Below are 144,179 nucleotides of genomic sequence, written 5' to 3' on the forward strand. Positions count from 1 at the left end.
TAGCCTCTATAAATAGTACACTTTTTTTTTTTTTTTTCCATATATTTTATTGGAAAAAGCATTTAAACAACATCTGCCACATGACACAACACAAGTCTCCATGCCATATTTTCAAGAATAAACAGTTCAGAATAACAGTCCTTTTATGGTTTTATCCCATATCCCTCCCTAGCACCCACCCTCATGATAGCCAGTCAGACATACAAACAAAACCAAATAAGTAGGATAGAAAGACTAAGTAAACTTAAAATAATTAAATGATAAAAAAAAAAAAAAAAAAAAAAAAATTTAAAGTTAGAGGTTAGTTGCCGATACATAGGACGCTGTGCCAGGCTGCTAGGGTTCATGGATTAGCAGGAATCATGAGGGTTATTAATCGATTTCCCATATAGTGTAGCTTATGGTGTGGCGGGCAGACAGTGAGTCATAACGAGGTAGGAACCAATGCTGACACGTACTAAATATGCCACTACAGTGACATTTCCCTAACGGAAATCTGGTTTACATAATTTAATAGTGGTTTCCAATGAGAATAAAATTTGTCAGTAGCGCCTCTGAGTGTAAACTTTATCTTCTCAAGTTTTAAGAAGAACAACGTGTCACATAGCCAGGCTTTGAACGACGGTGGTAAGGGTGACTTCCATAGAGTCAAAATTTTACGACGAGCAATTAGAGAGGTAAAAGCTATTACATTTATTTGAATTGTTGTCAAATTAAGTTCGTCCGGAGGTCTGCCAAAAATCGCTATATGGGGGGAAGGACAGATCTTCAAAGCCAGAATCTTTGAGATTGCATCAAAATATGACTGCCAAAAGTTGAATAATTTGGGGCATGACCAGAACATATGGGTCAAGTCACAAGGGGTCTGAGAACATCTATTACATCCCTCATCCGAGCCCCCCGGATAAATCTGGGCAAGCCTGGCCTTGCTAAAGTGAATCCTATGCACCACTTTAAATTGAATGAGACTGAACCTAGCACAACTGGAGGAGAAATTAACTGCTCGAAGGGCTTTTCCCCAAAAGTCATCAGACAGGGAAATCTGCAGTTCGTTCTCCCAGCTGGTCTTAATTTTGTTTACAACAGAATCAAAAGATGGAGTAAGTAGATTATAGAAGTAAGATATATGGCCTTTTGACAACTTCTCAGCCTTAATGATTAGATCAATGCCACTTGGAGGTGGGATTTGAGGGAACTGAGGGGAGTGGGTCCTAGCGAAATCCCGTAACTGGAAGTATCTTAAAAAGTCAGAACCGCTGAAATTAAAAGTTATGCGCAATTGCTCAAAGCTAGCAAAACAATTGTTCACATACATATCGCTAAAATATCGGAGGCCACTGCTAACAAAAAACTTGAATCTAGGGTCAATTTTAGCAGGAAGGAATAGATGGTTATTGCAAATAGGTGTTGTCTGAGGGAGGGTGAGCCAGCCAGAGTTACGTCTAATCATAAATAGTACACTTGTGTTCTCGTTAATGCATCTCCTTCTGACTGAGACAGATCTAGATTCAGTTGTAGCAGACATCAAAATATCAAAGAAAATACAGAAGTGATCAGATAGTGCTATGTCCTTAATAACAATGGATGAAATGTTTAGACCCCTACTGATGATTAAGTCTAGAGTGTGTCCACCTTTGTGTGTGGGTCCATGCACATGCTGAGTCAAGTCAAAAGTGTTTAGAACCGTTATCATATTAAAATCCACTGCAATAGCAAAACAGTCAAACTCTGAGGAAATCATTGATAACATTTCTGTGACCTCTTCAACAAAGGCTGGAGAGTATTTTGGAGGCCTGTAAATAATAATAAACAGAATGCGTGGAGCACCTTTCAGCACAATCCCTAGATATTCAAAAGACAAGTACTGACCTAATGACACTTGCTTGCATTGATAGACATCTTTAAATAGAGCAGCTACACCCCCACCTCTCCTAACAGTCCTGCAAACACTCAAGTAAGTGAAGTTAGGAGGGGCTGCTTCATTTAGGACTGTTGCATTGCAGCTGTCGTGAAGCCATGTTTCGTTTAGAAACATAAAATCCAGATTGTTTGTGGTTATAAAGTCATTGATTAGAAATGGAATTAAGCAGCAGAACTGTTTCCAACTTTGATAATGAATCATCATATTAGAATGATTTCTAAAGGATCATGTGATAATGATCCTAAAAAATCAGCTTTGCATCACAGAAAACAAAGATAAATTAAAGTATAATAAATTTAAAAACAATTATTTTAAATTGTAATAATATATCACAATATTACAGTTTTTTCTGTATTTTTGATCAAATAAATGCAGGCTTGATTAGCAGAAGAAACTTCTTTCAAAAACATTAAAAATAGTAATGTTTCCAAACTTTTGGTCTGTACTGTATATATATATATATATAAATATAAATAAATAAATATATATATATATATATATATATATATATATATATATATATATTGTAATTTAAAACTTTTTTTATCTTTATTTGTTTTTTAATGCCCAAAGAATGTTGTCTTTCGTGCATTTCTTACAATTTTTTTTTAAATAGGTTCATTTAAGTGTATGTAGTGTCTTGAGTCTTTCTAAAACTAATCTAAAAATGTATTAATCCTATAAAATATCCTAAAAATACTTTTATTCACTTTTATAGATGAATTTCAATCCCATTCATACATACAATTACCCCAAACATATGATAATTTAGGTGTGTATTTTTATCCTTACCCTTGATGTTGAAAGAAGGAAAAAAGGGTTGGAAATGTTGACAATAATTTATATATCTGGGTAGATTTCTCACGTTTTTATGTTTTCCCAAAACCGGAAAGATGTAGATTTGTTGTGCGACGGGCTCCGAAGAAGCTGTTCTGTGATGTCAGCCATGCCAGCCTGGTCTCAGACGCTGCATCTGCCATCAAGGACCAGAGCTACCACCTGCTGACTTTAAAAAACAATGGTGATCTGGTGATTCCATCAGAAGGCACAGTGTCATCAGGCATCAGCAAGTACCAGATGATCACAGCCCATCAAACCTCAGAGGTTGTGTAGATTGGGTCAGAGAATGTGTTTGTGCTCGGGGGGGGGGGGAATCAGCGAAACACAGTATGGCATAGACAGCCACCACCATACGCTGTTAACATTAGTTTTGTTCCTGTTTTTTAGGCAAAGGCTATCACATCGATAAAATGACTAACCATACCTTACAGAGCAACAACATGCAACAGAAGCTCAATAAAACTGTCCTTTTCAAAGGGCATTCACTCACCACCATATGTTTTTCAGACAGTACACAGAGCTTAGTGTGTATACTTAAAGCTTCCTTAGCATTGCAGAGGTGCTGAACCGCATGAGAGAGGCAAGCTCAAATTTACAAACCTCTGGGAAGGGGAGCATCACCTGAGACAGCATACACAAGAAGATTTCCGCAACTTCCACCTCCACTTCCCGCTCGATGCGTCAGCAAGAAGGGATATCCAAGCTACCAGGAAGCCCCTCAGGGTGACCTCGGTCGGACCACGGTGCTACATAAATACAGACATACAATAATGAAGTAAAACAGTATAAACCTATACACAACTAACCTACTGACAGATTTTTACTATAAATATACTATATAAATGTTTACCCATGAATTACCTAAGAATGCTTCACATAAAACTGTACGTGTGCAAAGAGATTCACTGTAAGTCAAGCATCTGGCTGGGGAAAAGTGCAAGATGATTTGTAGTGCATGAGCATGTAAACATACACATATTACTGAGTCTTTTGTGGGATTATGTACACACAACAGTGTGTTTAAAAAGTGTCCAGTGTGCATAGAGGATGGGTGTTGTCCTTCATGATACGGTTGGCTTTGCTGAAGCATTGTGTAAGGAAAATCTAACAGGCACAGATGATCTTTGCAGCTGTGTTCCCTTTACACTGGAGGGTTTTACAGTCTGCTGCACTACAGTTTCCATACTAGAAAGTGATGCAGCTGGTCAGCACGCTCTCAGTGGTGCACCTGTAGAATGTGGTGAGGATGGGTGGGGGAGACTTGCTCTTTTCAGCCGGCGGAGAGAGTGTAGGTGCTGTTGTGCCTTCTTGGAGAGTGACATGGTATTGGCGGTCCAGGTGAAATCCTCTATGATGTGCACCCAAAGAAATTTAGTGCTGCTGACTCTCTCCACAGATGAGCTGTCAATGGTCAGTGGGGGCTGGTCAGTGGAGTTTCTACTGAAGTCCATCACAACCTCCTTTGACTTTTCCACATTGAGGAACAGGTTGTTAGTGCCACACCATTCATCCAGTTGTGCCACTTCCTCTCTGTCATGCATCGCTGTTGCTGATGAGACCTACCACCATTGTGTCTTCCGCAAACTTGATGATGTGGCTGGAGCTGAACTTGGCAGTGCAGTCGTGGGTCAGCAATGTGAAGAGCAGTGGGTTGAGCACACAGCCTTGTGGGGCACCTTTGCTCGAGGTGTTGTAGCCGACACAGACTGACTGAGGTCTTCCAGTTAGAAAGTCCAGGATCCAGTTACAGAGGGAACTATTAAGGCCCAGCAGGTTTAGTTTGTCAATGAGCTGTTGTGGGATTATTATGTGTAATGCTGAGCTCAAGTCGATGAACAGCATTCTAACATAGGAGTCTTTATTTTCTAGGTGTGTAAGGGCCAGGTGGAGGGTGGAGGAAATTGTATGCAGAGCAGTTTGGATGGTATGCAAACTTGAACGGATTGAGTGTGTTTTGGAAACTGGTTTTGATGTTGTGATGTTGATCCGTACTTTTGACCTGAAGCAGAGACTGCCAGCTCGACCCAGTCAACTGCCCAGTTGGTACAGTTCTGGAGTTCCTGCAGGCCCTTCTCTCGGCAGGGTTAACCCACTCCACCCTGAAGGTCTACGTGGCAGCCATTGTGGCCTACTGCTCCCCTCTCAGTTGCCAGTCTGTGGGCAGACACCCTCTGGTACATGTTTCCTCCACGGTGTGCTGAGGCTGAGGCCTCTGGCCAGAAGAAGCTTATGCTAAGCAGTGGATCATTTCCGGTTTTCGGAGAGGACGTTGGCGCACGTTTGGCTGCCACTTCTCCTGCCGTATTTTAGTTGTTTATTATTTTAATTAATTTTAGACTCTTCTGAATAATTTTAAACTCTTCTGAGTCTTAACTTGCTGCTGGATTTCCATATATTTACCTTTTCTGAGCCAGCGCTTTAAAGTGTTTCCGCCTGGTCTGTCTGCTGCTGGTCACATTTGGTTGCCGTGATTCACCTGCAATGTCTCTGCCTATTGCTGCTGTCTCCGTGTGAGATCAAACGGGTCCCTGGAGTTGCGTCAAGTTCACCGTGTGCAATAGCTGTGTAACAACTCTTGGATGTCATCATGCGACTTCATATGATCACCTGGATTATTGCTGATTTGATTTTATCAGGAACCAGCGTAAAGCAGTGGACCGATCTTCTGGACTTCACCATGCTGAGGTACTCTCTCTCTGATGTTTTGTCCCTGGGACACCATGGCCATCCAGATATCAGCGTCATACAAACTTTGCATTCCATGCAGCTCCTCGCCGGCCTAGTTATAATCATAGAGGCTCTCGTCAGAGTTGCTCTACTGCCGGTGCTGGGGTCACGGCACTTTGGTCGAACCGCAGGCGCTCGCTGCGTCGTACTTTTGGTTGCCGTGGAATCGGCCATGGTAACCTACGCTATCCTGAGGTTCTCTCTGAAAAACCCGCGGCGAATGTGTGCTGTAGCACTATGCGACTTGCTCACTTCAACACGAGGTCAATAAACAGTAAAACAGCACTTATCACTGACACTATCCTTGACAGGAAAATTGACATTCTCTGTCTCAGTGAAACTTGGCATAAAGACAATGACTTAATTGTTCAAATCTTAATTTGAACATGTGTGCCCCATCTGGATATAAATATATTGACGTGCCTCGAGCTTCTGGTAAGGGCGGTGGCTTGGCTGCAATATTTGAATCAAATATATCAATCAATGTTATTGATGCTCCTACTGTTTCATCATTAGTATGTCTGGTTTTTAAAGTCAATGGTGCTTCACCTGTTCTTGTGCTGCTCATTTATCGTCCACCAAAACCTAATCCTTTATTTTTTTCTGAGTTTACTGAGTTGCTGACACTTCTTAGTCCACTCTGTCTGTCTATGGTCTTGACTGGTGATGTCAATTTCCATATTGATAATCCAAACTGTGTGAAAACTGCTACCTTTTTGGACATTTTGGATGGTTTTGACTTTAAACAGCATGTTACTTTTCCGACCCATAGGCTGGGCCATATATTGTATGTGGTATGTTCTGCTAGTGTGGGTATCCAATCTCTGGATAGTATCGACATGAGTATAAGTGACCACAGACTTATTAATTTTGACATAAATGTTACGTCTTCACGATCCATTTCTGAGCGCACTATTAAATTTCGTAACATCAAGCACATTTTGTCTCTGGGCTTCCCACTACTAACCCCGTGGAGCACTATAATTCCATGCTTTCCTCACTTTTGGATGAGTTGGATGAGAAACCCTGTCCATGGTTTACCCCAGATTTACGTTTAATGAAAGCTGCCGGAAGACAATAAGAACGGCAGTACAAAAAATCTGGCCTGATTCAAACATCCCAACTACTACCTTTTCAAACTTTGAAATGGTCGGAGATGATTTTATTATAAGTACAGTGAAGTCCATGAACTCTACAATCAGTATTTTAGATCCGGTTCCCTGCTCGGTCATTATGAACTGCCTTGCATCAATCTGCCCTTTTATGACTTCAATTGTGAACTTGTCATTGACTTCTGGAATTGTTCCTCCAGAACTAAAAATAGCTGCCATTACACCAGTCCCTAAGATAACTGGTTGTGATGTATCTGATTTATCTAATTACAGGCCAGTTTCTAACCTCCCATTGTTGGCTAAAGTTCTTGAACGTGTTGTGGCTGTTCAGTTAAATAATCACCTAGCTCTGAACAGTCTCTTTTGAACCATTTCAATCTGGGTTTAGAAGAGGGCGTAGTACTGAAACCACTTTAATTAGGGTCGTAAATGATCTTCTTATCACGGCGGATTCCGGTGCATGCAGTATTTTGGTCTTGTTAGACCTCAGTGCTGCTTTTGACACTATATGTCACTCTCTTCTGCTTGACAGGCTGGAAAATTGGTTGGGTCTTTCTGGAGCTGTCGTCAATTGGTTTCGGTCTTAGTTAACTAATCGTGCCCAGTTTGTTGGCTTGGGTAACTACCAATCAAAATTGTATACCAATCATTTTGGGTAACTACCACCAAAATGGTATATGTGAGGATTTCCAGTCAGGATTTAGACCGTATCATAGTACTGAGACTGCTCTTCTTAGAGTTACAAATGATCTGCTCTTATCATCTGATCGTGGGTGTATCTCTCTATTAGTTTTATTGGATCTTAGTGCTGCGTTTGACACAATTGACCACAACATTCTTTTGCATAGACTTGAATACTTTGTTGGCATCAGTGGAAGTGCATTAGCATGGTTTAAATCGTACTTATATGACCGCCATCAGTTCGTAGCAGTGAATGAAGATGTATCCTATCGATCACAAGTGCAGTATGGAGTACCTCAAGGCTCAGTACTAGGGCCGCTACTCTTCACGCTTTATATGTTACCCTTGGGAGATATCATCAGGAAACATGGTGTTAGCTTTCACTGTTATGCTGATGATTCTCAGCTCTATATTTCTTCGCAGCCCGGTGAAACACACCAATTTGAAAAACTAATGGATTGCATAGTCGATATAAAAAACTGGATGACGAGTAATTTCTTACTGCTAAATTCTGAAAAAACAGAGGTGTTAATTATAGGACCTAAAAACTCTGCTTGTAATAACCTAGAACACTGTCTAAGACTTGATGGTTGCTCTGTCAATTCTTCGTCATCAGTTAGGAACCTAGGTGTGCTACTTGATCGCAATCTTTCCTTAGAAAGCCACGTTTCTAGCATTTGTAAAACTGCATTTTTCCATCTCAAAAATATATCTAAATTACGGCCTATGCTCTCAATGTCAAATGCAGAAATGTTAATCCATGCATTTATGACCTCAAGGTTAGATTATTGTAATGCTTTATTGGGTGGTTGTTCTGCACGCTTAGTAAACAAACTACAGCTAGTCCAAAATGCAGCAGCAAGAGTTCTTACTAGAACCAGGAAGTATGACCATATTAGCCCGGTCCTGTCAACACTGCACTGGCTCCCTATCAAGCATCGCATAGATTTTAAAATATTGCTTATTACTTATAAAGCCCTGAATGGTTTAGCACCTCAGTATTTGAATGAGCTCCTTTTACATTATAATCCTCTACGTCCGCTACGTTCTCAAAACTCAGGCAATTTGATAATACCTAGAATATCAAAATCAACTGCAGGCGGCAGATCCTTTTCCTATTTGGCGCCCAAACTCTGGAATAACCTACCTAACATTGTTCGGGAGGCAGACACACTCTTGCAGTTTAAATCTAGATTAAAGACCCATCTCTTTAACCTGGCATACACATAACATACTAATATGCTTTTATTATCCAAATCCGTTAAAGGATTTTTAGGCTGCATTAATTAGGTAAACCGGAACTGGAAACACTTCCCATAACAACCTATGTACTTGCTACATTATTAGAAGAATGGCATCTACGCTAATATTTGTCTGTTTCTCTCTTGTTCCGAGGTCACCGTGGCCACCAGATCCAGTCTGTGTCCAGATCAGAGGGTCACTGCAGTCACCCGGATCCAGTACGTATCCAGACCAGATGGTGGATCAGCACCTAGAAAGGACCTCTACATCCCTGAAAGACAGCGGAGACCAGGACAACTAGAGCCCCTTATACAGATCCCCTGTAAAGACCTTGTCTCAGAGGAGCACCAGGACAAGACCACAGGAAACAGATGATTCTTCTGCACAATCTGACTTTGCTGCAGCCTGGAATTGAACTACTGGTTTCGTCTGGTCAGAGGAGAACTGGCCCCCCAACTGAGCCTGGTTTCTCCCAAGGTTTTTTTCTCCATTCTGTCACCGATGGAGTTTCGGTTCCTTGCCGCTGTCGCCTCTGGCTTGCTTAGTTGGGGACACTTCATCTACAGCGATATCGTTGACTTGATTGCAAATAAATGCACAGACACTATTTAACTGAACAGAGATGACATAACTGAATCCAATGATGAACTGCCTTTAACTATCATTTTTGCATTATTGACACTGTTTTCCTAATGAATGTTGTTCAGTTGCTTTGACGCAATGTATTTTGTTTAAAGCGCTATATAAATAAAGGTGACCAATCAGATACCGTGCCTGTTCGACAGGGAGTTCCTCAGGGTTCAGTATTGGGCCCAATATTATTTAACATTTATAGGCTTCCACTTGGGCAGATCATTAGGAAACATGGTCTTGGGTATCACTGATATGTGGATGATACGCAGATTTACATCACCACTAGTCCTGATGTCCATTGCTCATTAATAGCTTTGCGTGGTTGTTTAGCAGAGATCAGTATCTGGATGCATAACAACTTCCTGAAGCTGAATGGCTCCAAAACTGAACTGATGCAGATTGGTACAGTGGCGGCTACTCGTAAGGCAGAGCAGATCAGTTTGATTGTTGATTCCTGTACAGTAATCCCCACTTCACAGGTGCGAAATCTTGGTATCATTTTTGATCCACAATTATCATTTGAAGCACACATAAAACACATCTCTAAAACTGCATTTTTCCAACTGAGAAACATAGCTCGACTTAGACCTTTTCTCTCTTTTGCAGACACAGAAAGGCTTATACATGCCTTCATAACAACTAGGTTAGATTATTGTAATGCCTTGTTCTCTGGCCTTCCAGCTAAATCGTTGAGCAAGCTTCAGTATATACAAAATTCTGCCACTCGTGTGCTCACTTTTTACTTCTCCTCATGAACACATTACAACCGGTTCTTTCACAATTACACTGGCTTCCCGTAAATGTGAGAAATGATTTTAAAATTTTTATTTTAACATACAAGGCACTTCATGGGACTGCACCTGAGTATCTTTGTGATCTCATCAGTCATTATATTCCATCACGCTCTCTTCGCTCTACTAACTCTCTTTCACTTCACCAGCCATCATTTAAGCTAAAGACCATGGGGGAAAGAGCCTTTTCATACAAAGCCCCTAAGCTATGGAATGTGCTTCCTCTGCCCGTCAGAAATGCACCAACGTTGGGGAAATGGGATATGTCCTCATAAGTCACCCTCTCCTTGTAATGCCTGTGTCATACCCATGTCATTATACAGAGTTGTGTCCTGATATGTCACAAAAACAAGAGCACATGCACACACACACACACATACGGCACATGCGCATGGATTTCACATGCACGTTGAGCCAACGTCAGCCACATATTTCAGTGAAGGGAAATGACAAGCAGCAGCTTCTAATTTGTCGTTAACAATTAAGTATATGGAGATAAACATTGCAAGTATCGTTTACAGTATTGTTTGTCCTGAAGCTTATCGATACTCCGGTATCGACCCAATTATGTACCATTCCAAAAAAATGCAAGTTCTCTATACCCATCCCTAATGGTCACCCTACTTTAGCTTACTCAGTAGTTCTGCATTCTTAGTTGGCGCAGAAATGTGTCAGATGAAACAATTAAAATGCAACTTTATAAAATGGTCCTAAATTGTTGATATATATTATATTAATGCTAGAAAGCCTGTGCAGTGTGCCTGTACAGCTCTCTCTCTATATATGTATATTATTTATTTTTTTCTAAAATAAACCATTATATTTCATAATTAAAATCTTTTTTCACACTCATCTTGAGTTAGGGGTAGTAAGGGATAGTCAGAGAGAAGCTGTCACCCCCCTCGCCTGGACTAATTATGTGTGTTTTTGTCCACCCGTGGTTGGTTAATTTGATTCCAGGTGTGTGTAGTTTCTTCCCCATGTGTTCCGGCAGCATAGCGTGACAGACGCCAGCTCTGGTGTGTGTATGTGAGAATGTGTTTTGCATTACAGATATTCTACAGTCTCATCCTTTCATTTGTGTGTGTGTTCTGGATTGTGTCATACTTTGTTTAATAAATAAATAAATGAATTAACTGATAAAAAAAAATCATGTTTTCAACAAACCCGATTCCAAAAAAGGAAAACTGTTCGTCTGTTTCAGGGAAGACCTTGCATTTTCCAACATGACAATGCCAAACCACATACTGCATCAATTACAACATCATGGTTTGGTAGAAGAAGGATCCGGGTACTGAAATGGCCAGCCTGCAGTCCAGATCTTTCACCCATAGAAAACATTTGGCGCATTATAAAGAGGAAGATGTGACAAAGACCTAAGACAGTTGAGCAACTAGAAACCTGTATTAGACAAGAATGGGACAACATTCCTATTCCTAAACTTGAGCAACTTGTCTCCTCAGTCCCCAGACGTTTGCAGACTGTTATAAAAAGAAGAGAGGATGCCACACAGTGGTAAACATGGCCTTGTCCCAACTTTTTTGAGATGTGTTGATGCCATGAAATGTAAAATCAACTTATTATTCCCTTAAAATTATACATTTTCTCAGTTTAAACATTTGATATGTCATCTATGTTGTATTCTAAATAAAATATCGATATTTGAAACTTCCACATCATTGCATTCTGCTTTTATTCATATTTTGTACAGTGTCCCAACTTTTTTGGAATCGGGTTTGTAATTTCCTATGGTGGGTCAAACTGACAATTAAGTACTATTATTATTTTTTTTTTTTACAAACTAAAAATCTTTTCATCTTTTTAAAGAGAACCATCTTTTACATTTTCAATGGTGCCTGGAAATAGAATAAGTGAATGTTGACTCCCAAGTAGAGACTTAGAAAAATAACTTTTATTAGAAAAAGAAATGAACAATAGTGAACTACCCTACAACTCATCCCTGAGGGGAAAAAAGGGAAAAGCGGGGTACACACAATAAACTGACATCCACCTCCCTACAGCAAATTAATTGACTTTTAACAAACTTCATCAAAGTAATTTTCTCAACAGTGGTGTTTTACATTACACAGAATGTCTCTCTGGTCTCTCTGGTGAAGGAAGTTGTTTTACGAACCACTTCTTTCTGAATCCAATTAGAGCTAACAGGCTGGACATTTATGGAATCATAAATTAACCTGCAAATAGGAATAGAGGAGGGAGTGAAAACAGGGAAAAACAAAGTGAAACACAACAGGCAGGAACAAGCACAGACCATGGCATCTCAACAATACACATTTATCACAAAAAAGAAACAACCATAAACAGTACATTCCAGTGGACATAATTCCAAAATGCTGCCAAAATGAAAATAGGCTACTGTCATCATTTACTCATCCTCAAGTTAGTCCAAGCCTGTATAAATCTTTCTCCAGTTGAACATTGAAGAAGATACTTTGAAGAATATGGGTAACCAAAAGTTGCTGGTCCCCACTGGCTTACATAGTATGGAGAAGAAAAAAAAAAATGCCATGGATGTCATCAACTGTTTTGTTACACATATTTTCAAATTATATTATTTTGTTCAGGAGAATTTAGGGTCCCACTTTATATTATAATACTTTATATAAACTTTCCCTAATACCTGTATACCTACATAGTAGCTAGATGTGTACAGTACATAGCATGTAACCACAGTGTAAGTACACAGTGTTACATAGTATCTTCAGCTGTAATATTTCGGTAGCAAGTGCAACCAATATTTCTGTAACTACACACATGTAACAACCCTCAGAATGTGTTGTGTGAGTACAAATGTGTAACAGGGCATTGGTAACAACACTTTTTTCACTTCACAAAATACTCATGTAGCAGCAATTATATGAATACATTTTGTAACAACAATATGTACAGTATAAGAGTAATTGAAACAATTTGATCTATGGGGTGGAGATGGGTTGGTTTAGGGGTGGAAAAGAAATCCAGGGGGTGGAAAGTGAAAGGGCACCTTTGCTCAAGGGCACCTCAAGTCGTAGTGTTGAAGATGGAGACAGCATTGTACATTCACTCCAACCTACAATTCCTGCCAGCCTAAGACTCGAACTTTGGATAACGTGACTGACTCTCTAACCATTAAACCACAACTTCCCCCGGTAGGTTGGGAGAAGTTGGATCTAGAGTTTGTAGAGTTGGTGCACCACTGTAATATCAGTGTACTTACATGGTAACTCCTCAGGAACTCTCCACTTAATATAAAGTGTAACATTCTGGGCACCAACCTCAATTTATACGTAAAGCCTAACTTACTGACAGCTGCCATATAACATCAGAGTAATTACATGTTAAATCTAATATAAAAAGTGTAACACTTTCTTTTACAAAAAATGCTGTTAGTCCAGTTACACATTTGTACTTTCATTACCAAAAAGTGTGGTTACCAATGTCCTGTTAAACATTTGTACTTACACATACCATTTAGTTGTTTATTACATTAGAGCTGTAGATACTACGTAACAATGTGTACTTACACTGTGGTTGCATACTACATACACTGTAAAATCCAATAGTTTACCTTACTTAGATTTAATTAGTTATCTTTACTTAGTCGTTATACTTACTAGGTTTTATTAAGTTTCAGCTACTTTCAAGGCAAATAAAACAATTTACTTACTGTTTTGAGTGACACTTACTTAAAATATTCAAGTAGCCACAAAGGAACCAATGACATTAATAAACCAGTGAGAGGCAGCAGTGCACTAATATGTTGCTAATTGCCGTTTTTTTTTTTTTTTTTAGCTCACCATTATAGTGATTAGCATTCCCTTTGGTTGGGCACTTGAAACTTCATTTATGTTACTATAATTTTCTCTCTATTAATGGAGAAATGCATCATGAAATCAGAGTTATTTGATTTCAAAGAAAAGTAATAAATAGCTTCTATAAAATGACCTATTTTTTAATTAAAGCATTTTTATGTGTGTGTTTAATAATGACCGTTTTGAGATTTTATTTTTCATAAATACCTTGATATGCTTTTTATATAATCCTTAAATAGTGAGTGGTAATATGCTGAAGTCACACACAGACTTAAACATTCATCACGTTAATCACAACAATGGTAACAATTAAATTTAATTTATTTTCAATAATTGTAACAATAGCCATTTTATTTGCTCTTTTTGTTGTGCTACTGCTGACACAAGACAGCAAATAAAATTGGCAAATAAAAACAACTTTAAAACAAAGCGACTGCATAATTTATTCTGCGCAGTACATTCTGGGAGTCAGTGAGTAGCTATACTAAGTCATGAGTAAACCTAAATGAAAGGATCAAGTACCCCCTACAGTTCTTTTTTAGTTACTAGAACTGTTGTGTAAGTTAACTATACTAACTAAGCATTTGTCAGTACAACATACTATTCCTATTTCACTTTACTTAGTTTTTTCAAGGCAATCAGTTTGCATGCTTTTTTTAAGTAAGCCCAACTTATTAGATTTTACAGTGTACACATCTACTACAGTATTTAAGTACATAGGTATCAGGCAACTTAATTTAAAGTTGGACCAAATTTAGTTTAAAGAAATTTGGGTCCAGCCATGACGCATATGAATGCAATGATTTCCCCTCATTTTATGCACATATTCTCAGACTTGCTGGTTACAGGTCAACAAAACAACTAAGAAGTCAACTGAATGTCGATTTAAACACCCCTTAATGGTTTAAATCAGAAACCTAACAGTTTCATACAGCTGCTTATTATTTAATAAATATAGATATACAAATCTGCAAAACAAGAAAGTAATGCTCAGAAAACAAGATGAATGGCTAAAGGGGATTACTGGCCCTATTTACAGAAGTTAATTTGGTCAGTCCACTTTATCTGTTACGGCTTATAAAGAATGCTACTTTATACATTGGAGAAAAAAATAACACTAACCATCTTTTCACTGTTAAACTGAAGCTATGACTTGCCAGGAATGAACTATGTGTGCACTAGAACATATTTGTTATTTGCTTAAAATCAGTCTTAATGGCTCATTTCGAGTTTTGTTTCTGTAGATGAATGAGCACGGTCTTTGGCAAATAAATAAAGAAAAGGTAATAAGTGAATTCAAATCATGCTAATGAATAATTTTAAAACAGACAATCAATCAATCATCACAGACAAGAACTTACTCTGTTATGAGAGAAATCACCCAGTCTTTAGTAGGATCGAGACACATCTGTTCTTCCTTCATTGTAGCACTGTAAGAAACAGGTCAAAGTCAAAGTCTACATTATCGAAGTGTCTATTTACACTAATTACACTAATAGCCTGCCTTGTTGGCAGAGGATGTTTACACTAACTCCACCCTCCATGTCTGGCTGGACTATAGGCAACATTACAAAAGATGCTTAATAAACAACAGTAGCAGTGATGTAGGGAGTAAGACATAAAGCGGTAACTTTTGACACCATCAGCCCGAGTTCAAATCCCTTTTTGTCCCAATAAGGTGGCATCCATTTAATAATTTAAATAAAAAAAAATCATTTACACTCATTATACATTATAAGTATAATTGGCACTTTAATTTTTTTAAATAGTGTCAATAGAATCTATCACTATATGCACTTAATGTAAATAGCTGCTGCCCTACTGCCCTACTTGTGGCAACAATGAAACACAGTTCTGATGAAACATGACTTAATTTTTAAAGGAACAGTTCACCCAAAATAGACATTCTGTCATGGACTCATTTAATTTACTTATGTAAATAGTACATATATCTCCAGAACACCTGGATTACACAGCACATCAAAAGTGACATTTTGTGATACTTCTACATACTTTTTAAATAGCTTGATGTTGATCACCACACAGGTGCATCTCAATAAATTAGAATGTCTTGGAAAAGTACATTTATTTCAGTAATTCAACTGAAATTGTGAAATAAAAAAGTAAAGTCTGTGTGCACTGAATTAATTTAATACACAAATTTCACAATTTGAGTTGAATTACTGAAATAAATTAACTTAATTCTAAATTCCATGACATTCTCATTTATTGAGATGCACCTGTATACGGCCAGTGCATGTAACGTTTTTCTTTCTTAAGTCTTTTGTGTGTGTTTATAATTATAATTATGTGATTGTGATATGGTAACCCATACTCAGAATTAGTGCTCTGCTTTTTTCACATCGTAAGTATCAAATGGAGAAATTATAGTCTATTTTATTTTGTGTTGTGTCTACCATGTGTGTATTTGGCACTGATTGTTTTTTCCTTTTTTCCTTTTGATGTGGTGTTTTTAATTTTATTATGCACACTTTATTTTGGTGATTGTTTGATTATGATTTAGAATGTGGGGCCTCACTTCTTTCTAGGACATTTACAAACTCCCTGAAAACTGCAGTTGTTAAGCCCCTCCTGAAACAGAAATCTTGATAACACCATTTTGAGCAATTACAGACCAATATCAACTCTTCCTTTTATAGGCAAAATTGTATAAAAGGTAGTTTTTAATCAGCTGAACAAATACTTAAACTTAAATGGATACCTGGACAATTTTCAATCTGGTTTCCGACCATATCACAGCACAGAGACAGCACTCTTATATAATTATAAATTATATTCACTTAAATTCTGTCTCTGGCAAAATATCAGTGGTGGAATCGCTAGATCTCAATGCTGCGTTTTACACTGTCGATCATAACATACAACTAGAGAGACTTTCTGCGATGGTACTCAGATGGTTCAGGTGATTAAATAATTAGAAGGGAGAGGTTATTATGTGAGTCTAGGAGAGCAAGTCTAAGTGGACGTCCATGACATGCGGAGTCCCAAAAGGTTAAATTCTTGCACCGCTCTTGTTTAGCCTGTATATGCTCCCACTAAGTCAAATAATGAAAAATAACCAAATTGCCTATCACAGCTATGCTGATGATACCCAGATTTACCTAGCCTTATCTCCAAATGACTACAGCCCCATTGACTCCCTCTGCCAATGTATTGATTAAATTAATATTTGGATGAGCCAGAACCTACTTCAGTTAAACAAGGAAAAAACTGAAGTCATTGCATTTGGAAAAAAAGATGAAGTGCTCAAGGTGAATGCATACCTTGACTCTAGGGGTCAAACAACTAAAAATCAAGTCAGGAATCTTGGTGTGATTCTGGAGACAGACCTTAGTTTCAGTAGTCATGTCAAAGCAGTAACTAAATCAGCATACTATCATCTAAAAACATTGCAAGAATTAGATGTTTTGTTTCCAGCCAAGACTTGGAGAAACTTGTTCATGTATTTATCACCAGCAGGGTGGACTATTGTAATGGGCTCCTCACTGTCCTTCCCAAAAAGACCATTAGACAGCTGCAGCTCATCCAGAACGCTGCTGCCAGGATTCTGACTAGAACCAGAAAATCTGAGCATATCACACCAGTCCTCAGGTCCTTACACTGGCTTCCAGTTACATTTAGGATTGACTTTAAAGTATTTGTTTATAAATCACTCAATGACCTAGGTCCAAAATACATTGCTCATTGAATATGAAGCTAACAGAGCACTAAGATCATTAGGATCGATTCAGTTAGAAATACTAAGGGTTTTAAATCTAGACTCAAAACTCCTCTGTTTAGCTGTGCATTTATTGAATGAGCACTGTCCGATGTTCAAACTGATTGCACTGTATTTTACGTATTCACTGTATTCACTTTTATGTAAAATCAATTTCCATTTTTAACTGTTTAAAATTAATTTTAAATCAATGTTTCAATCATTTTCAAAGTTTTTAAATTACTTTGACATAAATGACATAATTTGCATGCCAGGAGCAAGCTCCTCTAGAGGCGTGAGGCCTTGTGCAATTACACACTTGGTACAGCCCTTCCAACAGTACTGCGCTATCGTATATGGCGATCCAGAGCATCCCAAACATGCTCCATGGTTGATACTGTATGCCCGGTGAGTTTGCTGGCAATGCAAGAACAGCTTCCAGGAATTGTGTACAGATCCTTGCCACATGGGGCAGTGCATTATCATACTGCAACATGAGGTGATGGTTGCAGATGAATGGCACAGCAATGGGTCTCAGGATCTTGTCACACACTGTAAAACCTGACAAGTAAACTTAACTCAAACCGTTTGAGTAAACAGATTGCCTTGATTTAAACCAAGTAAGTTTTAAAACTTTGCATTCAAGTAATTAAGTGATTAACTAAGTGATAATTGTGAATTAGTGATGAACAGCTGCTGTTAACAAACAGAATCACTGAAGAAAAGAGATACACAAGAACTACTACAACTGACTTCAGACACAGTCTTAGATGAAATCAACTGAAATAAAATGCATTAAATCTCTCAAGATTATTTCTGTCAGACGTCTACAGAAGATCTTATTGAGAATGAACTAAGGTTTAGATGTTGATTTATTGTTTCATTTGAAGTAACCATGTTAGAGATCAGTGTTTGCTTTAGTTGGGCTCTTGACCCTTGATTTCCGTCTAAGTCTTTTCTCTGGCTGTTATAACCGTGTGTTTCTAAAACACATTTGTTGTAATCCAAAAGCCCAGAAGAAGTGCCATCAGGTGTTAACCTGTACCTAGGCGCAGATTGTTCTACTTTATATTGGCGATTGTAATCATCGATTATTGAACTGTATGGAGTCTAATCTCTGATAAAATAGGTATTGTGTAATTTCATTATAGTAAAAGTGATTCTAAGAGCCAGTGGTTCTGTGATAATCAGTTAATCTGAAAGACTTTTCAAATAGTGTGGTCTTCTACGGTGTCAAATAGTCACACAAAGACATCAATAATCAGCATATGAACCTCAACAATGGTGACCATAAAATTTTTTTGCTGCAGAGCATGCTGGGAGCCATGGATGAGTTTTGTACTACAATAGTACCCAGCATGTTTTTTATGGTCACCATTGTTGAGGTTCATATGCTGATTATGTTTATGATTATGATTACGATTAGTTTGACACCGTAGAAGACCACACTATTTGAAAAGTCATTCAGATTAACTGATTATAACAGAACCACTGACTCTTAGAATCACTTTTACTATAATTAATCAAATTACACAATACCTATTTTATCAGAGATTAGCCTCCATACATTTCAATAATCGATGATTACCATCGCCAATATAAAGTATAACAACCTACACCTAGGTACAGGTTAACACCTGATGGCATTTCTTCTGGGCTTTTGGATTAAAACAAATGTGTTTTAGAAACACACGGTTATAACAGCCAGAGAAAAGACTTAGACGGAAATCAAGGGTCAAGAGCCCAACTAAAGCAAACACTGATCTCTAACATGGTTACTTCAAATGAAACAATAAATCAACATCTAAACCTTAGTTCAGTCTCAATAAGATCTTCTGTAGACGTCTGACAGAAATAAAGTCAGTCTGGTTATTAATAAGTGGAGCTGGTGATGCTGTTTGTGGGGTTGTTTAATCAGATCTTGAGAGATTTCATGTATTTTATTTCAGTTGATTTCATCTAAGGCTGTGTCTGAAGTCAGTTGTAGTAGTTCTTGTGTTTCTCTTTTCTTCAGTGATTCTGTTTGTTAACAGCAGCTGTTCATCACTAATTCAGAATTATCACCCAGTTAATCACTTAATTACTTAATTGCAATGTACATCTTTCAGTGAACTCAACTGAATTAAGTTCAGAGTACTCATAGCTGTTAGTTTTTTCAACTTAAATGGTTTAAGGCAATCGGTTTCCTCAAACGGTTTGAGTTAACATAACTTGTCAGGTTTGAGTGAGGCTGTGTCTGAAGTCAGCTGTAGTTCCTTTCTCTCTTTTCTTCAGTAATTCTGTTTGTTAACAGCAGGTGTTCATCACTAAAGCTAAATTATCACTCAATTAATCACTTAATTACGTATTTGCAATGTAAATCGTCTTTCAGTGAACTCAACTGAATTAAGTTCAGAGCACTCATAACTGTTAGTTTTTTCAACTTAAACGGTTTAAGGCAATCGGTTGCCTCAAATGGTTTGAGTTAACATAACTTAAGGATATCTGTTTACTCAAACCGTTTGAGTTAAGTTTACTTGTCGGATTTTACAGTCAAGGCAATCGGTTTACTCAAACGGTTTGAGTTAAGTTAACTTGTCGGGTTTTACAGTGCAGTATCTCTGTGCATTCAAAATTTCATCAATGGAATCCACCTGCGCCAGCCCATACCATAACCCCACCGCCACCATGAGCCACGCGATCCACAATGTTGACATCAGCAAACCGCTCACCCACACGACTCCATATACACTGTCTGCCATCTGCCCTGTACAGTGAAAACCCGGATTCATCTTGATATGCCACACCTGTGAGATGGATGGTTTATCTCTGCAAAGGAGAAGTGCTCACTAACACAGATTTAGATAGATTTGTGAACAATATTTGAGAAAAATAGGCCTTTTGTGTACATAGAAAAAATATTAGATCTTTGAGTTCAGCTCATGAAAAATGGGGGCAAAAGTGTTGCATTTTTAATTTTGTTCACTGTATAATAAACCTTGGATGATAATTTCTAAGAGAAGAGCATAGTAGAATCTGGCCAGAGTGTGGCAACTTTTTTTTGAAGAAGCAGTAAAAAAAATAAAAATAAAGAGAGAGAACATTTTGAGTTGTAGTGCACATTAGGAGACGTCTGATTTTGAACTGTAGCTTTGCTAAGTTTCACACTCACATGATCTGCTCATTTTTGCAGTGTGGTCCAGCAGGTTTCAACCTCAGTGAGAGTATTTTTTCAGCAGGAATTGGTGGCTCTGAATGGGTTTGAGAGCACTCACAGAGTAGATTTAAATAAATGGGTGTACCTGCCATGAAAGAGAGAGTTGCTGTAAGAATAGCATGAAAGTCAAAAAGTGGGATAAATGATTTTTAGACTGCTTACCCTCTGTTGTGTACAAAAGTGCTTCTGGAAGGACTGTAGTCTTTCTTTTGTAAACCCTGTTTTTAAAAAATCCCATCAATATGTAGTCAAAATCATATTAGATTTATTAGAAATTCAGAGTTTTAGTCCAGCTGGATCTCTTGCTGGAGTGCCCATGAGCTCCGCTGGAGGGCACTACATCCCATACCATTGCCACTCATCCCAGACTCCATTTCCCATAACCCTCTTCCTATGAACTCGTTATCAGACTCCAGCCATTTCTAATCAGGAAGACTAAAAGCGTTGCACACACACACACACACACACACACACACACACACGTTTGTTTTTGTCAAAAGTGGGGACATCCCATAGGCGTAATGGTTTTTATACTGTAGAAACTGTATATTCTATCGCCCTTCACTAACTCTAACCTTCACAGGAAACTTTGTGCATTTTTACTTTCTCAAAAAAACTAATTCTGTTTGATTTATAAGCATTTTGAAAAATGAGGACATGGGTTATGTCCTCATAAGTCACCCTCTCCTTGTCATACCCATGTCATTATATAAAGTTGTGTCCTGATATGTCACAAAAACAAGAGTGCGCGCACACACACACACACACACTCACACTCTGCTCGGCTGTTTCTCAATACCAAGTACGCAAAGCTCAGACTTAGCAAGTTCGACTCTAGAGTGTCAGCGGTAATACAAAAAAAATGGAACAGCAGTGTACTTGATAATGTCACTCAGCTCACCTTGGTTACTCCGGTCATGTTCACAAAATATGATATCAGACACCACTGCCTCTTTTCATTTTCATTTAAAAATATGATTAGCCACAAAAATGTAATATAGGTAACGTGCATACATTACAGTGAAACAAAATATTATATCAAACAGTATTGCCTCGTTTTGGTTTCATTTAAAATATGAATAGGCTCATAAAATGTGGTTCATGGAACCAGTGCACTCATTAGCCTACAATAAAACGAAATTATATCAAGCACCACGGTCTTGTCGTTTTCTTCAAATATAAAACAACCCATTTATTTTTTTAATTATATTTTATAATATATATTTCATAATTTTAAAATATATAAAGCATATGTGGTTTATATAATATGCGCATACAGTATAGGCCTACTCTGATTATCTTCACTGTATAGCCTATAATAAAATGAAATATGACGGGCATGTGCGCTGCCTTTTTTAATGTCAGTTTTAATTAACAATATAGCCATTATAAAAAGTATAAAATAAAAGAGACTTATGCAATAGGAAATAAAGATAATGCCAAACAATTCGGTCAAATGTATGCAATAAAGTCAACGTTGTATTGCGATTATTAAATAAATATCTTATTACACATAACTGTTACAAGTGGGGTGTGTATGCTAAACGAAAGACAAAGAGCTTGAGGAGGATCGGGATCAAACGACTAGTTTACTGACAATAGAAGGAGAATACAGACAATATACTACACTTACAATACAATATCTGGTTAACATACAAATAACAGCATTAACATTGACAATCACGGACCAGGAAGAACTGAACAGAACGGGTATTTAAACACACAGGAGGTAATCAGGGAACAGGAGACAGGTGGTGATCAAACAATTACTAAAACAAGAAAAGGAAGATGACCAAATAAGGAAACAAAAGTTCATTAACGTAACAGTTCGCCCCCTCCCGGAATGATGCATCCTCGCATCGCAAGAGGAATACCAGCGGAGGGAGGGTGGAGGTTCTGGAGGCGGGCGTGGAGCAGGCAACGAGCAGGTGAAGAGGGAGCATGGAGGTAGGGACCAGGGTGGAATGGATGGAGGGAGGAGCCAGGGAGGAGCCTGGAGCAGGAAGAGCCAGATGGTCCTCCAGAAACCAGCCAGGACGGAGATTCACGGTGGAGTCGACGGCGGGAGGAGCCATGGTGGAGAAGGGGTCGACAACACCAGGGGGGCGACAGGCGGAGACTGCACCAGTAGGTGAGGAGCCCAAGATGGAGCAGCACAGCCGCAGAGCCAGGGTGAAGCCGAGGATCCTAGGTGGAGCAGAAGGCTCAGGCTCAGGCGACCAAGGTGGAGGCGGGGCCCTGAAAGACCGCTGCAGAGCCGGAGTGGCTGAGGATGGAGGTGGAACCAGAGGGAAGGAGGAGCCTGACAGAGCAGGAGGGATGGAGTGACGAGGTGAAGCCAGAGGAATGGAGTCCCGAGGCGGCGGATGGTCGATGACTGACCAAAGTGGAGCCGGAGGGACGAGGGAGCCTGGTGGAGCACATGGGATGCCAGGCCATGGTGGAGACGAGGGAGCTAAAAGCCAAGGCCACTGGGTCGAAGAACCGAGGAGGAGTCCAGGGCTCGGAGGCTGGAGGCGGAGACAGGGATTTCACACGCCAAGGCGGTGCTGGAGACTGGCAGTCCACCGGCGTGAGGGTGGATGGGAGGAAACACAGGAGGATCAGGGCTGGACGGACCAGCGGAAGTGGAGCAGAGGAACTGGCAGGTCTAGGAGGAGGTGGGAGAGGGAGGCTGGGAGGGAATACAGGAGACACAGGAAATTCAAGGCTGGGCGGAACCAGCAGAGACACAGGAAATTCAAGGATGGGCGGAACCAGCGGAGACACAGGAAATTCAGGGCTGGGTGGAACCAGCGGAGAAACAGAAAATTCAGGGCTGGACAGAACCAGCGGAGAAACAGAAAATTCAGGGCTAGGCGGAACCAGCGGAGAAACAGAAAATTCAGGGCTGGACGGAACCAGCGGAGAAACAGAAAATTCAGGGCTGGGCAGAACCAGCGGAGAAACAGAAAGTTCAGGGCTGGGCGGAACCAGCGGAGACACAGGAAATTTAGGGCTGGGCGGAATCAGCGGAGAAACAGGAAATTCAGTGCTGGGCGGAATCAGCGGAAATGGAGCAGAGGAACTGACTGGAGGAGGTGGGAGTGGGAGACTGAGAGGGTATACAGGGGGAACAGGGCTGGATGGAACCAGCAGAGAAGCAGAAAATTCAGGGATTACCTCCATAGACCAGTCCATAAGGTCCATAAGTTGCTCCATATCATTTCCCGAGACCGAAAACAGCACACCCTCAGTCGCAGAAGAGTGGGCAGGGCTTTCCTCCACAACCTTGATCTCCACTAAGACTCCCACGACGCACGGTGTTGCCGGCTCACACACCTGGTCAGTCGCGCTCTCGAGGTCCTGCTCCGTGTTGGTGATAGGCTCGGGCTCTGCGGCTGCGGTGGGCTCTAGCTCCATGCGGCGGGATGGTGGCTGGCTGGTCTCTGGGTCGGGAGTGGGGCTGGAGATATCCTCTTCGGCGGTGCAGATGGTCCATGAAGATCCATTTTTCTCCAGCACCCACTCCACGAAAGCAGTGAAAACCTCTCGGGGACCGTTTGCTGGTAGGCGTGCCTTAAACCGCTCGCTCAGGCCGGTGTAGTAGAAGTTGGAGAGCGAGCGGTCGGGGAAGTGGGTAAGGCACGCCAGATCGAAAAAGTCCCTTGTATGGTCCTCCAGCGAACGGTCCAGTTGCTCCAGGCATAGGAGGGAAGAGGGAAGAAAACAAAAACCAAAAAGAAAGAAAAACGCCGCTAACTAAACTGTTTTGGTCCGTAATTCTGTTACAAGTGGGGTGTGTATGCTAAACGAAAGACAAAGAACTTGAGGAGGATCAGGATCAAACGAGGAGTTTACTGACAATAGAAGGAGAATACAGACAATATACTACACTTACAATACAATATCTGGTTAACATACAAATAACAGCATTAACATAGACAATCACGGACCAGGAAGAACTGAACAGAATGGGTATTTAAACACACGGGAGGTAATCAGGGAACAGGAGACAGGTGGGGATCAATCAATTACCAAAACAAGAAAAGGACGATGACCAAATAAGGAAACAAAAGTTCATTAACGTAACAATAATTTTGTGCTCAGCCAAAACAATATGACCTTGAAGAAATAATAGATTCATGAGACCAAAGATTGCCAGTTAGTAGGGGTGTAACGGTATGTGTATGCGTACCGGACCGTTTCGGTACAGGGCTTTCGGTACGGTGCACGTGTGTACCGAATGACCGAATGCAATATTTTGTGCGCGGAACATAGGTACATTTTCTTGTTTCCAAATGAACATATTAAGTGGTGGACAATATCTATACTTCATGTTGAGCATAAATATAAAGCCTACTGATAAAGGACACCGTCAACAGTATTGACGGCAAAATAGACTATGTTTGACAGGTGCAATATGCCAGTGTGTCACCGGCCTAAGGTTTTCAAAAGGCATCACGCGAGTGTGAACGTCACTACAACTAGGAAAAAAACGATTGTAATTCAAATGCAGCTCCCGTTGGCATTTAAACAGACCTTTGCTCTTAATTCTGATCAGTCTAACGCAATAATGAAATCTGAGCAGGTCTAAAAACTGAAACTGTTGATGCTGCATTTTACACTTTGGAAAAGTTATATATATATTTTAAATATGAGCAGGCCTACAAGCTGGGATTGGTAATGCTGCACTGTAATCATAGTTATTTATTTATATTTTTCATTATATTTTATTATATGATATTGGTTTGAGACAGAGTATTTTATTTAGTGGAGAACTTTGCAGCAGGATTTTATTCTTATTCTTTTTTTAATTTTTATATATTTTATTAAAAAGTATTTAAAAAAGTAATGAACAACCTGCAGCTTAATGTTTCCATTTCTTTCCCTTACTGTACCGAAAATGAACCGAACCTTAACTTTAAAACCGAGGTACGTACCGAACCGTGATTTTTGCGTACTGTTACACCCCTACCAGTTAGATTTACGCAAAACAAATGTTACCTCATGTTTAACCACTACAGAGACATCAGAGCCAGTGGAAGGTGAGACTGCTCTCAGCTGATACGTGAGCACTGATAGCCCGTGATCGCCTGGATATCATGTCTCCAAAATCAGCAAAGCACATTTTCAGATGGACACTATCTTAAAAAAAAAAATTAAAAAACAAAAAAAACAAAAAGGTAGATTTGAGTTTTAACCAAATACATTCTCGCCTGAAATACTCTTTGAACTGCATTTCATGACACAAAAACAGTAATATTTAGAAAATTATGTGGGTTTTCACCATCACCATTAACACCCACTATTTGATGCGAAATGTATTGGATTTGAACTGTACTTGGCTAGATGTGAACTTTGAATTGGAACAGTACTTGGGTGATGACATATGACATTTCAAAAGTCATCAGGACATGAAAGGTTTAGTAGACTTTTTGCTTTAAATCAATGGTTATTGTCATGGTGTAAAGAACAGAAACTGCTCTTTGTTAATAATTGGTACCACTTTTTCACTTCCCATACCGATATGGATGCCACTGCTTTGGCTATTTGCCAATTCCGATATCAATCCAATATTTCTATTTTATTCTTGAACTAATACTACTAATAATAATAAAATATATGGAAGCACTTGCTCAATTAGCCACCTAAAAACATCTCACTCAAATGGAGAACAATAACTTAAGAAAGACTGCCACCATTTATTCAAACACTACAAAAATAAATAAAAATAAAGGTACTTCAGTACTTAAAGCTACCAACTATTGAAGCATATGGGTAGCAATATTCAATTTGGGATGTAATATGCAAAATGACAATGCAATATGTAAAATGACAATGCATTTCTGTATTTACATTTACATTTCCAATACATTTGTGCAACGTTTGGTGCAAAATGAAAATGAAAATTAAATTACATAATTTTCATTTGCCATGTGTGTGTGACATTAATAAATAATTTTAAAAATTAATATAGTTACATTTCTGAAATAAAAATAGTAAAATTAGCTCTATGCTGCTCAGTGCTCCTGTAGCCTACCCCAGAGCGCCCTCTCGCTGCTGTAGACGGTAATGTTTTCTCTTGGTTCTGAATAAATGCGACTTATAGTTCAGTGCGACTTATATATGTTTTTTTCCTCGTCATGACGTATTTTTGGACTGATGCAACTGATACCGAAAAATACGAGTAACATTATTATTATTATTTATTATGAGAGTAATTGACACAGACTAGAACTTTAATGTTTCACCAAATTCAGCTTAGATCTTCAGACTCGTCTGACTCGTGTTGCTGTATAACTGGCTAGACTTACCTTCCCAAAAAAATCCTATTTAATTTTATTTCATAAATTTAACTATATTTATTTTCACTTCACTGTTATCCGAGGAGACAGAACTATTTGCACTGTTTTTATCAGTGGGACAATATTTATACAATACTATAACCTAGAAATTATTTAATTTAACTGGCCAGACTTACCTTCCCAAAAAAATCCTATTTAATTTTATTTCATAAATTTAACTATATTTATTTCCACTTCACTGTTATCCAAGGAGACAGAACTATTTGCACTGTTTTTTTGTCAGTGGGACAATATTTATACAATATTATAACCTAGAAATAATTTAACGGGGTCTCTTGCAAGTCACAGCAGCACGAATTATGTGCCCAGCTACATCTGATTCAAATATTATGCTAATTAACAGTGAGCGGTGGTTTCAGACATTACAGTGCTTCACTCATCCTGACTCCTATTCTGCCTGAAAGAATGAAAAGACCGATGCTGAAGGTGGAGCGATTCGACCAATCAGATGAAAGCAGCGTTTCAGCTCCGCCCACAAGTGCGAATGAAATATTGAAGCCATAAACCGAAATGATCAAAACATACACGGGCCATCTTTCTTGTTCATGTTCTCTCACTTGAATCCTCTTCTTGAGATTTGAGTCTCTTGACCTTCTGCAAGCCCCGCATTGTTCATTGAGTGATTGACATGGCGGGAAGGGGCGGACACGTGATCGGCTCGGAATGCATTTTCAATGTGCACATTGAATTTTGCTACATTCATTGCGGGACATTGAATGAAAATGCAATCGTAAGTGTCTTGACTGTGAGTGTTAATGCATTTAAGAAAAATAGCATTTAAATGATAATTTTGCCACAGTTTTTGCTTGAACATGTTATACATATCTAATCATTTCTGTAATACATTTTAATTTTAATTTTGCAACTTATAAGGCGTTAAAATTAGTATTCATATATTAGTTTACTAGGGCTGTAAATCTTTGGCAAGGCAGCGATTCGATTCGATTACGATTCATAGGTTTTCGATTCGATTCAAGAACGATTTTTGCAAATTTAGAACGATTCAATTAGATTAGATTCACAATTAAATTCGATTCGATTCGATTATAACGATTCGATTCTGCATTCTTTAAGTGCATTCATGGCATTATTTAAATGCTTCTACTTTAAATAATTCTTTAAATGCTTAGTCAGGGGGCAAATTACAGTAGCATTTATGGTTAGAGAACCATAGGTTATAAAAAAAAAAACTTTTGTCCATTGTTAAATGCTAGTTTAACGATGCGACATGGCATACGTAAAAATGTATGTAAGCCAAGTTTTTAAAAAAGAGCTTAAAGAATATTATGTATAAGCTAACATTTTGTCACACCAGGGTCGTAGCCATAATTTCAGAAGTGACAGAAATGTCAAATACAATCATTTTATGTATGTATATAATATTAATAATAATAATTATTATTATTATTATAATTATTATCTTTTTTACAAGGAATTATCTTCTTTTTTTAATTACTTTTAATTAGCTGTAATAAATCAAATACACTGCTGGACAATAATCAATCATTTGTAATCGATATTTTTTTCCTAATGGCAATTTTATGATTGTTTTATATACTAAGCTACATTTAATTAGCAATTATTTACATTTTCTGCACAGAATAAGGTAAAAAATATACTTTATCGTTTCTGTACTGTAATAAATGTCAATTAGCACTGCATCATTCATAAATTGTTTGTGGGTTTCATCAGTTCATTCTGCTTTTATTCAGTTTAGCTGCAGATATAGCCTGGCACGTCTATGAGAGCGAGATCGCTTCTCTTTCAGTGTGAAAACGTCTTCATCTCTATTTAACTTTTCCTCTCCATCCGCGAATGATTCTGAGAGAAAACGCGCCAGATGTCTGTTTGCAAATGAAACAAACGCTACTTTCATGCATCTGATTATCAGATAAATCTCGCGCTCTTATTTCAAGGTCGTTGTTAATGCTGTGGTTAATTTTAAAAGTTTCCTTCGTATATTCGGTTCATCCGCATTGGTTAAACACATATATCATTCAATGGATCTGTGCGAATGATTTAGACACTTACATTTCTGCTCCGTCCATGCAATAAATACAGCTGTCGTTGGCTCCGGTAACTCCGTCGGTAAGATGCAGAGAGCCATTGACAAACTACAGAAAAGTAAAACTACTTTAAGTTAGCATTACTGGCCACGAGTCCTATAGATCACACGTCAGCTGCGTCAGAGACGAACGGAGCGCGAGCGCAATCCTGTGACAGTCTCACATCAGGCGGTGAACAGTGGAGCGCGTGAAGGACAGATAATAAGAGGCACGATTCACGAACACTCTTCAAGGTCTACATTAATTCGTGCGTGTAGTAATTTAATGTGTATACATTTTGAAAGCATTGAATCGCTATAGAAATCGGGATTCATTCGATTCTTAGCATTTTGAATCGATTACTGTCCAAGATCGGCGATTCACGATTCAAAAATCATGTTTCAAGATCGATGCATATGAATCGACAGGGTTTGTAATCGATGCATCGAGAAAACGAGTGAATCGTTACACCCCTTATAGTTTACATATTAAAACTGGTGAATGATATGGCAAACGAAAATTATGTCATTTAATTTTCATTTTCATTTTGCACCAAACGTTGCACAAATGTATTGGAAAATGTAAATGTAAATGTAAATACAGAAATGCATTGTCATTTTACATATTGCATTATTATTTTGCATATTACATCCCAAATTGAATATTGCTACCCATATGCTTCCATAACCAACAGGTTTAAAGTTTAAAAACAATTTAAACAGCAGCATGATTGGGGGATGGGTAGGGTGTATTTGTTTATTCGGGTGGGCAATATAGCAAAAATGACAAACTGACCAAATTTTTTTTTTTTTTTTTTAAATTTCATTATTTTTTTGTCATGTTGGTTTTTCTATTTAGCCAGCTTTTTGAGCATTATAGCCAAACTAATATCCCTGTGATAAAGACAAAGCTTGTTACATTAAGGTAACAAAATATGAAAAAGTATGGCAAATATTTAGGCCAAAGTGGGAGAATAGGTTAGTGTTTATATATATATATAAACTGTGAATCTTTGGCAAGGAAGCGATTCGATTCGATTACGATTCATAGGTTTTTGATTCGATTCAAGAACGATTTTTGCAAATTTAGAACGATTCAATTCGATTCGATTCACAATTAAATTCGATTCGATTCGATTATAATGATTCGATTCTGCATTCTTTAAGTGCATTCACGGGCATTATTTAAATGCTTCTACTAAATTCTTTAAATGCTTAGTCAGGGGGCAAATTACAGTAGCATTTATGGTTAGAGAACCATAGGTTAGAAAACAAAAACAGAAAAAAAACCTTTTGTCCATTGTTAAATGCTAGTTTAATGATGCGACATGGCATACGTAGAAATGTATGTAAGCCAAGTTTTTAAAAAAGTGCTTAAAGAGTATTATGTATATGTCGCAGGTCAGAGCGGACCACCAATTTAACGGGTCTCGCTCCTCCCTCTAACTTCAGAATCAGAATCAGAATCAGAATGAGCTTTATTGCCAGGTATGTTCACACATACGAGGAATTTGTTTTCGTGACAGAGCTCCGCAGTGCAACATAACAGGGACAGAACAAAAAACACAATAAGGAATAAAAAATACAAAAAAATACAAATAGGTGGGTAAGGATTGACAATATACAAATTGACAATGTATGGCAGGTATATTAAAAAGAGCATTAATGTATGTACATGTATATTATGTGGAAAAATTGTAACTGTACGCTAAGTATGTGTGTTTGGATAAATAAGTGTATGTGTATATAAATATAAATATAAGTAGTATAGTGTGTTCCATGTATGTACATGTATATTATGTGCAAAAGATTTACGTGTACGCTAAGTATGTGTGTTGGATAAAAAGTGTAGTGTATATAAATATAAATAGTGTAGTGTGTCCCACAGTTATTATCAACTTCCACCTCGAGGAGGTCCCACAACACCCCAATGAACGGACAGACAACCAAGATTAAAAATGAACAATTTTATTTATTTAAAAGTTTGGGGAAAAGGGGAGAGGAAATTTTAAAACTACTGATGACTCGAACTATTTTTGTCCACAGATACGGATTCCAGTCCTCGATAATGTTACTCTTCAGCCCTTCCTAGACAGCACTCCACTTCAGCCCTTGATTTCCAGCCGACTCCTCTCCAGGTAAGTTTAAAGTTCAATACACAGGTGAGTATTCACAGGGCGGGGCTGTTAGCGTGCAGGGGTTCTAGCTCACAGGTAAGTACAGAATTCAATACACAGGTGAGTATTCACAGGGCTGGGCTGTTAGCATGCAGGGGTTCTAGCTCTCTGGTAAGTACAGTGTTCAATACACAGGTGGATATTCACGGGCTGGGCTGTTAGCGTGCAGGGGCTCTAGCTCGCAGGTAAGTACAGAGTTCAATACGGGTGGGTATTCACAGGGCTGAGCTGTTGGCGTGCAGGGGTTCTAGCTCTCAGGTAAGTACAAAGTTCCATACACAGGTGAGTTTCCACAGGGCTGGGCTGTTAGCATACAGGGATTTCTAGCTCTCAGGTAAGTACAGAGTTCAATACACAGGTGAGTATTCACAGGGCTGGGCTGTTAGCGTGCAGGGGTTCTAGCTCTCAGGTAAGTACAGAGTTCAATACACAGGTGAGTATTCACAGGGCTGGGCTGTTAGCGTGCAGGGGTTCTAGCTCACAGGTAAGTACAGAGTTCAATACGGGTGGGTATTCACAGGGCTGAGCTGTTGGCGTGCAGGGGTTCTAGCTCTCAGGTAAGTACAAAGTTCCATACACAGGTGAGTATTCACAGGGCTGGGCTGTTAGCGTGCAGGGGTCCTAGCTCCCAGGTAAGTACAAAGTTCAATACACAGGTGAGTTTCCACAGGGCTGGGCTGTTAGCATACAGGGATTTCTAGCTCTCAGGTAAGTACAGAGTTCAATACACAGGTGAGTATTCACAGGGCTGGGCTGTTAGCGTGCGGGGGTTCTAGCTCCCAGGTAAGTACAGAGTTCAATACACAGGTGAGTATTCACAGGGCTGGGCTGTTAGCGTGCAGGGGTTCTAGCTCACAGGTAAGTACAGAGTTCAATATGGGTGGGTATTCACAGGGCTGAGCTGTTGGCGTGCAGAGGTTCTAGCACTCAGGTAAGTACAAAGTTCCATACACAGGAGAGTATTCACAGGGCTGGGCTGTTAGCATGCAGGGGTCCCAGGTAAGTACAAAGTTCAATACACAGGTGAGTTTCCACAGGGCTGGGCTGTTGGCATACAGGGATTTCTAGCTCTCAGGTAAGTACAGAGTTCAATACACAGGTGAGTATTCACAGGGCTGGGCTGTTAGCGTGCAGGGGTTCTAGCTCTCAGGTAAGTACAAAGTTCCATACACAGGTGAGTATTCACAGGGCTGGGCTTTTAGCGTGCAGGGGTCCTAGCTCCCAGGTAAGTACAGAGTTCAATACAAGTGGGTATTCACAGGGCTGAGCTGTTGGTGTGCAGGGGTTCTAGCTCACAGGTAAGTACAAAGTCCAATACACAGGTGAGTATTCACAGGGCTGGGCTGTTAGCATGCAGGGGTTTCTAGCTCTCAGGTAAGTACAGAGTTCAATACCCAGGTGAGTATTCACAGGGCTGGGCTGTTAACTGGCTACTCACCACTGAAGATATTCAGAGGTCGGTATTCCAAGCAGATACGGGTTTGGTCGTTGACTGACGGCTGGTGAGACTGCAAACAATACTGGGCTTCCCGTCCAGCTTGGCAGGAGGGCACACGGGGGAGGATTGGCTGTTGTCCTTCGCTTCCCTCGAAGAGACAGCACAGACGACACGCACAAGGCCGGTGATTGCTGACAAGGCAAACGACACAACGTCACGTGGATGCAAGGGTAAGGCTTTGATTTAAAAGCTTACAGAGATTGCTGCGTGGGCGACGTCATCCAACCTCCTCCAGAGGCGCCTCCAGCACGTCCAAGCTCCAGCTTACTTAAGGTAAAGACTGTGGTCGCCACCAATACACTGCTCCTCTCCGTCAGATCCCTTCCTACGACCGGGGACACAGCCACTGACAAACACCACACACCACAACGGCACTACAATTCTTCTCGTGTGTACACTTCAATATAGCAGCACTCACCGCACTCCACACACTCAGTGAAAGAAGATCCGTGGTGTATTCCCGTTTCGGGCTCAGAGTCCTGGCGGGGCGTGTCAGATGGACGAAGACAGGGGGCAGACCACGGCAGGCGTATATATCGTACACCGGAGTCTCTCCGTCTTTCCCAGCGATCTCCAACACAAGGCACTACTATCAACCCTGAGTAAACACACTAGCACTGAGGATTATTAGATCAACACAAGAAAGGGGGGGGGGGGGGGGTTACCCACTGCTACGGGGAAATATGCAGTCGAACTCTTTCTTAAAGGCAGTTAGTCTCCCTCCACATCCGTCATCCACTCTCCACAATATACAAGGAATGTTCATAAAGTTTTCACCCGCCAGTACACAGTGTTGTCCTCTCCCAATACGAATTCAATGATCTCCTTCACCCAGGGGCCTTCCAAACATAGGATCGCTCCTTCCCTCAAGCCAAGGCGTGCCCACTGCCCCAGCAGCTTCCTCACCTTGTGAGTCTGGGCTCGCCGTTCCACCTTCGTTGGCCCCCTCCTCCGCCTTAACCAATGACCTAGCGTTCTCAAATCCTGGTCCTCCTCCTGACGCTCCCTCCATCGTTGCGGGTCCCAGCCCCAGCTCACTGGCACAGCCTCCTGTGGAGCCCCCGATACCTCCACAACCCCCACTGTCAGCCCTTCCTCCGGGCCTATCGGTAACTCTTGTTGTTCACCCACCGTCTGCTGTGCCTCCGGGAGTCTGGACAAGACGTCGGCATTTGTGTGCTCTCGGCCTGGCCGATATTGGATCTGGTGGTCAAAGTTTGCCAGCTGGGCCACCCATCTTTGCTCCACTGCCCCCAGCTTTGCCGTCTGTAAGTGGACCAAGGGATTATTGTCTGTTACCACCTGTACTTTAGCACCCCACAAGTAGTCTTTGAATTTTTCACTCAGGGCCCACTTTAAAGCCAGCAACTCCAGCTTAAATGAACTGTAATTCGAATCGTTCCGTTCTGCCGGGTGAAGGCTTCGGCTAGCATAGGCGATCACTCGCTCTACCCCTTGCTGCTGCTGAGCTAACACTGCCCCGAGCCCGAGGTTGCTGGCGTCTGTGTACAAGGTGAAAGGTTGTTAATAATCCGCATAGCCCAAGATCAGAGCCTGGAGCAGCTCTCGCTTCAGCTTTTGAAATGCCGATTCACACACCGGGCTCCAAGCAATGGAGGGAGACCCACGGCCGCGAGGGCGCCCAGTCCCTGCCAAAAGCTGATTTAAGGGTTTGGCTATTTTTGAAAAATCCTTGATGAATCGCCGATAATATCCGACGAAACCCAAAAAGGACCGAACTTGCCTCACGGTTTTCGGCGCCTCCCAGCCCTGCACAGCCGCCACCTTATCGGGATCCACCGAGACCCCCGAGGCACTCACACAATGGCCCAGAAACTTCACCTCCTTCCTCAACAGGTGGCACTTCTCTGGCTGCAGCTTCAACCCATACTGCTCCATGGCCCGGAACATATCCTCCAGGTGTCGCAGATGGGACTCAAAATCTGGGGAATAGACGATTGCATCATCTAGATATACCAGCGTAGAGTCCACCAACTGGCCACCCAGACACCGCTGCATCAGCCGTTGGAACGTGGCCGGTGCATTGCATAGGCCAAAGGGCATACGGTCCCACTCGAAAAGCCCAAAGGGAGTGGTGAAAGCAGTCTTCTCTCGGTCGACCCCCTCAACCTGGACTTGCCAATACCCACTCGCAAGATCCAAAGTGGAGTACCATACAGACCGTGTCAGGCTGGCAAGAGAGTCCTCGATCCGCGGCAGAGGAAAAGCATCTTTCTTTGTGACTTGATTTAATTTCCGATAGTCTACACAAAATCTCAAAGCTCCCGTCTTCTTCTGGACGAGGACAGTCATGGCCGCCCATGGACTACTGCTCTCCCGGACAATCCCCTTGTCCAGCATTCCCTGCAGCAGAGTACGAACCTCCGAATACAGAGTGGGTGGTACTGGACGGTATCTCTCACGACTAGGCGGGGCGTCACCAGTGGGGATCTGATGTTTCACTACGCCGGTACAGCCATAGTCCTCATCATGTCTGGAGAACACATGTTGCCACTTGGTAAGAAGATCCTGCAATTGCTTACTCTGGCTTTCCTCTAGCCCTTCTCCCTGTAGGGACTCTCTAGCCAGGTGAGCAGGCACCTCATTTCCGATCTGTTCCAGGGATGAGTCTGTCTGGGCCAAGGTCACTTCTATGACCGTAGGGCACACCTGCCGGAAGCTGACTTCCCGGCCCTCTCGCACCTGATGGGCATCCACCATGGTCACCAGGACCAACCGCTGGTGACGATGTAAATTGACAGGGTAAGGGTTCTCGTTCCGTATCTTCACCGGGACTCGGCCTCGGCGAACCACTGCCAATCCATGGGCCACACTCTGGCAGTCCATATGGGGCTCAACCAGCACCCAGCCTGACGATCCGCACTCGTGCGATGGTACTCTTGCCCAGACAATAGCCTCACTCCTTGCTGGTATAGAAACGGCGTATCGGCAGGCAACCCGCCGGATACCTTCTTGACTCCTCCGTGCCTTAGCCATGTGTACCGACGACAATCTGCCTCTATCCTTTCCCATTCTTGTCTCTCCGCTGGTGGTAGGGTTTTCTTAGGCCTAGCCTGGAACAACTCCTCCCAACAGTCCGCAATTACGTTCATCCCCAACAGGGCTTTATGGGTTCCCAGGCAATGATCTCGGACAATAACGACCCCCTTCTGTGGCACAGTGATTCCATGAATCTCCAAATCTGTGACAAGATATCCGACATAGGGGATCTCCAGTCCATTAGCCCCCCACAAGGTCAGCCAGGGTGCTTCTGTTCCCTGTACCTGGCTACCCTGAAACAGCTCCTTGGACAGGCTCTCTGAGACTAAGGTGACTTGAGACCCAGTGTCTACCAGACAACGTATCTTCACCCCATGGATCCGTACCTCTACCACTGGGCTGTGCCCGATCAGCTGATTCATGGGGGCGCTCATCCAATTTGGGTCACTCACAAAGGTCCCAGCCACTTGACCCACAGTGGCTGGCCGACCTAAAAATCCCCTTCGGAACCCCGTCGAGAGCCGCATTGGCGAATATAATGCCCTGGCTCACTACACCGGTTACAAATGGGGCGTCCCTGTTCGTCCCACTGAAAACGGGCTCGAGCCTCCCGTACTGGACGTCTCTCCAGACCTCGTCCTCCCTCAGAGTGCGACCGCTCCCGTGACATTGGTGGTAAGCGTCGGGGGCCTCGTCGCACCTCTTCTAGGAGGGTTTTAGATAACTCTGCCATCTGCTCTCGGACATTCTTCAAGAGCTCAGAACGTAAGGCCTGTTTCCAATCCCCTGATCCAGAGGCGGCTGCTGCTTCTCCACTCACTGCCGCACACACTGGGGAATCTACCACTCCCGCCTGATCCGCTTCTAGGGCCAGAGCCTCTGCTCTCAGGTCTTCAAACGTCATAGCTGGGTCTCTGCGAAATTGGACGCGTAGACTCTGACGGACTGGGCCCTCTCGCAGCCCCAACAGGAACTGATCTCGTAAGAGAGTCTCTCCCTCTCTCAGGCCATGGTCCCGCTTCTCTCGCAGCCTGATGAACTGCTCCCGCAGCCTTAGTGCGAAGGCCCTTAAGGATTGTTGCTGCCCTTGCTTGCAATTGAAAAACTGGGCCCGAAGGACCGCTACTGGGGTCGCTTCCCCATATTGTCCTGTGAGGAAGTCCAATACAGCTTGTGCAGTAGCTCGAACCTCCTCTGGGGCAGCCTGAACCTCCCGTCGGGCCTCCCCCTCGGGGTGGGGCCTCAGGCACTGCCTCGTCCACCATTGGGGAGCCACGGTTGCTCAACTCGAAGTGGAACCCTGCCGACTATGCCAAAATCTGTCGCAGGTCAGAGCGGACCACCAATTTAACGGGTCTCGCTCCTCCCTCTAACTTCCACCTCGAGGAGGTCCCACAACACCCCAATGAACGGACAGACAACCAAGATTAAAAATTAACAATTTTATTTATTAAAAAGTTTGGGGAAAAGGCGAGAGGAAACTTTAAAACTACTGATGACTCGAACTATTTTTGTCCACAGATACTGATTCCAGTCCTCGATAATACTACTCTTCAGCCCTTCCTAGACAGCACTCCACTTCAGCCTTTGATTTCCAGCCGACTCCTCTCCAGGTAAGTTTAAAGTTCAATACACAGGTGAGTATTCACAGGGCTGGGCTGTTAGCGTGCAGGGGTTCTAGCTCACAGGTAAGTACAGAATTCAATACACAGGTGAGTATTCACAGGGCTGGGCTGTTAGCGTGCAGGGGTTCTAGCTCTCCGGTAAGTACAGTGTTCAATACACAGGTGGATATTCACGGGCTGGGCTGTTAGCGTGCAGGGGTTCTAGCATGCAGGGGTCCCAGGTAAGTACAAAGTTCCATACACAGGGGAGTATTCACAGGGCTGGGCTATTAGCGTGCAGGGGTTCTAGCTCACAGGTAAGTACAGAGTTCAATACACAGGTGAGTATTCACAGGGCTGGGCTGTTAGCGTGCGGGGGTTCTAGCTCCCAGGTAAGTACAGAGTTCAATACACAGGTGAGTATTCACAGGGCTGGGCTGTTAGCGTGCAGGGGTTCTAGCTCACAGGTAAGTACAGAGTTCAATACGGGTGGGTATTCACAGGGCTGAGCTGTTGGCGTGCAGGGGTTCTAGCTCTCAGGTAAGTACAAAGTTCCATACACAGGTGAGTATTCACAGGGCTGGGCTGTTAGCGTGCAGGGGTCCTAGCTCCCAGGTAAGTACAAAGTTCAATACACAGGTGAGTTTCCACAGGGCTGGGCTGTTAGCATACAGGGATTTCTAGCTCTCAGGTAAGTACAGAGTTCAATACACAGGTGAGTATTCACAGGGCTGGGCTGTTAGCGTGCAGGGGTTCTAGCTCCCAGGTAAGTACAGAGTTCAATACACAGGTGAGTATTCACAGGGCTGGGCTGTTAGCGTGCAGGGGTTCTAGCTCTCAGGTAAGTACAAAGTTCCATACACAGGTGAGTTTTCACAGGGCTGGGCTGTTAGCGTGCAGGGGTTCTAGCTCCCAGGTAAGTACAGAGTTCAATACAAGTGGGTATTCACAGGGCTGAGCTGTTGGCGTGCAGGGGTTCTAGCTCACAGGTAAGTACAAAGTCCAATACACAGGTGAGTATTCACAGGGCTGGGCTGTTAGCATGCAGGGGTTTCTAGCTCTCAGGTAAGTACAGAGTTTAATACCCAGGTGAGTATTCACAGGGCTGGGCTGTTAACTGGCTACTCACCACTGAAGATATTCAGAGGTCGGTATTCCAAGCAGATACGGGTTTGGTCGATGACCGACGGCTGGTGGGCCTTACAGGTGAGACTGCAAACAATACTGGACTTCCCGCCCAGCTTGGCAGGAGGGCACACGGGGGAGGATTGGCTGTTGTTCTTCGCTTCCCTCGTCGAAGAGACAGCACAGACGACACGCACAAGGCCGGTGATTGCTGACAAGGCAAACGACACAACGCCACGTGGATGCAAGGGTAAGGCTTTGATTTAAAAGCTTACAGAGATTGCTGCGTGGGCGACGTCATCCAACCTCCTCCAGAGGCGCCTCCAGCACGTCCAAGCTCCAGCTTACTTAAGGTAAAGACTGTGGTCGCCACCAATACACTGCTCCTCTCCGTCAGATCCCTTCCTACGACCGGGGACACAGCCACGGACAAACACCACACACCACAAAGGCAATACAATTCTTCTCGTGTGTACACTTCAATATAGCAGCACTCACCGCACTCCACACACTCAGTGAAAGAAGATCCGTCATCCACTCTCCACAATATACAAGGAATGTTCATAAAGTTTTCACCCGCCAGTACACAGCGTTGTCCTCTCCCAATACGAATTCAATGATCTCCTTCACCCAGGGGCCTTCCAAACATAGGATCGCTCCTTCAACCCAATCCACAATAAGATGTAAACACAACATAGAAAAAGGTTGAGCACTTATCTTCCTCCGCACTTCCAATATCCACTTTCCCTGGATTCTCCGTTGCAGCCCGTAAATCACAACATCCACGCCACACCAGCCACTTCCGTATCGTGTGGAACAACAGCGGAACTAAAAACTACTCTTTCTGTTCATAAACCATCCCCTTTTATATCTCTGCTTCCTTCCTGATCCTCCAATCGGTATCCAACACGTCCTCTTCCCACACCTGACATGTATCTGGGATAATTTCCCCGCTTTGGGCCAACCGGAACAGAACTCGTGTTTCACTTAATTTAGTCTGGGCGGAAAATATTTCCCACACTCCAGTTCCGCCCGGAAAAAAAAGTTCCGCTCGGATTAGTCACCCGGTGACATATAAGCTAACATTTTGTCACACCAGGGGCGTAGCCATAATTTCAGAAGTGACAGAAATGTCAAATGCAATTATTTTATGTAGCCTATATAATAATAATAATCATTATTATTATTATTTATTTTTATTTTTTTTACAAGGAATTATCTTCTTTTTTAATTACTTTTAATTAGCTGTAATGAATCAAATACACTGCTGGACAATAATCAATCATTTGCAATCAATATTTTTTTCCTAATGGCAATTTTATGATTGTTTTATATACTAGGCTACATTTAATTAGCAATTATTTAAATTTTCTGCACAGAATAAGGTAGAAAATATACTTTATAGTTTCTGTACTGTAATAAATGTCAATTAGCACTGCATCATTCATAAATTGTTTGTGGGTTTTTTTTTAGTTTCATCAGTTTATTCTGCTTTTATTCAGTTTAGCTGCAGATATAGCCTGGAACGTCTATGAGAGCGAGATTGCTTCTCTTTCAGTGTGAAAACGTCTTCATCTCTATTTAACTTTCCTCTCCATCAGCGAATGATTCTGAGAGAAAACGCGCCAGATGTCTGTTTGCTAATGAAACAAACGCTACTTTCATGCATCTGATTATCAGATAAATCTCGCGCTCTTATTTCAAGGTCGTTGTTAATGCTGTGGTTAATTTTAAAAGTTTCCTTCGTATATTCGGTTCATCCGCATTGTTTAAAAACATTTATCATTCAATGGATCTGTGCGTATGATTTAGACACTTACATTTCTGCTCTGTCCATGCAATAAATACAGCTGTCGACGGCTCCGGTAACTCCGTCGGAAAGATACAGAGAGCCATTGACAAAATACAGAAAAGTAAAACTACTTCACGTTAGCATTACTGGCCACGAGTCCAATAGATCACACGTCAGAGACGAATGGAGCGCGAGTGCAATCCTGTGACAGTCTCAGTCGGTAAACAGTGGAGCGAGTGAAGGACAGATAAGAGGCACGATTCACGAATTCTCTTCAATGTCTCCATTAATTCGTGCGTGTAGTAATTTAATGTGTATACATTTTGAAAGCATTGAATCGCTATAGAAATCGCGATTCTTTCGATTCTTAGCATTTTGAATCGATTACCAAGATCCAAGATCGGTGATTCACGTTTCAAAAATCATGTTTCAAGATAGATGCATATGAATGGACATGGTTTGTAATCGATGCATCGAGAACACCACGTTACACCACTAATATATATATATATACAGTGTTGGGAAGGTTACTTTGGAAATGTAATAGGTTACAGATTACAAGTTACCCTGTTTAAAATGTAATAGTAGTGTAACTTTTTCAATTACTTTATTAAAGTAATGTAACTAATTACTTTTGAGTACTTTTTGATTACTTTTCTAAATTTGTGAAAATTAAAGAATAATAAATAAAAGCATATACATCAACTTAAATACAGTTATCTAATAAGCATGTGATGTATTCTGTGTACTAAACTCCTGAAACATTGGTGTTTTTTTAAACTGCTGTTCCTTTGTATATGATGATAGTGTTCTCAAAATAAGTAAAATGCACATGAAGTGACACAGAGCAGTTCTAGAAATTATGTTTATGTGCTCGTGTACTCCTATATTGAGATGGCAGAGGGTGAAAACACTGCGAGCTTCAGTAGGCCTATGTGTAGTAAATGAAACCATGTCTTTGCCATTAATTTACAGCAGGGGCGGACTGGGAAAAAAAATCAGACTGGAAAATTCAAACTCATACAAAGAAATTCATGGACAAAACTATTTTTTTGTATGAACCTGACAATAAAAAAGGTTTAAATCTTTAATTTGGGGACATGCAAAATAATTAAAAGTTTTCTCCTTAACTGCACCTTCACTTCTCTCTCATGACTTTAATACTCAAGATTGAACAAAACTACTTTACAATACAATTCCCTACAATACTACAATATTTTTATAGAAAAATCCTTATACTGTACACGAGTCATGTTTTTCCCTTACAAAAAATTACCATGCTTTTATATAAAAGTAAAATAACCTTGTTTTTTTTTTTTGTTTTTTTGCAAATGGATTTGTATTTATTTTTAAATAAATACGTTTGTAAAATAATTTTACATTTTTGGTTATTACAGTTAAACAATAGTAACCATTTTCTCTGGATTTATAGTTAAATATTAAAATGTTAATTTTCGTAAGGGTTGTGTTGTTGTCTGTCGTAGCTCCCCCTAAACCTATAAAAAAATCAGATTTTTTTTTCAGCTAAATTACTTCTGTAACATTACAACTGATAATAATGATGTCCTTTATATAGTATTTTGAGTGATGACTGATGAGCAACGTGCTGCTACTTGATTAAATAAATAAAAAAACAAAGACAAAAAAGCATTTTTCCAGATGAAACTGACCTGAAACCCTGAACAGGAGTTCTGCTTCTCTGCTCCAGCTGTCCACTGCTCCAGTCTCTCTCTCTCTCTCTCTCTCTCTCTCTCTCTCTCATTGATTACTCTGAGTCTGATCCAAACCGTTTGGCGGAGGCGCAGAGAGCGCGCGAGTCATGACTAACACTTCATGACTTATTAGAGATTTAATTATCAAATGGCGGATTCACAAATGATCGCTTTAGTACATTCGGCAGGCAATTATAAAATAATGATATTAAATAGTGGGGCAAAATCGGCTGCCAGGCCACCGGGAATTGTCCCGGTTCTCCCGGTGTCCAGTCCGCGCCTGATTTCCACAGACACGCAGAATGTGCAAGTCATATATTGCATTTTTGGGGCTTTATATTCACAGACACTAGTCGATGTCATGTTTTGATTCAAGTGTACTGACCTACTTTTGATTTAGTCATCCAAAATTTGGCATATTCCGTCCGCGTTAGGCATTCCGTTTTTAGGACTGGATTCTACGAACCAGACTGTATTTCCGCATCCCGGAAATTATTAGGGCGGTATGTCTCAGAATAGTCAGTGCAATTTGGGAAAGAAATCAGTTAAATCTGTATGTGGATGCGTGTAAACATTCAAATGTAATCCACTTTGTAATCGTTAAAAATTTCATAAGTAACTGTAATTTAATTACTCATTTTTTCTTAGTAACTGTAACTAATTACAGTTACAATAATTTTGTAATTAAATTACGTAACGCCGTTACATGTAACTAGTTACTCCCCAACACTGTATATATATATATATATATATATACAGGTCCTTCTCAAAAAATTAGCATATTGTGATAAAGTTCATTATTTTCCATAATGTAATGATAAAAATTTAACTTTCATATATTTTAGATTCATTGCACACAAACTGAAATATTTCAGGTCTTTTATTGCTTTAATACTGATGATTTTGGCATACAGCTCATGAAAACCCTAAACTCCTATCTCAAAAAATTAGCATATCATGAAAAGGTTCTCTAAACGAGCTATTAACCTAATCATCTGAATCAACTAATTAACTCTAAACACCTGCAACAGATTCCTGAGGCTTTTAAAAACTCCCAGCCTGGTTCATTACTCAAAACCGCAATCATGGGTAAGACTGCCGACCTGACTGCTGTCCAGAAGGCCATCATTGACACCCTCAAGTGAGAGGGTAAGACACAGAAAGACATTTCTGAACAAATTGGCTGTTCCCAGAGTGCTGTATCAAGGCACCTCAGTGGGAAGTCTGTGGGAAGGAAAAAGTGTGGCAAAAAACGCTGCACAACGAGAAGAGGTGACCGGACCCTGAGGAAGATTGTGGAGAAGGACAGATTCCAGACCTTGGGGGACCTGCGGAAGTCTGGAGTAGAAACATCCAGAGCCACCGTGCACAGGCGTGTGCAGGAAATGGGCTACAGAGAAGCAGCACTGGACTGTTGCTCAGTAGTCCAAAGTACTTTTTTCAGATGAAAGCAAATTTTGCATGTCATTTGGAAATCAAGGTGCCAGAGTCTGGAGGAAGACTGGGGAGAAGGAAATGCCAAAACTGGTAAATGGTTTACTGACCATGGTATTACTGTGCTCAATTGGCCTGCCAACTCTCCTGACCTGAACCCCATAGAGAATCTGTGGGATATTGTGAAGAGAAAGTTGAGAGACGCAAGACCCAACACTCTGGATGAGCTTAAGGCCGCTATCGAAGCATCCTGGGCCTCCATAACACCTCAGCAGTGCCACAGGCTGATTGCCTCCATGCCACGCCGCATTGAAGCAGTCATTTCTGCAAAAGGATTCCTGACCAAGTATTGAGTGCATAACTGAACATAATTATTTGAAGGTTAACTTTCTTTGTATTAAAAACACTTTTCTTTTATTGGTCGGATGAAATATACTAATTTTTTGAGATAGGAATTTGGGTTTTCATGAGCTGTATGCCAAAATCATCAGTATTAAAACAATAAAAGATCTGAAATATTTCAGTTGGTGTGCAATGAATCTAAAATATATGAAAGTTTAATTTTTATCATTACATTATGGAAAATAATGAACTTTATCACAATATGCTAATTTTTTGAGAAGGACCTGTATATATATATATATATATATATATATATCTTCATGCATCCACACAAAAATAGTTTTAAACCTGAATGAGTTTTCTTCTTCTGGTTTCCATAAACTCTATTTTGAAAGAAGCTGATAACCAAACAGTCACTGGTTCACAGTGTCTCCCAGAGTATTTTTATTTTGCAACTGTATGATTATCAGCTTCTTCAAAATATCTTCTTCTGTGTGCAGCACAAGAAAGAAATTAATATACTGTAGGTTTGGGACAACATGTAAGTGAATAAACAATGACAGAAACTACAGTCGACAGGCATGTAGCCCACTGTCACTTTAAGACCTGCAGCATCAGACATGAATCTGTTAATTTCAGTTGTTTAATTTCATTTAAGAGATAACCAACTGAGGCTATACATAAACCTTGTGTTTTTTGACAGTATTAACACAAAACATAACTTAGTTAAGTAATCAGGTGCTGTTTAAAGAGTTTTTAGTTTTCATGCCCACGAGTGTGCTTAGAAAAAAAAAACCGAATGTCAGAACAGGACACAAATGAAACATTTAAATAACCAATAGGGCTTTCTTCAAAAGCAGATCATTTTAATAAAAAATATTAATATCGTACACCTCTTCCCTCTGAAGGAGTGGCTCGCAAGAGCACTTTAGTGTCGGACCACTAAGGGGCAGGGGCTCACGCTCACGCTACTGACAGCATCGCCACCCCTTTAAAACATTTGCATTGCAAATTGTGCATTCGACCGTTGGAATTTTTTCCTCTTTAAGGTTAAAATACTTCCACACCACTGACATGGCTATTCTGTAACTTATAGCTGACTCTCATACTCATGCGACTATAATTGGCTACTACTGTTATCACGTGACAAGCTGCGAGCTGAACATGGATGTCACAGCAAGGGAAATTATTATATTCAAGCACTTAGGTGATGGTTTGAGATGGATTTTTGCACGGTTTAGGTATCGGATTTTTTTTCTTCCCTCCGATTTCTGATCTAGCGTTCTGGGCCAGTATCTGAACAATACCGATGTCGTGGATCGGATCGGGACATGCCTAAACAGGATACAGGTTTAACTCATTTGAAATACTTCTGCTTAATGTTACACTGTCAGATATGTAAAAGAAATCTATTGTATTTCTCGCTCTGGCTACTGTGTATAGACCACCAGGGCTGTATACAGAATTCCTAAAAGAATTTGCAGATTTCCTCTCAGATCTACTGGTTAATGTTGATAAAGCGCTAATTAACGGAGATTTTAACATTCATGTTGATAATACAAATGATGCATTAGGACTTGCATTTACTGACCTAATTAACTCTTATGGAGTCAAGCAAATTGTCACAGGACCCACTCATCATTTTAATCATACACTACATTTACAGATTCACAAATAACCTGCCTGATTTATCTCAACTGCTCTGTGTTCCCATTAATACAAATGAACTAGACGAAATGACCAGCAACATGGGCATCTTTTCTAATAGATTAGAAGCTGTTGCTCCCATCAAATTGAAAAAGGCTAGAGAAAAACATACTGTGCCATGCAACAACAGTAATACACACTCTCTCATGAAAGAAACTTGTAGTTCCCCATCGAGGGAGAGACGATGCGTCGATAACGCTTCGGGAACGCATTCTGCGTGAGTGCGTCTGAAGCATCCCTGTCAACTAGTCCAATGGCGAGAGTGAGCGTCAGGAGTGAAGTCACGACCAGGAATTGATAAAAACCCCAACCGGAGCAACCGATGTTAGCTTTCTGTGCCTCAGCAAGCGATCTGTGTCAAACCTGTCTGTCATATTTACTGTTGTCTTGTTCAAAGTTTATATATCATGGCGAAGCAACTATTCAAACCGTGTGCTTCTCCCTGCCCGCGTTATTTAACGGGTGGGGATACACACGAGCTTTGTGTAGTTTGTTTGGGAGTGGAGCATGCGTTATCAGCCTTCGAGGAGACTGATTGCCCGCATTGTGAGAAGCTTTCGCTTCGCATGCTCCGCTCCCGCTTGTCACTCTTTGATGAGAAGAGCGGCGAGCCTCGCGCTCCTCAGGGTGCAGGACCCGCTTCTGCCGAGGCAGAACGGAGAATGCATTCCTGGAGTTCGCAAATGGATCTCTCAGCGGGGTTGGAGACGGGTCCGAGGGCTCTTTCTCCTCCCTTACCTGGGATATCCATAGCTCAAACTCCGGTGTCGGAAGCCCGCCCTGCGGCTTCTTCCGCCCGGGGGGAGAGCTCATTGCTTCGTTGCTCAAGCTCCGAGGAGTTAGATGTAACGGGCAGTGAAGGTGACACAATCAGGGGGGAAGAGGATTCGCCATCTCTTTCCCCAGCATATGAGGAGTTGGTTGATGTATTAACACGAGCTGTAGATAAGTTTCATATATCTTGGCCATCTGTTAAACAGAGCGCTCGTCCTACAAGCAAATTAGACGAGCGTTTTCTGTCTTCTAAAACATCTCCTACATCACGGGGTCTCCCTTTTTTCCCTGATCTTCACAGTGAGCTGTCTAGATCGTGGAATAAGCCATATTCATCACGTCTTTTCAGCCCTCAAGTGCGCATTTATTCTGATATAAGAGGGCTGAAAGAAAATGGTTATGAAGCGATGCCCCGGGCGGAACAGACGCTCGCGAGCTATCTTTCCCCTGGTTCAGCGTCATCTATTAAGAACCCGACTTTGCCCACGAAGCCTTTAAAGATCACTTCTAATTTAGTGGGTAAAGCTTACACAGCAGCAGGTCAGGCTGGAGCTTGCCTTCACTCGATGGCTTTGCTTCAGGCTTATCAGGCTGAGCTGCTGGGGGAGTTAGATAACAGTGAGGGAGTCAGCCGTGACGAAATTCGCGCACTTCGTCGGGCTACGGATTTATCTCTCAGGGCGACTAAAGAAACAGCACGTGCTATTGGTAGATCTATGGCTGCTTTGGTTTCTACAGAAAGACACCTTTGGCTTAATCTTTCAGATATTAAAGCTAAAGATAGATCTTTTCTTTTAGACGCTCCCATTTCTCATGAAGGTCTGTTTGGTGATGCTGTGAATGAAGTGGTTGAAAGATTTCAAGAAAATAAAAAGCAATCTGAAGCTTTTAAAAGTTGTGAGGGCAGCCCCAACCGAGACGTTGCGGTGTACACCTCAGTATACGGTGCCCATCCGGTCTCGGTGCTCTCACGGGGCCGTCCTGCCAACCCCGCCACCCTTGGTGCCTCGGGGCGCAGCGGTCTCCGGTGGGTCTCTGGCGCTGTGTCTCTCAGACGCTGCGTCGGGCTCGCTCCCTCTGAGGGGGGTTCAAGAGCAGTTAGCTCCGGTGGTTCCTGCGTTTCGGCTTCAGGTCCCCGCACTAGCTGTTCAAATTACACCAGAGGCCAGCCTCGAGAGGCTGTTTCCCTTAGTAGAATGTCTGACAGAATGGAAAAGTCTGCCGAATATATCTCAATGGGTCCTGCAGATAGTAGAGAAGGGTTACAGAATCCAGTTCGGTTCTCGTCCCCCTCGCTACAACGGGGTGTTGCTCACAGTAGTGCATCCCGAGCAGGCTCTGGTCATGGAGCAAGAAGTGAAATCTCTTTTAGCGAAAAATGCTATAGAGCAGGTGTATCCTCCCGACAGGGCATCGGGTTTTTACAGCCGTTATTTCATTGTTCCAAAAAAGGATGGAGGGCTGCGTCCCATTTTAGATCTTCGTCTGTTGAATCGTACAGTTCAGAAATTAAAATTCAAGATGCTGACACTCAAACAGATCGTGACTCAAATCAGATCCGAGGACTGGTTCGTCACGATAGACCTAAAAGATGCGTACTTCCATATCTCCATCCTCCCTCAGCACAGGAAGTTCCTAAGGTTTTCTTTCGGGGGCAAAGAATACCAGTATCGGGTACTTCCCTTCGGTCTAGCTCTCTCACCCCGCACATTCACGAAATGCGTAGATGCAGCTCTGGCCCCGCTCAGGCTGCAGGGCATACGTATTCTGAATTAATTGGACGACTGGTTGATTTTAGCGGAATCAGAACAGTTGGCGGTTCAGCATTGAGATGACGTCCTCGCTCATATGCAGAAGTTGGGTTTGAGGCTCAATACCAAAAAGAGTGTGCTACCTCCATTACAGAGGACCACTTTTCTTGGGGTGGTATGGGATTCGGTCACGATGCGAGCCGCTCTTTCGCCCGCTCGTGTAGCCAACATCCTCACAGCCACATCAGAGCTAAAGCTAGGCCAGTCACGCACTGTATGTCCACTATGGTTCTCCCTTACTCATCCAGCCCCCCTGGTGTTGGACGCTATGGTACAGACGTGGCAGAGGCTACCTCTGTATGCCTTTCCCCCTGTTGCTCTGCTCCCAGGAGATCTGGAGAGAGTCCGCCAGGACGGAGTAAGTAACCTCTCAACTGAGGTTGTGGAGACCATTCTTAGCTCCAGAGCTCCAGCTACGAGGAAACTTTATAGACTCAAATAGAATGTTTTTTCTTCTTGGTGTTACCAACATCAGTGTGACCCCGTCCACTGCTCTGTTGGCTCAGTTCTTGAGTTTTTACAGGACCGCTTCACTTCTGGTCTATGTCCATCCACCTTAAAAGTTTACGTGGCGGCCATTTCGGCTTTCCATGCCCCAGTGGGTGGTGCATCTCTGGGTCGTGACCCTCTTATCTCTCGTTTCCTTCGTGGCACCTTGAGGCTGAGACCTGCAACTCATACTAGAGTGCCGGCCTGGGACCTGGCTATAGTTTTTGAAGGCCTTTCTAGGGCTCCTTTTGAACTCCTAGATTCTGTCTCTGAGAAGTTTCTTTCGTTTAAGACTACCTTTCTCCTTGCTATTTCGTCCCTAAAAAGAGTCGGAGACCTTCAGGCTCTCTCGGTTTCTCCCACCTGCCTTGAATTTGCACCTGGGATGGTCAAAGCATTTCTCTACCCTAAGCAGGGATACGTCCCTAAGGTACCGACCATTGTTCCGAGACCTATTGTTCTGCAGGCTTTCTGTCCTCCCCCGTTTGCATCATCGGACCAGGAAAAATCTAACCTCTTGTGCCCGGTGCGAGCATTGGACACTTATGTTCATCGGACTTCTTCTTTTCGGAAATCCGATCAGCTGTTTGTTTGTTTCGGGTCACCTAAGATAGGTCTTCCTGCCACTAAACAGACACTTAGTAAGTGGATAGTTGGGGCTATCCTTCTTGCCTATGAGTCTTCTGACCTACCGTGCCCTTTGGGGGTCAGAGCTCATTCTACTAGGAGTATGGCGGCCTCTAGAGCCTTATTATCTGGGGCCTCTCTTCAGGATGTTTGCGATGCGGCAGACTGGTCCTCGCCACTCACATTCGTCAGGTTTTATAGCCTAGACCTGGACGCTACTCCCGGGTCTCAGGTTTTTAATTCTTGAGCCGTTGGTTTTTTCTGGCTGACACTCAGGCACTTGTTATATGGCGGTCTGGGTATTCTCGTTCCCAAAGCGTTATCGACGCATTGTCTCTCCCTCGATGGGGAACGTCTCGGTTACGTCTGTAACCTCGGTTCCCCGAGAAGGGAACGAGACGATGCGTCTCCCTGCCATACTTCGTTCCTGTGATCGACTTGCTTCGGCACTGTCGAAGCTAACATCGGTTGCTCCGGTTGGGGTTTTTATCAATTCCTGGTCGTGACGTCACTCCTGACGCTCACTCTCGCCATTGGACTAGTTGACAGGGATGCTTCAGACGCACTCACGCAGAATGCGTTCCCGAAGCATTATCGACGCATCGTCTTGTTCCCTTCTCCGGGGAACCGAGGTTACAGACGTAACCGAGACATTTTGAGCACAAATGAGAAAAAAAATCTTTGAAGTTTTTAGAACTGTGTGGAAAATCAGTATGTCCAGCTATAGACAGGCTTTAAAAACTGCCAGAACCGAGCATATCCACAAACTCATTGAAAATAACCAAAACAATGCATGGTTTTATATAGCACAGTGGCTAGATTAACAACTGACCAGATGCCATCTGATCTAAATATTCCCTCACAGTTTAATAGTAATGACTTTATGAATTTCTCCCCTGATAAAATAGATAACATTAGAAATACAATAGATTCTACAGTGTCTAATACTTCAGCTTCATTCACCGCATCCAAAGATAAATTTTACTGCTATACAATTATATAGGACAGGAAGAGCTAAATAAACTTATCACTGCATTTAACCAACATCATATTATTAGATCCTGTACCCACTAAATTACTGAAAGAATTGTTACATGTAGCAGAAGAACCGCTTCTCAATATTATTAACTTGTTGTTATTATTAGGTCACATCCCAAAACCATTCAAGCTGGCAGTTATTAATAGGGTTGGGTACCTAAACCTGGTGACTTGTACCTATGTAACCGGTATGAACCAAACCGAATCAGAACACAGATTTCGGTGCCTCTTAACCCAATTCCTACCCCCACCTCTAAACCTAACCCTACCCATAATTTATTCATAAAACCAGTGGGAGATGATATCCGATTAACAAGGGTGTAGAAGCACATAAAAAAGATAATTCCTGAAAAGTTATATCTCAATTCTGATTGGGTAATTTTAATGTTGTTCCAGGATCAACAAGGATGTTGATCCAGGAACATGTTGTACTTTGTGAAATCACGGAAATCAAGACTGCGGTGGAGCAGCACCGACTCAAAGAGAAACAGAGGACACAGTTTGTGTTTATCGATAGATTGTTAAAATATCTGTATCTGTGCAGTTCTTTTTCATAAATACAGTTTACAAAAGGTCACAAAAGAGCAATCGGTTTCCCATCTACTGTAAAGTTTTCACTCCGTTCAGCGCTCATCACACTACAGCGGTTTCCTCCAGCAATACTTTGTTGTTGTATTTTGTTGTTACTTTATAAAGAATGACCATACAGTCATTCAAAGAACTGATTAAAGACAGTGACAGACAGGACTCATTTGAACTAAATATTTAGTGATTGACAGAGATACAGTAGAAACATTATGTGTGCCTCTGTATTAAATAATGACTCAGATCATGAAATACATAAATTAGCCTTAGAGTAAGGGAAGCATACCTTGGGAAATGAGAGCATCCAAGGAGTGTGTGAATTCTATGGATTTATTTTAAATATTTGTAATGTTCTTTAATGTTATCCATCGGTTATTGTGTTTTTTTTTATTTATTAATTTAATTTTTTAAGTATCTGTTCAGGCACTGTTTAGGCATGGGTACTATTTTAAAAGTATTAATATGGCACTATTAAAAAACAAAACAAAGAGACAATTGATATCCAACCCTAGTTATTAATTCTCTTTTTAAGAAACCACAAATAGATCCTAGTGAACTGGCAAATTACAGACCTACTTCAAATCTTCCATTCGTGTTAAAAATGTTAGAAAAAAGTTGTGTCTGCTCAATTGTGCTCCTTCCTGCAAAAACAATCTCTATCAAGAATTTCAGTCAGGTTTCAGGTCCTACCATAGCACAGAAACTGTACTTGGTAAAAATACTGCAAATCCAAGCTGATAATGAACATGCATTTGCGCAGCTTGTCAGTTAACAACAGCTCTGTGTAGTAACAACTGCTCTATGTGAAATCATGCACCTGATGGAATTTACAACTGATTAGATAACTGTCTTTACTGACGAGATCGCATTAATCATCGGCCGATATTTATCGTGCATCACTAGTCAGTATGACTTGCTTCTTGCTTCAGATCAAGGCTGCATCTCATTGTTAGTATTACTTGATCTTACCACTGCATTTGACACCATAGATCATGACATTCTAATAGATCAATTACAAAACTATACAGCTATTTAAGGACAGGCTCTAAGATTGTTTAGGTCTTACCTCTCTGATCGCTACAACTTTGTTTATTTAAATGGGGAGTCATCTCATTTATCACCAGTAAAATATGGAGTGCCACAAGGATCTGTCCTAGGTCCTCTGCTATTTTCTGTATACATGTTGCCCCTTGGTAATATATATAATAAATATGGGATTAGTTTCCACTTTTATGCCAATGATACTCAACTATATATCCCAACAAGACCAGACGTGTCCACTTCAGTCTATGAGTTTGATCCAGAAACCGCCTTAGTTCAGCAATCTGCTCCAGAGCTCTCTCCAGTGTATGAGTCTGATCCAGCATCCACTCAAGTCCATTAGTCCACTTCAGTTTCTCCCAAAGTGGCCACTTTCACTGCATAACCACCAGAGGTGGTGGCATCTGCTGCAGAGCCTTCAGAGGTGGCGGTGATGTCCACTTCGGCTCATCTCAAGACATGGGCTCACAAAACATTTTGAACTCTCCGTCTGTCCTGCTACAAAAAAGGAGGTTGATTCTGAATTCTGTGACTGTCCTGGCCTAGAACGCAGGTCCTGAACGCTTGGTTTATCCTGTAATGACCAAGGGGTTTGTTTCTGATCTCTCTTAGAGTCCTGTCATGGCCAAAAGGGTCGGTATCGTAATTTCTGTTTGCCCTGCAATGACCAGGGAGATCTTTCCTGAACTCTCTGTTTTTGATTGATTGCTGCCCGTCCTGCCCTTTGCCTCTCTTCGGGATTACTTCTTTGTCTGTTATTGTATTTTGGTGTTTGATCCTGTCTGTCCTGACTATGTTCTATGGGAATAAAGCCTGGCTCTTTAATGCCCAATTCTTTGTCATGCTCCCTTTCATTAAACAAGCCATGATGCATATGAATGCAAAATGTATCTCTCATTTTATGCACATATTCTCAGACTTACTGGTTACAAGCCAAGAAAACAACTAAAACGTCAACTGAAGTCAATATTAACAACCCTTAAGGGTTTAAACCTGAAACCTAACAGCTTTCTTATAGCTGCTTAATTTTAAATAAACATAAACTTTTGACTTGGACAGATGTAATAAAATATGCAAATCTCAAAATCAAGAAAGTAACACTCAGAATACAAGGGGAATGTCTACAGGGTATTGTATTGTCCCTATTTGCAGAAGTTCTTTTAGTCAATCCACTGTCTCGGTTATGGCTTCAAAGGAATGCAACTTTGTCCTTCTAAGAACTGGGTCACTACTCCGTCTCATTTAAATTTTTATTTATGTTAAGTAATGAGAGCTGTCCTTGTCAAATAAATAAATAAATATAAATAAAAGTATTCATTAGCATCATTAAAATTCACTTAAGACAGATAATCAATCGTCACATACAAGAACTTACTCTTTCTCGAGAGAAATCACCCAGTCGTCAGTTGGATTGAGACACAGCCATCCTTCCTTCATTGTAGCACTGTAAGAAACAAATCAAAGTCAAAGTCAAAGTGTTCACCCAAAATTAACATTCTGTCATTTAACTTATTTAATTTACTTGTGTAAATTGTCTATCCCCAGAACACATGGATTCTACGGCATGTCAAAAATGACATTTTGTAATACTTCTGCATCCTTTTTAAATATTTTGATGTTACTATTTAAACCGACATTTAAATACACATTATGGACGAGCCCACATTATGGACGGGCATGTGTTTTTATTTTCATTTGTGTATGAGATAATATATACTTGCAGTTTTTATTCTTACTGTGTAACATACAATCAAAGTTTAATATGCAAGGCTGGACTACCTCCTAACTCCTATGTTTCTGTCACACTGTGGTGAGTACACAGACCAGCTCGAGCTCTTGGTACGAGTAACAACAGTCTGACAACGGACAGAGAAACACAGGGAATTATAAAGGGAAGAAATTAGAAGAACATGGAGATCAGGTGGCGAACAATTCAGGTTAACAACGGAGAAACAAGGAGGGCGGGGAAAAACTCAAATCAAACAGGCAGACGCGGTGAGCTGTCAAACCATCCAAACACACACACACACACAAACACATTCACAACCCCAAAAGGCAGGTGATTAGCCCCGACAGTACCCCGCCTCCCAGGAGCATCACCCGACGCTTCAGGAAGGGGCCTACCTCGATGGGTTTGACAAGACAAACAGAAATAATCTTCAAGGACAGGACTAAGCAGACAGGATAGCCTCTTCAGATGGCTTACAACTAGTATGAGCATCCTCCGAGGGACTCGTCAGAAGCAGCAGATAGCTGGTCTGGTATGATCTCAGTGGTCGCAATTTCTAGCAGGAACAACTTCCGTGGGCTTGACAAGACAAACAGGAACACACATCCATGGCCATGACCCAACTGGCAAAGATGACCTCAGAGGACATAAACGGACCGACAGGAACATTTTACATGACTATAACTTGACAGGCCATGACCCAACTGGCAGGAATGACCTCTGTGGGTCTGACAGGACAGGCAGGAACACTTTGCATGGCCCAGATTTGACCGGTAGGAATGACACTTAAGGACTTGACAAGACAAGAACAATCTCTATGGCCAAACAGACAAAGTAGGTAGGGACAACCTCTGAAGGTGGGATCTCTGGACAATTGACAACATCTGTGGACATGAAAGGGGTGATCTCTGGACACTTGATAACATCTGTGGACGTGACAGGAGTGATCTTTGGGGACTTGACAATGTCTGTAAACTAAACAGGAGTGACCACGGGGGACTTGACACATGACTGACAGGAACATTTTCTATGGGCTTGACAGGCATTAGGATCGCCATCGTAAACCGGCGGATTGTTGGCATGGGGTTCGGAATAGTGGGACATACCGGGGTGAAGAATGGCCCCCGGCTCGTCACCTCTCGCTGAAGGCTATCCACCCATGTGAGGATTTCGGAGACTCGGGCACTAAGAGCGTCCACATCCTGCGCGATGGTGTTGAGCTGGATGGCAAGCTGACCCAACAAAACTCCCTGCTGTTCGAGAGCCAAGCGAAGTGGATCAGATCCCACTGAATCCATAATTGGTCAGACTGTTCTGTCAGGAAAAACGGGCTGGATTCAGTTGCGGGTTACACTGAGCTTTATTGAAAGCAGATGAGACAAGGCAGTTGAGTATCGTTCCACAGTTTAGCTCGTTCAACAACCGAGACCGGAGGAATGGGAGCTGGAATCTTCTAGGAGTACTGCATTCGTGAGAACAAAAGGCAGAGCATAACAGCAAAAGACACTGGAGCCTGAAGACAAGACATGACATGACATGACAAGGTGAGTACACAGACCAGCTCGAGCTCTTGGTACGAGTAAAAACATTCTGACAACGGACAGAGTAACACAGGGAATTATAAAGAGAAGAAATTAGAAGAACATGAAGATCAGGTGGCGAACAATTAAGGTTAACAATGGAGAAACAAGGAGGGTGGGGAAAAACTCAAATCAAACAGGCAGATGCGGTGAGCTGTCAAACCATCCAAACACACACACACACACACAAACACACACACACACACACACACACACACACACACACACAAACACAACTCCAAAAGGCAGGTGATTAGCCCCGAGTCCCGACAACTTCTACATATTGTAGAAACTTAATTTTCTGTAAAGTTGCTTTGCAATGATTTGTATTGTAAAAAGCGCTACACAAATATAATTGAATTACATTGAATGAATTGAATAGTAAAGACTGTGAAAAGATGGACCAGCGAAACAGAGCAGGATTTACAAGCTTGTTTTGACCTCACTGATTGGAGGGTTTTTGAAGCTGCTACCATAGGTCTGGATGAACTCAAAGAGACTGTACATCCCATATTAGTTTTTGTGAGGATATATGCATTCCTACCAGGACTTATTTTAAATTCAACAATGATAAGCCATGGTTTATTGTAAAACTCAGACATCTTCGTAAGGTCAAAAAGGATGCCTACAGAAATGGGGAAAGAGACTTGTACAACCAGGAGTGGCTAAAAGGACCAACGCTTAAAAGTTGGAAGACCAGTTAAATTCCAACGACTCAACTTCAGTGTGGAAAGGGCTGAGAGCTATCACAAACTACAAGACACCATCCCCTTGCACTGAGGCAAATCAACAAATTGTTAACGACCTGAATGAGTTTTATTGTAGATTTAAAACTCCCCACACCCATTCTGACCATCTCCCTACACAACCATTAACACCTCATGCAATCCTCCTCCCATCCAAGAGGTTGAACAGCTGGGTGTCTGGTGCAGTCTTAACAACCTGGAGCTGAACACTCTCAAAACAGTGGACTTCAGTAGAAAACCCCCTGCACTTTCCCCACTCACCATCATAGACAGCACTGTGGCTGCAGTGGAGTCATTCAGATTCCTGGGAACCACCGTCTCTCAGGACCTGAAGTGTGACAATCATATTGACTCCATTATTAAAAAGGCCCAACAAAGGTTGTACTTCCTTCGCCAGCTGAGGAAGTTTAACCTGCCACAGGAGCTGCGGAAACAGTTCTATTTAGCCATCGAGTCTGTTCTGCGTACTTCAATAACTGTCTGGTTTGGCTACAAAATTGGACATCAGAAGACTACAGAGAACAGTTCGTACTGCTGAAAGGATTACTGGTGCTCCCCTGCTCACCCTTCAAAGAACTGTATACATCCAGAGTGAAGAAAAAGGCTCAGAAAAATCCCTTTGTGTCGCTCTCATCCAAGTTACCCCATCTTTGAACTTTTGCCATCTGGCCGGCGCTTCAGAGCCGCAAATACCAGGACAGTCAGGCACAAGAACAGATTCTTCCCCCAGGCAATCTACCTCATGAACAGTTACATTTTCCCCACTTACACAATGAAAATCTGCAATATCCTTATATTTACTTGTTACCCCTCCATCCCAGTACATCCCTGCATCTTACTCAATTCTATTCCATGATAATCTATAGCACAACTGTTTATACAATTTATTTATTTGTCTCTGTGCACTGGAAGCTTATGTGACTAAAACAAATCCCTTGTATGCGCAAGCATACTTGGCAATAAAGCACTTTCTGATTTCTGATTCTGATTTCAGAATGCCACAAAATCTAGACTTCAACTGAAAATGTTATGAAGTTGCCCCATCCATTTGTTTTTTAATCTAACATGGTCAGAATAACAGAGATGAGTTTCTCGAAGAAACACAAAAATGACTAAGTTTTCCTATCTTTTATTTCTATTTTTTGAAGATGACTCAGAACCTTATTCTGCTTAATTGGATTATATAAACCTTATAGTTCCAGGTCAGCCATCTTCATTGCCCTGTCACCCATAATTTTAAGAAAAGAAAAAAAGACTAGAGAGACAAAAAATATACTTGTAAAACCCAAGTTATGATATAAAGACCAATAAAAAAAGCAAAACTGGTGGCTCAAGTGAGTGAAGACTGGTAGTCCACATTGAGTTAACAGTCTCTAGGCTACTTGTTGAAGAAACCTTTGCAGTAAATGTAATTATTATATAACTTCTGTAAAATGCAAACCATTGCACATTTTATTTGTACAAAGACGCACATGTGTATTTTGTTAAATGTTTGCATCTGCTTTTAATTTTATTTATTAAATAAAGTATCCTTCATACGGGCCAACTGAACAGAAATGTATACATTAATTGTATAGTGTGAAGTATTAAATTTGCTAAATGAGTAAATAAAACTCTGAAGAGGTGTGTCCCATTGGTTAACCAAAAAAAAAAAAAGTTACCACACTGACTTGCGGTCAACACTTGGGACAAATACAGAATATACATCCTGTTATTAGACATGTGGTTAAGTGCAAAGACTGCAAGTATGGGTATCAGTAGAGGCCCTGAAGCTTTGAAGCAATGTATCTGTCACGTCCGGTGATACAAGAAACAAGGGAGAGATCCAAATACAGGTACGAGGTTTATTGAGGGGCAATCCAAAAGGGGTAAACAGTCCAGGCAGGGTCAAAACCAGAATATCCAATAACATAACAAGAACATACAGACAGAGCAGACTCAGGGAAGTATCACGCAAACGACAAGGACTCCGGACAAGGACTGGGTATAAATACACCGAAGGATAATGGGAAACAGGAGACAGGTGGGGAACAATCAATTACTCAACAGGAGGAAGGTGACCAAACAAGAAAACAGGAAGGGGTAAGGTGACAGACACCGTGAGAAAGGAGGACACCTAGTGGACACCGAGGGAACACAACCCAGACACTGTGACAGAACCCCCCCTCTACGGAGCGGCTTCAAGACGCTCCACGATAGACAAAACAGAAACCAGGAGGGAGGTGGACAGGCGAAGGCTCAGGGGGAGGGACGGAGGGCCACACTAACAGAAAGGAACAGGGACAGAAATTAACACAAAAACAAAAGAAAAAAAAAAATTAAGCCCCCCAGGGCGGAGCAGAAGGGCACCACACCCTTGTGGTCAACGCCAGAGTCCTCCAGGGCGGAGCGGAAGACCACCACAACCGGGTAGTCAGGGCAAGCGCCCCCCAGGGCGGAGCAGAAGACCACCATGTCCGCGTGGTCAGAGCGGAAGCCCTCCAGGGCGAAGCAGAGGACCACCACTTCCTCCACATCCTCATGGTCGACGCCAGAGTCCCCCAGGGCGGAGCAGATGACCACCACGTCCTCGTGGTCGACATCGGAGTCCCCCATGGCGGAGCAGATGACCACCACGCCCCTCTGGTCGATGCCGGAGTCCAACAGGGCGGAGCAAAAGGCTACCCAGTGACTTGACCTGACTCAGAAAGGTCCACGATGACTAGCCTTGTCTCTGGAAAGTCCATGGTACCTAGCCCTGGCTCTGGAAGGTCATCAGTGACTGGCCCTGACTCTGGAAGGTCATCGGTGACTGGCCCTGACTCTGGAAGGTCATCGGTGACTGGCCCTGACTCTGGAAGGTCATCAGTGACAGGCCCTGACTCTGGACGGTCAGCGGTGACTGGCCCTGACTCTGGAAGGTCAGCGGTGACTAGCCCTGACTCTGGAGGGTCATCGGTGACTAGCCCTGACTCTGGAGGGTCATCGGTGACTAGCCCCGACTCTGGAGGGTCATCGGTGACTAGCCCTGATGCTGGAGGGTCATCGGTGACTGGCCCTGACTCTGGAGGGTTATCGGTGACTAGCCCTGAATCTGGAGGGTCCACAAGCACCTGACTAGCCTCTGGAAGGTCAACCGGAACCTCACTCAACTCTGAAAATTCAACAATCACCTGACTCGACTCTGGAGGGTCCACTGGAACCTGACTCGACTCTAGAGAGTCCACTGGGACCAGACTCGACACTGGAGGGTCAACTGGAACCTGACTCGACTCTGGAGGGTCAACTGGAACCTGACTCGACTCTGGAGGGTCAACTGGAACCTGACTCGACTCTGGAGGGTCAACTGGAACCTGACTCGATTCTGGAGGGTCAACTGGAACCTGACTTGACTCTCGAGGGTCAACTGGAACCTGACTCGACTCTGGAGAGTTCACTGGAACCTGACTTGACTCTGGAAGGTCAACAGGAACTAGCCCTGACTTTGGATGGTCGACGGTGACTAACCCTGACTCAGGAGGGTCCATGAACACCTGACTCGACTCTGGAGGGTCAACCGGGAACTGACTCAACTCTGGAAAGTCAATGGGCACCTGACTTGAATTTGGACTGCCTGTGGAGACGTGAGACGCCTCAGCTTCGGGCACCGCCTCTGGAACGGCCTCGGGAGCGGTCTCGGGCATCGCATCGGGAACGGCCTCGGGCACTGCCTCGGCCTCCAGAACGGCAACGGACACTGCCTCGGCATCGGGCACCTCCTCGGCCTCCGGAACATCTACACCTCCACCTCGGCCTCCGGAACGGCATCGGGCACCGCCTCAGGAACGGCCTCAGGAACGGCCTCGGGAACGGCATCGAGCACCGCCTCGGCATCGGTCACCGCCTTGGCCTCCGGAACAGCATCGGGCACTGTCTCGGCCTCCAGAACAGCCTCGGTCACCGCCTCGGTAACGGCGGTGGTCTGCTCTGGAACGTCCTCCTGGACGGCAGCGGCCTGCTCGGGAACGTCCTCCTGGACGGCAGCGGCCCGCTCGGGAATGTCCTCCGGGACGGGAACGTCCTCCCAATCGGGAACGTCCTCCGGGCTTTGAGGAACGGTAGACGCCTGTCTCCTTCTCCTCCGCCCTCTATGATGGCGAGTCGGTGGCACCTTGATGGAAGACTCAGGCGTTGACTCAGCCATCTTGTCTGGCAACCCAGGTGTAGATTCGGCCATCCTGTGCAATGGTGCTGGGCTGGCGGCCATCTTGTGCTGTGGCGCTGGGCTGGCGGCCATCTTGTGCTGTGGCTCTGAGCTGGCGGCCATCTTGTGCTGTGGCGCTGGGCTGGCGGCCATCTTGTGCTGTGGCTCTAGCTCAGCAGCCATGACGTGAACCGTCTTGGGAACCTCTAAGATCCTGGATAGCATCTCGAAGTAATCTAGAAGGGTGACAGCGGCCATCCTGGGCGTTGGTGCTGAGCTGGCAGCCATCTTGCACTGTGGGGTGAGGCTGGCTTCCATCTTGCCTCGTGGTGCAGGGTTGGTGGTCATGCACCGCAGCGGCGCTGGGTTGGCGGCCATCTTGTGCTGAATCTCCTCTAGCCCACCTCCTCCTCGGCGACCTCCCCTGGTCCCGCGTAACACTACCAGGCGGGTTCCCTCAAACCGACTATCTCTCTCCCGCTCGGTGGCTGGGGAAGAAGCGTTAGTCGACATACCGCTGGATCTCAAGGTTTTGACGGAGTCCTTCTGTCACGTCCGGTGATACAAGAAACAAGGGAGAGATCCAAATGCAGGTACGAGGTTTATTGAGGGGCAATCCAAAAGGGGTAAACAGTCCAGGCAGGGTCAAAACCAGAATATCCAATAACATAACAAGAAAATACAGACAGAGCAGACTCAGGGAAGTATCACGCAAACGACAAGGACTCCGTGACAAAGACTCAGACAGACCAGGTATAAATACACAGAAGGATAATGGGAAACAGGAGACAGGTGGGGAACAATCAATTACTCAACAGGAGGAAGGTGACCAAATAAGGGAACAGGAAGGGGTAAGGTGACAGACACCGTGAGAAAGGAGGAGACCTAGTGGACACCCAGGGAACACAACCCAGACACTGTGACATTATCGAGCAAGCAGCACAATGTCCAGTGAAGCACCATATCAGTCATGTATTGGTTTCACAGAGAAAAAAACAACAATTAAATGTATAATTTTATTAAGCAAGGATGCAATAAATAGATCAACAGTGATAGTAAAGGCATTTATAATTCAAATAAAAATTCTGCCTTGGTGAGCATTAGTGACTTTATTTAAAAATAATAAATTGCAATTATTCCAAATGTTTGGCCACCTGTATATGTGCTTATTTTAATTTATTTTTTATTATACATTTGTATTTTTATAAAGAAATTGAAAATGGCAAATGTTGCCTTGACAACTAGCTGAAAGTTAAAAAAGTTTGTTGAAGTTTAAGGTTAATTAATTCACATTTTAATTTTTCATTTTACTTAACTACAATTAACCTGGGATGATGATTACTAAGAGAAGAGCATTGTGGAATCTTGTCAAAGGGTGGTGACTCTTTTGACGAAGCAGTAAAAAACAGGAGAACATTTTGAGTGGTAAAGCACAGTAGTGGTAGGCTACGTGTCTGATTTTGAACTGTAGCTTTGCTAAATTTCACACTCACATAATCTGCTCATTTTTGCAGTGTGGTCCCGCAGGAATCAAGCTCAATGAGAGTATTTTTTCAGCAGGAATTGGTGGCTTTGAATGGGTTTGAAGGCACACACAGTGTAGATTTAAACGAATGGGTGTACCTGCCGTGACAGAGAGAGTTGCTGTTAGATTAACATAAAAGATGAATAAAAAATGTCAGAAAATTAGATGAATGATTCTTTGTTTGCTTACCCTCTGTTGTGGACAGAAGTGCACCTGAATGGACTGTAGTCTTTCTTTTGTCAAACCTGTTTAAAAATCCCATCGATATTTAGTCAAAATCATTTTAGATTTGAAATTCACTGAGTTTTAATCCAGCTGTCACTATCGTTAGCTGGAGTGCCCATGAACTCCAGTAGAGGGCACTCCAACCCATACCTTCGCCACTTATCCCAGACTCCATTTCCCATAACCGTCTGCCTAGGAACTTGTTATCAGACTCCAGCCTTTTACACACACACACACACACACACACACACACACACACACACACACACACACACACACAGCCTTGCTTTTGGATCCTCGCTTTGTTGTCTTGCACTCTTCATTACAAAATTGCCTGGCATACCTGGATCCAGCAGCTTTTTGAGCTATCCAAGCCAACCATGGACCCAGTTGACCAGCCACTACATCTTTTCGGCAAGGAGTCTTATCTGTTGAGGAGTGTATGCAATAATTCTGTGAGTTGTCTTACTAAGTGCTACTTGATGAAACACTTTTAGTTTTGTACTCGTTGAGTCTGTGAAGTCATGGTTTCCTGGAGAGGAGTTCAAATGTTCTTTGAGAGACTTTAAGGACTATGCTCTTTTGCTACTTGGTTCTCTCTTCACTGTGGGAGAAGTAGGATTCCTTCCCAAATGACTACCAACCCAGAAACTTTTTACAAGATGGCTGCCATCATAGAGTTTTTTTCCCTAGATGGCCACCAGCTCAGAGTCTCTTCCTAAAATGGCTGCTACCACAGAGTATCATCCCATCATGTCCACCGTTCCACAGTCTTGTCCTGTCATGACCACCATTCCAGATTCTCGTCCCATCATGGCCACCTTTTCGGAATCCTGTCCTGTCATAGCAGCTGTTCCAGAATTGTGACCAGTTATATTGGTCATGCCTTGAACCACCAAGACAGTCCCAAGGCATTCAAGGCTGGCATCCAGAGTGGAGGACCAACCGTTGGGGTCAGTATGAGCTGCCTGCATTTTGGTGAATTCAGCACTCTCAAGCGATGCAGTTTCCCCAGAGGAGGCAACACACACCACCACAGTTACCCTAGAGATAGCAGCTTCCACGGCAGAACCTCTCGAGGCAGTGGCACCCACTCTAGTCCCAGATTCCACTCCAGAGAGTCAAAAAATTAATCCTGATCATCTGCAAGTTTCTTCTATGAGAATGTTCTAGTTCCAGAGTTTAGCCCAGAGAGGGCTTCTGTTCCCAAATTCAATGTTTGTTTCCACCCCTGACTTCGGTCTTCTGTCTGCGTCAGCCTCTAAACAAAGCTTAGTGCTCGCTCCAGCCCGAGTCTATTGAAGGCTTCTACCCCTGACCATAGTCTAATGATTAATTCAGCTCCTGACTACAGCACAAAAATGGCTCTATCCCATGAATCCGCTCCGGAGCCCACTCCAACCAATTTGTCTGCTTCAGTGTCCACTTCAATGCGTCCATTTAAGTCTCTGAGTTTGATCCAGAACCCACTCTAGTTCAGGAATCCACTCAAGATCCCTCTCCCATCTATGAGTCTGATCCAGCATCCATACAAGAATGCTCAGTCTTTCCTGCTATGGCTAAGAAGCCCATTTCTGAACTCTCAGCCTGTCGTGGCCTGGAAGGCTGATCTCTCTGTTTTTGATTGATTGCTGTCTGCCCTGACCTTTGCCTGTCTTGTGGATTAAGCTTTGGTCTTTGCCTTGGATATTACTGTTTTTGTGTGTTTGACCATACCTGTTCTGACTATGCTCTATGGGAATAAAGCCATGCTCTTTGAATGCCCACTTCATTGTCATGCTCTTTTCATTACACCAGCCATGATGCATATGAATGCAATGTTTATCTCTCATTTTAGGCAAATATTCTCAGACTTGCTGGTTAAAAGCTGTTGCGAGTGGGGCGGGGCCGAGGGTCGTGGGAACAAGGAGGGAGGCCGGCAATGATTGGGAAATCAGTGACACCTGCGACCCACTGCTGGTCTCGAGTCCCACGTAGGAGATGGAAGGATATAAAACTGGAGCGACGACAGTGAAGGACGAGAGAGGACCAGGCCTGGGCTTTTAGTTGTGTTTTGATTTTTATTTGAAAAATCCCCTCATGGATGACTGGTGCGCTGTTTTGTGTTTATTTTGAATTATTAAAATGTCAATTTGATTGTCCACCGGTTCCCTCCTCCTTCTTCCCGATGATTAGGAAGTTTAATCATTGCCGGCCTCCCTCCTTGTTCCCACGTCCCTCGGCCCCGCCCCACTCGCCACACAAGCCAAAAAAACTAGGAAGTCAACTGAAAATCAATATACTCAGCCCTTATAGGTTTAAACCAGAAACATAACAGCTTTCATATAGCTGCTTAATTTTAAATAAACATAGACTTTTGAGTTAAACAAATGTAATGAAAATATGCAAATCTCTAAATCAAGAAAGTAACACCCAGAATAGAAGAGCAATGTCTAGAGCCCCCTTCCTCAAATCTTGCCCTGGAGGTCCAATGCGCTGCAGAGTTTAGTTCCAACCCTGATCAAAGTCACCTGCCTGTGATTTTCTAATGATCCCAAATACATTGATTGGAATTGATTAGCATGCTCAGGCATGTTTGATTTAAGGTTAGAGCTAAACTCTGCAGGAAAGTGGATCTCGAGGTCAATACTTGAGGATCCCTGGTCTTGAGGGTATTGTATTGTCCCTATTTGCAGAAACAATTTTATGCTGAGTTCACACTGCACAATTGTATACAATAGAAAGAATCGCTGACAACTCTGGTCTGCAAAGTATGTTTCACAACAAAATACACGCAAGAAGTGATAAGGAAATAATGCAGAAACCCGCTTGCATCAGACCAGAGTTCTTGAGCTGGAATTATATATAAAAAAAAATAACAGCCCACAAATTGTCTGAGCACTGATTTCTGACTTCAAGGATAAAAAGAAAAACATTATGCAGGAGGGAGATGCAGGGAACAGGGATTGTGTGTTCTGCAAAGAGAGTTGGAGGTAAATAATAATTTTGCAGTAATTGTTATGCTGATGTTGCAGCTGGTCAAGCAAGTGTTTGTGACATATATCTATTAAAATACTGATATTCTGGTCTATAACCCCTCTCCTAACTTCCCCCTGTCTTGTATTTTGGTCTCTTATTGGCTGTAGGTCATTGCAGATGTAGTTTTCAGTCAGAAATCATTGCACACAGCACAGTTGCCAACAGCTCCAGATATTTAGTATGTCAAATATTTTGCGGGTGTCTGTGATGTGTCGACGATTCCCTCAGATCACGTCTTTAACAATTCACCTTTGTGATTGCCATTTGTGTGAATGAACACCGAGCTGCCTCAGATTTCGGGCATTTGTCTGATTTATCAAAACCTGTCGGCGAGAGAATAATTAGGCTAAAATCATGCAGTGTGAACTCGACATAAGTCAGTTCACTTTCTTGCTTCCAAAGAATGCAACTTTGCCAAAGTAAAAAATAACACTAATTGTCCTTTTACAACTCTGTGTGCACTAGAACATTTGTTTACTTCTAAGAACTGGCTTACTACTGTGCCTCATTTACAGTTTTATTTCTGTTAATTAATGAGAACTATCCTTGTCAAATAAATAAATAAATTGAAATAAAAGTATTCATTAGCTCATTAGAATTCACTTTAGACAGATAATCAATCTTCACAGACAAGATCTTCCTTTTTTTACCTTAGAGAACGCACCCAGTCGTCAGTAGGATTGAGACATATCTTTCCATTCCTCAGTGTACCACTGTAAGAAACAAATCAAAGTCTACATTATCGAGTGTCTACAATAATTTCAAATAGCCTTCCTTGTTATTAGAAGATATTTATACAAATAACTCCACCCTTCATGTGTGCTTGGACTTGGCATCAAATCTGAGTTTGAATCCCCTTTTGCTGTAATTGTTCTTCTCCCTTTTCCCATCTCATATCATATCAGAAAGGCATTTATTTTTTATAAAAATGAAGAGAATATTTGAAGTGGAAAAAAGGTCCTCATGGGTGTTTATAGGTTAGGGTAAGGGTAGGTGTAGAGAGGGCTTTATTGGTTTAAAAAGATGGCAACAAAACTATGAAGAATCAAAACTATGAACTATGATGCCACATTTTTATTAAATATAATTTTAATAAAAATGATATTTACACTCAATACATTATTACTGCATACTGCTTCATAATTTACTAAAATACTGAGGAGGATATCTGCCATAATTGCATGAAATGGCATCTTACTACTATTTAGATTCATTGAAAATAAGATACTGCTGTTTTTACATAGGTTACATTTGCACTTAGTGTAAATAGCCACAGCCCTACTTCATTGTAATTTTTAGCACATTGTGTGAACAATGGTTAAAAAATGAAATACAGTTCTGATAAAACTTGACTTCATCATAAAAAGGACAGTTCTCCCAAAATGTACATTATGTCATTTACTTATTTAATTTACTTGGGTAAATAGTACAATTAACAAAATTATAAACGCAACACTTTTGTTTTTGCCACCATCTTCATGACCTGGGGCCCGTTCTTTGTACATTGCTAACTCAGTTAGCTGGATTTGATTGTTGACGATTTGGCGTGATCTTGGATCGTTTGGTTCTTCGAAGCTCATCCCGGAGCTGCTGTCATAGCAACAGGTCCGTAAGCTTAAACCTGCTCGGGAGCAGGCTTATTTCATGTAAACAGGATTAGATCGCTTCTTTTCAACCTGGGGCCCGTTCTTCGTACGTCGCTAACTCAGTTAGCTGGATTTGATTGTTGACGATTTGGCGTGATCTTGGATCGTTTGGTTCTTTGAAGCTCATCCCGGAGCTGCTGTCATAGCAACAGGTCCGTAAGCTTAAACCTGCTCGGGAGCAGCTTATTTCATGTAAACAGAATTAGATCGCTTCTTTTCAACCAGAACTGATACTCAAAATATGTCTGCTACCACCGCTACTTTATTACAAGTGTATCGTACTGATCCAGAGACAACAATTTAAAATAATAATCATTTAAAAAAATTATTTAAAAATAATATAAAAATGCTGTGTAGTCCATAACAGCCTACTATAGACAGCCAGTTTTACTCACTGAAATATTTATTTGTCATAAAATTATTACTTCATAATTGTATTAGAGTCTTACACACATGCTATACAGATAATAGAGTCGTGCATTATTTTGAGTGATGACTGCTATTATAAGAGTGGCTTGATGGAGCGCAGGAGATGCATATAACATGATATTGACCCTTAAGAAACTTTCATTAATGCTGTCACGTAACAAATATGTCCAAATATAAAATGAAATGAATGGATAATTTCTACATTGAAATAAAAATGTAAAGACTGCACAACTATTATAAATTGCGAATCTAAATAATTGGGAATCATGAAAAAAATTATATTAAAATAAAAACATGCATCTATTATCTGTTTCATGTATCTATTATAACATTTATGTAGTTTTGTTTGCTTGGCTGTTTTCTTATAAAAGTCCAGAAATTTGTCAAGTTTTTCGTCAGGTGTCGTTTTAAATTATATGACGTCATTACATAGCCGTCTTGCCACCAGCCAATCGCTGCACTGATGATCATGGTTTCGAGTATCGATACATATCCCCTTTTAAGCCAACACATGAACGCGCAATTATCTCAGATAACTCAATCCAGCGATACTAATCATACACAACAGGTGTGTTCGAAGAACCCAATTAGCCGGATCATGATTAGCACGATGATATCATCTTGGATGTGTCATTTGATCTCGGATGTAATAAGCGACGTACGAAGAACGGGCCCCAGAACTGATACTCAAAATATGTCTGCTACCACCGCTACCTTATTACAAGAGTATCGTACTGATCCAGGGACAATAATTTAAAATGATAATCATTTAAAAAATTATTTAAAAATAATATAAAAATGCTGTGTAGTCCATAACAGCCTACTATAGACAGCCAGTTTTACTCACTGAAATATTTATTTGTCATAAAATTATTACTTCATAACTGTATTAGAGTCTTACACACATGCTATACAGATAATAGAGTCGTGCATTATTTTGAGCATCTCCTGCTATTATAGTGCAGGAGATGCAGATAACATGACATTGACCCTTAAGAAACTTTCATTAATGCTATCACGTAACAAATATGTCCAAATATAAAATGAAATGAATAGATAATTTCTACATTGAAATAAAAATTTAAAGACTGCACAACTATTATAAAATGCGAATATAAATAATTGGGAATCATGAAAAAAATTCTAAATAAAAACATGTAGATACATGTTATAAAAACATGTATCTATTATCTGTTTCATGTATCTATTATAACATTTATGTAGTTTTGTTTGCTTGGCTGTTTCCTTATAAAAGTCCAGAAATTTGTCAAGTTTTTCGTCAGGTGTCGTTTTAAATTATATGACGTCATTACATAGCCATCTTGCCACCAGCCAATCGCTGCACTGCTGATCATGGTTTCGAGTATCGATACATATCCCCTTTTAAGCCAACACATGAACGCGCAATTATCTCAGATAACTCAATCCAGCGATACTAATCATACACAACAGGTGTGTTCGAAGAACCCAATTAGCCGGATCATGATTAGCACGATGATATCATCTTGGATGTGTCATTTGAACTCCGATGTAATAAGCGACGTACGAAGAACGGGCCCCTGATCTCAAAGATCTAAGACATTTCTATGTACATAAAAGGCCTATTTCTCTCAAATATTTTTTAAGAATCTGTCAAAATCTGTGATAGTGAACACTTCTCCTTTGCCGAGATTATCCATCCACCTCACAGGTGTGGCATATCAAGATGCTGATAAGACATGATTATTGCACAGGTGTGCCTTAGGCTGGCCACAATAAAAGGCCACTCTAAAATGTGCAGTTTGATCAGACAGCACAATGCCACCGATCTCGCAAGTTTTGAGGGAGTGTGCACCTGGTATGCTGACTGGAGGAATGTCCACCTGAGCTGTAGCCCATGAATTTAATTTTCATTTCTCTACCATAAGCAGTCTCCAAAGGCTTTTCAGATAATTTGGCAAGGTTGTATGAGTCATATTCATTTTGTATTATTTTATGTATTTTTGTCTTGTGCCACTAGGGGGCTGTATGTGCTTTGTGGCCTAGCTGATCTCGGCTTAGCCCGGGTAGGTCATTTAACTCAGAGGAAACCTCAAGACATCATTTCAAACGTGCAGTCAAGGCACCATGGCTTAACCCTCTGGAGTCTAAGGGTATTTTTGGGGCCGGGAGAAGTTTTGTCATGCCCTGACATTTGTGCTTTTTTCAGCTTCTTATAAATATCTAAATGACTAAAGTCTAATCTCACTGTAATCAGCACAAACTGGGCTATAATAATATGTGAGCAGCATCTATGTACATGATTGTGTTTTTGAGAAAAAAAAAAATGTTATGCGTGGTTAGTGAAAAACTAAAAATGTTAAATCACTTGAATAAGGCAATAAAACACATACAGAACATTGGTTCTCTGGACTTTTGAGAACTGGAGCTTGTAGCCTATAGAATTTTTCTTTCTAAATTATGTGGAAATCATCTTGTTTACTCACAGAAAACAATATATTGATTTAAATTTTCTAAGACACTTTTTGTTGGTAAAAGTCATATGCGAGTAGGCATCAACTATCATGAATATCATTGTGATTTACACCTGAGAAGACAAAGGCCCGCATAATGAGCTGCATAATGAGCCTTTCAGTCATGTTTGTCACTGAGAGGGAAGAGTTACAAGAAAGAATTTGAGGAAAAAATAACTGTATATAATTTTATGTTTGTAGTTTATTTAGAATATATTTAATTATCCCACAACATAATTTAATATCCACTTGGGAGTGCAGTTGAACAGTTTACTAGGAACAATCAAAGCTGACTTCCAAACTTTTTGCATCATTACTCCAGTCACACAATCCTTCAGAAATCCTTTTAACAATTTGATTTTCTACAAAAAACATTTATTGTTATTATTATTATTTTATTATTATTATAATTATTATTAATGTTGAAGGTTTTTTTTTTTAGGGGGGATAAATTGAAAGCACAACATTGTTGCATTTGTAACAGTTACATTTATTTGTTACATTTATATTATTTACATCAAGCTTTTGAATGGTATAATATTTTTATATTGTTATTGAAACTTCATAATATTTCACATGATTATACATTTAGTCAGGAATTATAATTTGGAAAAAGTCTTTGGAAAAAGACTAACTAGTAAAATGTTTACACGTTATCTGAAAACTAGTACAAGTATAAAAATAAATAAAAAGAGACTTACTCATGTTTATGATCTCTGCTGAATAAAGTGCTTCATTCTTTTTTTCTGAGGAAATCCAAATCTCAAATTCCGAAGTTCACATCACTTCTGTTTGGGGTGAATTATGTCTTATTCCTTTCATCGCGAAGCAAACAGTAAAATAAAAAAACTTGAAGAACAGTCTCGCTGCATTGTCTTCTGTTGTATGAGTGTACTCAAGCCACACCTTTCAGTGAAACATTAGAATCTGAATAGCACGTTCAGTGCGGGGGTGTGGTCGCATTAGAAGATAATGGAGGCAGAAGTGAAAAACAGACATCGCGTTGTTTTTATATGGATTACTTTATCACATAATATTTGTTTTCGGCTGAAGTTTTGTTTAAAAGTAGACATATCAGGCTTTCTATAGATATCTCTCTCATGTCTCTTCGTTGAGTATTCACTGAGTTACAGTTCATATAAACGATGCGTTTGTAAATGAAGTTCACCGCAGACAAAGGCTGCAGACAGCACACCTTGTTTGTTATCTTTATTTTATAAATACACAAAGTTCTGTTGTTATTATGTCTGTGTACAAAAAAAAAGTAGACTCTTTACAGATTCGATTGATGTATTGCTCTTATCTGTACGATCAAAACTGAAAGTGTAATTTAAGTTCTATTCGGGGTTATCAGGAGAAAATGCCTCATAAAGCTTATACGTGTTAATCGACTCCAAAGGGTTAAGTAGTGGATTCGCCAGTAGCAGATCCTCCACTTCTTCAGTCAGATGCATGGCAAAGGCGGAACAGGCCGTGCTCTTGGCTCGAGCTGCTGCCTTAAAGGATAAACATGCATTGGAGGAGCAGGAGCTCATCTTATGGACTTTTCCTCCATGAGTGTTCCAACACTATGGATGATCTTCAGTACTTGGAGGAACTTAACATGCCAGCATACATAAAGATTCTGAGGCAGAAGCTTCTGTATAAACTCAGAGACAAGTGGAGAGCAAAGGCATGTGAGATACTGGAGAAAACTGGTCGAAGAGCATGATTTTCAGACATTGTGGAGTACATTGAGCGCCAGGTCAGAATCACTTCAGATCCAGTCTTTGGTGACATACAGGACACTTCACCTGTTATCAAATAAGCTATAAAAGCAAGCAAGTCACAGGTGAAACCTCAGCTGTAAAGAAACAGCTTTGCAGCACAGGTGGTCATTGAGGATGGATACAGCAAACCAGATAGTAACAAGTAGGAAAAGGTTCAACACAAAGTGACATCCTTTACCAAGACTGACTTCCTGTCTGTATTGTGCTGCTGGTAAACATGTTTTGGAACAATGTTTTAAACTTGGAAGAAAGACACACAGGGAGAAACTGGACTATCTAAAGGAGAAAGGTTTGTGTTTTAGTTGTTTGTGCACAGGACACTTGAGTAAGAATTGCGACAGGCGCATCATTTGCAACAAGTGCAACCGAACGCACCCCACTGTTTTGCACATAGGAGAGAAGGAAAGAGTTATTCAAAAGGTCCAGAAGGATGGTGAGCAGAAAGTTACTGAGCAGTCAAATACTTCTGACATCTATACAACATCCTCTGCTTGTTGTCTTACAGGAGCTGACCATTGCAATGGAAATCTTCCAGTTTTACCTGTTAAGGTAAAGTGCTAAAAGGGAAACAAGGTTATTGAAACCTATGCTTTTCAGGACCCAGGGAGTACAGGAACTTTCTGCACCAGGAAGCTCACTGACAAGTTGAACATGGAAGGACGCAAATACAAGATTCATATCCGCTCCTTGGGCCATAATAATGCAGTGGAAAGCTCCGTTGTTGATGGTCTGGAAATTTCTGGATATTTTGGTGAATGCTTCTATCCAGATTCCAAAGTGTGTACCCAGAAATAGATGCCTGTCTCACTAAATGTTTCCTCCTAGAATGTTAAGCAGTAGCAAAACTTTGGAGAGGCCACAATGTTGAATGTTTAGAAATGTGTTGAATGCTTTGAGTGGTTGGAAATACTAAAAAGATGCTCTACAAATGGTCCATTCACCTAACCTTTGAGTCTGTCTTTAGGTTGTCAGAGTCCACCATCACCAAACAGCCAGCTAGTACGGAAACTGTGATAGGTCAAGATGACAGTGATAAGGTAGAAACTTTTTTTTTTTTTTTGTGAAAATAATTATAGTAATTTTAGATTTACCCCACAAACACAGTTTATTTTGTACTTTCAACAGAAGATCGAAGAGCAACTGAAGAGGAAGTTCGAAGAGGAACATAAGGGACATTGGTGTAGCATGGTGCTGGGTTCAGAGCCACTGTGAGCTGTTCCATGGAGAGGTGACAGAGCCTGAATTTCTTCAGATGGACGAAGAAAAACAGTCTAATATAATCAAAGACTACCTGAAAGGAGAGACTGAGAAAGCAAGGGATGCCTGTGTGTTTGCCTTTGACTATCGCGAGGATATGTAAACATTCTTATTAAAATGTGTTGATGAACAGGGGCTGAAAGTCAATACCATGTTTCTGGGAGTTATTTAATTTATAATAATTTATTTACTCTACATTGTTGAATATTATTGTTTTGTGAAATAAATATAACAATACCCAGTGAAACAAGGGATGTCTTTTTATTGATCTTTATGCATCTGTAGGACTTGGACACATTTTTATATATATTTGTGTTGATGGAAAAAGGCCCAAAAGTCAATGCCATGTTACGTACATAATCTATCAAAGCAACCAATGACTTAAGCCTATGTATGTGTAGCTTAGTCTATATAGAGAACCGTCAATCCTATCATGCAAATGTAGTTGCTCTTTTTTGCAAGGTGATAAACTTTTTTTTCCATGCATATATTAAAAATATTAGTGTGTAGATCATAATTGTTCTTGTATATAATTAAAAGGAAAATAAAAATACTTAAAACCAAATGAAGTATATAAATTTGCCAATTTCAGGAACATTTTTTTTATTTAAAATGAAAGAAATATGAAAAATAAACACATTTTTAAAAAAATAAATAAAGAGGGGAGGATTCCAGTTATTGCATAACACCCATATTTATCTTTAAAATAGTGATATGATCACTAACATTCCTACCTTATAAGTGAAACATATTTTTAGAGAATTAGATAAATAAAAATGCCTTAAACAAAGTTGTCTACTTAACTTTGATATTGTCTAAGGTATGTTACAATCGATCATAAAATATGTGAATTTGTCATTACATAATCAAACAGCGGAAGGTATAAATATTTTATTAATTTACCTAAGTATAATCAACCAATGCAGGCGTTTTACCGGCTGTTTGGATGAATTTACTTCCATACATTAGAGATGTGGCCTAGGTTTAATTTGTACTATTTAAAATTATTTAATACAATTTATTTAACCTGTATTAGTAAAACGAAAGATAACATTATTTAACTTGATCCCCGAAACAATATACGTCCGCCATATTGATTCAATTTTGTTTACGTCTAAAAATTGTACTTTGACAAAATGTTAATAAAAAAAAAAAAACATACTTCCGCCATTTTTGCACATGCGCACAACCCATGGGTGTTCACCTGGCATCACCTGATGAAGTATTTGTACGTATGGCATAGGCGTGGCGTCTGACGTCACACTTGGATGTGGGCGGGGTTGGATGTCCACCGCAAGCTGCAGCGAGACGCTCCTCGATATAAAGGCTATGTTCCACCAGGTTAAGGTGGCAGAGAAACACTGGGACTGTTTAAGATTCTTATTGTGGCCTCAAGCTAGCCTGGAGGAAGGTCTTTTAGAGCATCGCATGATGCTCCATTCATTTGGAGCAGTTTCATCACCCAGTGCCACATGCCTTGCTCTTAGAAAAACTGCTGAAGACAATCAGGCCAACTTTCCAACAGAAGTGATTGAAACGGTCAACCGAAACTTCTATATGGATGACCTACTGAATAGACTACCCTCTGAAGATGATGCAGTCACCATGCTTAAGAACCTTATAACCATTTGCTGCAGAGGAGGGTTTACCCTCTCTCAATGGATTAGTATTAGTCGAGAAGTGCTGCAAGTACTGATCTGGACAGCTATAAGCTGCCGTTGGACAGAGCTTTGGGTTTGCAGTGGTGTATTGAGATGGATACTTTCAAATTCTGAAAGTCAAGGAGAAGCCGGCAACCAAACGAGGCATCCTATACATCATCAGTTCCATCTACGATTCATTGGGGTTCCTTGCACCTGTAGTACTCCCTGCCAAGCTGTTGTTGCAGGGGCTATGCAGGATGAAGTGTGAATGGGATGATCCAATAACTCCAGCTTTCCAGCAGAAGTGGAACAAATGGCTGACAGATCTTGAGAAGGTGGCATATTTCAAAGTCCACAGATGTGTGAAGCCTGCAGGATTTGGGAGGACTATCAGTGCCCAATTGCATCACTTTGAATGGCTATGGTAAGGCTACTTACCTGAGGATGCAGAACATGGATGCGAGGGTTCATGTTACTTTCTTATTTGGCAAAGCTCGAGTGGTCCCCCTAAAGACTGTCACCTTTCCCCGTTTAGAGCTCACCGCTGCCTTTTTTTACAGTATGAGTGGACAAGATACTTCAATCGGAGCTCCAGTTTTAACTTAAGAAGACTTGCTTTTGGACTGACAGCACATCAATTACTACGTATATAAATAATGAAGGCCGAAGATTTCAAACCTTTGTAACAAACAGGGTAACCACCATCAGGGACAACTCAGAAATTGAGCAGAGGAGATATGCAGCAAGCATTATTGTGAATTATTGTGACAAAAATGCATTATGAAGAAGAAATGCACCTGCTATTAGTAGCATTAGAGCTAACACTAGCATCAAGCTACATCAGACAATTTATAAAGTTATTAGTATAGTTTTACTCAAAACTCACTTTAAACACCGATCGAGTGTTTTTAATAACTTCCTTTTGCGATCACGGGTGGAATTTGGTCGTTTACTGTCGTTTAGCCTTTTAAATTGGTGCACACGTTAGCATTTCAGATGTACATTTTCAATATTTTCTATAAAAATGCCCCAGATCTCAAGAAAATCTCATACCAAGCTTAACTATCGAAATCTCGGGTATTCCGTGGTACAGAGGTGTATCTGTGTTGTTGTGGTCAGATATAAACCAGGAAGTGTACAGGAAGCATGTGACCTGATGTGACGCTGTCTGGTTATGACACTCTAAAGATTGACAAGGGTAGGTTAGCCCGGGTAAGTCATTTAACTCAGAGGAAACCCAGACACAGGTGTTGCTGATTTGGGAAGCAAACAGTTTTTGACTGTGCTTTTGTGTCTTGCCTTGGTGGTGAAGAATTCGGTTTGTTGTTTTGGTTACATGTATTATGAGTTAAGATATTGCCACTGTATAATATATGGATGAAAATAAATTTCCTAGATAATAGTCACATTACTGAATTCTCCGTTTGTATAATGTGATGTCACAAGGGTGCACGTCTAAATTTGATCTGTTGTATTAGCAACCAATACTAGACTTCGTTTAGGACTTAATCAGTACAAAGGTACTGATGCTTGACTACAAGACAACCACTGGGGCTGGACCAATATACCCAAGCTCACTAGTTCAAATGTATGTGCCCTCCAGAAGCTTGTGTTCTGCAATTGAACTGTGCCTTGTGGTGCCATCTCAAAGAGGTTAAAAATCACTCTCACTGGCCTTTTCCTAGACTGTGCCCAGCTGTTGTAATTACCTTCCAATCTCAATTTAAACAGCTGAGTCTTTAGTCAGTTTCAAAAACATCTAAATACACATATTTTTCCCCAGCACTTGACCAACTAATACTAGCTATTACCTTTCCTATTCAATTCTATTCTATTCTATTCTATTCTATTCTATTCTATTCTATTCTTAACCCTTGTGCGTTGTTCTTTCTCTGTGTTTGAGCTAATGGAATGATTTTTGGTGACAAATCTTATTTTGACCCATATTTTGGGAAAATGCTTTGAAATTTTTCAAAAACTCAACGGTACACTGTGGGCAAATTCACTACCCTTTCGGGATGTTCGTGGATGAAAACATCCACTAAATTAAACTGCTGTAAAAATGTATCAGATAAATATTTTTTTCAATTTTTTTTGCATAAATCTATTAATCAACCTCAGTCCTGATCAAAACTACCAAACTTTTTAAAAATTTCCAAGATTTTAACTTTTTAATTACCAAGTTCATAAATGATGTCACTGATTTGGAAAAAAAAGCACACAAAATTACATATTTTCAATATAAAAAGTGATTCTGGACTGGATTTTTTTTTTACCTTTTATCACAGTCTTGGGCATGTCAAAAATCAGTAGCAACGTTGGCTTTGATGCATTGTTAGTTGTTAGTTTTTGTGCAGCATTAGATTTAAATTTTTTCTCCCTAATTTGTTGTTGGTGGCTGTTTTTGCCCCATTGACATCCATTATAACGACATTTTTTGATTGCAAAGCCATGACACCATATAATCATGCATTCTTGATTGTTTGTGGTTTTCACTTTTGGGAAGAGGTAAAAAAATGTATTTTTACACTTGATCACTAGGTGGGACCATTAACCCTTTAAATAGGCCTGTGCAAAAAAAGGCTTGGTTTCTGGCTTGTATATGGAGTTATATGGAGTATAACAGCAAATTATAGTGTTTGTGTGTGTATGACCTCATGCTCTCAGAACTACATGGAGTAAACAATAAAAAAAGTAGTGTGTTTATGCACCTGCTTCCTTTTGATGGTGAAAAGTACAGATGGCCTATATGTGAAATGCTCCTCTTTTCTTGATGGTAAAGCCAGTTTAAAACCTTAAAATCCTGTAAAAAAATCTACTTCGTATCAAATTTATGAACATAATGTATTATGAACCAAAATGCAATACCAACTTCAAATAAGCTGCAGCTTGATGGAGGGGTCACGCTACATAATCATTTCTAAAACTTTGGTACAAGTCAAGCCCTTTCTTGTGTTGCTTGCTGCTCTTCTCACCATTAAATATCCAGCACGATGGCATGCAAGTGTTTAAATCCAGGTACTTTGCTTTTGTTAAGTCTATTCGCTTGTTAAGTCTGACGTCACGTAGCAGCGCTTCCGTGTCCAAACGCTCTATCAGTTACCACGAGAAAACAACAAAAGGTGCTAATATAAACTCACAATGTGATAGAATACTAGCGAAAAAGTTATAATAATAACCTTTAACTCCATACCGAAGTACCAGATAGCCAGACAATGAAAATATAAATATAAAAAAAAAAAAAAAATATATATATATATATATATATATATATATATATATATATATAAATTATTTGTGTTTGGGACGCTGTGAGCACGGAGACTGTAGTGTATACCGTAAGTTTGAAAGCGTTCAACTTAAATTATCAATATGAATAAACAGTGCTCATAAACGGCTGCTGAGGTCATATTCTCAAGTGAAGCGAGTTGAGGCCTGGACCCAGAAACAGCGCTTCTTACGTCATCACTTAACCACCGAATACTTTCACCACCATTAAAAGGCAGCAGGTGTATAATCAGGATTGAGGTTGATTAACAGATTTATGCAAAAAAAATTGAAAAAAAATATGAATCTGATACATTTTTACAGCAGTTTAATTGAGTGGATGTTTTCATCCCGAACAACTCGAAAGGGTAGTGAATTTGAACAATCCACAAGGGTTAAAAACAACAACAAAAACAAAAGCAAAACAAAGGTGTACTGTGTTAGACTAACTGACACTTGTCATGGCACTTGTATACTGTTATTGTTCTCTTGTTGGTCTGATTGCTTCTTTTGTTCTCATTTGTAAGTGATTAAATGTAAATGTAAATATACAGGTGCATCTCAATAAATTAGAATGTTGAAATAAATGAAAGTTAATTTATTTCAGTAATTCAACTCAAATTGTGAAAATCATGTAATAAAGTCAATGCACACAGACTGAAGTAGTTTAAGTCTTTGGTTCTTTTAATCGTGATTATTTGGCTCACATTTAATAAAAACCACCAAATTACAATCTCAACAAATTAGAATATGGTGACATGCCAATCAACTAATCAATTTAAAACACCTGCAAAGGTTTCCTGAGCCTTCAAAATCGTCTCTCAGTTTGGTTCTCTAAGCTACACAATCATGGGACAGACTGCTGATCTGACAGTTGTCCAGAAGACAGTAATTGACACTCAAGGAGCCACAAACATTAATTGCCAAAGAAGCTGGCTGTTCACAGAGTGCTGTATCCAAACATGTTAACAGAAAGTTGAGTGGAAGGAAAAAGTGTGGAGAAAAAAAATGCACAACCAACAGAGAGTTGCAGCCTTATGAGGATTGTCAAGCAAAATCGATTCAAGAATTTGAATGAACGTTACAAGGAATGGACTGAGGCTGGAGTCAAGGCATCAAGAGCCACCATGCACAGAAGTGTCAAGGAATATGGATACAGTTGTAATTAGGGATGCACCAGTATCGGGCCCGATACCGAGCTCCTTTGCTCACACTCGTTAAAATGCCCCGATACCAAACGCTGATACCACATAGCATGTGATAAGTGCCATATTCAGACGAAGAAACACAGACAACAGAAAGCAAAATGGAGTTATTGGAGATTAATGTTGTCTATGTAGGATATCTCTGCAATAAATATAATGTTAAACATTCAGTATTAATGCATGTACAGCTGACGTGCGTGAGTTGATAAAGCACAATGAGTGGATTGAGCGCGCAGTGGCAGAGAAGCTTGTCGAGTGAACATACATTTCATCACTGGTAAGTTTGTAGTTCGCTCGGATATGTCAAAAGCAAGTTAAATAATGCACAAGTTACTTAATGGTAGGGAGGGAGAGAGAGAACACTCGCGCACTTCTGTTGTGTGTGTGCTCTTGTTTTTGTTGCATATCAGGACACAACTCTGTATAATGACATGGGTATGACACAGGTATTACAAGGAGAGGGTGACTTATGAGGACATAACCCATGTCCCCATTTTTCAAAACGCTTGTAAATCATACAGAATTAGTTTTTTTGGAAAGTAAAAATGCACATAGTTTCCTGTGAGGGTTAGGGTTAGGTGTAGGGTTGATGTAGGGCCATAGAATATACAGTTTGAACAGTATAAAAACCATTACGCCTATGGGATGTTGCCACTTTTCACAAAAACAAACGTGTGTGTGTGTGTGTGTGTGTGTGTGTGAGAGAGAGAGAGAGAGAGCAATATGGTCTTTGATATTCAATCACTTAGCACATGCATATGTATTAAAACTAAAAAGACAATTTATAGGGGCATTTACTATAAACATTGTTTATTTTCAACCTTAGGCATACTAGGCATACATGACTTTCTGGCAGAAATGAACCTAGCAGCCTTTGTGTAATGTGCTCGGCAGTACGTTACTACTGTCCCTCTGGTTCTGCAACAATACAAATACATGCACGCGTTGCGCGAGTGGTTCCTTTCATTATTACAGCAAAGCGCGTCATTACAGCAATAAGTCGCTGCAATGGGGCAGCTCTCATGCTATTAAATTACAGGTGAAGAACCATAGAGCAAAAAAATAAATAAAATAATAATAATAACAAAGAAAGTAACAAAAACTTGTAAAATACATTTTAATGGGCATAATTAAGTGTGAAAATAACCGAAGGATATACAGTCAAACCAAAAATCAGATATAATTTTATAAATTTTTTTACTAGTGCGTTTAGAACACTATAGTTCATTTATATAAGTAAGGTTAGCAAAATAAAGTAATCTGTGACAAATTATACCCAAAAAATCTCTTAAAACAATGGACTACCAGTAAAACAAATTTGGGACCAAAATTATTTCAGACCAAGTCTTCATGAACCTGGATGACAGCATGGCAAGGAGACAACAGGCAATCATTAATGTTTGCCTGACTAAGTATTGAGAGTTGTGGAAATATTGTCATACTAACAGCTGTCTGAATATATATATATATTTTGGTTGATTGTAATCCATTACATACCTTTTTTATCAAAGTTATCTAACATTATCAAGAAGAATTTGTTCTTACACAGTTTAACTCTAAGTTCTTGTGATATTTCATTACCATCTGTTAAACTATAGAGATTCAACTGTGATAATATAATGTTAAAGTGTGTGTACTGAATACATTTTGGTTTGACTGTATATACTTAATAAATTAAATTAAAATAAATAAATTAAAATAAATTAAGTTAACCACCTAACATTATACATACTCTTTTGGTTTTTCTACCCAATATTAAATTTTTTTACAAATGCAATAAAAATATCGGTATCGGTACTCGGTATCGGTATCGGCAAGTAACAAAAAAAGTATCGTATCGGACGAGTACTGGAAAAAGCGGTATCGGTGCATCCCTAGTTGTAATATTCCTCTTGTTTAGCCACTCCTGAGGCCATCTTACCCGGGCTAAGAAGAAGAAGAACTGGACTGTTCGTACTGTGGTCCAAAGTCCTCTTTTCAGTTGAGTGCAAGTTTTGTATTTCATTTGGAAACCAAGGTCCTAGAGTCTGGAGGAAGGGTGAAGAAGCTCATAGCCCAATTTAGCTTGAAGTCCAGTGTTAACTTACCACAGTCTGTGATGATTTGGGGTACAATGTCATCTGCTGGTGTTGGTCCATTGTGTTTTTGAAAACCAAAGTCCCTGCACCCGTTTATCAACGGGTGCTTCCTTCTGCTGACCAGGTTTTTGAAGAAGCTGATTTCATTTTCCAGCAGGATTTGGCACCTGCCCACACTGGCAATAGCAGGAAAATGAGAAACAATAGACCAAACAATGCAGATGAGCTGAAGGCCACTGTAAAAGAAACCTGGGCTTCCAGACCACCTCAGCAGTGCCACAAATTGAACACCTCCATGCCACGCTGAATTGAGGCAGTAATCAAAGCAAAAGGAGCCCCTACCAAGTTTAGAAAACATGTACAGTAAATGAACATACTTTCAAGTAAGCCAACAATTCACTAAAAAATGTTTTATTTTTATAGTATTCTAATTTGTTGAGATAGTGAATTGGTGGGTTTTTGTTAAATGTGAGCCTAAATCATCACAATGAAAAGAACCAAAGAATTAAACTACTTCAGTCGGTGTGCATTGAATTTATTTAATACACAAGTTTCACAATTTGAGTTGAATTATTAAAATAGATTTTCACGACATTCTAATTCATTGAGAAGCACCCGTAAATATAAAGTAACCTCCTGGGGCGTAATAAGGGGAATGAGGAATGGGAACACCCCTGCCTGCCAAAATATGATGGAAAGACTGATGAATATTGAACATCAATAGGTCTTATACAACTAGATCAGTTGTTCCCAAACTTTTCCATTCCATGACCCACCTAGACAAGTGTAATCTATTTCACGACCCACCAAAATATTTGAGAAAAAAAATTATCTTACTTAAAATTAATCTTACTTAAAAGTTCAATGACAGAAATTAAGTATTTGAGAAAAATAACCATTTTATTTTAGAGTACACCCGAAAAATTTCACTACTAATATTTAAGTTTTAATTTATGTTTACAGACGTTAAAATATGTAGTTTCCCAAAAAACGTGAAACAGGTTAATTCCAGTGAACTGTAATCTGCGCTGCTGTGTTTTGTTGCAGAAAATGCATTCACGATCCTTCCGTGTGTCGGCGAGAATGGAGCACAATCCAACAATTTTTTTAGAAAAGTATAAGAAGCAAAGCAGAACTATCTAAAACAGTTTGGAGGTTAAAATAATTGTGAAATAGGTAAAAAAAATATATAATAAACAGATGTGTCTCGTTAAAAAAAAAATGAATGACATTTATTTCAGGCAGAAATGTATTTTTGCAATGGTTAAATAAATGTTCAGCATTATCTTCAAAAGATTTCTGAACTGTGGCAAATTTTGTTTGGAATAAGGTGCGACCCACCTTGTTCCATCCTTTGACCTACAAGTGGGTCGTGACCCACAGTTTGAAAACCCCTGAACTAGAAAATTCATCTAGCAGTTTACTTCGCTCTACATTTTTTATAAGATCAATATGAAATTATTAAAGGTACACTAAGCAACATTTGTCAAAACAAACACGCCCATAGGCCACCAGGACCTCACCCTTATTTTGAAATCTCCACCCTACACGTACGTACACAACCATGGCAACGGCAATCACGGAAACAAGTAATGATGCTCAAGCATATTCAAACAAAAGCCAACATGGATTGTTACATCCATCGATTGTCTGTATTTCTCCTGTCCTGTATTTCCGTGTCTTGTTATCTTAGGTCAGTTCCTGTGCTTAATTGATGGGGTGTGCTGGCGCGCGACGCGTATCCCGGCTGATGGCATAAAGAGGGCTTGTTTGTGGCGCGTGGAGGAAGGAGAGAGCGGGAGAAAGCGGCTTTGCTTTGTGTTTGAATTGTTGCTTTAATTTGATCTTTGGTTATGTCAACTTTTGAGTTAACAAATAAATCCTTAGACATTTGTTTGCCGAACTTTCTCCTGCCTCTTTTGTTACTATTTGAGAGCCAGTAGTAACAAGTGGGGGCCTATAATTTTGCCTATAATCTATTGTAATCGGAGGCTGATATGGGACGCTCGCTCGCGTGTCTCCGGTATTAAATCTGGGGTTGTTTTTTTGTTTTGGGCGATTGCAAGTAATGTGAACAGAGGAAAAAGCTGTGCGGTCGGACAGTAGGCTAAACCTAAACGTTATATTGTGCCTTGTGCGTTTCTGGGACTAATATGAATGTTTGTTGTCTTGGTGGAGTCAAGACAATAGATTTTCTATTGTAATCAGAGGCTACGCTGGAATGTTGGACATGGAGGTTAAATTCAGCGATATGCATTTAATCAATTAGCCATAACCTTTCTTTTTGTGCTTACATTGTAGGTTGCGTGTTTTGGGTCATGTGGTTTTTTGTTTTTGAACAGGTCTGTGGCTAGAGCATTGGTCTCGGGGGCACTACCGAGGAATTTGGGAAATCGCCAGATTACTGGTTGTTTAGCCACTCCTGCGGGCTTGGTGTTTAATCCATCCCACCGCAGACCTGTTTGAAGATCCGCGTCTAAGTAAATTGTATGGGGTATCTTTGTAAGCTTAAGAGAAATGGTTATATGGTTTTTGAAAATGTCGCTGTCCTACCCGGCTCATGTTTAATTTATTCAGATCGTACAGACTGTAATAAGAAACGTTGATTTGAGTTCTTAATAATAGCGTTCTGCATTGTTTGAAGGATGGCGTCACCGGTAAAAACCTTTGTAGAGGAACCCTCGAAGTTTTTGTGAAATGAATTGACAAAAGAACAATTAATAGAACTTGCTGATCATTATAAAATAGAGCTTACAAGTAAGCGATATAAAAAAGAGATCAAAAGTATAGTGAATGAAGCCTTGTGCGCCAAGGGTTTACCGATAGCGTCTGCCGATGCATCTGAAGATGTTGATGATGAAATAGTTTCTCCGACTTCAGGTCATGCTGAAAACTTAACCTTTGCTGAACAAAAAGAATTATTACTCTTACAATTAGAAAATCGTAATTTAGAACATCAAATGCATATGGACGTTTGCGTCTAAACGAACAAAATGAACGTGCAAAATGAGCACTAGAGCAGCAAAAGCTTAAACTTGAAGCTGAACGTTTGGATCTAGACAAGGGAGAATGTCTGGTTTAGGGGATTCGAAGTTCGATATCTCCACCCAGTTTACGGCTTCTTCCCTCATTTAATGAGAAGGATGTCAACACTTTTTTTCTGTTATTTGAAAGGGTGGCAGACGCGCAGGGTTGGCCTGATATACATCGCGCTCTTGTGTTGCACTGCACTCTTACGGGGAAAGCACAGAGAGCGTTCTCCGCTCTCAGTGTGGATGATGCGAAGAACTACGAAATCATTAAGGCATCAGTGTTAAGATCATTTGAGTTAATTCCAGAAGCCTATCGGCAGCGATTCAGAGGAATGCGAAGACGTTTCGATCAAACCAATGTGGAGTTTGCGAGAGATTTGCGGTTACAATACCAACGCTGGTGCGTCGCCTCTAATGTTCAAACAGTTGATAACATAACAGACTTAATAGTCTTAGAGCAATTTAAGAACACATTGCCGGAGCGTGTTGCAATATATATTGCTGAAAAGCAGGCAACAAACGAGGCTGATGCTGGGGTGTTGGTGGATGAATACGAACTAACGCATAAAGCTCATTCTGGCGAACGCGTGCGTTCAGTAAGTGGACAAAGAGACGCGTTTTTTTTTTCGTAATGAAACTCCAAACGTTAATCCTCTACCAGTAAATCAGGATCGCTCAAGTGTAACGTCTGATGCAGAGCAAATTTGCCGTTATTGCCAAGGGAAAGGTCATTGGAAAGGGAGCTGTTCAGTGCTGAAGTCAAAAGCTAAAGCTCGTTTTTCGTTTGTGAAACCTGCTGCTTTGGCTGTGTCGCCTGGTAATTCAGATGTTGTGCTTAGTAAACTGAAACCTAATTATCTTCCATTTATTTCAGATGGATTTGTTTCACTACTTGGCAAGCAGTAACTCACAACTGAGTACAGAAGGAAAAGTACTCAGTTGTGTCACCTTAACCTGCTTAAGCCATATCACAAACGTTCAGATGCATTTAAGAGTAAAACTGCTGCACAGCCTGTAGCTTTAAGTGATGCCAGTTTGTCTCCTGTTTTTTCTCTTGTTCCTCCGGTGGCAGCACAGGAGCAAGAGGAGATCAGAACTCCTGATGATGGGGTTTTGCGTGCACGTTTGCACAATTCTGAGACATTGAAGCAACTTCCACAGTTGCTGCAGCACTTGTCTGGGAACAAGTGTACTGAGATAATTAATTTAATTAATGATTTTCCAACTCTCTTCTCAGATACTCCGACTCAGACGCATCTCTTGGAAAATGATATAGATGTTGGTGAGGCTTCTCCAATTAGGCAGCGGTTTTATTGTGCTTCCCAAGAGAAGCGGAAGTACATCGACACAGAGGTAGAGTACCTTCTCGACAGTGGGCTGGCTGAACCTTCTGCATCGGCCTGGGCATCACCATGCCATCTGGTTAACAAGCCAGATGGTACTTGTAGGTTTTGCACTGACTATCGGAAACTTAATGCGGTCACAAAGCCAGATAGTTTTCCCTTACCTCGTATAGAGGATTGTGTAGACCAGGTTGGTGCCGCGACGTTTGTTAGTAAATTCGATCTCCTTAAGGGCTACTGGCAGGTGCCCTTGACTGACCGTGCAAGAGAGGTGTCTACTTTTATCACTTCACAAGGGTTGTTTTCATATAAGGTAATGAGTTTTGGGTTACGAAACGCTCCTGCCACCTTCCAGCGACTGATGAACACCGTGGTCGCTGGTCTAGAGGGTTGTGCAGTGTACTTAGATGATGTGGTGGTCTTTAGTAACGCTTGGGGTGATCACTTGGACTCTATTAGAGCTCTGTTCCAGCGCCTTGCCCAGTCTCACTTAACTATCAACCTCGCAAAGTGTGAGTTTGCGATGGTAACCTACCTGGGAAAGGTGGTAGGCCAAGGGCAAGTGTGTCCTATTCGTGCTAAGACTTTGGCTATAGATCAGTATTCGTCACCTACAAATAAAAAGGAGTTGATGAGGTTCTTAGGTATGGCGGGGTTTTATCATTGTTTCTGCCCAAATTTCTCTACGGTTGTTGCTCCGCTAACTGATCTACTTAAGTCCGGTGTTAAGTATAGCTGGACACCTGTTTGCCAGTCTTCCCTTGAGACCGTTAAAGCTCTCTTAACCTCCTCTCCTGTCCTTGCAGCACCGCAGTTGAACCAGGCGTTCAAGCTGCAAGTTGACGCTAGTCAGGTAGGAGCTGGAGCTGTTTTGCTCCAAGAAGATGAACACGGTGTTGATCGTACGGTTTCTTTTTTTTCTCGAAAGTTTCTTCCTTATCAGGTAAATTGTTCTGTCATTGAGAAAGAAGCTTTGGTGTTAATCTGGGCGCTTCAACATTTTGATGTTTATGTAGCTGGTGCCTTTTCTCTGGTGGTCTTCTGTGACCATAATCCATTAACTTTCTTGCACTCCCTTCAAAATCCAAATCAGCGCCTAATGAGATGGGCTCTATTTCTGCAACCATACCACTTGGATATTCGTCACATTAAAGGCACAGATAATGTGATTGCAGATGCCTTATCTCGTGCTCCCGCTGGTTAATGTTTTGTTGTTTGTTACCCTATGTGTTTTTTTTCTGTCTCTTCTGTCTTCCAGGGCCCGGATTACAGAAGTTGGACAGTTGTGAGTTGCGTCTGACTATAAAGGGGTTACAACATTTGTATATAGAATGGTGTTTTTTTTACATATCTTTTGAAGTGTTTTGCTAATTTTTTTGCACTAAATTTTCACTCTTAACACTATGGTATTAAGTTTCCTGTAGTGTTATTCACATTATGGTTGTGGTGTAGCAAAGCCTCCAAGACCCGTTTTTTAGGGGGGGGGGGGGGGGGGTTACATCCAGCGATTGTCTGTATTTCTCCTGTCCTGTATTTCCGTGTCTTGTTATCTTAGGTCAGTTCCTGTGCTTAATTGATGGGGTGTGCCGGCGCGTGAGGCGTATCCCAGCTGATGGCATAAAGAGGGCTTGGTTGTGGCACGTGGAAGAAGGAGAAAGGGGGAGAAAGCGGCTTTGCTTTGTGTTTGAATTGTTGATTTAATTTGATCTTTGGTTATGTAAACTTTTGAGTTAACAAATAAATCCTACGACTTTTGTTTGCCGAACTTTCTCCTGCCTCTTTTGTTACTATTTGAGAGCCAGTAGTAACAGATAAGTTGACATGAAGCAAAATCAACATTACTCAGAAGAACAAAAACAAAGCAACCTCTACGTCTGATTCTCTCCACGGCTGGAAAGCTGCTCCAATATTTATGCGGGTCCTACCTCTGGCCTGATTGTAACCCTTCTTTTTAATGTTTTGTTTCTCTGATATTTTCCTCTTTTTTCTGCCATCTCTCTCTATCTATAGTCAATCTGCTAATATCTGTCCTGTTTATTCAAACGGAGCACTCTTCTCTCTGTCATTACAAGACATGACCCCCTACTGCTGACTTTCTAAAAATGTGTCCTGGGACTTGGTCTAAAGCTCAAAAGTGTTTTTCAAAAATCGCTTAGTGCACCTTTAAACCATACAGACAGCATTTTAAAGTCTCCAAAATGGTAGAATAAGCTGTACCCTGAGTGCAATAAAGTTCAAGAAAAGAAGATATACTGAATGAGATAAATTTAAAAAATGTATTATCCCTTAAGAGACCAGAGCTAAAGGACCATTAGTGATGCTTTGGAGTTACCTATAACTTTTAGAAAGCTATAAGTTCAACAGCTGGTGAATGATCAGATACTACTATATTTTCATATGAGCAATCCTGAAGATAAAGATCTAGAAAAAAAAGCCAAGTGCATCACAATTACTAGTTATGCAGGAAATACTGAATAATCGCTGCCAATAATTAGAATGACATATCTGCCCTTATGCACTGCAATAACTTGTGATCCTGCAAATCGAGTTATGTACCAGAATGCCACAACCCCTAGACTTCAACTGAAAATTTGATGAACTTGCCCCATCCAGTCATTTTTCAATTTAAAGAACTAGAAGAAATAATGAATCCAAACCTTATTATGCTTAACTGGATTATTGTAATGTGGGTTTTGTTTCATGTTTTGGGTCATCTTCACATTACGTCTGCCAAGCCAGAGCCTGCTCACATCATGCCAGTCTCTCAAGAGATTCTCCACAACATGGCTGCCATTGAAGAGCTTCATCGCAAAATGGCTGCCACTCAAGAGTCTCTTCAGAAAATGGCTGCCCTTCCAGAGCCTCGTCACGCCTCAGCTGAAGTTCCAGAGCCTCGTCACGCCTCAGCTGATCATCCAGGGTCTCGTCACAACATGGCCGCCACGCCTGAGTCCCCGGCCGAGATGGCCACTACAGAACCTCCAGAGGTGGTGTTTTCCACTTCAGAACCTCCCGAGGTGATGGCACCCACCCTTGAACTCTCTGCCTGTCCTGCCACGGCCATGGAGGCAGTTCATGAAATTATTATCTGTCCCATTATGGCCAAGAAGGCCGCTCATGAACTCACTGTCTGTTCTGCCACAGACAAGTGGTCTTTCCATGTCTCTGCTCCACCTTGGTTTCCTGCTTTCCCAGTGCCTCTCTGCCGGTCCTGCTTGGCCTGCTCCGCCATGGCTGCATACTGATCTGGATCCGGATCCACCACTGCTCCTAGCTCCAGGCCCGCCATTGCTCCATGCTCCAGGTCCTGTTCTTTTTCACGGGTCTGGCCCTCCATCCCTCTCCCTGTTCCGCCTCCACTCTACCTCCCTTTTGAACATTTTGGGTTTTGTTGTTTGGGCGTCTGGAGCCACCCTTAGAGGGGGGGAAATGTAATGTGGGTTTTGTTTCATGTTTTGGGTTTTGTTTCTTGTTCACTGTTTTCATGTCTTTCATGTTTTAGTTTGATTTATGATGTTTGTGTCATGCTTCCCTTGCCCTCATGTATCTCTGCCTTGTATATGTGTCATGTTCTCATTGGTTATTGTCTTGTCATGTTATTATCAGTTCTGTTTGCTCATTGGTTGCTTTAGTCATGTGTCTTGTTTCCCACTGGTTTGTTCTTTTCATGTGAGCCTCATTGTCTGAATAAGTAGTCATGTTTTTGCCATTGTGATTTTGTCGTGTATTAATCTTGCAACCTGCTGTCAGTAAGTCAAGTCTGTTCAAGTCAAGTCTATTCATGCCACGTCAAGTCTGTTTCTGTCAAGTCTGTTCAAGTCAAGTCTTTGTTCATTTGTTGGGATGTTTTGATTATCACCTTGTAAATAAACTGCACTTTGGTTCCTCTTCACTCACATTCAGAGGACTATTCGTTAAAATTATTTAATTTACTGTTGAAGAAAAAGTTAATTTAATTAATATATAATGTCTGTAAAATGTAAACTGTTGCACATTTTATTGGTACAAAGTTGTATTTTGTAAAATGTTTGCAACTGCCTTTTCTCACTTAATTAGAAGCACCACAACTACATTTAAATTAAAATTAAACCCAATTAAAATAAAAAAATTACAAGTTTATTTTAAAGTGCAAAGTTTTAAATGTATTAAATGAGCAATTAAAAATGTAAATAAAATTAAAAAAGTGTGTCCCATTGGTTAATCAAAAAGTTTATCACACTGACTTGCAGTCTTCAACACTTGGGCCAAATACAGGAAATACATCCTGTTATTAGAGACATGGTTGCGTGCAAAGTTCACAAGTGAGATATCAGTAGAGATATGCCATTTGAACTGCATAGTCAGCAAAATTCTTTCTGAGAAAAACCAAGATAAAATTTTCTTAATGTTCCAAACCAAAATCACTAACATTTCCTGCAATTCTTTTCTTAATGATCCTTACTATATTAATTATCAGAATATAGCGATTTTTATTTGAGCTTTGTTATTATAAATCACAATTGTTAATATAAATGCATAAAAACAACAAACAAACAAAAAACAGCAGAACAAATATAAGAAACAAATAGTGCATGTATTTTTTCATTTAAATCTAAACTAAAGCATTCAAGTAAGAAAACAAATAATCATGTTTATTTTTTTCATTACAAATAAATTGATTATTAAAATTACAAAAGAAGTTTGATTAATATTCATGATAATGGTGGCCTATATAACGTTCACTTAAGACATAACTAATTATGTTTGCATGAATAGACTTAAATACTGTAATTTTGTGTATACAGTATGGGTATGCATCGGCTGGTGGAAGCGCCTTTATGTGTGCAATTCATATATTAGTCAGTGGCAGCGCAAGAAGCAATCAGAGAAAAAAGGTACTCCTCTTAGAAAATGTACAAATAAACATTATTTTCATGCAGTATTTTCAGCTCCTAAATTACTACACTACTTTTGCAATCACAATTCTTTTTAATGGTATGATTTACTCAGGCCAATTACCTTTTTATGACCTTGAAAAAAAACAGGATAATAAAGCAAAGGTGGCACTGAAAAGGCCAGTAAAAAAACACTAGCTGTAGAAAAATATAATGAATTACAAGTCATTTATTATTATTTTTCTATCCTGCAACTAAGCCTATTTGCAATAAAAAAAAAATATCTTAATAATGAAAAAAAAAAAAAAATCAAGTATAAATATGCATATCGCTTGTCGGCTTGAGAGATTGTTGACTTGTGTTATTGTTCTCATCTGCGCTATTCTGCAAGTGTCTGTAATTCGCGTCCTTTTACTTAATATTAAATAGCGCTCCATTGTGACAACCTCTGACACTAAGCTTAAAGGGGATCTATTAAGCAAAATTCACTTTCCCATGTTGCTTGAACATAAATGTGTGATGGCACTATGTGTACACAACCACCCTATAATGATAAAAATCCACCCACTCCTTTTTTTTTAATCCCCGTAAGTAAAAAGTAGTGTCTCCTCCCAACTACCTGTTTTCAGCATTGCTTCTAATGTGACGTCACATTAGCCACAAGCCCAACCCACAAAGGTTGACAGACACTGCCGTTTATACAGAGAACTGCCCTGAGTGAGTTCACAGCGAGTTGAACAGAGTCCGCCAGTGATGCACTGACAACAATGTTTCTCAAGCAGTTTAGGTGTTCTGTAGCTTGATGTATGAATCCACATATCTCTCTCCGTTTACTCTCTTGAAATCTGAGCCGCTGAAGCTGAGGTGGATTAATTTTGTTTTTGAAGAAGATGCCCCCTCAACTCTAACGAAATTAGTTTATGTCTGCGCAAATCATTTACACCGGACTGCTTTGTGAATGAGGGTCAGTATTAGAGGTCGACCGATTTATCGTTTTAGACAATTAATTGGCACCGATAGTTGATTGCTGGAACAAAAATCCATGCCGATAGTTTTCCGCTTTTCGTCCTTTGCTGGAGCGGCTGATAGTTTCCCGGGTTGAGTCCGTAGCTGGAATGGCTGAGAAGGATGTTTTCATGACACAGTGCGAGAGCAGCCTCTAGTAGTTGAAATCACTGACAGCACATGCTGTTTGTTTAGACACATACATGACGCTGCACGCTGAACAGAGTGAGACACTTCAGACAAAAAATCCTGCTGCGACTCAGAGCGCCATTCACATAGTTTAACATTAAATTACATTATATTCTCCCTGAATCGTTGTTAATGTACATAATGAATTGTATATTTCCATCAAAAAATGTGTCTTTCTGTGGCTCTAATAAAGTCTGTATGCTTTATTTATAGAGCTATAATATAGATCGCTCTTTCCGTTTGCTCCGTTTTTTAAGCGCTGAACTTCAAACTTATCTATGCGTCATTGTTCTCTCTTGAAGTAAACTTGTGTCCATCTGGTGAATAAATAAACTGTTTTAGACCGCTGCTCGAGTTGAACACGACTCGTCCGGAATGTGTGTGATACCGGTGAGTTCTCCTAGACTTCAATAACAGAAGCAGTTCAAGTGTGAGAGTATTGTGCTGGTATAATTGTATGGCCCTATGATTTCTTCAATGCAGAAAACGCAGACTGAATCGCGGAATACATTCATAAAAACGGAATTCACAGTTTAGCGTGTGACGCTCACTGTGATTTCAGCATATGCCGTCTCACTAAATGAGGACAAAAACACATGAAGAACATCTCCAGAACTGCTCTGAGAGTCACTCCATGAGCATTTGAGCATTTTGAGCGTTTGATTTGAGCAAAAGCATCATATCACATACACAGAATTGTAAAGGTATTCATTTATTTTGCAATCCGTCAAAATAAAAGTCAGTTTTTGAAGTCTATTGTTCAGTAGAGTGTACATAGTCTACTACTATTACTAAAATGAAACAAACATTATTTTTTAAGGAATAATCACACAACATTTCTTCCATGTTTTAATTTTAAAAGTAAATTCCCCTTGTTTGCCAATAAAATGTGGCTTAATTTTAAGTAATTAAAAGACAAATAAAATTAATGATTCATGCCTTGTTTTAATAACAATACAAATTTAAATACACTCAGAAATTTTGAGGGGGAAATCATTAGGCTTCTTAAAGAAAAAGTAAATAAAGTTGTTTTATGTGTTCAAATAATTAATTAGACATGCTAAAACAGTATTTGGTAACAATACAAAATTATGATGAGAAACAATAACACATTTCATAGGGCCCTAATCATGTAATTTTTGTTAAACTTTTATTAAACTTATTTGAAAATGTGTACGTTTAATGAATTTATTTAATTAGACTTACTTTATCATTAATAAACTTTAATGTAACTATTAAAAATGAGTGGAGTAAAATTAAAATGGAAAAAAACAGAATCCAGAAAAATTCAATAACAGAATTTGGAAATAAATAAAATGGAATTTAGGGAAAAAATTATACAGATTTCATAGGGCCCTATTAGCATGTGGTAATTTTAACATTTACTATTACTATTACTGTTGTTATTACTACTACTACTACTTTTTTGTTTGTAAATTAAGCAGTATTTTAGTTTTTTTTTTTTTTTTATCCATTTTAAAAACCATCGGTGTCACAGTTGGTAAACCGTGATCTCGGGTTTTGCACTATGTGGGTGGAGTTTGTGTCTAGTCAGTATAAACCAGGTTTTGCACAAAGGTTTCTCCTGAAGGATGGAGCATTGCCAACTGTAATTATTTTGAGTTAAAACTTCACATACACATTCTTGGGACATCAGAGACTTATTTTACATCTTGTGAAAAGGGGCATAATAGGTCCCCTTTAAAATGAACACTAATGCGCACTAATTGAGTGCCTAATTGACCACTCCCCCATAATGTCAACTGTTTATAGGCACTTTTTTATTTTTAGGTTTCTCATTTTTATTTTTCAATGTTAAAAGTACATCAGGATGCACCATGAGACAATTTTTTTATACTTTTGTTTTACATTTTTAATAGTAACAGATGTTAAGTTTTAATTAACTGATAACCCTGGGATTTCTGACTCTTTTGAAGAAGCAATAATAAAGAAGGTTTTGATTGGTAGAGCACATTATGTGTCTGTATCTGAAGTGCTGCTTTGGTAAGTTTCACACTCACATGATCTCCTCATTTTTGCACAGTGGTCCAGCAGGAATCACCATCAATGACTGTATTAGTTTGTATGAGATTGGTCTCCCTGAATATGTTTTAACGCACTGACAGTGTGGAGGGATTCGTTTAGGTCTACCTGCAATAGCACAGAGAGACAGTTGCTGTGAGATTAGCTCAAAATATTAATCTAATAAATAAATATACGGTGGCCAAGAGAGATAAATGTGCTGCAAATAGAACCCCCCCCCCCCCCCCCCCCCCCTGCAAACTAAGAAAACAACTTCAATTTGACAACACATGTGCTGCAAATGCTCACAACCAACGTGATACAAACAGAAAAAAACACCTGCAAATTAAGAAAACTACGGAGCCCCACACATGACATGCAGGAAAAATTGTAGGCTAAATCGTGTGCACGATTTACTAATTCGTTCCCTCACTGTACTAAAATGTGCACACGATTACTATTGCGTTCCCTTGATTTACTATTTTGTTCACTTGATTTATAAATTGTGGGAACGATTTACTAATTTGTTCCCTTGATTTGCTAAATCGTGCGCCCTATTTAGCAAATCGAGGGAATGCAATAGTAAATCGAGGGAATGCAATAGTAATCGTGTGCACATTTTAGTACAGTGAGGGAACAAATTGGTAAATCGTGCACACAATTTATTTATTTTTTCTTGCATGTCATGTGCGGGGCTCCGTAGAAAACAACTTCATCAATTTGACAACAAATTTGCTTCAAATACTCACTACACAATCAAAAAATGAAACATGCTGCAAATAAAATTCTTTATTTGGTTGTGTTGTGAGCATTTGCAGTGCGTTTCTTTATGTTTGCATTGTGAGCATTTGCAGCACCTGCTGTCAAACTGATGAAGGACATGCTTTTTCTTTTTGCATGTTTTCTGAAGTAGCAGCACGTTGAGCTCCTTTGGTCACTGTAAATAAATAAAAATCAGAAAGCATGATGAAAATTAGTGTGCATACCCTCTTTTGTTGACTGCAGTGCAGCTGTGCAGATCAGAAGCATGAAGGCAGATGCGCTGAACTTCATCATTCTGAGTCAGTATTGTGCCAGTGAAGGTATCAAGAGACTGCTGTAGTCACTCACTTGTGTGTCTAACAGTGACCGGCACTCTTGTTTATACTGACTGACACTCCCACACAACATGAAAGAGTTTATTGCGCAATACGATTTCTCTTTCAAAGAACTCACTCTCTTTAAATGGCTATTTTTTTATTGATATTTCACTCGATAAAATTATTTAGAAACAGTACAAGTAGTGCTGCCAAATGTAAACTGAGATAAAATAAATAAATAAAAAAAATTTACAAAAGATTTTGAAGCTATAAACAATTTTCTTTACCTAATAAATCTTATTGTGTAAGACACATGCATATTTCTAAAGCTTCTAAATTATCAGCACAATCAAACGTGGCACAAGTTATTATTCCTTCTATATAACTTTTATATTGTTAATAATATTTGGGAGGAACACTTACTGAAACTAAAGCAGCTTAGGTTTAATTTATTATCATACATCATATTGTATCATCAATCATGTGTTGAAACTACTGAGATTTGATTGGAAAAAAAAAAAACTTACGCATATAAATATCATCTTACTGAGACATATTAATGGGAGATAAAGTGACAACTGAAAAAACTAACTAAAAAACTTCACTAAACTGAATCAACAATTAACGGACTTTAACTGAAAAAACAAACAAACCTGACTTCTATTTTCTTGCATTATCAGTAAATTTTTCTTGTTTAACACTATAAAGCTGCATTGACACAGTCTGTATTGTATAAAGCACTATAGAAATAAAGGCATACTGTTTCATAAAAAAATGATCACATATATCAGGATTTATAGGGTTAATAGAAATATCATTACTACAGCTCAAGCAGTTTGCATGTTCCTAAAGGATACTTCTGGTTGCCGTGGAATCGGCCATAGTAACCTACGCTATCCAGAGGTTCTCTCTCAAAAACCCGCTGCGAATGTGTGCTGTAGCACTATGCGACTTGCTCACTTCAACACGAGGTCAATAAACAATAAAACGGCACTTATCACTGACACTATCCTTGACAGGAAAATTGATATTCTCTGTCTCAGTGAAACTTGGCATAAAGACAATGACTATCTTAATTTGAACATGTGTGCCCCATCTGGATATAAGTATATTGATGTGCCTCGAGCTTCGGGTAAGGGCGGTGGCTTGGCTGCAATATTTGTATCAAATATATCAATTGTTATTGATGCTCCTACTGTTTCATCATTTGAATGTCTGGTTTTTAAAGTCAATGGTGCTTCACCTGTTCTTGTGTTGCTAATATATCGTCCACCAAAACCTAATCCTTTATTTTTTTCTGAGTTTACTGAGTTGCTGACACTTCTTAGTCCACTCTGTCCATCTATGGTCTTGACTGGTGATGTCAATTTCCATATTGATAATCCAAACTGTGTCAAAACTGCTACCTTTTTGGACATTTTGGATGGTTTTGACTTTAAACAGCATGTTACTTTTCCGATCCATAGGCTGGGCCATATATTAGATGTGGTATGTTCTGCTGGTGTTGGTATCCAATCTTTGGATAGTATCGACATGAGTATAAGTGATCATAGACTTATTACTTTTGACATAAATGTTACGTCTTCACGATCTATTTCTGAGCGCACTATCAAATTCCATAACATCAAGCACATTCGACTTTTGTCTCTGGGCTTCCCACTACTAACTCCGTGGAGCACTATAATTCCATGCTTTCCTCACTTTTGGATGAGTTCGCACCTGTGCGAGAACGGCTTTTTACTTTTAGGAAACCCTGTCCATTGTTAACCCCGGATTTATGTTTAATGAAAGCTGCCGGAAGACAATTAGAACGGCAGTACAAAAAAATCTGCCCTGACGGTGCACAGGCTTCTTTACACTGAACAACAGTCTGCTTACCATTCTGCTTTGAATACTGCACGTAAGAGCTACTATTCAAGCATCATTGGTAATGCTGCAACAAATTCTAAATCGCTGTTTAAGACTGTTGACAATCTTCTCAAACCAACTAAGGCCGTTGTTCATTCCTCTGTTGAACAGTGCAATAAGTTTCTTCATTATTTCACTGGTAAGGTTGAGGATATATATAGCACTTTAAATACCATCACTCCTCTTGAGCTAGTTAATATCCAGCCTTCAAACTTCCCAACTACTACCTTTTCAAACTTTTAAATGGTCGGAGATGATTTTATTATAAGTACAGTGAAGTCCATGAACTCTACAACCAGTATTTTAGATCCGGTTCCCTGCTCGGTCATCATGAACTGTCTTGCATCAATCTGCCCTTTTATGACTTCAATTGTGAACTTGTCATTGACTTCTGGAATTGTTCCTCCAGAACTAAAAATAGCTGCCATTACACCAGTCCCTAAGAAGACTGGTTGTGATGTATCTGATTTATCCAATTACAGGCCGATTTCTAACCTCCCATTCTTGGCTAAAGTTCTTGAGCGTGTTGTGGCTGTTCAGTTAAATAATCACCTAGCTCTGAACAGTCTCTTTGAACCTTTTCAATCTGGGTTCAGAAGAGGGCATAGTACTGAAACCGCTTTAGTTAGGGTCATAAATGATCTTCTTATCACGGCGGATTCAGGTGCATGCAGTATTTTGGTCTTGTTAGACCTCAGTGCTGCATTTGACACTATATGTCACTCTCTTCTGCTTGACAGGCTGGAAAATTGGTTGGGTCTTTCTGGAGCTGTCCTCAATTGGTTTCTGTCTTATTTAACGAATCGTGCCCAGTTTGTTGGCTTGGGTAATTACAAATCAGATACCGTGCCTGTTCGACACGGAGTTCCTCAGGGTTCAGTATTGGGTCCAATATTATTTAATATTTATATGCTTCCACTTGGGCAGGTCATTAGGAAACATGGTCTTGGGTATCACTGCTATGCTGATGATACGCAGATTTACATCACCACTAGTCCTGATGTCCATTGCTCATTAATAGCTTTGCGTGGTTGTTTAGCAGAGATCAGTAACTGGATGCATAACAACTTCCTGAAGCTGAATGGCTCCAAAACTGAACTGATGCAGATTGGTACAGTGGCAGCTACTCGTAAGGCCTAGCAGATCAGTTTGATTGTTTCAATCAATCACTTCTTAGTCCACTCTGTCCGTCTATGGTCTTGACTGGTGATGTCAGTTTCCATATTGATAATCCAAACTGTGTCAAAACTGCTACCTTTTTGGACATTTTCTGTGTCATTTTCACAGGTGCGAAATCTTGGTGTCATTTTTGATTCACAATTATCATTTGAAGCACACATAAAACACATCTCTAAAACTGCATTTTTCCACCTGAGAAACATAGCTCGACTTAGACCTTTTCTCTCTTTTGCAGACAAAGAAAGGCTTATACATGCCTTCATAACAACTAGGTTAGATTATTGTAATGCCTTGTTCTCTGGCCTTCCAGCTAAATCGTTGAGCAAGCTTCAGTATATACAAAATTCTGTCGCTCGTGTGCTCACTTGTACTTCTCCTCGTGAACACATTACACCGGTTCTTTCACAATTACACTGGCTTCCCGTAAATGCGAGAATTGATTTTAAAATTCTTATTTTAACATACAAGGCACTTCATGGGACTGCACCTGAGTATCTTTGTGAACTCATCAGCCCTTATATTCCATCACGCTCTCTTCGCTCTACTAACTCTCTTTCACTTAACCAGCCATCATGCAAGCCAAACACCATGGGGGAAAGAGCCTTTTCATATAAAGCCCCTAAGCTATTGAATGTACTTCCTCTGCATGTCAGAAATGCACCAACGTTGGGTGATTTTAAAAAGTTGATTAAGTCACATTTATTCAAGACTGTCTTTTTATAATGAATTGTTGTATTGCTTTTGGTCTTTTGTTTTATTTCCCGAAAAAGGTGTAATTTCTGGTGTTCCGGCCACGGCCGTTGGTGCTATAAATGTAGTGACGATGCCCACTGCTCAGTGCCCATCTCCACATATAAGCACAGCCCTTCACACATGGCTCGCGCCCATAAAAGCGACTCAAGTCGATTGCGCGCACTGCATAGTAAACGTGCCCACTCCTCAGTGCCCACAAACACTATGTCACACGCGTCATGTGGTTTCTGTAAAAACGAAAGCGAAACCCGTGCACGTTCGTTCTGCCCAGACAGACAGCGAGTCTAAAGCAGTAAATGTGCACGCTTACAGCCCACAATTACTCACAGACAGCACGAGTCCCACGGGACCCGCTCAGCCCTCCCTCACTCGGTTAAGCACCGTGGGGGGGTCGAGGACGAGCGATCTGCCCGCTGTGATCAGCTCACTCCCCGCCTCAAATGTCACAGGCTTAACGCCCATGTTAGAGCACATCGAAGCGCTGCCGTTGCCCAGCCAACAGAGCGCGCTTCACATCCAACCCCTAGCCATTCATGCAGACGCATGGTCAGCGCTTCAAGGGGTTTCGGATTGGGTGCTAGACATTATAAAGGGAGGCTACTCGCTACAGTTTTTTCGACGCCCTCCGTTCTTTTTAGCGCGTGTCGAAACTACGGTCAAAACAGAAGTAGCACACCTACTTCGAGCCGAAGTATCAAAACTGTTGAGCGGAGGGGCTGTGGAGCCTGTTTCTCAAGCTCAAAGCGAGGGGGGGCTGTACAGCAGATACTTTCTAGTGCCCAAGAAAGACGGGGGTCTCAGACCCATACTGGATCTAAGACAGCTGAGCAAAGCATTGGCGAAACGCAGTTTCAAAATGCTTACAACCAGGAATCTCGCATATTCGCAGAGGAGACTGGTTCATGTCAATAGATCTGAAGGACGCGTATTTTCAAATACAGATAGCGTCATGTCACAGGCGATACTTGAGATTCGCCTTCGAGGGCCAGGCATACCAGTTTACAGTCCTGCCGTTCGGCTTGTCCGTGGCTCCTCGTACGTTTACGAGGTGCGTGGATGCAGCGCTCGCTCCTCTCAGACTCAGAGGCATGCGAGTGCTGAACTATTTGGACGACTGGCTGATTCTGGCTCAATCACGAGTGGAGCTCGTGGAACACGGGGCCATTTTACTCGATCACCTCGAGAAACTCGGTCTCAGTGTTAACTGGACGAAGAGTTCGCTGAACCCCAGTCAGACAAGACTGTTTTTGGGTATATATCTGGACTCACGTTCCATGAAGGCGCGGCTGTCACCACAGCGCGCGTTGGGCATTCAGCGCGCAGCGAATTCTCTGCGCTGCGGCGCGACCGTTTCGCTCAGAGAATTTCAGAAGATGCTGGGTCTCATGGCCTCAGCATCTCCAGTTCTTCGGTTGGGCCTGCTCCGCATGCGCCCCCTGCAGTTCTGGCTGAGAGCGCGGGTATCTGGTCGGCTACGTCTCAGGGTCTAATCAGAGCTGCGTTACAGCCCTGAAACCCTGGACAGCGAACGACTGGTACCAATCAGGTGTAAGCCTGGGGACTTCCTCGAAAGTGAAGATGGTGTCGACGGACGCCTCCACTTCGGGATGGGGAGCGCTGCTCGAGGGCAGACCTTCCTTTGGCCTGTGGTCAGAGGGGGAAAAGCTCCAACATATCAACTGTCTGGAAATGCTGGCAGTGGAGAACGCGCTGACGCGCTTTTGTCCCCGAATCAAGGGACACCACATCTTAGTCCGTTCGGACGACATGTCTGTGGTGTCCTACATAAATCGCCAGGGCGGTCTCGGGTCCCGAAACCTGTGCAGGCTGGTGGAACGCCTCCTGGTTTGGGCTCAGCGCAATTTGCGCTCGCTGAGGGCAGTTGATGTGCCTGGGCTACAGAATCTGGGTCCAGACAGGCTGTCCAGAAGCAACATTCCCACGGGCGAATGGTCTCTACACCCGCAAACAGTCCGGCTGTTGTGGGAGAGATTTGGCAGGGTGGAGGTGGACCTCTTCACGTCCCACGAAAACGCTCACTGCCCCGCGTTCTTTTCCAAGAACGAAAGCGCGCTGTCACGGAAATGGCAGTGCTGCCCGCTTTATGTTTCTCCCCCCATCTCCCTCCATCTGCAGGTGATAGAACTGGTGAGGGAAACGGGATGTTCAATACTGCTTGTAGCACCATTTTGGAAGAACCAACCATGGTTCCCAGATTTGATGCAGTTAGCAGACACTGCCCCGTGGCAAGTGCCGTAGAGGAGGGATCTCCTCTCGCAGGCCGGGGGCTCGATTTGGCACCCTCAACCGGAGTTGTGGTCCCTCCATGTGTGGGCACTCAACGGTTACCCGCTGATCTCTCAGTGGGAGTGCTAAATACCATCACTCAGGCTAGAGCTCCGTCGACACAATGGCTGTGTGCCTTGAAGTGGTCAGTGTTCTCCAGCTGGTGCACAGCTCGGGGATTTTCACCCCTTAGTTGTGAGGTGACAGAGGTTCTCTCCTTCCTACATGAGCTGTTGGATAAGGGCAGAGCCCCATCCACGCTCAAAGTTTATGTGGCGGCCGCTGTCTTTAGACAGACTGAGCAGCTGTTTGTCTCGTTCAGTGGACGTTCCAAGGGAATGGCTGTTTCGAGACAGACTCTATCCAGATGGATAGTTGACGCCATAGCGTTAGCTTACGCTGCCAGGGGCCTTCAGTGCCCACTGGGCGTCAGAGCACACTCCACAAGGGGCGTCGCCTCATCGTGGGCGTGATCTACGGGGATCTCCTTGCAGGATATATGTATGGTGGCAGGTTGGGCCTCGCCGTCTACATTTATCAGGTTCTATAACCTGGAGGTTCCCGTCTTGCAAGCAAGGCTGCTGTCGGTATAGTCGAATCGGGGCCCTGATGGGAACTCTGAGTTTGTGAGCGTTATGCGCTGCCGACTGTTATATGGGCAGTATTGCGTAAGACCCGCATTGCCACATTGGTCAGGCTTTGCCTCCACTGTGTGATGTCATATTGCCGCATCTACGGGTGCTGCTAGATATGGGACGGCGGGCTCTCCCCCTCCTGTCCTGGACTCTCTGTGAGTCCCTCGGGTGACTGTGCACTGTAAATCCTGGGCGTTGCTTTCAGGTTTATTGGTGTGTGATCCCTGCGCGCACGGCGCTTTACATGGGGTTCCCGTAGCGTCTTACACACCCGTTTCGGCGTGAAGTGGCATGAAGGGCGCGAAGCGCTCGATAGGCTGTGCAATTGCCGCAGAGCAGCCAATGAGCGAGCGAGCCATCTCGCCTATGGCTGTGTGCTGCTGCAAATGCGCTTTACAAAAATTCAAAATTAAGGATAATTTTTTGCTTCAGTATTTCGTGAAAAGAGACTTTTCGTGAGCGTCTTAGCTAAGACGCAGTACTCGTTCCCTCTTCTAGAGAGAATCGAGGTTACGATAGTAACCGAGTACGTTTTAGCCTGGTTAAGACCAGGTTAGTCTTCCAGCATAAGTTGACACAGTAACTAAGCTTGATCTAGGCCTATGTTAAATAATTTGCTTTATGGAGCCAAATCATTTAACAATGAGTCAGACTACTGAAATAAGCCTGTTTGAGTAACTTGTATATATATATATACACACACACACACACACACATACATACTGTCCCCATTTCCCCATTATTGCATTATTATTAAATTATTTTGTCTATAGAAATTCACATATCATTAATTAATAAGCTCTTATTTTCCTTAAATGATAGAATGAAAAAAAATCACATCAGTGACAACACAGTGACTAGTTTTGTAAACGATTGCATTATACTAGGAGGGAGAAGAAAATAATTACTAGAAATGAAATATGAATATGACATATTTTCTATACATACTGTAGTCTACATAAAAACAATACTGCCTATGAGATTCATTCTCCTCTGCATTGAGGAGACCACACACACCGCACCTAATCAGTTAATAACTGCAGTGGAGCCTAATGTGTAAACAACGCTTTCATCATCTTTCCACTGAAACATTTTGTATACTGATAAGATTAATCTTTCTTACCTCCAGACCTAAAAAGTGGGAAGGGCTTGATGACGTTTATCAAGTATCAGGGGATGTGAGTGTGGTTGAAATATGAGATAAAACACTGTTCTAACGAGTTTCACTTTTATGCTTATTTTCAACAAAATGGTTAAATACATATATCAAGAGCATGCTCACAGATGAAGTTGATTACAGCCCTACAAGGGCCTCAAAAATAGACCATATATAGTTTTTTTTCAACCTGTTTTAGCCTGTTTCAGCTATTAAAATGTTAATAGATTAAAATAGAAAATTGATTTTAACTATATACAGGTCCTTCTCAAAAAATTAGTATATTGTGATAAAGTTCATTATTGTCCATAATGTAATGATAAAAATTAAACTTTCGTATATTTTAGATTCATTGCACACCAACTGAAATATTTCAGGTCTTTTATTGTTTTAATACTGATGATTTTGGCATACAGCTCATAAAAACCCAAAATGCCTGTCTCAAAAAATTAGCATATTTCATCCGACCAATAAAAGAAAAGTGTTTTTAATTCAAAAAAAGTCAACCTTCAAATAATTATGTTCAGTTATGCACTCAATACTTGGTCGGGAAACCTTTTGCAGAAATGACTGCTTCAATGCGGCGTGGCATGGAGGCAATCAGCCTGTGGCACTGCTGAGGTGTTATGGAGGCCCAGGATGCTTCGATAGCGGCCTTAAGCTCATCCAGAGTGTTGGGTCTTGCGTCTCTCAACTTTCTCTTCACAATATCCCACAGATTCTCTATGGGGTTCAGGTCAGGAGAGTTGGTAGGCCACTTGAGCACAGTAATACCATGGTCAGTAAACCATTTACCAGTGGTTTTGGCACTGTGAGCAGGTGCCAGGTGGTGCTGAAAAACAAAACCTTCATCTCCATAAAGCATTTCAGCAGATGAAAGCATGAAGTGCTCCAAAATCTCCTGATAGCTAGCTGCATTGACCCTGCCCTTGATAAAACACAGTGGACCAACACCAGCAGCTGACATGGCACCCCAGACCATCACTGACTGTGGGTACTTGACACTGGACTTCAGGCATTTTGGCATTTCCTTCTCCCCAGTCTTCCTCCAGACTCTGGCACCCTGATTTCCGAATGACATGCAAATTTTGTCCAAAAGTCCAGTGCTGCTTCTCTGTAGCCCAGGTCAGGCGCTTCTGCCGCTGTTTCTGGTTCAAAAGTGGCACCTGTAGCCCATTTCCTGCACACGCCTGTGCACGGTGGCTCTGGATGTTTCTACTCCAGACTCAGTCCACTGCTTCCGCAGGTCCCCCAAGGTCTGGAATCGGTCCTTCTCCACAATCTTCCTCAGGGTGCGGTCACCTCTTCTCGTTGTGCAGCGTTTTTTGCCACACTTTTTCCTTCCCAAAGACTTCCCACTGAGGTGCCTTGATACAGCACTCTGGGAACAGCCTATTCGTTCAGAAATTTCTTTCTGTGTCTTACGCTTTTGCTTGAGGGTGTCAATGATGGCCTTCTGGTCAGCAGTCTTACCCATGATTGCGGTTTTGAGTAATGAACCAGGCTGGGAGTTTTTAAAAGCCTCAGGAATCTTTTTGCAGGTGTTTAGACTTAATTAGTTGATTCAGATGATTAGGTTAATAGCTCGTTTAGAGAACCATTTCATGATATGCTAATTTTTTGAGACAGGAATTTTGGGTTTTCATGAGCTGTATGCCAAAATCATCAGTATTAAAACAATAAAAGACCTGAAATATTTCAGTTTGTGTGCAATGAATCTAAAATATATGAAAGTTTAATTTTTATCATTACATTATGGAAAATAATGAACTTTATCACAATATGCTAATTTTTTGAGAAGGACCTGTATATATATATATTTTATTTTTTATTTTTTATTTATAAAGTTAATAAAAAAAAAACGTTTGGAGCATTTTTTTGTTCGTTTAAATGTTTTTTTTTTTATTATTATTATTTCAGTATAGCGGCCAGAGGCATAATGAGTTGATCATATATGTTTGATCAATTTATAGCCTTCTCAAATAATCACGACTTGCCTAAAACAAAATCTAAATATACAACAGTTCAAGCACATCACAATGTCAGTTTAAATGTTTAACCTATTAGTTAAAAGTGGAACTACAGAACACATAGGCGCCAGCGTGACCACTGGCATTTTTTTCTAACAGTGGAAAGAACTTAAAATATGCAGTCCTTTTTGCTCATAAAGGTAAGAGTAATACATCATTCTAAACCAGTGGTGAAGCTACGGGTGGGCAATGGCCCACCAAGTGTGAAGATCGTAATTTTCCAGATTAATATTATTTATCAAAAGATAATATTTATAAATGTATAGTTTCACTATAACTTCATATACACTGTATGTGCTTTACAATATATTTTACGTGGGGTTTCATGGTCAATTACAGGCAGTTTATTCATTTAACCTCTTCCTATAGGTGCTTACCATACGCTTGTCAAAATAATGATTGATCAGTTTCCGTTAGTCCCACCCACATTTGAAAGTTGAATTTGAAAATAGTGAAACAAACCTCATTCAGTTTTTAAAAAGTATATATTGGATTTCCCAAATCAAATTTAAGTCTTAGCACTGAATCCGGACCACCTACAAGTGAATCCAGACCAGCGGGTGATGGATTTGTAGATTAGAAACTTCTGAGCCAAGCGTGGTTAAAGCATCATAACTAACATTAACACTGAGACATACATTTGGTACAGTATTAATGAATCTTTGTTGACATTAGTTAAAATAATTGCAACTTTTCGTTAGCTCAGATATGGTTAATAGATAAAACTTTTATTAATACTTATTTATTGGTAAATGTTGAAATTAAAATTAATTTATTCAATGCTTTAGTAGTATTGTGTATTGAATATTTTTACTGTATTTTATGTTGTCAATTTGATATGCAGTTTTCATATGCAACACTTTGCAAACCCAGTTTTATGTAGCCCACCCACATTTCTGGCCTCGCCCCTGTTCTAAACGAGAGCACTTCAAAAAGATGAACCTAAACTCAGCGAATTGCCTCACAGTCATTATATATATATATAAAATAAATATATATGTATATAGAAAGCTTTAAATTACTACTTTAAAATGAAATAATGAGTCATCTCAAAAATAGAAACTATTTTATTATGTAATGTGCGCATTTCTCTCTAAAGACTCAACCAGTGAGAAGATGGTGAGTAAATTTTTTTTTACATTACAATTGATGGATGTCTTAAACATAAAAACAAGGAAAAGCCTAAAACAGGCCTGATTATGATTTGCCTATTATTTTATAATTATGTACAATTAAAAAAAAATACAAATCATAATGGCATGTAAAACTTTGTGCTATAATTGTTTAGCTTCTTATATTTTAGATTTTTATGTTTTGTTCTGAATACCTTGAAATTTAAACGATTTGCTGCTACACAATTTTGCCTGACATGTGAATTATTTATTAGCTTTTTACAAACAGCTTTATAAATTACTTTATTGCATTCCAGATGCTAGTACTTTTCACTTGAAATTTTACAGGTAACTTGAATGTAAAACATCGTCATGAATTCATTATATTCCCATTTGTAAAATAGCCAAGAAATGTATTGTTGTAGGCAAACCCGATCTCATTAAAGTGTGTGGCCTAAAGCAGGTATTTTAACTGCTGAAATGTTCAGGAATGCATTTCACAAAAGCTGCCTACTTACAGTAATTAGCACTTGAAAAGCATCCTAGATCAACGAGTGTACTGGTGTAATCGTAAAGCTCTAAGTACATCGTAAGAACACAGATTTATGTGATCACCTGCAGGACAATCGGCAGATTGCACCTTTAACTCTATTCAAGTGCAATGTAATTATAATATAAGGATTTGATTGTGCTTTATTGTACACTTTATTACTAGTTATATTTATGTTTTTGTTCATTTATAAATAAAAATAATTAAAAAGGGCAGTAACAAATAGAAATACTACACATCTAAATTTAATGACTGAACAAAAAATAATAATAAAAGATAATTATTATAATAATAAAAAAATATATGTCAAAAAATATGTCAATGACTTGTTGACGTGCACGGAAAACCCTGTATTGGACCCGGAAATACGGTCTCCCTCTCCCTCTCTCCAGGGGCGCCCCCAAGGGGTGGCCACGGCCACCACTGAATAAACTCTGGCCACCCCTGTGGCCACCCCTAGGATGATTTTCAGTGTGTAACCTACTATAAATTTAAATGCAGAATGTAAATTCGTAATAGTTTAAGAAGTGGGGGAAAAATAAATAAAAATGCAGCACATGCTGCAGCCACCAAAAAAGATCGCAGATTGGCAGCACCGGAGTAGTCCTCCCTCCCTCGCCCTCCCCCGTCCAAACAAATCAGACTGTGCACATACGTCTAGATGGTCTAGACTGGTTCGCATACGCATTTGTAGTGCGTTCTTTCACTGGAAATTTAGAAATATCACATTTTCAAGATATGGGGCAGAAAATTTATAGATCTATATAGTTTATATAATTTCATATAGTTATTATCACACGAAGAGCTACATTTTTCTCTAAAAGTCAGCATAATTACAAGTGTGACATTGCTTTTATACAACAGTTCAAACAAAAATCATTCCAAACACAGCCACAGTTTTGCTTCTCTGAGCAACATGACAGTGATTCTTTCCTGAATAAATCAACCGTTTAAATGATTCGGTTCAATCGCAATGACTCACTTATTAACAGTGACTCACTGCCACCTACTGCTGGTTTTAATTTCACATTTATGGTCCCTTCTTATTTTTTAAATAATTTCGAACATCAGTTTTCAGTGTTTTATTTTTAAAATGTCAGAACATTATTTATTAATGTATAACTGCAGGCTAAAGTTACCATGTTCCACGGAGCTGCATTAAACAGTGTGTAAAAACATCTCAATGGCACTTCAGATGCAGCTTCTGTTTTCTCTGCATTGCAAAGATCATTTTTGTTGATACTGATTGCATTTGCTTGGTAACAGCCCAAATGCAAGTATATGACCTACAAAAAATGGCGTAAAGGTAAAAATAAAAAAATTCAAGAGTCATCTGTCAGCACAATTAGAAATAAGATATCAGCACAATTAAAGTGACATTATTGTCTATTTATCATTATTGATAAAATCCCAGAAATACCAGGGATACCATTTTTTTTGACAATATTGGAAACCCTTAATTATTTTCTCTTTATTTTGGTGTGCCACCCCAAGATTTACTGTGGCCTCATCTGGCCACCCCTGTTAAGTGGGGGCGCCACTGCCTCTCTCTCTCTCTCTCTCTCTCTCTCTCTCGCTCTCCATATAAATATATATATATATAAATATTAGGCTATACAAAATATAATGTATATTATGTAAATACACTATCATACACTATACAGCTAATATTATACACTATAATGTAATATAATATAATATTGTATTGTTTTATAGTTATTATACTTGTTTCAAGTTGAGAACCATCTGCGACTCGCAAAGACATGGGGTTTAAATAATTAATTTAGCCCAAAACGTACTTATAACCGCTTAAATAATAAGATAATACCAATAAAATGACAAAATGTTAAATCTTAAATTTTGTTATTTTATTCATTGCTCAGACAAAATCATTATTGGCTCTCGTCTGAGGGAAAAAGTGCCTCCCCAGCCCCCCTAAACCCTGCCCATGGTTCTACTACGTCACAATAATTAGACTCTGCCTCATGACTCATTCTAACAGAGTAGCAACATTGTTTCCTTTCCCACATTACCAATTCACCCACAAATTAAAGCTCAGTCATGTTAACTCACCCATGTGTGGAAGCCATATACACTTTTCCCGACACAACTCTAATCCACCTCATCAGTCAGTACTATATTTCCTCATAGCTTTGTGTGAAAAATAAAAAAGAAAATTCAAGTGCTGAAACCGTGTGCACAAGTTCAGATGGATAAAGTTTTGAATGATTTGTAATTTAACATATAGCCTTAGTCAGGATCAGTATTGGGGAAAGTTACTTTAAACAGTGTGTGCTAGTTCAACTCTATATCTTTCTCAGCTTCAGTTTCATCTGCCTGCGTAAAATTGAAAATGGCATCTAATGTCTATTACGCAATGATAGAGAGGATTTTCACTTTGAACTACTTCCTTGAACACCTCAACCCATTCAGACGGTCTCGTTAAATATCTTTTTACTGTTTTATTGTTGTAGTACATGTTTGTATAAGGCACTCAAGGTACTTTTAATAAGGACAGGAAACCAAAAACCAATCACAATTCATTAGCAAACATCACAATGACGTCTATTAGCTGGATTTCGAAATTGCAAACATTTTGGCAATTTGAAGTCAGTAGGAGATTTTAAGATTCTATTTGTAAATTTGTTCTTTTTTAAAGTAGAGATAATAAAAATACTTAATCTATAAAAAGATTGTATGTGCAGCTAAATTATTTTAAGATAATGTAGAAATTATGCCAAATAATATAAGAAAAGAATAACTTTTTCATAGATTCATAAATATCCCAGAAGTACTTCTGGTCAATGTTTGAAAGAATTGCATTGATTTGTCATCAACTTGCGCAAACTCCTACATTTCATCCAAAACAACGTCAAATGGTTTCTTCATGGAGCTTGAAGCAGACATGGGAACTGAGAAGGAATAGTTGGAATATGCCCAAATCACATTTTAAAGAGTCTTGCTTTTATACTGGAGTGATGAATTGATTGCCCTGTAGCTAAATATCATAGCTGCATGTCACTTCTGTTGATTGCACAAGCGACAGATTAATCTTTCTCCATCAGACTATAACTATGTGAGACTCACAGGAGTATTTCATATGATACTGTGTTCCATAATCTACAGGTTTGTCAGTTAATATTGCACATTTTCTGCTCATAAGTTCTTGTGCATTTCAAGATTTTCTGAAAACCATTCATTTTTATTTACTATAGCAGTAGTTAGTTGTGACAAAGGAAAAAAAAGGTGTGTAGTAATATTACACTTAAATGTTCATTTGAATGTGATGAGGTAGTCTGGATAAGCCTGGCAGTCGTGAAAAACCACAAACATGGAGGGATTCTGCAAATTATCCACCACACTGTCATAGTGGTCAGATTCCTCACGAACAGGGGGCGTCTTCATGTTCGCCTTACCCCGAGTGTGGTAACCCGTAAGCACACGAGCCACAAACATGAGCTGAGTCCCGTCTGCTGCAGGAACTGCAAACTTATTTTGGGCAGAGTAGCTGGCGTTCACAGCGAAATACGTCCCATGTCCATAGTTGGTGGCTGAGAAAGACATAAAAGTTATGAGTGTCAATTAGTCTGCAAACTCAATTAATAAAACATCAGTGGTTGATGGTGGCTGGGAATCTGTTTACTAGACTCTTAAACTATAAAGAAGTTCATCCAATGCAATAAAAGTGACTGTTCACCCAAAAATCAAAGTTGTGTCAACACTTGCTGTTAGGTTTGTTACTCTTGCGGTTATTGTGCTCCGTCAGGAGACAGAGTCAGATGAACTTCACCTTATGGTGTGTTTTTTATTTTTAATTATTATTATGAATATTTTTTTTTACAGAATTTAAATTTTTGGGTGGGTTAGTAATTTAATCAACCTTAATAAAAAAAGAAAGCAGTTACCCTTTTGCCCTGCAACACTGCGATTAAAGTTTGACTTCATAATGGATGAGCAGGATTCCTCTGATGTGCCGTGATAAAGCATCTTCTCTGCTGCTCCCACAGAACCATTTTTGTCCTCCAGCTCTTTTTTACGCCCCTCGTATAACCGCCGAAGATTCATGTTCTGAATGCGCTGGATCTGTTGAAAAACATTTGCACTCAAACAGTACAAATATATTTGATGGACTTCACATTCACATCTGTCACTCTTCACAGAAGCAAACTATAAACTATAAAACATGGTAATTAGGTACAGTAATTAGATCAACACTTTTTAAAAGTTTAAAGCAAAACAAAATTTATCAAATGGTGATTTTAGTCTAATCTGGCCCTTGATTTAACCTAAGTGCGTTGTTGTAGACTACCTCTAATCCTAAAGTACAACTAGATATGAATTAAGACATTATGTAATTCTTTAGAATTGGGTTTTATGTCCTTCAGGGTTCTCATGTAACGCATTTGAAGATGGTGTCAGTTGTCAAACCTTGAGCACTGTTTTTGGGACAGTCTTCTTGAAGTCTGCCTTCACAGTCTGGTACTCTGTGGATGACTGATCTAGTTCATTCACCTGTAAGGAGTCACCTTGACTCATGTTGTTCCAGTAGATTGGCAAAGAGAAATCTAAAACACGAAATAGTGAGGGTTCGAATTTAGCTGGATTATTGTGTGTCAATTTATATTATAGATCAGTGGTTTTCAACTAGACAAAGATTTTATACACAACGAGAGTGGTTCCTCACCTGAAAGGTTCTCCAGTCGTTTGAGAGCGGTCACCTCTCCTGAACGATATGCTTTTGCCTCCATCTTTCCCAGATTCACAGTCCATTTCACACCCTGTGCATCCACAATTCCATCTTTAACATCTCCTTTCTCAAGCACATAATTCACATCTTTTGGTACCTTCTGCCAAATACCCCGTGATCCCAGAATGCACCACGTGACTTGACTGAAGAGGATGGACTGCTCCTTGTCTCTCACCTTGGAGTTTGGGAGAAAAAAAAAAGTTAGGCTTTGCAAATGAATGAATAGATAATCATGAAATATAATATGATTTCATGATTTTAAGATATATTCTATTTATCATTATTAGAAAGCTATAAACTCATATACAGGTGCAGTGTATGTGTATGTGTGTATACAGTATATGTGTGTGTAACCCTGGATCACAAAACCAGTCGTAAGGGTAATATTTTTTTTTTAATTGAGATTTATACATCATCTGAAAGATATTCAGTATATCAATATTAGGAAAATATTTGTCCGAGATACAACTATTTGAAAATCTGTAATCTGAGGGTGCAAAATAATATAAATATTGTTAAAATCGCCTTTAAAGTTGTCCAAAATGAAGTTCTTAGAAATACATATTACTAATCAAAAATTAAGTTTTGATATAATTATAGTAGGAAATTTACAAAATATCTTCATGGAACATGATCTTTACTTAATATCCTAATGATTTTTGGCATAAAAGAAAAATCAATAATTTAGACCCATACAATGTATTATTGCTATTGTTGAGTCACATGGTACATAAATGTGTGCGTGTATATATATATATATATATATATATATATATATATATATATATATATATACATACAGATAGGAAGGTCCATGAGCTGAAAATAAAATGCAAGAAACTCTCTATATGTCGTTGTGCTGCACAATGGGCTATTGGCATCATCACTTCTGTGCAAATTCTATGCATTATGTTCTGAGGCAATTGTGAGGAGAGCTAATTTATTTTTAATGTTAATTCATTGTTATTCTCACCTGTCTACGAAGTGCATCTTGTATCAGTCTAACCACCTCATTCACTCCATTCTTCAGTCCTTTTACTACCCATCTATCAGAGCTGATCTGGTCTATCTGCAGGTGCAGTGAACTCACTTTAGAGTACAGCTGCTTCTTCTCATCTTCAGTGAGACACCTGATCTCATCACGAAAGATAGTGTGTGTGGAGCACTGGCTCTTATATGCCTGCTGTATTTCTCTACAGGCATTAGACACATTATTAGTGTAACCAATGACTAGAAATGCTGCTCTGCTCTCTGTGTCAGGCCACGATGTCACTAGAGAACTGAAGTCTGAAGTTACTGGTGAGGTTAAGGAATGTGATCTTGATCTAGTTGATCCACTGCGCCCTCTGGTGATTACACTGGTAGGTACAAGTGGTGCAGGAGCTGAAAATGGTTAATGTGCAAAATTGACAATGAGTGTCTGGTAAAAACACTGTAAAAATATTGAAAAAACTTCACTTTTTTTTTTATAATGCATGAGATTGACTACTAATAAAAATGCCTGTTAACTGTGTATTACCATCAAAGATTTGCTTTGCCATTGCTTTGAAAGCCAGGAAAACATTAATCTTCAGCAGAACGATTCGAATGCTTTTGAGATGTTGAAGATTCGCTCCTTGAACACCATCCTTTACTCCATCTAGAATGGATTTAGCCACCACTGATGGATCCAAGCCTCCTTGTCCTGCAAATCCCATTTATAATGGCAAGACGTTTCTACTATTCTATTCATGCATATAACTACTGAGCAACTGTACTAGATAAAAATATGTTTATGGTTAAAGGTCTTAATTCCTAAACATATTATCTTGGTAAGTAAAAACCATGACAAAGTCCTGTGAATCTTCACCATTCATGGTGCTAGCAATGCCAACCAAGATCATAGGTTCAAAAATTAAAATTCAGTCATCATTTACACAAAAAAAGATCATTTTTGAATGTGGAAAAAAAGCAACTGTGTAATGCATAAAAAAAAATAATAATTTAAAAAATCTTAGGCTTAGTATTTGTTTTTTGTTTTTTTTTTCATGTTGGAACCAAATTTATCAAATGAGTGTCATGTACTCATGCAAGCAAAGACAAAATCTGTATTTTTCAGCTGTTAAAATGTATGGATATATCTCACATTTTATTTTAACATTTATTTTCAAATGACAGAAACAGACCTTCATTGTTATAGGAAATAGTAAATTGGGATAAAACACATAAAACAAACTACCTTACAAGACATTCATATTTTCTCATTTTAATAATAAAGGTACTGACCAGCACAGATTGCAGGAATGGCCACAGACCTGCAGCAACCCTGCTCACTTTGAACCACTATTTCTTTTGCCAAGGTCTTGATAACACCAGGGTCCCTCAGTCCACAAATATGCATGATCGTCTTACAGGGGAAGCCCCCTGGTGGGGTCGTGAAGATCTGCCCTCTTGCTACCTGAGCTGGAGAATACATGTAAGAGATAGCGTTAGATGACATATTGCATGTACAGTACATATTTCATTATTTACATTTTTCTATTTTAAAGTGTCATTTGGTTTTCTGTATTTTATTTGATCTTTTTAAATTGCCTAAAAAAGTTGCCATTTCTACATTTCTAACTATACTATACTAGCAAACAGGTTCAGTTAAGTGCATGTCGTTTCTTCAAATTCTCTAAAATCACACTGTTTCTAATGAAGGCATGCAATTCTGTTTTAATTAGGTTAGAACATTTTCAAAACAAATGGCTTCCCGGGTAAATAAAATTTCTCTCTCTCAATCTCAGAATCTCTCGATCATATAAAACTTACCTTAGTAAAAATACTTTTTATGCTTGCATACTTCATTTTTCTTTGCATTTAAACATGCTAGACAAAAGTCTTTTTATGTGATCAAATCAAAAATTCATTTTATAAAAGAAGCTGTAGTTTATTTTTCTTACCGCCTGTCAGTTGAGCCTGGATTTGAGGTCCTGCCTTAGTAAGGATGTCCTTACACACTCCTGTGATGGATAGGTTAAATAAGCACTCTTGTATGGTCTAAATAGTGTATAAAGAATGTTTTAAGTATTAAAGTAAGAAAGCTGCATGAATACCAGCTGTCTGGAAGTCCTTAAAGTCAGTGGTGTTCACAATGGCATCAGTTGTCTCATTAGTGATGTCTCCAAACACTAGATGGAGTTCAATCCCATCTACTGGCATGATGATCTCATCAAGGTCAGAGGTAAGTGAGTAAAACAGAGCTGTGTTGACAGTTAAAGGCATGATGTAAGAAACCTTAGAAGGTTTAGCTAAATGTGGGAATTTCCAATGTACCGTACAATGAAAAACCCAACAAAAAAATTCTTTAATTTCTGATTGACTAATTTTCATTTTATCACAAAATATTTACATTTACATTTAATCATTTAGCAGACGCTTTTATCCAAAGCGACTTACAAATGAGAACAATAGAAGCAATCTGACCAACAAAAGAACAACAACAGTATACAAGTGCCATGACAAGTCTCAGTTAGTCTAGTAGAGAACGCATAGCAAGGTTGGCTTTTTTTATCATTTATTATAAGAATAAGTTTTTTTCTGCTGTAAAGTTGGGCATTTTAACATGGACAGTCGATGAATTGCAGTTTTAGTCACTTCCTTATTGGCTTCATGAGAGAGAGCGGGAGGTTGGTGCTCTGTATTAGTTGGTTAGCGTTGCTGGCGAAAAATATGAGTCTTTAGATGTTTTCTGAAAATGAGTAAAGACTCATGACTGTTCGAATTGAGATTGGGAGGTCATTCCACCAGAGGGGCACAGTCCAGGAAAAGGTCAGTGAGAGTGATTTTAAATCTCTTTGGGATGGCACCACAAGGCGTTGTTCCCTTGCAGAGCGCAAACTTCTGGAGGGCACATACGATTGAACTAGTGAGTTTAGGTATGTTGGTGCCGTGTCAGTAGTAATCTTGTAGGCAAGCATCAGTACCTTGAATTTGATGCGAGCGGCTACTGGTAGCCAGTGTAACTTGATGAGGAAAAGATTAACGTGAGCTTTTTTTTGGCTCATTGAAGACAACCCTCGCGCTCATTCTGGATCAATTGCAGAGGCTTGATAGTACATGCAGGAGCATTACAATAGTCCAGTCTGGAGAGAACAAGAACTTGGATAAGAAGTTGGGTTGCTTGCTCTGACAGGAAGGGTCTAATCTTCCTAATGTTGTATAAAGCAAACCTGCAGGACCGGGTAGTTATAGCAATGTGGTCTGTGAAGCTTAACTGAGGATCCATCACAACTCCTAGGTTTCTGGCTGTCCTGGAAGGAGTTATGGTTGACGAACCCAGCTGTATAGAGAAGTTTTGATGAAACAATGGGTTAGCTGGGACCACCAGCATTTCTGTCTTAGTAAGGTTGAGCTGAAGGTGATGGTCATTCATCCAGCTAGAGATGTCACTCAGGCAGGCTGTAATGTGAGCAACTACCGTCGGGTCATCTGGTTGGAATGAGAAATAGAGTTGAGTGTCATCAGCATAGCAGTGATAAGAAAAGCCAAGCTTCTGAATGACAGATCCTAATGATGTCATGTAGACATCCCCAGTAGCAAGTTATTGTGACTTAGAAACTTGACCCTTCCAAGACACCCTGAAGGATCTATCTGGACTTAAACCACAGGTGTGCGGTTCCAGAGATGCCCATCTTTCTGAGGGTGGACAGGAGAATCTGGTGATTAACAGTGTCAAAATCAGCAGACAGGTCCAGTAAGATGAGTACTGAGGATTTTGAAGCTGCTCTTGCTAGTCGCAGGGCTTCAGTAACCGAGAGCAGAGCAGTCTCAGTTGAGTGGCCACTTTTGAAGCCAGATTGGTTGCTGTCCAGGAGGTTGTTCTGTACAAGGAACATAGAAAGCTGGTTGAACACAGCTCGCTCAAGTGTCTTTGCAATGAATGGAAGAAGGGATACCAGTCTGTAGTTTTCTAAAAGTGCTGGATTTAGAGATGATTTCTTAAGCAGTGGGCTTACCCGAGCCTGCTTGAATGCAGAGGGAAATGTTCCAGAGTGAAGATAGGAGTTGATTATGTGAGTAAGTGAAGGTATGACTGAAGAAGCGTTAACAGTTGTCACAACAGTTGTCCGTTGGAAGGTGACGTGCGTTGGAGTGTGTGCCGCTTCAGGAGTAAGTGCTAGGTTAGCATTAATGAGGAAGTGGTCTAAGGTGTGCAGTGGAGCAACTAAAGAGATGTCCACGGAGCAACAGCGTGTGTAGATGAGGTCCAGTTGGTTGCCTGATTTGTGAATCGCTGTAGTAGACACTAGCTTGAGATCAAATGAGGCAAGCAGAGTGTTGAAGTCAGCAAGCAGTACCAGAGGAGTACCATCTTCAGGAAAGTTTGATAGCAGCACATCCAACTCCTCCAAGAAGTTTCCCAATTGACCTAGGGGACAATGAATGACCACAAAGTGGATTTTAACAGGGTGGGTTACAGTAATTGCATGTGATTCAAATGAACCATTACCTGTAGGTGATGGTTGAAGATAAAATTTCTGTTCTTTTGATAAAAGGAGATCGATACCTCCACCCCTCCCAGTCGTACAAGGAGTGTGGGAACAAGTGAAATTAGTGGAGAGGGCTGCGAGAGTTGCAGTGTCTTTAGGTTTGATCCAAGTCTCAGTTAGTGCCATGAGGCTGAGACCGGAATGAGTAGCAATAGAAGAAATTAAGTCTGTTTGTTAACAGCAGACTGGCAGTTCCAGAGACCAACTGGGACAGGCCGTAGATTTGTCGGATAGGCCTTCCTTCGACGTACATTAGTAGCAAAGATTTAATAAGGTGTTGATTCATCGGCTGCACATCCATGATGCAAATCTCCCATTCCACCACATCCCAAAGCTGCTCTATTGGATTGAGATCTGGTGATTGTGGAGGCCATTTGAGTAAAGTCAACCCATTGTCATGTTCAAGAAATCAGTCTGAGATGATTTGAGCTTTGTGACATGGTGCATTATCCTGCTGGAAGTAGCCATCAGAAGATGGGTTCACTGTAGTCATAAAGGGATGGACATGGTCAGCAACAATACTCAGGTAGCCTGTGGCATTTAAACGATTCCCAATTGGTACTAAGGGGTCCAAAGTGTGCCAAAATAATATCCCCCACACCATTACACTACCACCACCAGCCTGAACATTGTTTAGACCAGGCAGGATGGATCCATGCTTTCATGTTCTTTACGCCAAATTCTGACCCTACCATCTGAATGTTGCAGCAGATATCAGGACTAGACCAGGCAATGTTTTTTCTGAAAAATCTTGAATCTTATTTGAGTTACTGTTGCCTTTCCATCATCTATTTCCAGTCTGCCAAATCTTCTCTGACCTCTGACATCAACAAGGCATTTTCGTCCACACAGCTGCGGCTCACTGGATATTTTCTCTTTTTCAGATCATTCTCTGTAAACCCTAGAGATGGTTGAGCCTGAAAATCCCAGTTTATCAGCAGTTTTTTAAATACTCAGACCAGACCCGTCTGGCACCACCAACCATTCTATGTTCAAAGTCACTTAAGTCCCCTTTCTTCCCCAATCTGATGCTCGGTTTGAACTTAAGCAAGGCGTCTTCAACACATGTTGCCATGTGATTGGCTAATTAGCAGTTCGTGTTACCAAGGAATTGAACAGGTGTACCTAATAAATAATAATAAATAAATAAAAATAATATATATATATATATATAAATATATTTATTTATTTAATATATATATATATATATATATATATATATATATTTCTTGCCTTCCCCTGTGTTGTCCACCATTTTTGCACTCAGACTCCCACAGACTGTCTGGAACATCTGCAAAATATTTCCAAAATAGAGTTAAGAATAAAAATCAAATGTGTGTGTGTCATAGATATATAGATTGTGTAATGTACCTCTTCAGAATGAGCATAATCAGCCATTATTGTGATACAAATGGTGTGCAGAAGACCACTGGGTCCAGATAAAAATTCACAGATCTCCTGAGTAAGAATATTAACTGCATCTTTGACCGGTATTGAAAGCACTATTCCAGGTCCAATTACTGGCAATGCAACTGAACCACAAGAGTTCTGCTCACACAGCTCAAAAACTTTGCCAAGTCCAGAGCGAAGCACCTAAGACAAGATCACAACACCAAAAAATAGATTAATTATGACAAACCTTCAGTGGCAAAAAAAAGTTCAAAATGCTGAAAATGAAAAAAAAAAACACCTGCAAATTAAGAAATCATCTTCGTTCATTTGACAACACAAGTGCTGCAAATGCTCACAACACAAACAAATAAATCAATGCGCTGCAAAACCAGAAACACACTGCAAATAAGTACAGACCTCTGAAATGTTTAAGGGAACCACAAAATGACAAACATGGCTGGGACATATTTATCAATGTTTGCTCTGAAAGGTGGACAACTTTAAAAGCTATTTTCTCAATATTTAGATTTTTTTGCACCCTCAGATTTTCAAACAGTTGTATCTCAGCCAAATATTGTCCTTTCATAACAAACCATACATCAATGTAAAGCTTATTTATACAGCTTATTCTAATGTGGTCTGTGCTACTAGCATGTTTTTATTTATTTGTTTGTGTTGTGAGCATTTGATGCACATACAGTAAGGTATCAAACTGATGAAGGTATTTTCTTAATTTGCTGGTACTTTTTCTATTTGCATGTGTTTTCTGAAGCTGCAGCGCATTGAGTTCTCTCGGCTGTAATACAAAACCTACTAAATCTTTTCTGAAAATCTCATTCATTTAATGGTTTCTGCTTTTTAATGTCCTACCTTTTCGCTTTTGTGCTTATTTCCTTTTGGCGCACATTCTATAAAGAAAACCTTGGAGCATCCCAGCGCTTGTGTCCCATCCACCTTCAGCACTTCTCCAGGCTTAAGAGTTTGATTTCCCTTTGCCCTTTTGAAGTTATTTTGAAGCTGTTGTCCTGCTTTATTCAACAGGGATGATCCAATCAAGGTTGAGGTCATGTTTGTTTTGATCATCGGAGCAACAAACACATCTGCCTGTTAATTATGCCAATCATGAAGGTTACTTAACAGTCCTGTTCAAGAGGTATAACAGATACATACTGGTTGTTATGGCAAAATTTGAAATCATGAAAATTCAGCCTTACCTGTTGTTGCTCAAGACTACCAACCACAACTTTAATAATTATCTCTTTATCAGACTCCATAGAGTCTGGGGAAGATACAGGTGCAACTGGCTGGAGACTGGTACTCCTTGTGTATCTGGGCACATCATCAACAGGAAGTATCACAACCCTATAAGAATTCTTGACTAATTGCAAGGTCCTTGTATCTTCACCTCTTTCTCAGGACCCTTCAGAAGGAGAACACCTGCTCGTTCCTGTGCGATCTTAAGAGCAGGTAATTTAGTTTTTATGTATTGCTCAAACCGTTCTTTGATGAGGTCATATTGTTTCTCAGACATGCAACACTCTTGTTGAATCTGCAGTTTGTCCTGCAAACCGCTTAGAAATTTTAAAACCTTCTCAACTTCTGTTCGTTCTCCGACTACCACAGCTAAACACGTTAGTTCTTCAAAAAAGATTTTTAAGTTATCACTTTGGAGGAAAGAGTTTTCTTCCAGAATTACAGATTTATCTCTTTCAGCCTCGAAGTGGATGATATAGCGTGACTTTAGAGTCTCAAACACTTCATCCACTGCAAATTCCCATTTCTTCAGGGGAAAAACATCTGCTGCAGCTGGGTCCCTCATCACCACCAACTCTTCACAGTCAGTGTTGATCTCAAAGGTGCTGGAGACCTTAGAGAGGCGTTTTTCCAAATCTGAATATGGGCTTCTACATTCACTGAAGAAGCGTAGTAGATAATGGTTCAGTTTTAAAACCTTCTCCACACTTTTAGCACTTGCACATTTCTAACAAATGAAAAAAAAAGAAAGAAATAAAGACAAGTATTAATTGTTCATACATAATGCTTCATTATATGCAAGACAAGTGAATTTAATTTATTAAGGCTTATCAATAAGGATACCACCTGATGGCCCAGTCTAGTTCAGTATTTACAGACGATAATGTCTTTACAGTTTCTCATTAGCAGACGATAATGAGATGACATAACCAGCAGGAAACTAGTTTCCAAGATATAAAAACACATGCACAGGATCAACAAACGTAAATTGTAGTGATAATGCTGATAGGGCAAATGCTTTATCAACTCCATTATCTGAAACCTTTGACACTGGTGCCACCCTGGGATGTGCAATATGTGCAATATTGTAATTGTTATCTTAATGATGTTACTGGGTATGTCACTCACTTACCAAACAACGAACAAAAACATGCCTTGAGGGGACGTTGAATAATTTTGAATGAATCGCATGAGTAAATCATTCCTTGACCCATTCATGCACTGTATCTTAAATCCAATACTTCCTTACTATTTAGTAGGGAAAAAAAACAGTATGCCAAAAGAGTAGTATGTTCCAATTTGAAACAACTATAGACAAAAATTACCCAAATGACCTACTACCTCCACCAGGCTTCTGAAGTGTGCAATCAATGGACACTTTACTATCATATTATGCCATGGCCATGGGAGAGGATTTATGAATGGCTGTGATGCGATGCAAATTATGTCGGTAGGTCATGTGATAGAAGCATGGTGGTTGTATTATGTCTGAATTTCATTCATACTACCATATTCATACTACATAGAACATACTTTTTTACGAAGAAAGTTGAAATTCAAATGTAGTACAGTATGTATTCAGACAGTAAGCTATGTCAGACATGACTTTTAACGACAAATGCTTGCTTCATTCCCTTACAGGTACATCTTAAAAAATTAGAATATCATTGAATTTTTTTTTTTTTTTTTTTGTAATTTAATTCAAAAAAGCAATCTTTCTTATATTCCAGATTCATTGCACACAAACTGAAATATTTCAAGAGTTTACTTGTTTTAATTCTGGTGGTTAAGACTTACAGCTTAGGAAAATTTAAAAAAAATTTAAAACATTTTCTCAAAGATCAATCTAATTTTTTTTTTTACAAAACAGAAATGTTAAAGATCTCCAAAGCAGGTTTAATTATGCACTCAATACTTGGTTGGGGCTCCTTTTTTTATTCATTTTTTTATTTTATTTGTTTAACCAGGAAGGTCCCATTGAGATACAATATCTCTTCTAACAGGGAGTCCAGGTAGAATTCATACTTTTGTATGAATTACTGCTTCAATGCGGCTTGGCACTGTGGGCAGGTGCTAATGTCCTGCTGCAAAATGAAATCAGCATCTCCATAAAGCTTGTCAGCAGATTGAAGCATGATGGAACATGCTCCAAAATCTCCTGGTAGGTGGAGCTGCATTGACGTAGGACTTGATAAAACACAATGAACCAACACCAGCAGATGTCACAGCACCCAAATCATCACTGATTTCAGAAACTTCACACTGGACTTCAAGACCTTGATTTCCAAATGAAATGCTAAAATGCTAGGCGATAAAAACTAACTTGAATCTACCGACAAAGTCTCTACGTTGGCAATATGGTCAGCATTTCCATTTCTCTTTAGAGATATAATATTAACTCCCATAAATTGTGCGTTAATAAAATTAGTGCCATTAAAATGAGTTTGCGTTAGTAAAAATGTAAATTAGAAAAAATCATCAATCCATTTCTGTCAATCTGTGAATCTGTGAATGCAAACAAACAGATTGTTATCTGCACACAGTTACATCCAAACTGGAGAAGGTCTAGCAAAAAAATATTTCAGTAGTCCTATAGTAATTATATGTCACCCTATACTACAAATGTTGCTTAAGTTGCTGGTGTATATTTGTAGCAATAGCCAAACATACATTGTATAGGTCAAAATTATTGATTTTTCTTTTATGCCAAAAATCATTAGTATATTAACTAAAGATCATGTTCCATGAAGATATTTTGTAAATTTCCAACTGTAAATATATGAAAAGTAAACTTTTGATTAGTAATATGAATTGCAAAGGACTTCATTTGGACAACTTTAAAGGCGATTCTGTCAATATTTTTATTTTTTTTGGACCCTCAGATTCCAGATTTTCAAATAGTTCTATCTCGGCCAAATATTTTCCTATCTTAACAAGTGGAAAATGTTCTAATGATAGGAAATTTTTTATCCATACATCAATGGAAAGCTTATCAATTCAGCTTTCAGATGATGTATAAATCTCAGTTTCGAAAAATGTACCCGTATGACGGGTTTTGTGGTGCAGGATCACATATAGATCAGAGTGTAGAGTGTAAGTGAATTAAAAACCTTGAAGAAACCTTGGAGTTATGATTGATGATCAGCTGACTTTCTCAGACCACATTGCTAAAACTGTCCGATCCTGCAGATTTGTTTTATTCAACATCAAGACCCTTTCTTTGGGAACATGCAGCACAACTCCTTGTTCAAGCTCTTTTTCTGTCCAGGCTGGACTATTGCAATGCTCTCTCTTGGCAGGTCTTCCAGCCAATTCTATCAAACCTTTACATTTAATCCAGAATGCGGCAGCAAGATTATTTTTTAATGAGCTGAAAAGAATACACGTCACACCTCTGTTTATCAATTTGCACTGGCTTCCAATAGCTGCTCACATAAAATTCAAGTTATTGATATTTGCCTACAAAACTACCACTGGCTCTGCACCCATTTACCTCATTACTTAAGACTTGTTCCACTAGAAGCTTGCGTTCTGCAAGTGAACGTTGCTTGATTGTGCCATCCCAAAGAAGCACAAAATCCCTTTTACGGACTTTTAAATTAAATGTTCCCTTCTGGTGGAATGACCTGCCCAACTCAATCCGAGCAGCTGAGTCCTTAGCCATCTTCAAGAATCGGCTAAAAACACATCTCTTCCATCTTTATTTAACCCTCGAACTTTAACACTCACTATTCTAATTATATTCTTTAAAAAAAATCTTTTCGTGTTCTATTTTCTTTCTATTTATTATACAATTATAAAAAAAGACCGCTAACACTAGCTTGCTCTATTCTTTTTCTATTCTATCGGTTTTCTTTTTATTTATTCTATTATTTAAAAGTCCTTGCTACGTGTACTGTGTTAAGCTAACTGTGACTTGTTATAGCTCTTATATATCATTGCTCTCTTGTTGTTTTTGGTTGCTTCCATTGTCCTCATTTGTAAAGTTTGGATAAAAGCGTCTGCTAAATGACTGAATGTAATATATATATAAAAACAAGAGCAAACCTAGACCGTTTTACATATTAGTAATCTCTTTGTTTGCATTGGCATTTTTTGGCTCTACACACCTAAAGCAGCTTGATTTTTTACTCAGTCGGAGCACAACAGTCTCTTCACGTATCATTTCTATGCACCAATGATGACACAGAATATAAATACTATATTATAAATATAAATACTGTCAATATTATATACTGTAGTTCTAGAGTCTAGACCTTCCTTATTGTCAAGTTATGCATAGCATGTGATTCAGAGAACTGTTATTATATATAAGGTATTTACTTTAACTATGCAAAGGTTTGTCTTCCTATTGGTTTCTGAAAAAACAGGTATGACCAAAGTACAGTACATATAAATCAAAGCTAAATCTCTGTTTGTTTTGTCACTGTGCCATTTACCTGATTTGCAGATGCTGTGGGTTGTTCACTGCTTTCAGTGACATTTTCATGACTTAATGAAACATGGATATCCTCTTGTCCTTCTACTTTGATGACATGATTCTTTCTTTCAAACACTTTGTGGGATTGTAACAAAATAATAAATTTACTTGTGCATCAGTTCAATAATTTACTGAAAGCTTCAACTGTTAACATACTCGTTTGATGTAAGATGTTATGAAAGTAATTTTTCATTAAACTAAAACAATGGCAAATTTTAAGTTTGGGAATGGGAACACCTTTGGTGTGACGAATGTCTGAAGCCCTATACCATCCCGCCAATCCTATTGGCCAAATAGCACGTGGCACCGCCCATGCATGCGTACGCATATATATACCTGGTGCCGCGCTCCATTTAACTCAGATTTCATGACTGAAGAAGAAGAATGCTATCAAGATTTGGCACGGCCAGGACAGCAGCATCTCGTTCCCTATTCAGGGAACCAAGGTTACATACGTAACCGAGATGTTCCCTTTCATAGGTCACTTCAATGCTGCGGTGACGTCACCACTATGGGAACGCTATACCATAACGCCTGACGTACCTGATAGCTGGGATCCAAGGAAGCATCTGCTCAAGCGGAGAGAACCCGGGAGCCAGGAGCCATCCTCACATCCAGACTGTAAGACTTGATAAAAGTGCTCGGTGAGGACCAGCCTGCCGCAGCACAGATATCATCCATAGAAGATCCACTGAGAAAGGCTTGAGAAGAAGCCACTGCTCTCGAGGAATGAGCTTTAACTCCCAAAGGCGAAGCGAGCCCGCGCGCCTGATAGGCTAAGGATATTGCCTCCACCAGCCAATGGGACATGCGCTGTTTTGTAACTGCATGGCCTTTATTCTTATGCCCAAAACAGACAAACAGCTGGTCAGACTCACGCCATGGGGCAGTACGATCCACATAAGTCTTTAAAGCTCTCACAGGGCAAAGACTTAGATCTCCAGACTCCGCCACAGCAGGGGAAAAAGCCTCCAGGACCACCTGCTGAAAGCGAAAGGGATTAGATGCGACCTTAGGGACATAATTAGGCCTAGGTCGTAACAATACCTTCACAGAGCCCGGTGCAAACTCCATGCATGAGGGTGAGACAGAGAGAACCTGTAAATCCCGAACTCTTTTGAGGGAGGATAAAGCCATAAGAAGAAGTGTCTTCAGAGTCAGGATTTTATTCGATACAGTTTCCAAGGGCTCAAACGGATGCCCTGACAAACCATGCAACACAATGGATAAATCCCATGAAGGAACTCGCACAGGGCGGAAAGGTCTCAGCCGCCGCGCACCCTGCATGAAACGAGAAACCAGTGGATGACAGCCCACTGAGACACCACCTATATATTTGTTGTAAGCTGAAATGGCTGCCACATAAACCTTCAGGGTGGCTGGTGTCACTCCATCCGAAAAACGGTCCTGAAGGAACTCCAGTACTGAAGCCACTGGGCAGTAAACTGGATCCATATTATGAGTTTCACACCAGGTCATAAACAGTCTCCACTTGAAAGCATAAAAGCGTCTCATAGAAGCTGCTCTAGAGTTCAGTATAGTCTTGGTGGCTTCAACAGAAAGACCGGGACATATTAACTCACTCCGCTCAAAGGCCACGCCCACAGTTTCCACAGATCTGGCCTCGGGTGCCAAATCAGTCCCTGTGCTTGCGATAATAAATCCTGTCTGAAGGGAATCTCCCACGGAGAGCCCGCTAACAGATTGATCAGATCCGCAAACCACGGCTGTATGTGCCACCGCGGAGCCACCAGCAACAGCTGTTCCACTCTGTCTAGCCGTATTCTGCATAATACCGCTGGGATCAGACGAATTGGGGGAAACGCATACAGACTGGTCCTGGGCCAGCTGTGAGCTAACGCATCCAAGCCCAGGGGCGATGGAGGGCATAGGGAGAACCATAGCGGGCAATGCTTAGTCGTGCTCGACGCGAATAAATCTACTTTCGCTTCTCCGAAAATCCGCCATAGGTGATTCACCGTCTGGGGATGCAATCTCCATTCCCCCTGCTCCAGAATCTGTCTGGATAGCAAATCCGCTCCGAAGTTCAGTCGTCCGGGGATATGAACAGCCCGGATCGACAGAAATTTGTTGTGAGACCAAAGAAAAATACGTCTCGCCAGCCTGCACAGGGGGCGAGAGCTTAATCCCCCCTGATGATTCAGGTACGACACGACCGCTGTGTTGTCTGACCTGAGCAGCTCATGACGGCCGATCAGCAGACTCGAAAAATACTGGAGAGCCAGAAAAACCGCCAGTAATTCCAATTTGTTTATGTGCCAGCTGCGTTGTGCTGCTGTACACACTCCGTGGGCTGGGCGCCCCTGACAAACAGCTCCCCAACCGGTCAAAGACGCATCTGTCGTGACAGTCTCTCAGGAAGCACAGATCCCCAGCCGAACCCCGGTACGGAGAAATTCGGCTGACATCCACAGTTTTAATGACATCACACACCTCCGTGTCACCGAGATCGTTTGATGCGGATGACAACGGGGTAAAATATTCCATCGTTTCGTCCACCACTGAAACGTGCGCATGTGAAGTAATCCCAGATGAATTACGGGAAGAGCCGCCGCCATTAAACCTAAAAGTCTCAGGCACAATCTCACTATCACTGCGTGACCCACTCTGAAGCGCCGCACGCATGACGCAATCGACTGAGCGCACGGAAGAGAAAGCTTCGCTGTCATCGCGCGAGAGTCCAGTTCTATTCCCAGAAAGGTTATCCGTTGAGAGGGGATTAACACACTTTTCTGGAAATTCGTGCATAAGCCCAGGCTGTGTAAATGAGTCAGCACAAAATCCCGATGAGAGTGTGCTTGAGTCTGCGATTGCGCTAACACCAGCCAATCGTCCAAATAGTTCAAAACACGGATGCCTTGGAGCCGCAGCGGGGCCAGAGCTGCATCCATGCATTTTGAAAACGTACGGGGAGCTAGAGCTAAGCCAAAGGGAAGAACGCGGTACTGATACGCTTTGCCCTCTAAAGCGAATCTGAGGAACTTCCTGTGTCTCTTGATGATCTGAATATGAAAGTATGCATCCTTCAGATCGATCGTGTCAAACCAGTCGTTTGGTTGAATCTGAGACAAAATAGACTTCACTGTCAACATCTTGAATTTGCTCGGCCTGAGTGCAAGATTCAGACGGCGTAAATCCAGAATGGGTCGTAATCCGCCGTCTTTTTTTTGGTACCACAAAATAACGGCTGTAAAACCCTGACTCCATCTGAGAGGGGTGTACTTCTTCTATAGCCCCTTTGTTCAGTAGAGCTGACATCTCCCGTCGCAGCACCGCTATATCCATCGGTTTCACCACCGTGGATAGAATTCCACGGAAAGGGGGTGGGCCTTTCCGAAACTGAATGGTGTATCCGTGACAAATTGTGCGTAGCACCCATTGAGAAATGCCGGGCAAGCGTTCCCACGCGGCCTGAAACAATATTAGCGGTCTCAAAATGTCCGTTTCCTGCAACGCTGTCACACACATTGAAATGTCCGGGCACGAAAAACTTGCGGTGTTCGTGCACAGGGGAAGTGTATGCATAATAGTTGTTGCATCTCGTGCGTAATCCTGAAACGCGTCCACAGCAGGAGTTAGGCCAACCGATTGAACATCGGGCTCTGCCGCTAGTGGAAAAGCGGCGGCTGTGCGAGCCGTCATGATGGGCCGTCCATGCAGGACCCTTTGAAATGCCCCTCAAAGGCGCTGTTTGCGGCGAGACAGTCAAAGTTTGAGCATGGGGACTGCAATGAGAATGTTGGATGTGCATCAGCGGTCCAACAGCACTCTCTAGCGGAGGGCACAGTCCCTGGCAAGCAGCAAAAAGATCAGGAGCTGCTATTCGGTGCCCGAGAACGAGAGGCGTTAGCCATCGCACTCAGGTTCAACCGCTTAAGTTGACGTTGTTGAGCCGGTGGGACAACCCTAGGGCCCCAGTCCTTGCGAGGGGGCGCCATAGGTGAAGGCTCCTCCCGAGAGGCTACTCGCTGGCGGTGAGAGGAGGTTGAGCGAGAACGCCCGGGCGGCTGACGGCGTTCAACCTCCCTGGGTCTGTGGGGAATCAGCTGGCGGAAAGCGGCAGATTGCTGTTTCGCTGCCCTGAATTTTTCCACCACTGAAGTGACAGCCTCTCCAAACAAACCATCCTTGGAAACAGGGGTGTCCATGAGAAACGATTTATCCTTCTCCTTGATGTCCGTGAGATTAAGCCAGAGGTGGCGCTCAACCGTGATCAAACCGGCCATGGAACAGCCCACTGCTCGAGCAGTATGTTTGGTAGCCCGAAGCGCCAAATCCGTTGCCCGTCGTAATTCCTTTACCGCCTCCGGTGTAAATACCCTCCCCTTCATCTAATCCTTTTAACAGTTCCGCTTGGTAGGCCTGAAGGACCGCCATAGAATGGAGTAGAGCCCGACCGATATATCAGCTGGCCGATATTATAGGCCGATATGAGCTTATTGCATTTAAATCGGCATCGGCGTTTATAACGACCGATGAAACATGAGAAACAGAATCTCATGCTTCAATCATGTTATGAGTGTTGCATGGTTTGCCCACCAGAGGGAGCTCTCCAACTCCCCAGTTGCAACAGCGCCAGAAATCCACAAAGAAGAAGAAAGCGATCAGCCAAGCCTCTCTGGCCAAGCCACGGAGATGTACAGTTTTGACGGTGAGTCTGTCGTTCGTCATGTGAAATGATTTAGTTCATACACTTTATATAAAAACGGGGTGGTAGTTCTAGCTAACGGTCCTATCATTATCACTTCTTAATATTCTGTAACATCACTTACAGCCGCTAATGCATTGCTATTTTAGATTAGCCACAGAGATAATACCATGTTTATCAGTGGAAGAGCGCGAACGTCAATAAGAGGTCAAACTATAACGTTAGCGTTTAACTTATTCTAAATATATCTGCAGTGTTTCCCACATAATGACCGCGTAACTGTGGCTGTGGGGCGCGTGTAGTCAATGACTAGAAGTTATGTACAGAGTGCCTTGAAAAAACAACAGCTGTTATGTTATTCTAAAGCTAATATAGCTTCCTTTTTAGCAGGCCCCTTAAATGCATTGTTTGAAGGTGGTTTTTCTCAAAATTGACAGCGGTGTGTTCATGACACTAACGTTAACCATTCAACTTCGAATTGATTCCGTAATCTTCCGGTAACAGTAGGCTAACTTTACGCTCGCCAGCGCATGACGATGTTTTGATTCAGACTGCACAAAAAGAAGAGGAGAAGATATACGGATCCGTTGTGAATGTGTCTGTGAGAGCAAATATAGTGTAGTTACAGTAACTACAATAGGTGCGTCAGAAATGATTAAACCAGAGGGGACATGTAACTAAATGTGAGCTGAACAAGCGCTTTTTTCTTTTCTTTTTTTCTTTTTTACAGATTGTTTCAAAGCAGCTTTACAGACATAACAGGAAAATGTTGTAATAATATTGTTAAATATAAGTAGGTAATAGGTAATACCTATTGCTTGACAAATAAAGAAATATATATATATATTTCTCATTTTTGCCTATGTAGGAGAGCCCTGTTTATTATTATTATAATTCTAATGATGACATGAGTAATGATACATGGTGATATTATTAATACACATGCTTATTCTTTCTCTGTCTCTCTTTCTGCCCTACAGATGGCTGAAAAAGGTGAATGCTGTAGCAGCAAAGTGTGGGACTACTTCTGCAAATACTTTAACTTTAGTGTTATAATTTATTTACAGTACACACACAGACTGTTAAAACCAGCTTCAACTGGAAGAAAGTAAAAGTGTTAAATGTTTAAAATCAGACTGTTTTTTGATCATTAAAAAATATAAACTTTTGATGTGCACTTGTTTAGTCATTGAGACTGTAATCTAAGGCTTTTTTTAAACATAAATCCCTTCTGGAAAATGGTTTATACAGCCCACATACAAAGAACAGGCAGATATTTTGCTATTGAATGTTGTGTAAGTGCAGTTTATAGGAAATGGGTCTAATATCCAGTTTATTTTCAAATTCAAAATATCGGCTTATTAATCGGCTCTTTTCGAGTTAATATCGGCATCGGCCCCCAAAAATCCATATCGGTCGGGCTCTAGAATGGAGCGAAGCAGCCGCCTGGCCAGCGGCCATGTAGAATTTCCCCACTAAATTGGACGTGACCCGACACGCCTTAGAGGGAAGAAGGGGGCGAGACTTCCATGCCGCGGCCGAATTAGGCGTGAGGTGCTCGGCGAGAGTCTCTTCCACCGGCGGTATCGCTGCATAGCCATGGTTTGCCATGTCAGAAATGGTGGTGAAATCCGCAGCTGCAGCGTTCGTAATCCGCGCCGAGAACGGCTGTTTCCAGGACCTCGAAACCTCCTGGTGGAGGTCCGGGAAAAAAGGTAAAGGCCTCCGGGGCTGTGCAGGTGTCCGACTGGTTAAAAAACGGTCGTCCAGCTTCGAAGAAGGTTGGGCCTCGGCCTTCTCAACCTTCCATTCCAGCCCCAATTTACCCACTGCACGAGAAACCACGTCCAACAGCTCACTGTAGGAGGGGGAAACACGCCTCTCCTGTCCACTAGGAGGGAGAGGGCTAGTGACCTATGAAAGGGAACAGGGTTTGTCTGTGTGACCCAGTGCATAATAACCTGTAAGCACATGAGCCACAAACATGGACTCAAATCCCGTCTGCTGCAGTATACTCTGCAGGTATGCTGCAGGAACCACGTATACTCTTAAAAATAAAGCTGCTTATAAGGTTTGTCACAGCGATCCCATAGAAGAACAATTTTTTGTTCCACAAAGAACCATTCAGTCAAATGGTTCTTTAAAGAACCATCTCTTTCTCACCTTTAATAATATAATCTGAAGAACCTTCTTTCGCCACAAAGAACATTTTGTTAAACAGAAAGATTCTTCAGATGGTAAAGGTTCTTTATAGAACCATTTAGACAAAAAAGCATCGTAAAGCACCTTTATTTTTAAGAGTGAAGGACTGGCAGATTGGCAGAAGGACTGGCAGGCGTTCAAAGCAAAGTATGTCTCTATAACGCCACGCCAGCAGAGGGAGCCCTCACCGGCGTATTGACTGTTCACCACTCCCTCTGCTTTTACAGTCGTTTCCTGTTTGGGACTGTTTAACATGTGTCAGCGTGTTACTTCACTGCGAAGTATTGCCAGTTAACCTGCCTTACCAAGTGTTTTCCTTGTGAGTATTCTGACTGCCTGTTTGATCACGATTCTGCCTGTTACCTCATTCACGTCTCTTGGATTGCACCTTTGGATTTACTACTTGATTGGACTGATGTTTGTGTTGGACCTGTTCGCCTGCCTACTCTGCTTATTGGATAACCAATGGGTTATGTTCAAAGATCGGACTGCCCTTACGGTATTACCACTTTGCCTGGTTACACGACTCTGATTATAAGATCTTCCTTTAATAAACTCCTGCAAATTGATTTACATTCTGCCTCAGCCTCTTCGTTACAGAATACTTCGCCACAACTGAATCCAGCAGAAGTTACTAACATGCAAGTGGCGTTCGCTTATCAAAGTGAAGTCCTAAAGGGGTACCACGATCAGTTGAGTAAACTTCAAGAAGTCAATGAGCACTTGGCAAGCTACATCCAGTCACTTCCATCAACCACGACTACAGCGGTGAGTTTTGCATTACCCGATAAATTTGATGGTTCTGCTGATAGATGTCGGGGCTTTGTTCGTCAAGTGTAGATTTATTTCCACAATCAGGAAGACAAATTTATTCTGACGAAAAGAAATGTGCCGTCATGATGTCCTTGTTGGGAAGGCAATTGAATGGGCTGCAGCTATTTGGGATACTGACATGAGTTTCAGATGATCCTTTGACTATTTCTTGCAACAACTTCGAGAAGTGTTTGAATATCCCGCAGGGGGCAAGGATATATCAACTCAACTTCTACAAATGTCGCAAGGAAACAGAACAGCCGCAGAGTACGCTATCTTGTTTCGCACCCTCTGTGTTCAGAGTGGGTGGAATGATGTCTCTCTAAAAGCCGTATTCCAGAGAAGTCTCAACACGGATCTCCAGGCAGAGCTAGTATGTAAAGGAGAAAATTCATCATTTACTGACTTCGTCACGCTTGCAATCAAGAATGGGATAATTTGCTGAGACAGACTCTGCGAGGAAGGTATGTGAAGGAAATCCCGCCTGTCATCCCAACTAATTAAAACTATAACTCCCAAAGAACCCATGCAAGTCACCTTTACCAAACTTTCGGAAAGTGAACGAGCACGGCGATGCCATCTCCGTCTCTGTTTCGACTGCGGTGAACCAGGCCATCGTTGCCAGAGATGTCCACACAAGGCCCAGAAGCCCATTTTGGTAAATATGGAACACTTGTCAATACTAAATAATCAATCCTTCAAACTTGCCCTTACCTTAAAAACTGAAGAACTGTCCATCTCATTGACAGCAATGATCGACTCCGGAGCTGAATTAAATCTCATTCATGAAGATATCGTCAAGAAATATAACTTACCTGTTCAACCATGTAACCCACCCAATAAGATCAAAGCCATCAACAACACAGCAATCGGAACTGGAATAATTCAACAAACCAAGACACTTACCTTGCAATTAGGGTTATTTCACCAGGAGTCCATATCCTTCTATGTCGTTAACTCTCCTAAGCATGAAGTCATCCTCGGATTCCCATGGCTGTCCATTCACGACCTCATCCTGTCCTGGCATCAGGGTGAGTTGACCAAGTGGTCAGCCTTTTTGTGAAAGTCACTGTTTCTCGTCAGTTCCCCAGCCTTGTTGTATCACTAGTGTTGAAAGTCCCTCGAGTACCAAGACTGTCAATATTCCCCCTTGTTACGATGACCCAGTAGAGGTCTTTAGCAAAACTAAGGCAACGCAGCTACCACCTCAGCGTCCCTGGGACTGTAGTATTGATTTACTCTCCAATGCCATGCCCCCCAAGAGTCGTGTTTATTCTTTATCTCGTACAAAATCCCAAGCCATGGAGGATTATATTGAGGAGGCCCTGAGTTAAGGACTCATCCGACCTTCTACTTCTCCAGCTACAGCAGGGTTCTTCTTTGTGGAGAAAAAGGACGGAGGACTCAGGCCCTGTATTGATTATCGGGGATTAAACAACGTCACAATAAAATTCCGCTACCCTTTGCCATTGGTCCCTTCAGCTCTGGAACAGCTCCGTGAAGCAAAGATTTACACCAAACTAGACTTACGAAGTGCATACAACCTCATTCGCATCAAGGAGGGCCACGAGTGGAAGACTGCCTTCCTTACCACTAGAGGGCACTATGAGTATCAGGTCCTGCCGTATGGACTTGCCAACTCACCCACCTTCTTTCCAGTCCTTCATAAATGAAATCTTCCAGGACCTGCTTAACCAGTACGTAATTGCCTACATTGATGACATTCTCATCTACTCAAAGTCTGAAGCAGAACACGTTGACCATGTCAAGACCGTCCTCACTCGACTCCTAAAGAATCACCTGTACGTGAAGGCAGAGAAATGTGAGTTTCACGTCACACAGACATAATTCCTAGTCATCAAGGTGTTAAGATGGACGAGGTCAAGGTAAGGCAGTAACGGAGTGGCCCCGATCAGGGAACTTCAGAGATTCCTGGGTTTTGCTAACTTTTAAGAAGGCTCATTAGAAATTACAGCATGGTTGCAGCACCACTGACATCACTTCTCAGGGGGAAACCTTCCAAGCTCAGGTGGAGTGAGGAGGCTACTCAAGCCTTCAATATCTTAAAGGTTAAATTTACCACGGCTCCTATCCTCAAGCATCCTGACCCCAACTTACCATTCATCGTGGAAGTAGATGCCTTGGACTCAGGCATTGGGGCTGTACTCTCCCAGCGCCATGGTCAACCGGGTAAACTGTACCCTTGTGCATTCTTTTCCAGGAAGTTAACGGCAGCCGAACAAAACTATGATGTAGGGAATAAGGAACTCCTATCTATGAAAGCAGCGATAGAGCAATGGAGGCACTGGCTCGAGGGAGCAATCCACCCATTCCAGGTGATTACCGATCATAAGAACCTGGAGTACATTAAAAGTGCAAAACGACTCAACCCTCGCCAAGCTCGATGGTCCCTCTTCTGCACACTTCCAATTCTCAATGACTTATCGCCCAGGAAGTAAAAACAGTAAGGCAGATGCTCTATCCAGGCAGTATCATCTCCTCATGGACAACAAAACCCCAGAATATATTCTTCCCCCATCAGTAATCATTGCTCCAATTACTTGGGATATCATGGAGGAGATCCAACGTGAACAAATCCAAGATCCAGCTCCTACCAACTGCCCTCCTAACCTCCATTACGTTCCACAAAGTCTACGTCCCAGAGTCATTCAGTGGGTCCACTCCTCAGTCAGCTCTTGCCACCCAGGTATCACCCGCACTCTACACCTGGTGCGTAACACATTCTGGTGGCCTTCAATGTCCAAGGACGTCACTAATCACGTCAAAGCTTGTCAGGTTTGTGCTCAATCTAAGACCCCCAAGGAATTACCCTCTGGACTCCTGCAACCTCTGCCCATTCCACAACGTCCCTGGTCTCACCTATTAATAGACTTTGTTACAGACTTACCGCTGTCCCATGGTTTCACTACAATCCTTGTTATCATTGACAGATTCTCCAAGTCCTGCCAGTTATTCCCCTTGAAAGGACTCCCCACTGCCATGGAGACGGCACAGGCTATGTTCCACCACGTATTCAGGAACTATGGAATCCTGGAGGATATCGTCAGTGACAGAGGTACCCAATTTACATCCCAAGTATGGAGAGCTTCTGCAAACAACTGGGTATCAACGTCAGTCTCACCTCTGGTTATCATCTCCAAGCCAATGGTCAGGTGGAAAGATTGAATCAGGAATTAGGCCGATACTTATGGTCCTATTACAGCAGAGAACTACCAAGCAGGAAGCTCAGCCCAAGGTACGTTGGCCCTTTTAAAATTCTAAGAAGAATCAATGAAGTCACGTACCAATTAGAGCTTCCTGCTAACTACCATATCTCTCCCTCCTTCCATGTCTCACTGCTGAAACCGGTCCACACGGATGCTGACCCAAATCATAAGGCTCAAGAGCCACCGCCGCCACTGGACATTGATGGAGCACCGGCCTACAAGGTCAAGGAATTACTGGACTCGAGAAGGAGAGGGGGTCAGCTGCAATATTTCGTGGACTGGGAGGGCTATGGACCTGAGTAAAGGTCATGGGTAGCCGCCAGCGACATTCTGGATCCATCTCTCATGGAGGACTTCCATCGAGCTAGACCCGATCGACCAGCGCCACGACCACTGGGACGCCTGCGCCGAGTGCCAGGAGGCACTCCTAGGGAGGGGAGGTTTCTGTAACGCCCCGCCATCAGATGGAGCCCTCACCGGCGTATTGACTGTTCACCACTCCCTCTGCTTCTACAGTCATTTCCTGTTTGGGACTATTTAACATGTGTCAGCGTGTTACTTCACTGCGAAGTATTGCCAGTTAACCTGCCTTACCAAGCATTTTCCTTGTGAGTATTCTGACTGCCTGTTTGATCACGATTCTGCCTGTTACCTCGTTCACGTCTCTTGGATTGCCCCTTTGGATTTACTACTTGATTGGACTAATGTTTGTGTTTGACCTGTTCGCCTGCCTACTCGTCTCTGCCTATTGGTTAACCCCTGTGTATGTTGAAAGATTGGACTACTCTTACGGTATTACCACTTTGCCTGGTTACATGACTCTGATTATAAGATTTTCCTTTAATAAACTCCTGGAAATGGATTCACATTCTGCCTCAGCCTCTTCGTTACAGTCTCATGACAGAAGATGGAGGCGTAATTGGAAATGAGCGACAACTGCGCCAGTCTCGAGTCCCACGGAGGAGCCCAGAAGGATAAAAAGAAGAGTAACGACAATGAAGGATGAGAGAGGACCAGTCCTGGGCTTTATTTTGTGTTATGGTTGTTTGTGTACGGCAGTCATCTACAATTTGTGTTTATTTTGTTATTAAAGTTTTATTTGAATGTTCGCTAGTTCACGCCTCCTTAACCCGACCATAACCCGAATTTTAACAGCATGTAAACGTAGTCAGTCTGGAAGAAGATCACTATTCGGGTTTCTGAAACATTCGGGATTACCCGTATGCATAGAATGTGTAAAGAGTCGCCAATCCCGATGTGAACGGCGACGCACGGTTAGCGTCTGGACGTACGGACAACAAGACGCATTATGCATCATTTCCGATTTTTCTTCCTGTATCCAAAGACAACAACAACAACAGCAGCAGCAGGCGGATAATGAATAGTTTGGGGCAGATATTTTTTTTAATTATTTTTTAAAAACCGGGATATGAGCATATCCGGGTTTTTGCCGGTGTTTACATGGCCGTGCGCGACCGGGTTATTGCTAATATCCCAGTTTTAAACGGGTTATTGGCTGCATGTAAACGCAGTCATTAACAAACTTTGTTACAGGAGTCTTCAAACTAAACAATTAAATATGATATTTAAATTTATTAAAAAACGTTGACATTTGTCATTATACAGTATGTAGTTTTAACTTACCAAGAACCAGCCATAGCACACAGCCCTTGCTTCAAGTCTATTCCCTACACTGATGTGCGCTAGAATAAACGAGTCATGTGTTGAACCAGGAAATCTTGCCATGATATTTGTCAGAATCATATTGGGCTCACAAATAACTTGCACATTTATGGAATGCACCCATTTTCGATTCACATAAACTCATTCTCATGTGGAGCCCTTACTGCAATATGAGTGCAGTCAAATGCACTGATTAAATTTGGGAATCCAGACATTGCTGCAAATTGCCTTTTGATATTGGCATGTTCTCCAACAGTGCAAGAAAACCTTATGTATCAACTTGTCATTTTAATAATCCCTTTTAAAACACAGAGATACAAACAGGTAAAGAGAAAAAAAGGTGAGAGCATTGCACGGATTTGGGGCATGCACCAAACAAAAATTACTTTAAAGATATTTGCTTTACATGCTCATTTATAGTTACTTTAAAGTATTTTTTTATGCAAGTTTTTTTTTACATGATATATCCATAATTAATAAAAATAAAAAAATCGCAGCATTTTCAACAATCAAGATTGAATATATTTGGTCAAAATCCATTGTAATAAAAGATTAAGTGTTTGAAACATGTACAGTAGGCTATTTAAGACAATATTTTCTGATTAGATGGCAACATTGACCTAAAATGCTAAAATGTTTGCCCTGTCTCTCTCTTCACCGTTCCCACAATAAATAAATAAATATGACTCTTTTCAGACATGGGGCCCGTTCTTCGTACATCGCTTATTACATCCGAGATCAAATGACACATCCAAGATGATATCATCATGCTAATCATGATCCGGCTAATTGGGTTCTTCGAACACACCTGTTGTGTATGATTAGTATCGCTGGATTGAGTTATCTGAGATAATTGCGCGTTCATGTGTTGTCTTAAAAGGGGATATGTATCGATACTCGAAACCATGATCATCAGTGCAGCGATTGGCTGGTGGCAAGACGGCTATGTAATGACGTCATATAATTTAAAACGACACCTGACGACAAATTTCTGGACTTTTATAAGGAAACAGCCAAGCAAACAAAACTACATAAATGTTATAATAGATACATGAAACAGATAATAGATACATGTTTTTATTTTTTTAGAATTTTTTCAGGGTACTGTTTTTTCACTCACTAACCCTCAGCGATTGTCCTCACGATCTTGACGACGGCAGCTTGATTCAACGAGGCTGCAATCCCAGCTGATGGAAGGCACAATGAGAAGACAAACAACGCACGACCCTATCCGATGACTCAGCGAACCTTTTAATTCACATGATCAGTAACAGCAATCACTGTTTGAACAAAAACTGTTTGAAACAAAGAAAACACGAGACTATTTAACTCCTACGTGACTGAGACTTAATGAAACTAACAGGCCTTTTGCCCAGCTTCATGCATGAACACGGCAGAAAACTCATTTTAACGCTTACTTCGTTAAACTTCTTCACATACACGAAGACTCGGAGGCAACGTCATGCAGCTCTTATGTATGTCGCGGGTCTAAACGGGACTTTTTTCCGCGATTGACTACCCGAGATCAACATTCAATTTCAGCTCACCGCTGCTCTTCCCCGCTCTCTCCGCGCAACTCGTCAAAACCTCAAATGGCGGCGCCCGTGACAAACATCAAAATAAAAGTCTCCACATAATAGAAAATGTAAATCCCCTACATTCCCCCCTGCTAAACCCTGCCATGCCACCGGACCTCCATTCAGCATCTCAGTCCTGAAAAATAAATGACAGAGAATAGCAGGTAAATATTCTTTCCACAAAAGAAAACAAGTAGAGCAATGAAACACTTTCAATTAGCAAGATTGAAAAACCTTCACATTAAAAGAAACATACAAACCTTTAGGTTGACATAAGCTTATTTCAAGACATAGTCAGTCCTATACCTAACAGGCAAAGTACCTCTGTTCAAACGCTGTGAACGTCTAGGTTCAGTAATACTTTCATTTTCACTTTCAGCTTCGGAATCACCTGAATTCATAGACTCGAGTACAGACTGATCTACTGAATCATCAGCTGACATTTCATCGACATGGTCCCTGATACCTGTCTCTGATTCATCCCCACCTGCCCTTCTACCTTGTGTGTCTGTGATTGTAGCGGGTGCAAATGTAACAACAGGGACTGCAAGAACATCAGAATCTTCTGAATCAGTGTGTGCCTGACCTATGTGTGCTCTAGATTCACGTCTAGATGTGCAAGGTGGTAGTGATGACTGAAAAGTGCAATGTTTGAGTTGATCCCTATGTACAACTTTACATGGGCCCCCTTTCTCTGGGCGAATGGTGTAAACTGGAGTGTCTGCGTGATTCTGTTTCACTACAGTGTAAGGCAAGGGTTCCCAATGGTCTTGTATCTTATTCCTTCCCCTATGTGAATGGTTCCGTAACAGAACACGGTCACCAGGTCTCATAAGTGCGGCATGCGATTTCCGATCATAGGCTCTTTTTCTTCGCCTTGAAGCCTCCTGTGCTGCTGAGTTGGCTACTTCAACAGCAGTCTTTAATCTGTCATGATGGTTTTTCACCCAATCATCAAGATTGTCAGCTCTACTGTCCTCCAAGTCTCTCCCGTTAAGAATATCCATCGGCATTCTTGCATCCCTTCCAAACATTAAATAGAATGGCGAATAGCCAGTTGAAGTGTGGATTCGGCTATTGTATGCCATCGCCAACTCGGGCAGATACTGTTTCCAATTCTTTTTCTTTTCCGGGGGTAAAGTCCTTAGCATATCATGCATGGTTCTATTAAACCTTTCGCACTGGGAGTTACCCTGCGGGTGATATGGAGTTGTGCGACTCTTTCCGATTCCATAGACTTTACACAGTTCTTTGATGACATTTGCTTCAAAACATCGACCTTGGTCGGAGTGTAGTCGTGCAGGACATCCGTAATGGACAAACCAATGCTGCACAAGGGCTTTTGCAGGGGTATGAGCGGTCTGATTTCTGGTTGGCACTGCTACCGTGAAACGAGTGAACATGTCAGTCAAGATGAGGACATTTTCATATCCTCCCACAGATTCCTCCAAGACTGTATAATCCATAGCAAGGACTTCCAACGGGGCAGATACATTAGTACATGTCATTGGGGCTCGTATTTTAGGAAAAACGTCTTTAGCAAGGGCACATCTCTTGCATTCCTGAATCCAGTTTTGAATGTCCTTACTCATTGTCGGCCAGTAATAACTCCGCCTCATGCGTTCCAATGTGCTTCTTTCTCCAAAATGGCCACAATGATCATGCTGACTCTCATACACTTTGTACCGCAAGGGTTCTGGAACCACTAATTGACAAATTTCTTCTCCGTCCCGGGGATCAAAGATAGTACGGAACATCACTCCTTTTTTAAGCTTGAGTCGCGCAAATTGTCTAGCAAGCTTTTTTAACTCAACATCCATATTGCGTTGCTCTGCTGGACTCAGGTTCTTGTTGGTTAGCACAGCACGGTATATAGGAGCTATATGAGGGTCAATCTTTTGTTGCTCTTCGATATCACTCCAGCTATATCCAGGGACTTTCCTCGTCACTGATACACGAACCGATGCTTGTACTATCTGATGCTTGTTGGCAACTGGCCATAAACATGCACGCACTTCATCTGAATTCATCCTAATGAAGTCTTTAGCAGAGTCCTCTTGCTCAGGCTCCTTACCGGATGGAATCCTTGACAACACATCGGCATTGGTGTTTTGCCGTCCTGGTTTGTAGTAGACTTCAAAATCAAACTCCGACAACTGAGCTATCCACCGTTGTTCAACAGCTCCTAAATTAGCGGTTGCCAAGTAGCGCAAAGGGTTGTGATCAGTTATCACAGAGAACTTGGAGTAGATCAGGTATTCTTTGAACTTTTCAGTTACAGCCCATTTCAAGGCAAGTAGCTCTAACTTGAAAGCACTATAGTTTCTATCGTTCTTTTCTGATCCACGAAGACCCCGGCTTGCATACGCGATCACACGCTCAACCCCTCCTTGTCGTTGACTTAACACCGCCCCAAGACCATGCAGGCTTCCATCAGCTGTGAGTGTGAAAGACTGACTGAAATCCGGGTACGCGAGAACTGGCGGAGACATTAAACACTGCTTGAGTTTGTCAAATGCAGTTTGACATTCTGTTGTCCAGTTAAGAGGTTCAACGATTTTCTCTTTCCCTCCTTTACCAACCAGGGCGTGAAGGGGCCGGGCTAACTGAGCAAAACCAGGAACAAACCTCCTGTAGTAACTCATGAATCCAAGGACCTGTCTTAACTCCTTGACATTCGTGGGTGCAGGCCAGGATTCCAACACCTGAGTTTTCTCTCCATCCACTTTTATTCCCTGGGAGGAAATTAGGTGACCCAAGAATTTTACTTCGGGTTTCAAAAGGAAACACTTGCTGGGTTTCAGTTTCAAACCATGCTGTCTCTACCGGTTGAATGCTATTTCCATTCTTTGACAATGGGTTTCGAAGTCTTTTGAAAAAACAATAATGTCATCCAGGTAGATGAGCAGTATGTCAAACGTTAGATCACCGAGCACCACCCCCATCAGACGCTGGAATGTTGCAGGTGCATTGCAAAGTCCAAATGTCATCCTGGTCCATTCAAACAGTCCAAAGGGAGTGGTGACCGCCGTCTTTGTTCTATCCTCCTCACTCATCGCTACTTGGAAATACCCGGAGGTAAGATCAAGGGTGAAGAACAGCTGTGCATTTCCCAAGGCATCCAGTGATTCCTCCACACGAGGGAGAGGATACGCATCTTTGCAGGTCACTTTATTCAACCTTCTGTAATCACAGCAAAAGCGTACGCTGCCATCCTCTTTGATCACGATCACAGCTGGAGATGCCCATGGACTACAGCTTTCTCTGAGAATACCTTGAGATACTAAATCTTGAACATGTTTTTTCACTTCCTGAAAAACCTGAGGTGGGATTCTGCGATGTCTTTGCTTAATGGGAGGAGCATCTCCTGTTGGTACACTATGTGTGACAGCAGTTGTAAAACCGAAGTCACAATCATTCTTTGAAAACACATCACTGTGCTTAGCCAGTAAGTTTTGGAGTTTGCAACGTTGTGTTTCTGTGAGGTTCTGTAGATTAATTTGCACTGGAACTGGCAGCTGTTCTGTGATGCCTACCTCCGCCTTCACCTGACGTTGCTGCACAGCCTTAACATGCAAAGCATCCTCTTTCTCCTCAAACTCAACAAGCACTTTAGGCACAACTTCCTGTGGCTTGGACAGCGCTGCGATCCTACATCGTGGTGGGAGCTTTACAGGCTTTTCACTAGAATTTAACACTCTGACTGGAACTTTACCATCGGCTGTCTTAGCGAGCACATTAGCAATCAGAACACTCTTAGGTAGGCTGACATTTGACGAGGCCTCAACCAACACTGCTCACTTTTGGTGGTATCCTGCAGCGGCCTTCCAAAACACGTTCACTTAATGGTGGAATAGTTATTGATTGCTTCCCAGCAACCTTCACAAAGCCAATCTTGTCACCACAGCTCAGTGCCTCAGTCTGCATCTTATTGTTAGCCAAAACTCGCTGGACCTTTGCCTCCTTGAAACCATGGCTATACCTGTCCATCTTCTTCATGTCTTTAGTGGTCATGAATAGATCCTTAACTTCACTCAACACATTCATCCCAATAATGCCAGGCAATCCTTTCAACTCTGTCCCATTACAATCGCTCTCTTTGATCACAAACACGCACTTTCCATGCAACGTCTTCCCAAAACACTCTATGTCTGCTTCCAGACATCCAATGATGGGAATGTCTAGGCCATTTGCTGCTGTAAGTCGGACCCAGTTGGCAGACGACAGAACAACTTCTCCAAAGTGATTCTTAAAATGTGACTCGGTGATAGTAGTCACTTCTGACCCTGTGTCCAAGAGGCAGATAGTTCTGATTCCTGCAATTTCCACTTCTATGGTTATGCAATCACCAAAAGCACTTTCACAAAGTGACTTGGAAACATTCTATGTATCACAGTCTGCAGTATGACATCTTATAACGGATGGACCTGGGCTCTCTAACACTGAAGTATCTCGATCAGCTGTCTTTTCTATCTCTACTGTATGAGGTTGCACTCTACTAGAGTTTCCTCTGCTCTGAAGACAACGTCGGCTTGTGTGCCCTGGCTTACCACACGTATAGCAGATGTACCTCCCTTCACTATCTTTTAAAGGTGCACTTTTTGCCTTGTTTTCCTTCACTTTTTCTTTGCTGTTTACCATCTGAAACAGTTCTTCTTGTCGGGCAGCTATCTGTTGAATAGCTTCATGGAGTGACTCCAGGGTGAGAGGGGCTGAAGAGCTCTCCGTTGCAGTGGTAGTATGAACGACACCACGTGGACGAGTACTGGTTCTCGGATTGCTTGGAACTTGCACCTCCTCTTCTTCAGACCAAGTAATAGCTTCCTGCATAAGCTGGATGAATGTCAGGTCTTTCTCAGCTTTAACTCTCCTCTTCATTTCACGCCGTAGCGAATCGTCTTTGAGGCCTAACACAAGCGTTTCCTTCAAAACTCCATCAGCATCAGGAACTCTAGATGGCTCTTGACTCTGGATGATACTCAGCTTTTCCTGCAAGTCATAAGCATAAGAACGGATGGTTTCTCCAGGCATTTGTTTGCGGTCATAAAACTCTTTCAGTCTGCTGCCAATGGGAAGTTTGTCCCCATAAGTCTGATCCAAAGCATCGAAAATCTCATCCACTGACTTCTCCTTTCCGTTAAGCGTGATCTCGACTGTCATCTTAGCCTCATCTTTTAAATACGGCTAAACAAACTCAATTCTGTCTTCTTCAGGAATTTTCATCACCTTGAAGGCGGACTTCATTGAACTTATCCATTCTTCTATACTCAACTCACCAGGCTTGGAACGACATCCGGTGAACTCTGGAAGCTTACGATCCCTAGGGATGTAAACAGTAGATGGTGCTCTCTGAGTGGCAGCCTGCTGTTCAATAACAGTTTTAGCGAGGGAAAGCGCCTCTCTCTGTTCGGCTCTGGCTTGCTCCAACATGCATGACTGCTCACCGAACCGCCTTTGGATCTCTTCAAACTGTTTCTTTAATTCTTCCAGTTCAGCCATAGTGTCGGCTCTAGGACCAGGAACTTACACTGAATTAAAACCAGGAATTGATCCTGTTCGTAACACCAATATGTGGCGGAGGGGAATATGCCACCGCCTTGTGGGGGAAATATTCAGCACTATACTAAGGATGACTGAGTGAGCAACAGGATCCTAGTCCCCCCACCCAATGCTTTTAGTCTTTGTACAACTGTTAGACTAGTTGTATGTTGTGTCTATCGTGTTGCAATGTGTAATGCTCAAGAATAGGCGAGGTGGGCTTCAGGATTTACTCAATACACGGCAGCCACCTGAAGTGTTTATATGTAGAAAACCCAGGAGGTAAACCTAGTTAACTGCAAAACCCGCCCTCCCCCGAATCTAACAGGATAGGTAAGACGCCCCCACTCCTTAGTATAAGTGACTCAGCATAAACAGTTTTCTCTTACAAACAAATTTTACATTTATTTCTACTGCAAGAATTATAGATTTTAAATTATTCTGTTTTGCTTGTTTTCACAGGAAGTATACAAAAACAATTTCAAGTACAGACAAATCAATGTGAAATAAAAATGTTGAAAATAATAAAGAGAGAAAAAAACAAATTTGTGTCGTTTCAGTTCATCTGAACAAAATAAGGATCAGTATCACTTATTGTAAGTAACGTTTTACAGTTTACAGTTAACTCAACCTTTCAAACAAAGTTCACTTGGAAGTTCTCTCCAATCCGATTCAAAAATCCAGGAAAAGAAAGGTAAAAAGTTATACTCTGTCCATATATGGATTTCACAGTCCCAAAAAGTTCAGTTATGTACACGAAAGAAAGGCTAGGAATCCCTTTTCAGGAAAATTCACTGATCACAGTTCCATCAAAAATAACTGTACGATTTAACAGTTCAGTTCGGATGACTCACTGACAGAAAATGGTAGTTTGCTTACCAGTGTTCAGAAGGAAAAGAGGAAAATAATTTACATCACCACTCTTGGTTCGTGAATGAGGTGCTGAAGGATGTCCAATGGATGGCAGGGTACTGTTTTTTCACTCACTAACCCTCAGCGATTGTCCTCGCGATCTTGACGACGGCAGCTTGATTCAACGAGGCTGCAATCCCAGCTGATGGAAGGCACAATGAGAAGACAAACAACGCACGACCCTATCCGACGACTCAGCAAACCTTTTAATTCACATGATCATTAACAGCAATCACTGTTTGAACAAAAACTGTTTGAAACAAAGAAAACACGAGACTATTTAACTCCTACGTGACTGAGACTTAATGAAACTAACAGGCCTTTTGCCCAGCTTCATGCATGAACACGGCAGAAAACTCGTTTTAACGCTTACTTCGTTAAACTTCTTCACATACACGAAGACTCTGAGGCAACGTCATGCAGCTCTT

General features: G+C 40.9%; 2 protein-coding genes and 1 long non-coding RNA gene across 4 annotated transcripts; 1 reads left to right on the forward strand and 2 right to left on the reverse strand.

The window, feature by feature from the left end:
* Positions 1–11,918: 11,918 nt before the first annotated feature.
* LOC132116157 (interleukin-8-like) lies at positions 11,919–61,967 on the reverse strand. Of its 2 annotated transcripts, XM_059524789.1 has the most exons (7): positions 61,752–61,967; positions 61,531–61,660; positions 53,196–53,264; positions 20,836–20,891; positions 20,629–20,758; positions 15,121–15,189; positions 11,919–12,142 (listed from the first exon to the last, which is right to left on the reverse strand). In XM_059524789.1, exons 1-7 carry the CDS (start codon positions 61,822–61,824, stop codon positions 12,025–12,027), a joined length of 645 nt encoding a protein of 214 aa, XP_059380772.1. In that variant the 5' UTR covers positions 61,825–61,967; the 3' UTR covers positions 11,919–12,024. The 2 variants fall into 2 exon arrangements, with proteins under 2 accessions (XP_059380772.1, XP_059380781.1); XM_059524798.1 differs by lacking the exons at positions 61,531–61,660; positions 61,752–61,967 and adding an exon at positions 53,600–53,912.
* Positions 61,968–71,955: 9,988 nt separating this feature from the next.
* Positions 71,956–72,648, forward strand: LOC132116209 (uncharacterized). The gene is made up of 2 exons (XR_009425605.1): positions 71,956–72,178; positions 72,267–72,648. It is a non-coding gene; the product is annotated as an uncharacterized LOC132116209 (long non-coding RNA).
* A 36,369-nt stretch (positions 72,649–109,017) lies between these two features.
* On the reverse strand, positions 109,018–113,737 carry LOC132128440 (protein mono-ADP-ribosyltransferase PARP15-like). Its single transcript, XM_059540177.1, has 9 exons — positions 113,569–113,737; positions 113,416–113,475; positions 112,757–112,933; positions 112,011–112,175; positions 111,465–111,874; positions 110,429–110,666; positions 110,173–110,309; positions 109,650–109,827; positions 109,018–109,295 (listed from the first exon to the last, which is right to left on the reverse strand). Exons 1-9 carry the CDS (start codon positions 113,735–113,737, stop codon positions 109,018–109,020), a joined length of 1,812 nt encoding a protein of 603 aa, XP_059396160.1.
* Between the last annotated feature and the right edge of the window lie 30,442 nt (positions 113,738–144,179).

Source organism: Carassius carassius, chromosome 3 (genome assembly GCF_963082965.1).
Source record: "Carassius carassius chromosome 3, fCarCar2.1, whole genome shotgun sequence".
NCBI classification, from domain to species: domain Eukaryota; kingdom Metazoa; phylum Chordata; class Actinopteri; order Cypriniformes; family Cyprinidae; genus Carassius; species Carassius carassius.

Bases quoted from the DNA above. Each gene is read 5' to 3' on its own strand.
- LOC132116157 (XM_059524789.1), bottom strand. From the start codon at position 61,824: ATGGGATTTTTAAACAGGTTTGACAAAAGAAAGACTACAGTCCATTCA. The intron at 20,892-53,195 runs GTAAGTTCTTGT...TTTTAAAAACAG, and splicing joins GTGATTTCTCTCGAGAAAGA to GGTTTACAAAAGAAAGACTA. The intron at 20,759-20,835 runs GTAAGCAGTCTA...CTTTCATGGCAG, and splicing joins ACTTTTGTACACAACAGAGG to GTACACCCATTTATTTAAAT.
- LOC132128440 (XM_059540177.1), bottom strand. From the start codon at position 113,737: ATGCCTTTAACTGTCAACACAGCTCTGTTTTACTCACTTACCTCTGAC. The intron at 112,934-113,415 runs GTAAGAAAAATA...TGTATTCTCCAG, and splicing joins CCAGGCTCAACTGACAGGCG to CTCAGGTAGCAAGAGGGCAG. The intron at 112,176-112,756 runs GTCAGTACCTTT...TGGGATTTGCAG, and splicing joins CATTCCTGCAATCTGTGCTG to GACAAGGAGGCTTGGATCCA.